General features: G+C 43.5%; 2 protein-coding genes and 2 long non-coding RNA genes across 5 annotated transcripts; 2 read left to right on the forward strand and 2 right to left on the reverse strand.

Annotated features, from left to right (window-relative positions):
- Positions 1 to 41,714: 41,714 nt before the first annotated feature.
- DLL1 (delta like canonical Notch ligand 1) lies at positions 41,715 to 56,743 on the reverse strand. The gene is made up of 11 exons (XM_083606196.1): positions 55,746 to 56,743; positions 54,715 to 55,047; positions 53,421 to 53,481; positions 52,848 to 53,105; positions 48,786 to 48,846; positions 47,798 to 47,928; positions 47,451 to 47,620; positions 47,098 to 47,314; positions 43,604 to 44,396; positions 43,365 to 43,479; positions 41,715 to 42,440 (listed from the first exon to the last, which is right to left on the reverse strand). Exons 1-11 carry the CDS (start codon positions 55,803 to 55,805, stop codon positions 42,435 to 42,437), a joined length of 2,205 nt encoding a protein of 734 aa, XP_083462322.1. The 5' UTR covers positions 55,806 to 56,743; the 3' UTR covers positions 41,715 to 42,434.
- A 12-nt stretch (positions 56,744 to 56,755) lies between these two features.
- LOC310759251 lies at positions 56,756 to 60,252 on the forward strand. Its single transcript, XR_014546285.1, has 2 exons — positions 56,756 to 56,889; positions 57,050 to 60,252. It is a non-coding gene; the product is annotated as an uncharacterized lncRNA (long non-coding RNA).
- A 6,866-nt stretch (positions 60,253 to 67,118) lies between these two features.
- LOC310759198 lies at positions 67,119 to 71,513 on the reverse strand. The gene is made up of 2 exons (XR_014546258.1): positions 71,390 to 71,513; positions 67,119 to 70,733 (listed from the first exon to the last, which is right to left on the reverse strand). It is a non-coding gene; the product is annotated as an uncharacterized lncRNA (long non-coding RNA).
- A 3,321-nt stretch (positions 71,514 to 74,834) lies between these two features.
- Positions 74,835 to 112,025, forward strand: FAM120B (family with sequence similarity 120 member B). Of its 2 annotated transcripts, none has more exons than XM_083606034.1 (12): positions 74,835 to 74,898; positions 78,148 to 79,204; positions 79,472 to 79,649; positions 81,429 to 81,524; positions 86,290 to 86,462; positions 88,346 to 88,438; positions 102,689 to 102,895; positions 104,079 to 104,187; positions 104,559 to 104,699; positions 107,406 to 107,548; positions 107,628 to 110,589; positions 110,764 to 112,025. In XM_083606034.1, the coding sequence occupies exons 2-10, from the start codon at positions 78,185 to 78,187 to the stop codon at positions 107,453 to 107,455; spliced, it is 2,067 nt and encodes a 688-aa protein (XP_083462160.1). In that variant the 5' UTR covers positions 74,835 to 74,898; positions 78,148 to 78,184; the 3' UTR covers positions 107,456 to 107,548; positions 107,628 to 110,589; positions 110,764 to 112,025. The 2 variants fall into 2 exon arrangements, with proteins under 2 accessions (XP_083462160.1, XP_083462159.1); XM_083606033.1 differs by having other exon boundaries at positions 74,851 to 75,218; positions 107,406 to 107,495; positions 108,632 to 110,589.
- Positions 112,026 to 144,179: the final 32,154 nt, after the last annotated feature.

Consider the following 144,179-nt stretch of genomic DNA (forward strand, 5'->3'; position numbering starts at 1 on the left):
GTGGATACTTCCCCTCAGTCAGTGCAGTACTTCATACTTGATATGAAGCTGCTTTATACTGAGTCACAGCATTGGTCCATTCCACCCCATAGGTCTAGGTCAGATACAGAATTGCACTCCATCAAATGTTCCAAGGTAGCGCTTAGTGGTATACTTCTTTTGCTAGTTAAATGTTTTGCGTCAGTGGACTGTTGTGCTAAAGAAGGTGTAAGCAGGTTGCTGGTAGGACAGTCTCACAACAGATTGTGCTATCTGTTGAGCAATGACTTTCCGCAACTGCTACGTTGGATTCCTCTGTTGCACAACATTAAAACTCAGTCACCTGCTAGTACAAGAGTCCTTCCAATAGCAGACCAAGAGTGTGGAATACCGCCCAATATGAGGGATAGTTGCTTCCCAGCATTTTAGTTTACTTATTTATTTGTTTTGTAGATTTTAAAAAAAAAAGCTCAATAAGCAAAATAATGTTTTAATGGATGAACCATAAGATAATGTTCACCCAAAAGGAGAGTCTGGTGTATGTAGTAACATGTGACTTCACCAAATTTTGGCAACTGGGAAACTAACTTACCTGCATTTAAAGGAGTGGGTTTTCTACTTTGTTGTGTAGTATTGAAGTTCATTCTCGAGAAAGAAAGGAAATATGACACAAAACGAAAATAAAGAAAATAATCTGTATACTTCAGTATAGTCATAGTCCTATTGCAGTCTGTTGGGCTGCTTTGAAGTAGGTGGGTGGCAATTTTATTCTTTGACCATGGTACTTAAAAATAATCAAATAAATGTATATAAAACCTGTACCCAGAAAATAACTATTACCATTTTGTGGAGAACGTAAACCAAACTATGAGGTTAAATTAATGGGTTCCCCTTATATTAGGATGGCAAATAGAATTCCCTTTTTAAAGCAAGCATGTTGCTTTCTGACCCTTTGAGGCTTTTATTTTATTTTATTTTTTAACCAAAGTCCATGTATTCTTACCCAAGGGCCAATTAGTCAGATTTTTAGACAGCGCCAGGATACTTTTTGTTCAAATGATAAATTTTTACTGCCTTGAAGTATAGTGGATTTTCAACAGAGATTCTCTCCTGCTGTGCATTGATCAGCTATTGATTGGTGAGAGTTTGAACTAAATTACTCCTGCTAAAGAAAAGGCCTTAAGGATGAAGGAACTGAGCTGTGCACAGGGCTATATGAAAAAAGGAAGCCAACCTTTTGTGGTGGGTTCGAAAAGCTCTGGTCACTCTTGAGGGGGAAAAATGTTAATTGAAAAATTCCTTAAATAGGTAACAGCTCTGGAAGTCTGCTTTACATAAAAGGTATGAAATCACAATCAGGCGATGAGGGAGAAAAAGATCCTGCAGTTCAAGTGGGAGTTTTTTCTCTAATGGTGCTGATTAATTTCTCATTCATGGGTGACAAGGAGTGATGGAAATGAGTCTTTTCAGAAGAAAGGACTAATGACAACTGGACCTGTGGGTGCTGAGGGTGGGGGGGGAGGTGAAGGGAGTTTTGAATTAATTGGCTCATTGACACAGAACATTAAAACAAAGGGGTTTCCTATTGGGTGGAAAGATTTATTCCAGATCAAGCAGAAAAGTAATATATGGATCACTTTTGTGCTACACGCTCAAATCAAAGAACAATCCGAATGAAACACAAAGTAGAGCTAAAATATGCTTATTACTCTACTTAAGGTTCTAAAAAATATGTTCTCAAACAAATCACAATCTTTCATTCAATATCAAGATTTAAAACAGTTTCTTTTGCGGATTTTGGATTTCTAATGTTAGGGTTAGGCAGATCCATATTCAAGGATTTAAACTGATTTGAAAAATTGCTGAATTCTTGGGTGAATAGCTGGCTTCCATGTCAGGCATAGGAATTCAATATGATATATCATATTCTAGGTGCTTAGCTTAAAAACTGAGGCTGCACATGTGCCCTGATTCAGAGATCCATGGGTGCCTGATATGTACACATGAATGCATAAGTGCACCTGCTCCTTCGGCTCAAATGAATGAGGAGGCAGTCACAGATAAGGAAACACTATGTGTGCATGAGGGCCCTGTGCCCCTAAGAATTTGCTGGGTCAGCGGGCTCACCTATAATCTGTTTATAGACAGTGATTTCAAAAGCTTCAAATCTCATCCTTGGTGGAAAATGCTGAAGTGATCCATGGAATACTTTTTTTCCTAATTGAAGTATAGATAGAACTCAGTAAGAATGATACTCCCCCAATTTTTAGCATAAGATGGTCAGAGATGGATCTGATTGTATCAGCTTATGCAAAGGCTTGTCTCCTAAAATAAGTGAACAAAAGGGAGTTCACAGAAGGAAAGTCTCCACCCTGCAGCTGCCCATACCCCACCAATAAAAGCTTCTCTGAGGTGTCAGGGGCCTTCTTGAACAATGTGAAATGGAAGAGGGGGGGGGGACGAAGAATCATTCAGAACCAGGATGAGATCTGCCCAATTTGGAGTGATTTCTCTCTGATTCAGTAGTGCCCTACATCAGCTCCCCACATCTAATTCTGCATTGTTCAGGAGTTCTCCCAGCCCTCTGGTGCAGCTTTCCAAGGGCACTGGTTGCAGCAGAAGTGGGAATTTTCTTTCCATGGAATTCCCTCCATTCATTTATTTCAGAATTAAGACCAAAATACCCAAAAAGTTATAATGGTAAAAATGTGAGAATGTTAAGGCAAGTAGGAGAGGATATATTGTTTTGATATTATCCCTCCTCACTCACACTAATGAGTGAACAGCAGAGCACTTTCCCTTTGCAACTTATTGGAAGTTGATGATTCGTTAGAATCCTTTAATTAAGCAACCCACTCTGGCTTGTCCAGTCTGGATTGTTCCTGGTAAGTTTCCCCTTTATTTCCCTGTTAAAATAATAATAACACAACACAGTCTTCTTTAAAAGTAAGAATACAGTGGTACCTCGGGTTACAGACGCTTCAGGTTACAGACTCTTCAGGTTACAGACTCCACTAACCCAGAAATAGTACCTCGGGTTAAGAACTTTGCTTCAGGATGAAAACAGAAATCACACAGCGGCAGCAGGAGGCCCCATTAGCTAAAGTGGTACCTCAGGTTAAGACCAGTTTCAGGTTAAGAACGGACCTCCGGAACGAATTGAGTACTTAACCCGAGGTACCACTGTGAAGCTTTACTCACATTCAGTTCATAGCAGTAATCTGTAGGCAGGCTTCATCTTGTAGTTACAGTGAAAAGAAGTCTGAGCTACATCTCAGACTTTCTGCTTGTGGGCTCCAGCCTACGTGAAGGTTGAGCCATGCGCTGGCTAAGAGCCAGGAGAGCAAGAGTTCAAGAGAGAGATGGTTGCATGGCCAGCCCTTTTATTTGGTCAGCTAGGGTCGCACCCATCTACCTCGTCACACAAAGGGGGAAGAAGCTCCAGAGCAGGTATGACAAGAAGTCCTCCCTGTCTGGAGCCACATTCCCCTGTGTGTCCATTCTAGGCAACAGGAAAAGGTTGTACTTGACTGCTCTAGTAATAATACATCCCACAAGAAATTCAATAGATCCTTGTCAAGGACCATCTCTGGCAAACTATCATAGTTCTTGCAAGTCATTCCTGTGGGTTTGTCTTCTCTTTCCAATGTTCATATAGAACAAGTGCATCCTTTTTCTGCACAAGTTGGGTTCATCTGCAATGAATGAGCTGTCCCCAGGGATCCATAGGGATGGAATGGTTGCTGTGATTCTCCAGCATCACTCAATGAACTTCATCCGAGCAAATGGGAGCACTATATGACTGTGTCCAAAACAGTAACTTGAAAATGAGAGTTTTCCAAAACAGCTGGATAAAGAATTTAATCCCATTAACCATGGGTCCCATTACTCTGGTTTCTCTTCAAATCGTATAAATCTTTCACCCTTTTACCCATCCCTTGATCAATATTATAATATCATCATGATTTATAAGCAACATATGGCATATCAAGTGCCTTGCAGTAATGGTAGCATACTTGTTCAAAACAATCCAGAAAAGGCCTGCAATTGCTGCTTTGACCATGTGGAAATGGTGGTTTGCTGCAATGACTTATGCAAGACAACATTTTGGTGGAAGTTAGTTTTGAAGTTTAATTTACTTTGGTTTATTTAATATCTACATCCTGTCTTTCTATTAAAATAACAACCATCAGGAGAACACAATGTGACAAAACAACAAAAGACACATTTATTAAAACAATAAACACAAGACTTAAAATGTGGGTTGTAATACACTGCCACTGTAATATCTTGCCATATGTTTGCTATATTCGTGGTGAATATTCCCTAAATAAAAGCAGCAGTGTAGGACCATTTTTCAGCTCAGTTCAGCAAAGTTCATGATAGATTCCAAACTTGCTTATACAGTATACTTTATGGAAACCTGTAGCTCTTACTTCAAAAAAAGTGTACTAAATTCTTGCTTCCTTGCGTGCATCACAATGACCTAAAACCAAAAGCTATAAGCTAAAGATTTATAATAACATCCATAGGGGAGTAAATGAGGCTATTGAAATTTCCTGCTTAGGATAGACTGGATCTACAATAGTATCTACAGGGAAACAACAAGCGGGGGTGGGGAAGAGTTCCAGGTAATAATATAAACAGAGGAAACATTTAACTAGCAAGTGTCAAAATAGTGAGCTAGATAACATGATCGTATTAGCACAAGGCCATTCAAGTTCCCTGTTTAGGATAGGCTGGATTAATAAGCACAAATTGAATTAACCAAAGTATTCAACATATGTTCTGTTAAATTCTCATGAATCTGATAGAAATTCACATGTAGGGTGATTTGGATTTTTTTTAAGGGGGGGGAGCTAAATAAAGCATAACATGAAGATGGTCATTTTAATGCTGTATTAGTGGCCTGAACTTTCAATTCCCAGAAGGAAAAGAATGATTAATGCCAGTATCACATGTATACCCATATCTGACCCTGATCTCATCAAATCCTCCTGCCACCATCTGCTGGTTTTAATTCCTTTGCAATATTTGTATTTGCAACCTCCCTCCTACAAAGAAGAGGGAGAGGAGGGGGGTGGAATGCTTGCCTGCTTATGAATAGTGTGATCTGGTTGTAGTAGCTGAACACTGGCCAGGAGGCATCTGTTGCTTATAGTCCTGACAGCATCTGCTACTATTTCTGACTTTTCCCAGCGCACCGTGAGATATGGTTTCTCCCAAAGGTGGCCTTTGTGTGTGCCATTGTCAATTCCATCATTGTCTGCCTCAGCCTGTTCCCACGATGCAGCAGTCGTTATTTGCCACACTGTGAAACCTTTCTAGCTTTGCAATCTATGATCTAAAATATTGTGCGATGGTAGTTACACAGTTAACCTTCTTCCTATTTGTCAATCGCCCGTTTTTTACTTTTATTTTAAAGAGTTTTCTGGATCACTTTGGCAGGGAAATCTGTCCAGCCTTCAGCTAGTGGTAAATGCTGACATTTTTATTTTAAATTTAACATGGACTGGCATTAGCAGAATGTGCATTTTTGCAACAACAGCAATAATTAAAAATTAGGCAGTTTAAAAACAACCAGATCACTTTAATGCCTCAAACCAAAATAACAATAAAGGAATCGTTGTTTTTAACTCCTGATTCCTGCTACGGCTATTAAGCATTGTAACCAAATGTGTGTGAATGCTATTATTTATGTGTCTGATCTTGAAATACCCTTGGCTAGTGGAATATAGACTGAAGCTTCTGATGGACACAGGCATCCCAGGCTGTCATCTGGCCTTGTCCTTCTGTCAAAGGGAAAGTGTCTCAAGCGCTTCTCCTGGGAACTTTTAGAGTAAGACACTGTAAGTGCCAAAAGGCCCCTTCTCCAGAGAGCTACTTTTAACTCCTGACAATATCCTTGGTGTCTGCTCAGAATAGCCCACTATGGGGCAGGGGGAGAGAAAGCACAACAGATGTTACTAGTAAAACCAAGTTTTACAATTCTGCAAAGTTATCACCCTTATGCACCTACTGCCTAAAACTGACTTATAAGACAACCAAGTCAATCCTTGGAAGCACATTTATTCCACCCCTCGCCTCCATTTTGTTTATGCTTAAAACATGATTAGAACATTGATGCTGATGGATATAATAGATTCTCCATATGGAAAGTGTATACTGTCAGAGCTTTATTGATTATTGACATACTGGCATAGTACGCATACAGAAATTTGGCATTAGTTGTTGTTTTTTAAGTGTAAACAGTGTTACATATTTAAGATTTGATGGGCTGAAATTATAAGAAATATTTAAAGCACATATAAAATAGCAATTTCAAATTGTCATTTGCGAATTTGTTGCATTTGCTTAGAAGCAGTGCTTTTTTCTTTTAAAAAAATGTTTAAGGGTACCCTCATTTTCTACTCATATTTAAATACTGCCCCTCAATGAGGCCAAACCTGGATTCACAAAATGTTTAGGGATATGCGTCCCCCCAAGAAAAAAAACACTGTTTAGAAGCAATATTTATTGGATATCTTATGGTAAAATGTTCAAGGTGACATAGAAACAAATTTTCAAAGCTCACTTTCCAAATAATGTAAAAAAAAGCATACATGTAAAAACAACAATAACTAACCTTAAAACTTCATTCCTACCCCGAGCCCAATTGTAGTCTAGGTTGTACGTTGCCTTCTGTAGGTTGGGCACTGCCCATATGGGGAATGTAGTGGTTGATCTTTATAGAAGAAAAAGATCAAAAATTGTGCAATATTGCAATTATAACAACAATTACCATTCTTATGCTTGCTATTATCTGATATGGCATGCAGAAAAACTGCTTGACAGCTTTGTGCTATTTGCCATTTTCTATACAGCAACTTGCAGTGCTTTCTTTCTAAAAAAAATGTTTAGGGGTACTCTCATTTTCCTACTCATATTGAAATACTGCCCCTCAATGAGGCCAAACTTGGATTGACAAACAATGGAAAATGACTTTCACTTTTATGGCGTTATTAACAGAAATATTCAATAAAAGCAAAAGGTTAGTATTCTGATGCATAACTAACAATTACTGCAGGGTTTTTCTCTATGATTTTTAAAGTATTAGTGGAATATGAAAGTCTTTAGATTGCACAGAATTGTTCATCAGGCATAACAGCAAGATACCACTGGTAAGAGAGACAAAACATAGGGTTTTATCATTCAATTGACACTTGAAAATCATCTACCTTTTCATTTTGCCTGAGGACACTTTATTTCTTTCTACCCACTTTTCTAATAAAAGTTGCTCGGGATGATGCACCAAAATTGTAAGATGTGATATTGAAGGAAGGATATTGAATATTAGTATATTGATGGAAGTGTGAGTATACAATGTAATAAAAAGAAGCTACCCCTCAGTTGTTAGAGGGTTACCCATCTTTAGCATCTTTTTCATTACCTATTTCAAAAACCCATGGAAACTAAAATGGTCACCTAAAAACAAATAGGTGTGCCTCACTGGTTAAAACTAGTTCCTACAAATTAATCAGCCAAAGCTGTAGTTGATAAATCTGCCACTTAAGGCAGTTAGGGCTGTAGTCTTATACCCATTTATCAAGGAATAAACCCCACTAAAGTCAATAGAGCTTACTTTCAGGTAAGCTTATATAGGATTGTGCTGTGATTACAGCCTTTGTGTATAAAATGACATACTCATTAATATTTACAACATGACCAACCCAAAGAGGGAGATGATAGGCCTACACTGTTTTGGTTTTTTTGAAGAAAGAGTTATCTTCTCTGACACTGTGTTTTTTTATTGCTGGCCTATGCTCGACTCCGGCTCCTGACATTCACTATATGGCAACATTTTAATGAGAAAGATTCAAGTGCTTATATGGTTGCCCTGTGAACATGGATATTTTGAATTTAGTAATAAGCTATCTAAAATGTTGACAAGATTGTTAAGTAAAGAATGGAAGGAAAACATAATATCGTTTCCGTCTAATAAAGATAATATAGCTTAGTGAGAATAAGATACCTCAAACCAGTTTTTAAAGTTTTATGAACTTGTATAGATCAGATAACCCTTCACAACAAACAACTAATTAATTTTGTCTAAATTAATTATCTTCAAATGAAGTACCGTACTTTTCCATGCATAAGACTAGGTTCTTATACACGGCTATAAGTTTCCCCCCCCCTTTCCTTAAATCAGAGTCCCCAAAAATAGGGGATGTCTTATACATGGAAAAATATGGTAATCTCAGTTTTGAAAAGTTTTTACTATTATTAAAGCTATGTGATTAGGTATGAAAAACTACCTAATTATTGGAATGAGGCAAAGATAATCCACATGCTTTATTGTTTTTAGATGCAGAGAAAGCTTTTGACAGGGCTGAGTGGTCATATTTGGAATGGGATTTTCCCTGACAAAATTTTAGAAAGCAGAATTACCATTTGTTAAAAGAGATTTTTAAAAATTGCTTTGTTATAAAGAGCATAACTGGGAATGCATTATGTCAAAAGTCCCCTCATCACTTGCACCAAGTGAAATATGGTACAGAATTAAACCAAAGGTGTGTCCAGAATTTTCACCATTAATCTCTCCATTCAATAATGAATTTCTGGTTTTTCCTTTAGGTATAATAGGGGCTTTCAAGAACTGACAGGATGGACATTATACATATTTTTGGAAGTGTCCTATTATACTTTTTTTTTATTCCAGTCCTTAATACTATTGTTATGCATTATGACACCATGATTGTTCTTTTAGGGTGTTATAAAGAAAATGATTTGGAGGTGGCAGTTACTTTATTGACAGCTGTCAAAATAACAATGGCAAAAAACTGGAAAAAGAGGGATATGCCAACTTTATTAGAATGGATACAGAAGATATGGGCGGAATATACACACATATAAAAAACTCTGTGAAAATTTCTTTTTAAAATATGTTTTGAAAAATACATTGAATTTGCCATAGCTCACCATCGCCATATATTGTCACATTTGTATATTGCACTTTACAACACATTTAAAACATTTTATTTGCAGCTGTATAGCTGAGTGTTTCTGAGTGTTGGGTCTATCGTACTAATGATAAAACTAACTCATTTTAAAAGAACGTGCGTAAACCAGCCAAATAGATCTATGGGAAAATGTGCAGTGTTTGTTATGCTCTGGAATTATAAATATCAAGACAATGTACAGTCATATGGTGCTTTCAATTTACTTTAATAAAATGTTAGAACAATGATTATTATAGTTATTATCAGTTGCACAGCACTTCAGAGTGTTCAGAGCATTTTACATACATTGGCTTGGTGTAACCCCTCCAACAATCATGTAAACTGGCCGGTATTGTTGCTGACGGGAGGCTGAGGCCAAGTACATGTGACTTGTCTAAGCCTATCTAGTGGCAGAGGCAAATTTTGAATCAATACCTTCCTAGTTTGCAGCTTAGGCTGTGTACATATTACCAAGCAATGGAAGGGAGGTTGTAGCAGAAACAGAAGCCATTGATGGAAAGGGGCTTGTAACATCCATACCATATTAGTTGGGGGGGTTAGTCTTGAAAGCCTGGTACACCTTCTAATTCCTGGAATAGCCAAGCTCGTTTCCTTGTGAGGTGATGGACCATTAAGGGGAACAAAGGAAGGGGCTCTATGCAAGACAGCAAATGGGTGAGCCCTCCCCCCCCCAACTTGCAGGTAGTTAGAAAGACAAAGGTGAAGTGGAGAGCAGAGAGTTGAAGTGATGTGAGCTAGAAGCAAAAGCAGCAAGCCGGGAACCAATAAAGTCAAATGAATGTTTGGTTTCTGTTTGAATCCAAGGCTGTGGCTATGGAGGAAGCAAGGCCCTCTTGTGGTGTTAATGCTGTGAACCCCTCCATCATAGGCTCAGGTTGTACATGTGTGGAAATAAGCCATATATCATAAAGACACCACAGTCTCCTTTGTGCCTCATTCTGAAGGAAACACGAATCCTGGGTGAGTGCCTGGAACCCATGGAATCTCGCACCACATGGAGATTGGGGTGGCATGCAACAATATGTGTAAAGGACTCATGGCTTTCTGCAAAAAAACAACAACCACACATACACAACCACATCCTGGGAACTGTAGCTTGTAAAGGGTGCTTAGTGTTGTTGGGATACAGTTTGTTAACAAATCACAATTCCCAGGATTCTTTGGGGGAAGCCATGAGTGGTAAAGTGGTATACAAGTGCTTTAAATGTATAGTGTGGGTGTGACTAAATATCAGTCTCAAATGGTAAACAATGAAGAAAGAATACAAAGTTTCTGCATTTGCAGTTGGAATATAGAAAGCCAATGTTTTGCTAACATAAGAAGGGATATGCCTTTGTTTCTGCTTAAAATTGAGCAAAGAGCTGCTGCTTTCTCTTCTCAACTGTGTTGCTTCCAGCAGCAGCCTCAGAAGTCCAGACAAATAAAAATCTCACTTAAAGCATACAACTAGTGTTGGGTTACAAGCCTGATGGAGGAAACTGCTCTGGATCAAGGGCTGAAGTGAAAACAAAAAGATACACAAAGCCCATTTAAGCGATGCTGACAAGGAGCCAAAGTTACAAAAGTGAAAATTAACATAAAATTAAACCGAGACATGAATGGCATTTATTTACCTCGGAGGGTCAGTTCTGCCTTGTATAGAAAGAGAGAGAAAGTTGGTCATTTGTGGGGGCTGAAGGGAAAGCACTACGTCTTTATCCCCAAGCCGGGAAGAGGGGAAGACAATTTGCATAGAGCACAATGACCCACCAAATAACACCCGTGATGTCATTTTTGTTTCTGCAGGACTGTTTAGAGCTGCAGTCCCAGGAGGACATCTGAACAAAGTTGTGTGCCATTACAATTCTTCCCAGCTAGAAAACCTCTGCTGAAGAAAGCTGGGTGTTAAGCAATCTTAGCAAATCAGGTACTGGGTTGTTTTTGTTGTTGTTGGCTGGAGGCAGGAGGGAACAGAGTGTAAAATTCAGACACGCTGGGGTTTAGTGCCTTCTTCTTATTACTTTTAAGGATGACTTTTGACAACTTTTAAAAATACTCTGAGAACTTCCCCTCCTTTCCTTCATCTTCGATTTCCTGCAAGGGATGCGACATGCAGTCCTCATTAGACCTGGCCACAGATCCTTGCCAAAGGAGTGACCTTCCCTTTGTCACGCCTTTGCATTTTTAATGGGGCTGATTCTCTATCCCTTTACACACACACACATCCTTTCAAAAGAAAAGGAGAAAGGACTTGGGAGGGCGGCGGCTTCGAGGTTGTTGTTTTCCTGAGGGCCTCCCCAGCAACAACTCAAACATGATCTTAGCCAATCAGAGAGGGTTCCAAAGGTCAGGTTGAATCCGGGAAGGAGGGATGGAGGCTGGCGCATTGTGCTTTCTGGCAGGTGACCACTATGCCAGAACAAAGAGTGGGTCAGGGCTGGAGCCAGATCTCCTTTCTCAGGCCCATGTTCTCCACTCCTCACAATCTGTCTAAATTTAACTTGCCATTGAGGGCCGTGGCTGTAGAAAACAGCTTTATGCCGACTAATCCAGGCAGAAGTAAGGGTAGACACAGGTTTGAAGGCGGAGGCGCTGCTATTCTGGTCCTTTACCCCCCACCCCCCCTTCTCCCCTCTCTGCCACTCCAGTGAAAAGTTTTCCGAACAACAAAAATGGTGACAAGATTAATCAACCCGTGGAGCTGAAACACATGCTTGACTTAAACAACCTCTTGTGCTGTTATTAACAATTCCTCTAGCTTGTCTCTTGTTATGCTAACGGAACAGATTAGGGTAAAAACTCTCCCTTTCTTGCTGAGCAGGCCAATTGATTTTGTGCCTGCTCTATTTCTCTCCCTCCCTCCCTCTGTATTTCACCCTGTCGCCTCTTTTAACTATTTTCCTCCTTCAGGCGCAATTATTTTTAGAATCAACAACAACAGTAAAGAAGAATAAAAGCCGCTAGTCTTCAACACAGACCAAAAACATTTGAAAATAAACATCAGTGTAAAATCACTCAGCCCAATTGTAAACACATCTGACTCGGAATAAGCCCCACTGAGTTCAATAGGACGTGCTTCCTTGCAAGTGTACAGGCCTAGTCTCAAGCTACATCTTTCAGGATGCTCTAAGGGTATGTTGTTGTTTTTTAAGCAGATATCCTGGTGGCATTAAGTGACAGATGCCTCCCAGCACACATGCTCCTGCGGGGACTCACTTTGGTAATTCCATCAAAGGAAAGCATCTAAGGTCACATTCACACAATGCATTTGAAGCAGTACAATACCCCTTTCAACTATCATGGCTTCCCCCATTGAATTCTGGGAGCTGTAGTTTGTTAAGGGTGCTGAGAGCTGTGAGGAGACCGCTATTCACCTCACAGACTTACACTTGCCAGAGTGGTTTAACAAACAATTCCTCTTCCCAGGACACTTTCTGCAACTGAACTATGTTTTGAGCAAGTGGGCAATAGATATCAAAACGTATGCACAGTGGCGTAGCGTGGGGGGTGCAGGGGGGGCCGGCCGCACCGGGCGCAACATCTGGAGTTAGGGCAAATCCATGGGTTAGGGGGCGCAAATCCACGGGTTAGGGGGCGCAAATCCACAGGTTAGGGGGGCGCAAATTACTTGCCTTGCCCCGGGTGCTGACAACCCACGCTACGCCACTGCGTATGCAGTGCTTAATTTGATCCAGCCCCTCCTCATGCTACTTTCAGTAACAGATTCGGCAAAAATGAGTTGGTACAGACATATCCTTAGAAATGTGGTCCTATGCAGACAACAGCAAGTGCATCTGGTGAACATTTTTTACATGGGGTTTAAAAATCCCCTGTCAAAATGAGGCAATTCTACCCAATGATGTGTGGTCTCAAGATCAGTGAGCTAGTTAATCTTGTGAGGCTTCTGTTCAGATTCTGAGGGAGGCCTGTTTCCCAGCTGGTGGCACCTATGCCCAAAGGCTTTTTCACACGTTATACAGGAGCAAACTTGGGGTTGCCACCCAGTGTATTCGACAAGAAGCTCAAGCTAGTCATTTACTACATTTTTACCCCACCATTCCTCCAAAGAATTCAAGAAGCATATGTGGTTCTGTCCCCTCACCCATTTTATTCACAATTCTGTGAGGAAGGTTTGTCTGCGAGATGATGACTGATTCAATGTACCCCATGGGTTCTATCCAGTGTTAGCCCTATTCAGGGTTAACCCACTGAAAATATTGGACACCACTAACTCAGTTCCCTTACTTTCAGTTGGTATACTCTAAGTATAACTAGGGGGGAAATCCAGTGAGCTCCACTCCACTGCACTCCTAAACCCAAAATTATTATCACTACACCAGTGACTCCCTGACAAATGTACCTCTTTGATATATGTCATTGTTGCATTAGCACTTCTGTGCTACATCAGGAAGATTTAGGGTATCACATGGCAGGACAGAGTTTCAAACAAAGATGCGCTCTCCCAAGCCCACATTCCCAGCAAGTTTGCACTCCTGTCTCAGAAATGTCTACGCTGGCTTGGTCACGTCCACAGAATGGACGTGGGGCAGGATCCCCAAGGATGTGTTCTGTGGGGAGCTGGCTTCAGGCACCAGGCCCATTGGCAGACCAACTCTGTGTTACAAAGATGTCTGCAAATGTGACGTGAAGGCTGGCAACATTAACCCCACCATGTGAGAATCCCTTGCAGGTGACCATAGTGCCTGGAGACAGACAGTCAGGCCAGCATCCATAGCAGTGACCAGAGGTGGAATGACAGCTGGGAGGAGTGCAGAGAGAAGAAACACCATGGTGTATCTGCAGCAGCACAACCAAATGCCTTCATCTGCCCCAGCTGCAACAAAGCCTGTCTCTCCTGTATCTCTCTACAGTCACAGTCTCCTGTATCTCCCTACAGTCACAGCAGGCTCTGCAACCTTCCGACCATTTGACTTCACCCCAAAGGTGCACTCTTTCACTGTCTCCCAAGACAGACAGACGCCAACAACAAGATTTGTGCTTTATGTATTCAGGTGAACACTTTTAGTGTTTTAGAAATTCAGATGAGTATGTAGAAATGTGATGTGTAAAGCAGCCCTGGACATGATGCCAGTATGAGAATTTTGAGAAGGGATTTCTCTAGTTGCTTCCGGATTACTGGTGCAAAGGGGAAACTGTGATCATGTAAGACACAAAAAGGCTTGCACAATTAACCAAGTGTCTGCACAAGGGTTCCCATGACCAGATAGTACACCATTGGCACAAACAGATTTAGAAAAGCCCTTTGCCTGCTTTCTTTGCAAGGTCATAAAAAGGCATAGAGAACACAATCAATATGTTATACAGAGATTAGTTTACAGATTTGGTTCCTCCTCTTCAGCCTGGGCTGTGTAGCTCTGGCAGACTTTAAAAAGAAGCAATCACCACAAAGAAATCACTTATTACTGTGAATTCATATGGTAATGAATGATAGACATGAGGATGCTGGTGCTGATGAGGCCAAGTAGATTACTGTTCTAACTGAAGCAATAATGATAATAATCAATTGTTTAAGGGAGGGGGTATAGATTTGACCATAATGAACAGTACAGTATATAGAATGAACTTCCAGAATTGTCCTGATGGAGCAGTTTGAGAGAGAAATATACGTATATTCTGAATGGCTGACAAATTACATTGTTTTATTGTATCTGCAATTATGGGGTACCCAAGAGCCCATATAGAGTCCTTTTGTAGGTTCTCTATCAGTAGGAGAAAATAGCAGAGACCAACCAGAGAATATTGAGAAGCAAAGCAGCTAGTAAGCCTGATCTTTATTAACTGTTGCAACAGGGTGCTCCCCTCACACGCAGGAGAGAGGAGGAGGACCCAGAACAAAGTTGTGCCTGCCCTTTTATAAACATTTTAAATTGCCCGCCCTGGAGTCCAAGACCACCCCCAGAAACATCATGCATACATCACAGAAGGGGTGTTGCCCAACACCACCCCCGAGATACATCATACCTACATCACAGAAAAGGCAGTCTACAACAGAAATCTGAGTGCATTGTTTATCTCCTGTCTGGCAAGTTACCTGTTTGCATTATCTGGGTTTTGGCCAATTAACTACTTAATTCCTGAATCTAGGTCACAGGTCACAGGCTCACACCCTGTTCATATCTTGAATGTGCCCTTAAGACAGGATTTGTGAGGAAAGAGACAATGGAGACGTTTCCCACTTGCAGAGAAATATTTGAGCTCAATTTGTTCAGGACCTAATCTGTGGGGTTTCAGACATGTGGTTTATATATACAGTTATGAACATTTAATTTCTTTATATGTGACCTTAAAATTCTTATAACATCGGCAAGAAGCAAAGAAGAATCTTATTTAGCTCTCCTTCAATATATTCTTAAAATAGAGGGAGAGGTAAAACCTAATACTCCTGAAAATTCCACTCCATAAGTCCTAGCATCGTCTGGTTATAAACAGTGTCCTCATTTCAGATATTTCCCTACCAAAATTATTGAAGGAAGAGAAACTGGAGCGTCCTCCAAGGGCACTTGACTCAGTCAAAGTTGACATCATTGCCTGTCACTTTTGCACGATTTGCACAATCTCAATCCACCCAGACCCTGGTGCTGAATATAGGGACTTGTTTACACCACAGCAAAAAATAAAAAGTAAAAAGTATGCCTGGGGCCTCACTGTTTTGGTGTGAGGATCAGGGTGACCACATTTAATTGCACACACTATATGGGAGCAGCTAATCTGAGTTGTGCCCTGCCCCACATATAGCTGAGTAAGCTAGGCGAGAGTTAGTGTAAGTCCTCTTCACTACTCCTTAGACTAATGAATTCTGCTCATGTTGCACTGTTGGAAAAGAAATGAGAAAATATGGTGCTCTGTAAGTGTCAGGCTGAGGAGGAATGGTGGGAGCCTCCCCTTCCCCCTCCCCCTCCCCCTAACCCTAACCCTAATCCTGAATCTTCCCAGGAGCAGGAAGACAGTATAGATTTGGTTTGCAGAGGGACATAGTTCTTCCCTTCCCAGGAGCAGGAAGACAGTATAGATTTGGTTTGCAGAGGGACATAGTTCAGAAGGCAGAAGCTGGGAAATACTGGATGGGGAACAGCTAGGAGAAGGAACACTGGGAGAGAGAGAGGGTTAACAGATTCACTGTCTCTGGAAAGCATACATCCGCTCTGCCCAGGGTCAAGCAGAGCGGAGAAAGTGGCAGAACAGAAAGGTCACAACGCACAGAGGGTACAAGCTCAGATTACAAAACGTAGAAGTGACGTGGATTAACAGGGACATAAGGGGGTGGAATTCTTAATTGGGAGCACTGCTATTTCTAGGAGATGGGTTCTTTGTTCTCTTACTGTGATTATTAAAGTTTCTAACTGGTAAGAAGACTCCTTTTCCTTTGTTCTGCTTATCTACTGCCACAGGGGGGAGGAAGCCGATTCCCTGAAGCCTGACAGTAAGACAACAAACATAACTTAATTTTGTAAGCACACAAGCTTTCCATGCAAAAGGTTCTAACTTCAGGCCCTGACAACTCAAGACAGGGCTCTCTGAGACCCTGGGGAACTGATGCCAATCAGTGTAGACAATGCTGAACTAGATGGAGCTGGCATTGACTCAGTGTAAGGCAGCTTTCAAATGTGTATGCTGCCAGGGTGATCCTGAATTATATGAACCATCCTCTCCCAAATCCTTACTTGGAGAAAAAGTTTCAGAGGAAATGCTGAGATCTGCACCCAGGAGGGGATGAAATCCTACTAACTTCCTACCACTCCTTTACTAGAGCCAGAGTAATCTAGGGGGTGCCATGTTAGGGTTAGGGTTATCCACACTTACTTTTTGCCCCACTCTTTCCAGACACATGTCCAAGCATTACTATTTTTTGCCTCAGAGTTTTGCCCGTGAAAACCCACTCTTTGGCGCTCAATCGGAGCAATCATCTATTCGGATTTTCCACAGATTGTTGTTTGCCCCGAGAGGGGCATCTTGTCATCTGGGCAGCCCAGGACCTCCATACACATTACCCAGGCTTGTGTCCCATGGAGGTCACTTCAGTGCTGCTAACACAGTGGTTTGACTTTACCTCCAGAGGCTTACTCCATTGTCTCTCAAGACAGATGGATGCCAAAAATGCCTGCTCCATTATGGAGGGAGGGTGGAGGAGTCTCTTTTCCAATTGTACTTGCAAAGTTAGGTAAAAATACAATTTTCAAGAAATAAAAATGCAATATTTCAGAGTGGAGGATGAAATACATTTTTTTTCTTGCCTTCTGAGCTTTTTCCATTGTACAGTGGAACCTTGGGTTGTGAATGTGATCCGTGCAGGAGGCACATTCACAACCCACACTGTTCGCAACTCGCAGCACCGCATCTGCACACATGCAGGTCGCGATTCGGCGCTTCTGTACATGCACAAAGTGCGATTTAGCACTTCTGCACATGCACAAGTGCCGAAACCCGGAGGTAACCCATTCCGGTACTTCCAGGTTCGACGTGGTGCGCAACCCAAATCGCGTAACCTGAAGTGTCTGTAACCCGAGGTACCACTGTACCAGTTTAGCACAGGAGCCATATTGTATTATGTCACCCTTTTAACATGGAAAAAAGAAAGAAAGTCCCTTTGTCAACATCGGCTACCTCCAGCGCTATTCCATACAGCAATCCATCATTTCGTGAAAATCAGATCTTGCCTTATTTTCTTGTATTTATTTATGTTCTAGACTGTGAGGTCTATCACAATTAAAATCTCCAATGAACAGCTGATCTTCTCCCAACAAGGCAACTCCCCCACCCGAACCCACTGTGGGGTGACAGGCTGTTGTGCCACTTGCACTGAACAGAGACTATCACTCATATAATGCTCACAAAATCCATTTCCCCACGTCTTCTGGAAGAGCTCTTTGATCATTCCGGCTCCTTCAGATGATGGCAGGCCGTTAGTATTGATTTTCTGACTAAGCCCTGTTTTGCTTCACAAAGTCCTCTCCAAAATCTATCAGGCTGCAGAAGTGCAGAAGTCAATATATCCCTCTTGAAGGATAAATCTATCATAACACAAAAGGAGAGAGTACTGAGGCCACAACAAAACCTCAACAGATCTCCATATGGTGCCTTGCAATTAAAAAAGAGGGCACAGGGTGGATTAATAATTTTTTGAGAGAGATGCGGGGAGGAGGAGAGGAGTGGGCTTTGGAAGAGATAATGAGTGAGGCGGAGACAGAAGTGGTGTTTGGCCATACACAAAGTAGGACCCTTTCCCTTTGAGCCTTTCATCTCTGGGTCACTGCTTTCAATCTAACCCGGGTCGATTGCGAACAAAAATCATTTTCCTCTGATGGCTGCTTGCTGACCTATGTGAAATGAAATGGTCAAGTCAGCCACCTTCTCAGTTGACAACTGTCCCCATAAGCAAGCCCACTGATCATTATAGAATCATAGCCATGGAGGAGAGCACCAGGGTCATTTAGCTCAATCCCCTAAACCGAGACAGGAGTCACTATACCAAGTCATATCTAACATGCTCTTACTTAATATTTTTTTCTCAAAAAAGAGAGAGAGAGAGAGAGAAGATGGAAGTCCTTAGGGAGACATTTGTATGCAGCTGTTGAAAGAGATAATTCATCACCAATGGTGTCGTCAATACTCAGGTCAATTTTTCTTATTTTATCAAATCCCAGAGCAGTGGTATAGATGCCTGGATGTTGATAAGGACTGGATGAGGATGAACAAACTCATGTTGAATCCCTCTGATGAAGTAAATTTCTACAGCTTGTGAATCAGGGAAGGTGAGTTTACCTGTTCTTAAGCAGGTCACACTTCTGAGAGGGAGCAGGTGTGCCCTCTTGGTGTGCTCCTGGAATCTGCATGGCTTCTGGATTCTCAGAAGATTATGTGGCCAGGAGTGTTTTTTATTAGACATGGAGACTAATATTGCCCCTCCAATGAGACTAGGCTCTGGGCTGGTATCATCCATGTGCCGGTAACCTTATATATTGGCTACTTTAATGCTGTAGCCAATGCAGAATGTGGCCATTTGTGTATGAACAAGGGTTGTTCACTATGGAAACCTAATGTTCATGTTGAAGAATATCACTGCAATACAATGTTCTTCTGAGCTCTTTCCCCATTAGCAGATGGAGCTCACTGCACGCAATGGAGATTGGTTCCTGCCTGCTCACCTGACCTACTTGATCATGACCTTGTGATGCTTTTTAGAGGTAGCCTACTGTAGTCTGTGTGTCCTCATGCTTCAGCAACCACTTGAAGAGCAGCTGGAGGGAATGGTGTTATGCAAAATAGAGTCATAGAGTTGGAAGGTCCCTTAAATGCCATCTAGCCTATTCACTGCTACTGCAGAATTCTTGATAGAGAACCATCCTGCCCCTGCTTAAAAACCTCTAATGAAGAAGCATCCATGGACTTATGAGGCAGTCTGGTTTACAGCTGAACAGCTCTTCCTAATGTTTAGTTAAAAACCTTGACCTATCTTGTAGTCTGAACCTGTTGTTTCATGTCCAGAGCAAACCAAAATAATCTAGGTGGCAGATCTTCTGATATTGGAAGATGGTGGATCGTAGTGGCTCTTAATCATCTCTTTTCTAGACTAAACTAATCCAGTTCCACTAACCTTTCCTCAACTTGATCACACTCAGTGATTGACACTCAGTATGAAGCTTCTGGGTTGGCTAGTCTGGGTTGACTAGCACCGATTTCTGCTTGCTGGGTTGGCTAGCACCGATTTCTGCTTGCTACCCTTGAGTTTCTGGACCTTACAGTTCAAGCCACTGGCTTCAGAGACACTACATCACAGGACCTCCAGCTGTGGCAGTGCAAGGGGGTGAAACAGTTGTGGCAGCACCCTCCCAGTTGTGACACTGTGAGATGAGATGGGACAAGATGGTGGCAAGGTTGAGGGAGCTCCATGTTGGCAGCAGCCGACTTGCAGGATCAAACTCTGAAACTGAACATTGGCATGAGCAAAAACCTATTCATAACCAGACAACTCAGGATCAAACTCTGAAACTTTGGAATGGGCAAAAATCTGCTCAAGAAAAAAAAATCTCCATTGCATTAAAAAAATTGATACCAGCACTTCTGTCAGACTGAGAAGGATCTGATTTGAAATTGATGTCCCCATACAAATTTAGTTTAAATGAAACTGTCTCATGGGCAGTAGAGGAAAGGAAAATGTACATTGCCTGATGCAAATGCAAAAGAAAACTCCCTATAGGTTCACACAAAAGAAGAGCTAATAAAATCAACACTCAGAGGAGGTTATAAAAGATGGATGCCCTGGAGAGTGCAGTTTTAATTATGAATTTTATCAGTGTTTCCAAGAGCAGCTGATACCTCCCCCATTAGGATCTCTAAATTATTCTTCAGAGACAGGCTTCTTGCCTTGCATCAATTGACACATAGGCTCATCAGTGTTTCTGTGCTAGATCAAGGCACTAAGCCACATAAAATAACATACTAGTTTTGACAGTGGCTACACAGGGTACATCTGGAAACAATAAGGTCTCAGGGCACCGCTAAAGACCCATGACCAGTCCAGAGATCTCTTGTGGGTAGGTGTGCACAATATGCACATCATATTCCAACATCATCTCCATCTACAAGTATGGAAAGGACAGGTGCAAAACGCTTTCCTTATTTGACCTACAAACTCAGCTTGTGAACTTTAAGAAGGCTTTCAATACCTGAGGGCTCTAACCAAAGCACAACTCTTTATAAATACTTCTGATACTTTGTGAATGATCTCTGCTGAATCTGAGCTGCTAGATGACCCAGATTTAAGATGTTGCTCACTTACTGTCCTACCTTAAGGTACAGTGGAATGAAGTATATTTGAATGAAGTATATCTGAACACATATAGGGTTGCTATATTTCAAAAAGGGAAATATGGTTGTTGAGCTTTTTTTCTTTCCTTTTTTGGCCAAAGCTTTTTTGGCCAAAGTTTTTACCTATTTTTCAGGAAAATTGTCAAAAAATCAACACTTCCAATACGCCCAGGTTTCTCTGAACATTTTAGCAGCTTTTTGAAAATTCTGCCCAGACACCATTTTCAGCAGACAGATCCCGGCTATGTCCGGGAAATTCTGGACGTATTTAAACAAATATATTCTTATCTATAGATGTAGTATGAAGACTTCCAAGGCTCTGGGGTTAGTTGTGTGGTCAGAAGTCAGCAGATATACTCTAATGTTTGGTACAAAATTACAATATCCTAGCAGTTGGTTCAGAGAGCTAGAAAATAAAGCATATATTTATGAAAGGCCTTATTCTCTAGCTATCTGAACCAACCAAGGAAGTCCTCTATGAGGAGCCAGCTTCAGGCACTAGGCCTGTTGGCAGACTAACTCTGCATAACAAAGATGACATGAAGGCTGGCAATCTCAACCCCGCTTTATACGAATCCCTAGCAGTGCCTAGAGAAAGACAGTCAGGTCATGCATGCACAGCAGTGACCAGTGGAGAAATGACCACTGGGAGGAGCGCAGAGAGAAGGAATGCCATAGTGCACTTGTAGCAGCAAACCGGACACCTTCATCTGCCCCTCTTTCAATAAAATGTCTCTACAGCCACAGCAGGTGCTGTAACTCTCCAATGGTTTGACTCTACCCCCAAAGGCACACTCTTCCATTGTCTCCCAAGACAGACAGGTGCCAACAACTTTGTGAACCTGCTGCTGGGATATTTTCTGTTTGGACGAAACATTGGAATAAATCTGCCAGTTTTTGACAACCCAACAAACTCCTGAGTCTACAACAGATCAAAGGATTTGAGGACAGAAAATAGAAGTACGAAGAATTCGGCCACAAATCCTTAGCAGAGAAATCAAATCCCACAGGCGATTCCTTTTATTCATTTAAGGTGGGGGTGCCTAACCCTGAGTTCCAGGATCTGGCTGCCCAAGCAATTTTTTTTCTGCCCCTTTTCTCAAGACCACTCTGATTTTAGTGGCATTATCAAAACATTCAGTTTATGGTTATCATCTGTTCCCTACCATTCACTGACCTATAAATGGGACCTACCCCTTTCCAGTTACATAGTATCTGTCCAGGTCACCATCTATGTATTTCAGCAAGTCTGAAAGATTAGTGAAGCACAAGACTGAAACCATCTACTTTGCTTCTAGAATTATACTGCTCTAGAACAATGGTTTCCAACCTTCCCTCCCCCAATAAATTCTGAGGGTCTTGGAAGACCACTTAAAAAAATTCTGCCTGTTGTAGCAACTGTAAGGTACTGTGCTATATGCTGCATGATTTTAATTGTATATGTATAGAAACACAGTGGACCACCTAAATGAAGCTCAAGGACCATTGATGGTCCAAAGACCACAGTTTGGGAAACCCTGCTCTAGAACCAATATACTCAGGAGGACAAAACATCACCGGAATTTTCCTGGATCCACTTTCCTTTTCATATTGCCTTCATTGTCAAAGGAACTCAAGTTAATCAGCCAGCCAGCCAGCCAGCCAGCCAGCTATCAACCACTTGTACTGCAAATCTGATTGCTTGATAAGTACTAAATCATTGAACAAGTCTACACTCATATAGACCAGTAAGAACAGCCCTCCCAATCTTCATGGCTGGAAGCCTAGGTTTGACTTTGGGAGAGATTTTACTACGGAGCAAAATCCAACTAATTTGGAACTGAAGTTCCATCATCCTAAAAAAAAAAGGTATGTGCAAAGTGTGTGAAAGACAACAAGAATGAAAACTGTATGCAACAGGTAATGACACAGAGACCATTTTTAAGGTATGAATTTCTGTTCACAGTCTGTCTCTTTGCTCAAAATCTACCTAATGAGTTATGTAGGGCAAACAACAATGAACGGAAACAGCTTTTACATATCCAATTAGGTCTGCCCTTTCAAAATGGCAATTCTGAAGTCACATAAATTTTAAAAAGAACTTTTTCCTCCTATTAAAAATTCCTTTCTGTTTGATTTGCGTCATTTTTGAACCCACAATGAAATATTTTGGATGCAGTGGTCATAGATCAGCTTGAGGAATTGCACGGACTAATTGCCAAGCTAAAAAGGTAAGTTTGACAACATTCCTGGAATTTGTTTTTGTTTGGTTTGGTTTTGAAGTTGTGCTTCTTTTAAAATATTAAAAATGACAACAACGTTTTCTCTGGGAAATGTTTTAATGGAAAACAAATAAATATACAGCCAACTTTGCTTTCTGCTTACAAAGAACAGGAAAAGCCAATCCATTTGACCCAAACCCTTTTCAGATGTGATACTTACTAGTGGTTTTTTGCAACCAAAGATACACACCAGTGTTAAAAGGTGTTTCCTCGCCTCTACCATTCCTGGGTATGTGGCCTTCTTCTCATAAGAACATTAGAGCTCTGCTGAATCAGGCCAGTGACCCAACTAATCCAGCACTTCCCAGGGGAAGCCTGCAAGCAAAACAGCAATGCTCTCCCCATCTGTGATTCACATCAACTGGTATTCAGAGACACACTGCCTTTGACAGTGGAGGTGGAACATAGCCATTCTCGGTTCCAATTTCTTGCCCTCGTTTTCCTTCTGCCTCTGAACCATGATTTCCTAGAGTCTTCCTTGCTCCCCTTGGCCTAATGTGCTGCATTCTCAGTCCCCCATCACCTGCTTTCATAGGCCCTTCTGTTCTGGCCTTCTCTCCTTGGACTCTAGACCATACTCTCCAACATGTCACCATAGAAAACCAGGACGCGGGGGTTCCAGGATGCACGTGACTCGTGAGAGAACGTGGCGACTCAATACATGCATTTTTGGGTGCCATAATCACACGAGATCATGCCCTGAATGTTTTTTGGGGGCTTCAGTGCCCAAAAATGCACCACAAAATGGGATGTCCCTATTTAATCTGGGCAGTGGGGGGTATGCTAGACTCTGAGACGTTTCTGTCAATTCTGCCCCCATGGCATCAAGGCAGAACTGCCTGTCATTTTGAGAAGCTTCTAAACACCACATTCTCACTTAGTCATCATCACCTACAGAGAAGAGTCAGACTTGCAAAAACATCCATGCACTGATGGCATTTAAGCATTAATGTTGGCAGTAGCTTGCTGTGTTTATGGAGTTCTTTGTGGCTAAATCCATTCTGTTGGAGTGAGCCACTGACTGCAGAGAAGTGACTATCACCAGCCACATAACACATGGCTTACTTTCAACCAGGTTATGTTTAACCTACAAACTGATGCATGAAAGCTTTATTAAGTACATTTTTATACCACTTTTACTGATGGATTGATCTAGACTAGGGGTAGCCAACATGGTGCCCTTAATATATTGTTGGACTACAACTCCTATAATCCCTGAACACAGGACATGCTAGCTGGGGCTGATGGGAGCTCAAGTCCAACAGCATGTGAAGGGCACCATGTTGGCTACTCCTGACAAGGTACTATTCTGTATCTAGTAGGGAGCAGAACCAATTGCAATAATTAGAAAATGCCATGTTTTGCATTTTCTAAATTTTGATTTTTACCATGTGAATTGGTTAGAAAATTCAAATGTGGAAAACCCAGGTTCCAACTTCTTGCTCCACTATGAAGTGTGCTGAGTTGCATTAAGCTTTTTCTGTCTCTCATCCGAGCTTACCTTCTTTTTGTGAACCCAAATGCTATCATGAGCTTTTTTGGAGGAAGGGAGGTATGTGGGTAGCAGTAGCAGTGCATGTGGCAGGGCAGAGCTGTGAACCCTCCCTGTGAACCAGTGGTAAGCCACTGGTGCTGCTGCTTAACTGGACAGTACTGTGATGGGGAGGAGGGTCACAGCAAGCTTGATGCTGAGCTGTTGCACTCTTGGGAGTTCTGCTGCCAATCCAGCACCCCTGGTGATTCAATTGCAAAGCCCTGACCTTGCCACCACGTGAGCAGTAACAATGCAATAAAACTGCTAGCACATTTGCAAAGCTAAGCAGGGTCCGGTATGGTTTCAGATTGGATGGGGAACCATGTGTTGAGATTCCTGCATTGCAGGGGGTTGGACTAGATAATGTTCAAGGTTCCTTCCAACTCTATGACTCCATGTCAATGGCAGAAAGATGGTTCTACTGCACCACAAGTGCCACTGCTGGTGGATACTGTTCAAGCACTAGGAGGCAGTGGGTATAGTTGTATAGTGTTCTGCTCTTGTTTGAGAGAAACAATAAAGCTTTCATTGATTTTCCCAACTGATGTGCCCTGAGAGCCTTCTATGACAGGAAAGAAACAAGAAGAAGAAGCATTAACCTACACAGAATTTGTCCGAGCCTCAGAAGACTCAGCCTAAACCTTCAAAGGTGAGCAGTGCCTGAATCGAGTGTTTCCATATTTTTAAACTTCAAAGGTTTTCACTTAAAAGCCTTTTTTCCACTCTGGAGCTCAGCATGAGCTTGACTGCAGGATGGTTTTGTGTGGCGGCCTGTCAGCTTACATCTCCACCACAGTGAAATTCAACTAATTGTAAGTGTGTATTGTTCCAGGCACAACATACACACTCTGCTGCCCAGGCGATGCACACTTGCAAACAGACTTCTCCACTAATGTATCAGCCTGCTCCAGTTTCCTCCCCTCTGCCCACAGGATAAACTTGTGGTACCTTTTCCATTAGAGCTCTAGTTTCCAGACAGCATGTTACCTGCTGGAATACAAGTCATTTTACCTGTTTTTAAAATGCAGGATGCAAACCTTCCATATTCTAAAGTCAAATACGGTATTTAGGAAGACAGTCTCAGGAACATAACAGGGTTTGTCAGTGACATCTTTCTTCTCTGTATACACAATTCCACTATAATAAGAGAAGCAGGGAAGATTATTTCCCCATGGTCTTCTTCTCTCAGATTAGCAAATTCTGTGTGTAAGTGTAAAAGGCAATCGTGCTCTTTACCACTTTATACCAGCTGCATCCTTGATGGTTTCACAAACGGGGCACAAAGCTTCGGTTAAAAAACAAAGTCTTTAAACTTTTAAACAGTGCTATTTAGCAAACCAAGCCTCAGGTAGACTTTTCCCACCTAGAATGGCTCTCCGTGTTCTACCCAGCAACACCCGCTCAGCACCTTCTAGGATTTAACTTTCTCTCAGGGTATCAAAACTAGGTTGCCCTGCCTGGCTTACCCCACTCAGATAATTCAATCCCCAACTGCCCACATTGGCAGTTAGCCCCTCTCCCACTGACAGTCAAATCTCTATCTCTGAGAGCCAATTCACTATCTGTCCCCACTGATGGATACTCTGTACCTGAGCCCACTCAGATAGTCAGAGACCTCATTTGCCCACCCAGGCAGAAAGTCCCTATCTGACCATTAAACTGTCAGCATCTGACTTAAATTTTCCCCTTCTCTCGCTCCTGATTGGCTGATGGCCTCACCAGCTCTCACTGGTTGCTGGGTCACCAGGAGGCAGACCCAAGGCCTGTCCTCCACAGAAGGTGTTCTAGATTTATAATATTACCACCATCCATTTTAGGGATGGGTGGATCTGTCTATTTTGAATTTTGAAGGAGGGTATTGTTTCATTTTGCGTATTATTTCAGAAAGTGTGGATTTTGTAGGCTTGTCTTTAAGAAGAAGAAGAAGAAGAGTTTGGATTTGATATCCCGCCTTTCACTCCCCTTCAGGAGTCTCAAAGCGGCTAACAATCTCCTTTCCCTTCCTCCCCCACAACAAACACTCTGTGAGGTAAGTGGGGCTGAGAGACTTCAAAGAAGTGTGACTGGCCCAAGGTCACCCAGCAGCTGCATGTGGAGGAGCAGAGACACGAACACGATTCCCCAGATTAGGTGACTACCGCTCTTAACCACTACAGAGAAAACTTACTGTACTTTTCTGCGTATAAGATGATGTTTTCCCCCAAGTTTTTAAGTGAAAAATTGGGGGTCGTCTTATACATGGATTTACCGTATTTTTCGCCCTATAGGACGCACTTTTTCCCCTCCAAAAATGAAGGGGAAATGTGTGTGCGTCCTATGGGGCGAATGCAGGCTTTCACTGAAGCCTGGAGAGTGAGAGGGGTCGGTGCGCACCGACCCCTCTCCTTCTCCAGGCTTTGCGGACCTCTCTGCAAGCAGCGGGAGCGCTCCCGCTGCTTGCGGAGAGTTGCCTGCATGCCGAAGCCTGCGCGCGCTGAGATCAGCGTGTCCAGGCTTCGCAGACCTCTCCGCAAGCAGCGGGAGCCAGCGCTGGGCTCCCACGGCTTGCAGAGAGCTGCCTGTTTGGGGGCTGGGGTCGGGGGAAGCTCGGGCCTCCCCAGCCCCGTGCCTGGGGGGGAAATAATTTTTTCCCCTTTATTTCCCCCCAAAAAACTAGGTGCGCCTTATGGGACGGTGCGTCCTATAGGGCAAAAAATACGGTATATGGTAAGGCTGGGGCTAGTTGCAGTTTGGCATGGAGGTAGCTGGAGATGCGAGGCAAGGAGGTGTGGTGGTGAGGACGCAGCTATTACACGGTGAACTACAGCTCCACTTCCCACTTCCGTCAACCAGGGTGGTGGATTGAGTGGGGAATCACAGGAGAAAAGCTCATCAACTTTTTGGTTGACCTTATTAGAAAAGCTCAACAATCTTTTGGGCAATTTCCCCAAAAAAGCTCACTTAAACTATTGATTTCTTATTTTGGCGCTCCCAAAAATAGGGGTTGTCTTATACATGGGGTCGTGTTATACACGGAAACATGTGGTAGTTGACTGTATCCCCCTTCCCTTTTGATTGTTACAACTTCGTTTACAATAAAATGCATTTGGGTGCCACACACCCAGATGGTGGTCAGTCAGAAGGTACAAGACCAGCTCAGACTGTGGTGGCAAAGGTGGGAGTCGACAGATGGCTACCACAGGTTTTCTATGATCAAATGACTAGGCCCTGTGACCTATGACACTTTTTGGAAGTGTAAAACCAGTGTGTGCAATATTGAAACAAAAATTAATTTAAATAGCTGAGCCCCACCCCATGCAAAGAAGTTCATTAATCAAATGGCTTCCTGAATAGACAGCAGGAAATTTACTCTCGCCTGATTAAGTATTGCTCCTGCCTGGTGTCCACACTGCATTGACAGTAGCTGTTCGTACTGTACTTTGTGTACAAAAATCCTTTAAGTGGAGCATGGCTTACATATTAGGTTTCTGCTCTCAATAGATCTGTGTAATGCCGATCCTTCTGCTGTAAAAATGAGAGGCGCGTAACTGAGGTAGTGGAGTTCGAGATGGGAGGGCATGATCACGGGAGCCATCATGGAATTAAAGTATCCATTCTGGGCCTGTTCCCAAGGCCATGGGATGGAAAGGCACGTCCACCATGACTCAGGTTGCCTTTAGATCAAGTTTTCTTTGTGCAGTTGTCTTTTTCTCCCTCCTTTTTCTGCTTCTTCTCCCATGCTTCCTGTGTGGTAGTTATGATGCATAGCAAACAAGACCCCAGCTGAGTCGCTGCTGCATGCTGGGATGCAAAATTAAAGGGTTCCTGATGTAGATCTCTACTCACTCCTTCTTCCCTGGCGGGAAGTGGGGCACCATTTTGTGGTTTGCCTCAGGTGCCAAAATGTCTTGGGCTGGCCCTGCCCAGAAGTCTTTGAGGGAAACCATGAACATTAAAGTATTATAAATGTGCTTAACATGTACGGTGTGCATGTGGACCAAAGGTTCAGGAATGCGCTTGAATCTGTGCTGCAAAATACTTACAGGCTGGACTTTTTGGCATTTGGTGACTATGGGCTTATTGGTTTTTCAATGGCAATAACTTCCTGACGTCTTGGGGAAAGGTTATTAAATGTTCTAGCAGTGCCATAAAGGGGTGAGAAGTATAGTTTCCTGGTTGATCCTTAGACACCCTATTGAGTCTTGAGGGGTCTAATAAATTTGTTATCAAACCGGCGGCCGTATATCTAACTGCTGTAACATCTCAGACCTGCTATGAGGGCTAGTTCCAAACTTATCACCTCTAATAATTAATAATTGGTTCCACTGAGGCTGTCGTTTCGCATTACTTTATATTTTTCACTGTGTTTCATGATCAGTCGATCATAATAAATGTTTGCTGGATTGGTGAGTATGGCCATGATTGCCAAAGGCCTCCAAGTCCACCTTGCAGAGCTCCAGCGCTTGGCAAGCTGTATCCGTATCACACAAATCCTAGGGCGGATTGATATATTTGCCCCTAACTGATCCCTCAACCCTTAGAGTATAGAAACCTCAGCCGGTAGAAACCTCAGCCAGTAGAAATACAGTTGAAGACTTATGGGGTGGATGTGGCTGTTGAGCTACTACAAAATTAGCAAGCAATTTTTTAAAAAAGAATAAAGAAAGAATTTTATTTTATTTTTAACTCCAGCCAAATGCCTCATTTTTAATTTGGTCTCACTATTTTAAGATAGCTCAGGGCAGTGCAAATCTAGCAAATCTGCTGTCAGTACACTCTTATTAATAAGCAATCATGACGGAGCTGCAGGTCCTTTCCTCTGAGGATTAAATGGTCTGAGATGCATCAGGAGGTCATTAGCCCCAAGTCAGTCATTAATCCCCAGGAAGTGTCCTTTGCTAGGTGGTACTGCTATTAGCCTGAAAAGCGTCATAACGCAGTTGTGGGAACAGTAGTGTTGTTGCTTTTTTGTATTTTTTATTTTTTTAATCCATAGACATAGGCAGTGAAAAGCGTAGCAATGCTTTAAATGGAGGATATCTCTTGTGTAAGGGCATTTTGTTGACAGATACAACATACCAGCAGAAGGCCCAATAATGTGTCCCTACTTCCCCGCCTGTGATCACAGCTCAGTGACTTTGTAGCTTCAATTGCACATTGATTTTTGTTTCTCTGAGCACTGTTTATTCAAGTAATTGTCAACTCTTTTCCTGTCCTTTGCTGACCCCAGGAAACAAGTTTTTCCCCCTTTTTTCAGAAAAGAAACTTGTTTCCATTTTGGGATTCCTATTATCTACTGACTCGAGCTGCATGGACTTCCGTGGAAGACCAAGAAGAGAGAGAGAGAAGGTGAATGCAATTTAATCTTGAGCAAAAGTCAACACAGAAAAAGGCAGAGATTAAAGCGAAGGATTTCCACCACCCGCTCTTAAAAGAGTGCTAGCACTCTAGAACAAGAAGAGCCAAACCAGGATGCAGCCATTAAGGGCCCTGGTGAAATTAAGGGGAAAGGATTGTACAATTTGAATGGGGGGGGGGGGGGAGGCGGAAAGTTCATGGTGTTCATTAGTGAAATTTACTCAGCATGATTTACCAAAAAGAGAGGGAGGCAGAAAGGAAACAAGGCAGGCAAAACGGGGTGAGAGGGGGGAGAATCTTTATGATTAGGTGCTGGGCAGCAAAGAAAAGAAACAAGAGCCTTGCAGGATGGAGGAACAAAAGACGGACTTTTCTGCCTGTCTTCTGATATTTTCGAACTCAGCAAAAAATCCATTGTGTAGCTTGAAAGAGGGGGGGAGAGTTAAACTTGAAAGTGATGTGGGGTGTGAAAGCAACTGTTCAACCATTGTTTAATATGAGCTAATGTAATGTCACCATTTCTCCATTATGTAAGTTCTTATTTTTATTACAGTCGCTTTGATGCCATGCTATCACTTTCGCTTCAATGTGGGGGGGGGGGCGGATCTAGGAGGTGGCATCGCTTCTTAACCTCCTTCAACCTAGCCCATACCCAAGCAGATACTTCTGTTTGGAAAGATCACCATTAACCAGATGTCATTGACCTTCCCCTCCCTCCCCCCCTTTTTTTTTGCATGTGTCCCCCTAACAGCTGGCAAGAATATCAGCTCAAATTATTCACCACAAGTACACTGTTTCTGTTTGTCTCCAGATAAAGGGATTGGAAATCTTGCTTGTCAGAAGGGGAATGTCAAAAATGATGGGATGGATTTCTTGCAGACAAAAGGAATACTTCTTTAAGATCATTAGCCGGTGACCAATAATTGCCATAGTGAACATCAGAGCATCCAGATGACCTCTCTGCCCTCTGGATTTGACATCTGTTATCCCTGGAAATCTTTTAGCCAATAACTTTTTATGCCAGCCTTTTGCGTGTAACAAATGTGTCCCCAAGATAGTTCAACATGAGGAATTCGTGTTTTCAATAAACAGTGTGGAACAAGATGGTAGACATTATGGCTAGGTTCCCTGTAGGCTCTGCAAAGCAAATGAAAGCAAAATTATTTACCCTACTGCCCAAGGTCTACTCTCCCCCATGTATACTGAATTAAAATATTGAGAATTAGCCTCATCAGAATTGTTACTCTAAAACATCCCAATCAAAAGCTATTTTGTCAACAAGCAAAGAGAAGGGATGGGGTTTGAAGTTCTGCTTTGTTCTGGTTATTAGTGGCAATGTCAGCTGTTGATAAAGCACTTGCTGTAACTTATTCTTTGGAAACATATCTGTAGCCAGGGCTTTTTTTTTCAGGGGAAACTTGCCGGAACTCAGTTCCAGCACCTCTCAGGTGGGTGCTATTGCCATTCTAAGAGAAAGAGGGAGGCATTCATGGTGAGTTCTGGCACCTCTTTTTCTGGAAAAATAGCACTGGCTGTAGCCACAGGTCAAAACAAATCTCTTCTAAAACAGGGGTAGGTATTTCTTAGTTTGTTATTGCTGTCTAAAGCAGGAATACATTAACCTTAATTCTAAATGTGCTACTGGTATCTATGTATGCTTTTCTATTCATTTTTTTGGTAAGGTGCTTTAGCATGTAGTGGCAACCCAACTCAAAGAACTTCTGGGTGAAACTATTTGCAGAGGGGTAGCCGTGTTAGTCTCTTGCTGTAGAAACTAGAAAGAGTCCTGCAGCACTGTGAAGACAGGGGCAATGTGTCCCAGTGGGTCCTGTTGGGCCTCTCATCAGCTCTTGATGCCATCGTTCTGCCCGGACACTGAGGTCCAGTGCCGAGGGCCTTCTGCCGGTTCCCTTGCTGCGAGAAGCCAAGTTACAGGCAGCCAGGCAGAGGGCCTTCTCGGTAGTGACACCCACCCTGTGAAAAGCCCTCCCACCAGATGTCAAAGAGAAAAACATCCACCAGACTTTTAGAAGACATCTGAAGGCAGCCCTGTTTAGGGAAGCTTTTAATGTTTGACAGACTATTGTATTTTAATATTTTGTTGGAAGCCACCCAGAGTGGCTGGAGAAGCCCAGCCATATGGGCGGGGTATAAATAATAAATTATTATTATTATTATTATTATTATTATTATTATTATTATTATTATTATTACAAATGCCCTGTCCTTACAGCATCGAACAGACTCTGTTTTAAAAACAAATGTTTATACTCTTATCAAATAAAGCTTTTACAGAGGTCTCTGAGTCCTGGGCATCCCTCCCCTCAAGCCAGAAGGAGAGGACATTTATTTTAATGTTGCAATGAAATTGTATTATTGTTTATTTAAATTATGCATGTTTATATTTCTTCATAATTGGTTTTGTATAGACTGTCCTGCCCCCACCCCTCACCAACCCCAAACAGGTCTCATTGTCAACTCCAGGCTCCAGGCGCTCAAAGTTGAAGTAATCCAAAGCTACATTTATGTAGAGGGATCCTAGAATACATATATACGAATCCTAGGCCACATAATTTTTAAAAAATAAACATGGCAAGTAAAAAAGAAAACTATGGAACAAATTTCAGGAACCTTGGAAATAGTATACTACCCTTAGTTTCTATGTCGTCTTATTCCTGTGTTTATCCCACCCTATACCACACCTCAAGAACTACCTGGAAAAAGTCCAAGAAAAGCCCAGGTGTAATGGCTGCAGGAAGTGACACTGGGAGTGCTTGGAAAAGCAGCACGCGCCTACTGAGTCAATGTTGGCATAGTTTTTCTGGCATAAAATGCCAATGTAATTGGTTGCTTCTGGCTATTAAAAATGGCATGACACGATTCACACTTCTGAGTCAGTATATTTTGCCCAGCTAATGCTCCCTGTAACTTTAATTACATTAATTGCTATTCTCAACTTCCCCGCCTTAAAAACTGTTGCGTAAAATTCCTGGCACTGAATTACACCTGGCTTCTTCGCAGCTGTGAGTTAGCAGTACTAGCACAGATGATGTACAAAGGGGCTTTTTGTGAGAAAGGCATCTTGGTGAGTTGGCCAAGTTAAAATGCAGTTAGAATCTTGACACTATAGAAATTAACTTTCCTAAGTTCAGTTCAAACTGGTCCAGATGTACAGTTTCTTAAATAAAGTACAGTGGAACTTCGACTTCTGAAACGTTTGACAGCCGAGGCACAATGGGCGGTCAGCAATTTCGATGGAGAAAATTGAGAAATGCGCCTCAGAAGCCGTTCAACGTCCAACGGATGCAATTAATTCTGGGTTTTCGGTATTTGAAACCCAAAACGTTCGGCTTCCGAGATGCTCGAAAACCAAGATTCCACTGTATTACAAATTGAACAATCACCTCATGTGGGTCCCATTTGATCTAGGACTGGCTCTGGGGCCAGTTTCAGAAGTTAGTGATGACCACTGACTTGGATGACTTTAGAGAAGGACTCAACAAATTCACAGAGGATAAGGCGATCAAAAGCTACTAGCCATGATGGCTATGTTCTTGCTCCACTGTCAGAGGAATTATTCCTCTGAATACAAGACGCTGGGATTTAAAAGTGGAGTGTGCTATTGTACTCAGGTCAACTATGTGAGCTTCCCACAGGAATCTGGCTGGCCACCATGAGAAAAGGATGCTTGACTAGATGGGCCTTTGGCCTGCTTCAGCAGGGCAATTCTTAGGTTATGCTTGCTTCAGACAGGTACAACACATTGTTCTACTCCTGCTTCAAAGAGAAGACTAATACCCAACAGCAGCTGGGCAAGGGTAAGAAGTGAGGCCTACTTACATTGACAGATCTCCGACTTCTGTGTCATCAGTCTTTTGGAGCCTTGTTGGCTTGAGTTAATAACTCCCTCTAACAGTAAAGTCAAGGCTAAGGTACGTGGAGGCAAAAGGGTGACATTGGAAGCAACAGGGAACTATCAGCATGCTTAGAGGGAACCCTGAATTTTGAAGAAGAAGAAGAAGAAGAAGAAGCTCCCAAAACACCCTGCTTAGTGAGAACAAAGCATGCTTTGGAGCCACAGAGTGTTGTCACTTGGAAAATAGGAATGCATAGGATGCCAGTGCTTTCTTTCTTTAGGGGAAAAAAGGGTTCCGGTACTCACCATGAAGTTGTTAAAGTAATTGCCACACTTTTGACATTGGCAGAGAGGTGCTGGTACTGCATATCTTTGAGTACCCCCAGAAGAAGAAGCACTGGAAAAAGCTAGGAATGGAGTGTCCTGTAGTAGGACATGACTAGCTGTTTGAAACTCTGAACAGGAGTACTCTTAGGGCATGTACACATTCACAGCTTAAATTTCAGTGAGGTCCTTTCCCCTGCTGCCTTTCAAGTTGCATTTCACATCTGATTATCTGGTTTGTTTTCCTGTGCCTTCAACCAACCCCCACCCTGCTATTCAACGAAGCTGCCATCTACACATGCATTGCCATTTGTGCATGCACAGCAGCTGTGTGAAATGAACACACCTCAGTTTGACTGCAGTTTGAGGGGAAACACACCCAACAGCAGAATTTTTCAAGAAACTACAGAACTCAGATGAATTGTGGGTAAAGTCGCATGTGATCTGCTTCAAACACCAGCGGTGGGAGCAAGCTAGAACCAGAATAAATGGCAAAGTGTACACAGCCTTCTCAAGAGGTGAGGATGTACTGCAACATTTTGTTGACGGCCCCGCTTGTCTCCCCATGATATAGTCTCAAGAATAAGCACTGAATAAAACAATACCTTGACGCAGTACTAAGAGGACAGGAAATTTATATTGATTTCCCTCTTTTGTCACAGCCGCCCTGATTCAGTGTGGGTGGGAGATGCCAAATTTCAGATAGTCACCAAGAAATGTGACTGGTTTATCTTTGAAAAGGGCAAGATTTGGCTCATGAGGGCACCCCAATGATTTCACCGCATGAAATGCAAGTCAGAAATAACGTTTGGCTTTAAAAGCAATATATATAAACATGGTCCATATGCAGTCAGCTAGAGTTATGAATTTTGCTGGAAAGTTAATGCTTTGAAGGCCAAATGTTAACCATGCCAAAGATTTGTGATTAGCATAACCAGCCCTCACCATGAAGTTGTTACAGTAAGTGTCATACTTTTTAACAACAACAACAAAAAAGAGGTGCTGGTACTGCATATCCTTGAGTACCCCTTGAAAAGAAAAAACACTGAGCATGACATTTATTTGGGGGGCTGAGTTTTAGAAACAAAGAGAGAAACATTCCTTGAATATGTGATGGTGGAAACCCTCTGGGGGGAGAAATCTTGATCCCTTAACAGAAAACCGATTGAAAAAGATGACTTGTGATGCACTAGCAGCTGCTCACAGCACCTGTTATTTATTCCCATCGTTACATTTCCTGCAGCATTTCTGGAAAGACCTAAAGGGGTCTCCCTCTTCTCCTCTCTCTTTTGCAAAGGCTTCTTTGGAATGGCATTTCATGGTAGTTGACTGGTATATTTCAGCGATGACAAAGATTCCGAACGTTTCTCAAAGTAAGCTTTTCCCACAACAAGATATGTGTGCTTTGCGTCTCAAGTGTAGGACATGAAAGATCGTTTCTCAGGCTACAGTTCCCACGCGGAGCCTGCCAGGAAATGGGGCTTTGTGCGACGTGCTGTTTCATGTAGACGGCTTCATTCTCCGGATCAGCCTCCACCGTCTGGTTTGCCCTCCAGATGTTGTTGGACTCCAAATCCCATCAGCCCCAGCCAGCGTGGCCAACGGTCAGGGAGGATGGGACTCATACCCAGCAACATCTGAAGGGCATCTGGTTGAGGGAAGGCTGCTCAAAAGTTGATACCAGTTGACAGCAATGCACAGACAACTCATACTGTGGATAGGATGCTACTCTGTGTGATTATCCAGAGTACACAAAATTATTCCCTGCAGGAAACAGCCCTCAAGCAGAGCCTCCAAGTGCGGCAGGAGTAACCAGTGTTGGTTAGAACATGGCGCTGATAATGCTAAGGTTGCAGGTTTGATCCCAATAACAGACAGCTACATATTCCTAGGTGATCGTCAGGGTCCCTTCCAACTCTGCGACTCTGCAATTCTATGATTCTGAACTACAGCTCTTTTAAGGTCTTTCAACAAGCCTTTTAAATGGAGATATTTAATTTGGCCTGCATCTGCAGTGCAACTGTTTTTAACTGTTTTTGAATATGGAATTGTTTTTAAACATTTGCATTGCTCTTATACATGGAAATGTTTTCGACTTTTTACTATATAGAATCATAGAATAGAATCATAGAATCATAGAATCATAGAGTTGGAAGAGACCACAAGGGCCATCGAGTCCAACTCCCTGCCAAGCAGGAAACACCATCAGAGCAAGTGCATCAGAGCAAGTGGAAGTGCATAGCAGAGAATTATGCTAGATGACCCATCTAACTCTTTGGTTCTGTGATTCTATGGTTCATGTCATGTACTGCTATTCATAAAAAAAATAAAATGGACAATTCACAACAACTGTACATAAAGCCATACAATGAAAACCTATTTTTTAAAAAGTTAAAATCAGAAATCAGTGAACGATTATGGGAAGATGCAGTGCCCTGGCTGCAAGACAGGCATAGCAGCCAGAATTAAGGCTTGGCTATCAGGAACGAAGTGCTGTAGTTCTGTTGTTGTGGGAGAAGAGTCTGTTGCCATTCACATTCATTCTATTAGCATGTAGGAGGTCAATCATTAGCATGATTTGCTGGGTTCTTGTGATCTCACGAAGAATCCTACCTCCGCTCCTGGGCGATTCGCACTTTTAAAAAATGTGCTATTTTCTAAATTACAACGCAGAATATTTCCGCATCTTAAAGGCTAATAGATATATTGTGGCATAAATGGACTCTCGTCCATGAAAGCTAAGGCAACAATAAATCTATTCAAATTCAAGGTGCTGCAAGACTTCGTTGTTTCTTTACGCAGACAAACTTTCACAGGTGCGTTTTTAATTAAAGTAATGGATGAAGCATCAGCAAGATTGGCAAGATTGGCAACTGATTGTGTATTTGATTCAGTAGTTTGCACAGACTGGTCATTATTCCACCTGTATTTTAAAGTCAGAAGGAAGCCAAGCTCACCCTACAGCTGAGGCTTGTTATTTTTTTTAGATCACACCTGTCTTCATGATATCCACTGAATTATATCTGTGCTCACCCAAGGAGTGCTTGTCTGGGCTAGGGAAGCCATGTGATGATGGGAGTGGAGACTTGTGGTACAGCCCCACTTTCCCTTAATCAGCTGGAACACTCCGTGCATGAATGGCACTAGATCTGCTTCCTGAGTGGCTCCTCCAAGAAACAGAGTGATGCTTCAGCCCATGTCAGGACTGGCCCGCACAGAGGGACTGCGTTGCAGAGCCACCCTCCTCACACCAGTGTCACTGGGAAGGTCAGCAGCAAGGTCACGGTTGCACTTGGACATTGATGGAGCCAATCTGTATTTCATATTGACTGCTAAGTGTGTAACTTCACACTTGGGTCCTAAGAGAAGTCAGATTGTTCAGGTGTTTGGACTAATGTCGAGAAATGAAGCAAAAGTCTACCGTTACCACATTGAACAGCAGCTCTTGATAGTTTAATGGTGGGTGGGAATGGGGATCACTTTTAAAGATGATATGCTGAAAAAGAGAACTGTCTTATCATTAAATCCCCAATAGTGTTATTTTAGTAGTTTGGCACTCTTGATGTTTTCCTTTCAATATTTGTTCAATTGTAACTATTAGTAAATGTAGCTATCAGTAAATGTAAAATAACTAATCATTAATTGGTCAACTCTACTGTGTTAGATATGGCTACAGTAAAAATATATTTTAGTAAAAAATAGAATCCATCAGTTGTTTCCCCCTGCCCCAAGCTTGTGGAAACAGTTCCATTCATCTTAACTCTATGAAAACATGTTGTTACAAAATTATGCGGCAAGACAAATGCAAGTGGACAACACTCCTTTGACAGCAACAGTTCAACAAAGCAGAGTATTGTATTTCTCAAGAGGAAATGTCAAAAGAACTTTATCATCAGGCAGATTGATAACCTAGATAAATATGCCCGGCTCTGGATGCTCAGAACTGCCATTCTAGAAGATAACACTTCCTGGAATCAATTCAAAAGCAACCCTGGGCAGTGTTACACAAATCCTAACTTGTTGATATCTAAGGTTACATTGCTTTTTTCTTTCATCCAAGCACAAAAGCAGAGGAAGCGCGATCTAAACCAACATCAACAGATTAAATAGTCACACTCACAACACAGAGTGAAGCATGTGTGAACCTATTTCAGTCATTGGACTCAATCAAGTGCACTTCACTCCATGCTCGACTGTGGTCACTTGCTTCTTATTGCTGTTGACATGCAAGATGTTCAGCACTGAGAACAATAGTAGAAATTTATCCTGAGCTACAGCTACTTTGTGTATTTTGGTTGCATATTAATTAATCTAATCTGGATATCTTTTGTGTTGGCAAGAATGCGTCAGTACCCTCGTTACTGAGGATCTGACATTTTTGTCATTGAAAACTAAGGTTATAAGACTGCACACTTCCGTGGAAGTAAATTCCATTGAACTCGGTTGTTCATATTTCTGAATGTACAGGATTGCACTGTCAACTGTTGCACAACAGCAGCACATAATTTCCTGTGTTCATGCACCATGGTATTGAGCTAAGTTAGGTGGTTATTTTATCATTATTATTCAGAGAAAGAGAGAGAAATTAGAGATAGTTATTGAGTGTCCTCAAACAGAATTAAACCTTTTCTCTTTTGGTGAAAGGATAGTTTGATGCTAACTTTATGCTCTTCCTATCGGTTGTTCTACTCACATATACAAGCCGGTTCCTGGGTTCCATCACTTTGTCACATTCTAATGGGGCAAAGAGAGAGCTTGCCCAGAGCTTATCACACTCATCAGTCATGTTTATTTCATGAAAACCAAAGGTCATCACAAAAATGCCACATGCCAAAGGTAGACAAGAACTGGGTAATAATTAAAAGTAGACTATGCTTGGGCTGAATTCACTTATCATATGCTTTTTCTGACACCCAAGACCTTTCAGGGGAAATACCCTCACACAATCAAACCTGTTAACATTTTTGTGCGAGGTTTGCCCATCTCCAGTGTGACTGGTCTAACTGTGACACGGGCAAGAGACCGTGCCTGTCTGAAGGTTACCTAGGGAGGGTGGGTGAAACATAAAACTGGGACCATAAAACCTTCCCAAATACAGCAGAAATACTTCAAAAATGTTTCTCCAAAGGAGATTAAATATTCAGAGGTTCAGGGGTTCAGTCCAATACTTTACATGCTTGCTCAGGGTTCCATTGTTTTCAATGCCTTAGAGTGCAGTTTGGCAGTTACACAGTTACTCTTTAAGACTAATGGGATTTAAAAGAAGTCTGATTGTATGGAAGCTTTTCACTGTAATCCAGCGTTTCTTGAACTTGGCTGCAAGGTATGCCGCTAAACAGAGGAAGTAGGCAGCCAGGTGCAATGCTAACAAAAAATCTGGACCACTTGAAATGGCTTTCATTGTTGCCTGGATGAAGGCCTTTATGTACAGCCCTCTGCCACAAAGTCAGCCAACTTCTTTCCAAGTGCACATGGACCTGTTTCCATGCATGCAACACAAGCAGCAAATTTGGATTGCTTAAAACGTGTCTTTCCCCTCGCAGAAAAAGGTCTATCAACAGAACCCAGATATGTGCAATTTCAGACCCAAGAAAGCCATGTGGATTCGGGAAGCTTTAGAAAAGGTGCACAGCTCAAAAAGAGGAGATCATTTAAGCTGGATGCCCAAGGACTCAGCCCCAGAATCAGTGCTGAACTTCAGGACGCTGTACTGAAATATAAACCATTGTTTTGCGAGAACGCTGAGCTTGTGCAAAATGTAGTTTTGCCCCTGTCATCACACATCAGGGACGAGGTGTCAGAGATACCAAACAAGCTTGCTTCAGCATCTGCTTCCCCCATTAGAAACCAAGTGATTGAGAGGGATAAACCTTTTTCAACAGGAGTCTGTCCACCCATGAACAGGTCCTGTTAATTACAATGGCCCTAGCATGAGACTGGCACTCAGTGAACTGCATCTTTATCATTGCCACCAGAGTTTAATAAGTTTTTTTCATCGCTACTGATGGAATGACAAAGCTCCATGTTCAAACAGTGAACTTTCACTTACCGCAGCTAACCGTGGGAGAGTCCCAGCTGAGCATGCAGTTTTGCTCCATGGCACCTCATGATCTACAAGATCTAATATAAATGCATGACATTGCTTTAAATTGACTTGGTCTGTATGTCCATGTAGCCCAGCTGGGTGGCAGTGGCTATCCAGAGTCTCAGCCAGGACTATTTTCGAGAGCTATTACCCTTGATCTTTAAAGACCTGTATTTGCCATAGCTGGGTTTCATGCATCTCCCTCCACCAATTTGCTTTCATGTCAATAAGAGTCATGCGTGGGGAATTCAACCTTTGTGAATTCTGATAACAAACTGCCCCGATCACTATCTCCCAGACTAAATGTGTGGATCAGAAAACATTGTTATTCTTTGGAGTGAGCACTTCTCCAAATTCTGTAATAAGGTCCTCAGCATATTTTATAATAAAATACATTTAAAAACATAGGAAGCTGCATTAGACCATTGGGTCGATCTTGATCAGCATTATCTAAACTGACTGGCAGTGGATCTCTAGGGCAGAGCTTTCCAAACTTTTCATGTTGATGACACACTTTTTAGACATGCATCATTTCGTGACACAGTAATTCAGTTTTGTGGGAATGTTGTGGATAGTAGGAGAGGCTATATTGACTAAATATTATCCTTCCTCACTCATGCTAGTGAGCTAGTAGCAGAGCACATTCCTTTGCACATTGCTGGAAGCAAGTTAACAGTTTGTTAGAACCCTTTAAATTAAGCAATCCAGTCTGGCTTGTCGAGTCTGGATTGTTCCTGGTAAAATTCCCCTTTATTTCCCTCTTAAAATAGTAACATGGCAGTCTTCTTTAAAAGTAAGCGTAAAGATGAGTTACATTCAGTTCACAGTAGTTTCCTGAAGGCAGGCTTTAGTTTATAGTTGCAGTTACATTTATAGAGATACAAAGTGTGGCTTCCTCCTCTGTAGGGATGAGCCGTGTGCTGCTGGCTGAGAGCCAGCAGAGAGCAAAAGGTAAAATGGAGAGAAGGGCATCAAGAAAGTATCAAGAGGAAGATGGCTGAGTGTCTGGCCCTTTTATAGGGTCTACGCCAGGGTCACGCCCCTCTACCAGGTCACACACAGGAGAAGGATGCTCCAGACCAGATGTGACAGGAGTCCACTCTGGGCAAACAGGAAATGTTGTATTTGACTGCTTCAGTGATGCTACATCCCACAAGTTTTACTAGCAAACCAGAGGTTAAACTAACCCTTTCCAGCCCCGGGAGGAGTGCTGCAAGCATTCGTACAACTACACACTGCAGCTGACACACCAATGTGTCCCAACAGAGTTTGGAAAGTTCTGCTCTAGGGTCTCTCCTAACCCTACCTGGAGATGCCAGGGATTTAACCTGGCACATTCTGCATGCAAGAAAGGTGCTCTGTCACTGAGCTAGGACCTGAGAGCTGCATACATTGAGTCCAAAGCCATGCAACTCTGATATGGAGCAAGAAATGGACTCATCTATCTGTCCGTCTACCTTCAGATGACGATGATGAATAATAGAATTTGGTCCAACAATGTTACGTTAAAAAAAACCAAACCCACAAATGTTACTTTGGATATCATTAATAATATTTATTTTGGAAAAATAGTTTAAAAATGAATTTCTTCATTAACCAAAAAAAAAAAAAACAGTAAAAAAAACCTCAAATAACATTTTGCACAATATTCCATAAATACATTATATACAAAAAATATAGTCACATAGACCCGAAGTGCCTTTGTACATATTTACCAAAAAAATTAAATTATAAAAAAGAAACGTCACAAAATACTCAAGCTTTACAAATATCCTGAAAATAATTTTTTTACAGTTTTAAAAAAAATAACACACTTTTCCCCCACCTAGTAAAAACACATTTTAGTATAAAAAGGACAATAAAGGCAGTGTTTGTATCTCTAATTCAAGAAACGACTGGCTCATAAGAATCCAAAATATACACTTCAGGCAGTGCATGCTTCTTATGTAGGAATTAAGTCCGTTCATTTAAATATATATAGAAAAAAAAGCAACTGACCATAGTGCAATGATAAATAGTCATAAAAGGCAGTGCAACAGGTATCTTTGAACACAGACCCTGGCCTAGTGTCCACCATGTATTATTTGCAGTCACTTTTGCTAACTTCAGTAGAGAACCAGCTCAGCCTGAATTTAGTTTCTCAGCAGCAGTCAGTGAAGGAATCTCTCTCCCTTTCTTGTTCAGCAGCATTCATTGGGGCATATCACCTTTGAAAATTGTTCCAAAACAACAATCTTGCCATATCGTCTTTCCTTTACACCTGCGTAAAGTTGGAGGGAGGGAGAGAAAGCAAGAGTGAATTGATGAAGGTACAAAAGATCAGACACAAGACCTCCCAGTACTATGCCAGATATAGAAAACAGGCGCTTGTCTGGTCACCTGCAGGAAGCAAGCATCTCTTCCAGACAATTAATTTTATGGAAGTTGGTTCTTCCCTTCATGCCTGCAATAAGTACAAGTGGTATTTGTGTAGACTACGCACTTAAGTGGAATTATTTGCAAGGCTATCAGGCAAGAAGGAAGACTGGGAACAACAATTTGCATACAATCTTATACATCCTCATAAGCAGATGCCTTGTAGGGCCTCCCCTTGAATCACAGCCCACTGGATGCCTTTCTCTTTAAGAACACATTTGTGATTTCGTACTACTAAAGTACCTCACCTAGTAACTGAGGCAATGCACTGGAATCGGTAGGAGGCTTTTTGATAGCAATGGATACATATACAACCTATGGGGCAGTTTCCTTAGAACACAGAAAGCTGCCGTTAGTCCACCCATGTCTACACAATAACAGGCTTACCAGCCCTACCTGGAGATTTTGGGGGCTGAACCTGGGATCTTCTACATGCAAACCATGTTGTGTACCACTGAGCATAGCTTTATAGGCATCTACTCTGGAATTGCCCTACTTACTTTCCACCGGACTACTCCAATGTACTAAACCAATTAATTCCTCTTCAAGTCCCCAGTTGCAAAGAACAGCTTGAAGAACTGGGTTGCATCAAGAAGAGCAATAGATTGCAGGATTCAATTAAGAACAACAACGCAGAGCCAGATCCAATTTCAGCTAGTCTAAGCTAGCACAGCATTGGTAAGCGGATGGAATTTGCTGGCTGACTCTAGTTAGCTGGGAAGTTGGATGGGAAAGTTTGCCTTTCGAGCGCATTAGAGAATGTACCAACCTCCGTTGCTATGATGCATTCATCTTTCTCTTCTGATATGACATACACCGACTGGTACTTTGTGTCTTTCGAAGTGGAGTATACCGATTCTGGCCGTTTCCTTTCAGACAGTTCACTACAAGCCAAAAAGAAAACAGGAGACAAGGATGAGACGGAAGCTTTGGTGACCAGCTCGAATATGCTGCCTGCACTTCACAAGGGGCATGCTGACCTACCCCCTGCCACCCTCCTTAACCTACCTCTTTAGTTGTACTGCGCCTTTCTCCTCTGCCTCGGAGTCGTATGTGTCACACTTAGCTTCACATTTGCTGTGTTCCTCTTTAACAGAGTCCTCGTTCTTGAGTTCATGCACCAAATTGTAATCCACTGACGGGTACCGGGCTTTGTAGCCGTTTTTGTCCGCGTTATCGCTGTGGAAGTCCACTTTCTTGTTGGTGTTCTTAATCTGGGTGGCGCCAATGACGCTGATGGAAATGTCCTTCTCTCGCTGGCAATTGGCCAGGTTGTTCATGGTCTCCGTCTCGCTTCTGCACGGGTCGGGCTGCTGTTGCCTCTTCTGCATTTTGAGCCGGAAGCAGACAACCACAGTGGCGCAGCCCAGCAGCAACATCAGGACCAGGATAATCCCGGCGCATACTGCAATCCAAGGGAACTGCGAACTCTGCCCCTCGGTGTACTTCTCGGTGATGTCAACCGTCACTGCCCCCGGAGGCTGTTCAGGGAGCAAAAACTGGCAGTTCAGACCCCCATAACCACGAGCGCACTCGCACACGTAGCGGTTGTTCCTCTCGTGGCAAGTAGCCCCGTTGTGGCAAGGGCTGTGTTCGCACTTGCTGACGGGAGTGCTGCAGTTCTTCCCGCTGTAGCCCGGAGGGCAGGTGCAAGAATAATCATTAACCCCATCTTGACAGGTCCCGCCATTCAAGCAAGGAAAGGAAGCACAATCGTCCACATTATCGTCGCAGTGTCTTCCGGTGAAGCCAGCCGGACATTGGCATATGTAGGAATTCCCCAGATCAGCACACTGGGCTCCTGCAAAACATCAGAGAAGACAAATGAGATCAGTATATAGCCCAGGAGAGACCATTTATTGCATCTGCAAAACTGCCTTTTCGCCAAAGAGCATGTGAGATTTTTCTATTTTATTCTAGCAACAATCCTACGAGGTAGATCTGGCTGAGAAACAGTGACCCAAGCTTCATGGCCAAGTGGGGTCCTGACTCCAGATCTCACAGGGCCAAAGACAAGCCTCTTATCCATTAGACAACGCATCTTTTCAGTTCCCAGTCAACAGCATCCTTTAAACAGCCCTGTCAGACCAACGGCTCATCCACACTTTTGCCAGATCTGCATTTGGATCGTATTGTGTACCGATTAATTTCCCTGGGCACAAGAGCCTTTCACATTGCTCCGAGGATGTCAAAATCCGATCTTCTCCACTGAAATGAAACTCAGTTTAAGCAAAATCTCTCTGGTTTTTCCATGCACACTGCAAGATCCAATTCGCTGGGTAAGATTGGATTTTCAAGAGGCACAGCCATGGCACAATGAGAAAAACTTCCAGTCCCATTGGAATTAAATGGTACACAATATGATCAAAATGCAAGAGAAAGTATGGATAATCCCTGAAGTTATGCAGTATTCACAGCCTCACAGCATACTGCTTCATTGTGCAGGAAAGCAAGGGAAACATAGCCCAAAGAGATGAGCCTTTGTAGCGGTAGAAAACGCAGGGGAAGCCCAGTACAATCAAATGTCTTATTACAGGGCTTACTTTCAGCTACAGGATTGCAGCCTCACTCTGACACACGTAGTTGGCAGGCTGCCTTCAAGGCATGATGAAACATATTGCCCACTGAGATCCATCAGAACTGAGGCTTTAAAAGGAACTTGTAAAAATAACTTGTAAAAAAAAGAAAGAAAAAAAGATCCACGGGCCTTTAAGGTGTACTCTGTTATCAGGCAGTTTTATGGTTCTTACTAGAAACAGTTTTGAATCATTAACAATGGGGTGGGGAAACCTCAGGCCTAGGGGTTATATGCAGCTCTCTGGGCCTCACTTTACAGCCCTGGGGACTCTACCCAGGCCATGTCCTCTAGGCTGCAGCCTCCCTGGTCCTGCTCCGCATCTTTCTCTTATGGTTTTACCTGGCTGGAATGTGTCCTGGAAGTGTGATAACACCTTTTGCTTGCCTGGGTGGAGGATGGAGAGTGGTATGTGTCTGGCCACACCCGCTTGAGCCACTTCCATTACTGGTAGGAGGGCCCTGGAAGTTGACCCCAAGGGAATGTGGTCCCAAGGCTGGAAAAGCTCCCACCAGACACCAGCCCACCATTTTATCATGACTACTTCTTGATGAGGTGTGTCTAGGATTCTAGTAGACATTTTGTATTTGATTGGTTATGTGATTTTATTGTTTAGGAGCTGCTCTGGGGGTCTACGGAAAGGCAAGATAAGGATTTGTAAAACAAATAAATGAAATGGTTTTGCGGTCGCCGTACTTCACTGCTCCAGCGTTTCAAAGGGGTATGTTCTATATAGAAAAACAAATGTCCAAATCTGGTGACCCAATTCTTAAACACACAGAGGAGGACATATAGTCAGGGAATCAAGCTGATCCAGGTCATTTCTTAAAAACTGAACCGCAACAAAATCTGAAGCATAAGTATAACCTTACTTACTAAACTCAAGCCAAAAGTGCAATTAAAAAGAACCATCAGAGAATAGGAAGCAGCCCGTCTGATGCCAGTTCCCTCAGCTGAAAAGCAGAAGATCAAACTGGTTCTGCTCTCTGCACTGATTGCTTAAGACCATATGACAGGAACAATTTGGGAAGAGCAACAGGCATGGACAGGGGGATTTCTTCTAAGTCTTTGGGTCCGTTTAGACATTTAGCAGAGAGAGCCAAGCGGCCATTTCCTAGACTGCACTACTTCAAGCTACTTTGGGGCAGACGCGGGGAGCAGAAGAGAAGAGTTCTCATGGGTATGAATACTTCCTCATATTTAAAAGTTAAAAGCCTGCCTGTACACCTCAGGGAGAAGGGGGGGGGCAGGAGATGGCTCTCTTTCCTGATAAGCTAGGTTTTCCTTGTTTAAGGAGCATTTCGGAGAACAAAACATGCAACCTTCCAGCCACAAGCTGAGGAGCGATTTATTCAACTGAAAAGGGAAAGCTGACACTGTTGAGAAACACAGCATTTATACTAGGCAAGACAGATGCACAGAACAATCCTTTGTGTGTCTACTCAGAAGTAAGAGTTACTGAGTTCAATAGGAATTACTCCCAAGTAAACATGCGTAAGACTGCAACTTTTTGAAGTTACACCAAAAGAGTCTTGCTGAGTCAGGCTGGTGGACAACCATACGCTGGGGGTGGGGGGCGGGAGCAAAGCACCATTTTGCTGCAGGTCCTATTTACAATCCAACCCAAGGCCATGGCACACTTCAGAGTAAGCCCCACTTGAACAGTTTGGGCCTTCCTTCTGAATAAGCATGCATAAGCTGCATATACCTCTCGTGACACTACTTGACTTGGATTAGATCTTACTCTTCCTCTGCTAAAACGGGAATTCACATTATGGGGCCTTAAGTGAACCTCAATGGGAAGTTCATTCACTTCCCCTGAGAGTTACACAAACTTAAATGGGAAGTTCATTCAACTTTTCATTGACGGTCATGGCAAAATGCTCATTAATCTTGAACGGATCGGGCAAAGACTGGTTTGGCTTACCATTAGCACAAGGACTGGAGCTGCAATAGTCAATTTTCTTTTCACAGTTAAATCCAGAGTAACCCACTGGGCAACGGCAGCTGTATCCACCTTCCGGGTTGTCTGTGCACCGCCCTCCATTGAAGCACGGACCATCAGCACAAGTCATTGCTCCCAACTCACAGTTTTTACCATAGAAGCCAGGTGGACAGGTACAAGAATAGCTGTTCTCAAGATCCTGTTGCAAAGAAGAGTGTGGTGTTTAGAAGCCTGTACTGCATACTGAGATTACCGTAAGCGTCTCTTAAAACTACTTTTTAAAATAAAATAATAATAATAATAATAATAATAATAACAACATTTTAGAAACTTACAGTACAGCTCCCTCCATTCTTGCAAGGATTGGCATCACATTCATTGATTTCAATCTCACAGTTGGCTCCAGTGTAGCCAGGACGGCAAGAACAGGTGTAGCTCCCTTGGCCAGTGTTAGTACAAGTGGCACCATTCTTGCAAGGCTTGTGGTGTGTACAGTAATTGAGATCTACAGAAGATTAAAACAAGAGGCATGGTCTGTAAGGACACACACGGTTTCGCAAGGACATTACGCAGCTTCCGGAAGCAACTCCACTGTAAGTTATTCCCAGGTAAGCATGCATAGGATTGCAGTCTTAGTTCAAGGAGGGTCAAGTCATGTTACTATGAAAGGTCAAGAACTTACCCTGGTTACAAAAGAGACCGCCCCAGCCTTCCTGACAGTTGCACTGCCACGGCTGTTGACAGGTACCATGAAGGCAACCTGGGTACCGGATGCACTCATCACAGTAGCGCCCTTGCCAACCAACTCGGCATCTATTTTAAAAAAATCAAAAACACCAGACTATCAGTACAGGAAATCCTACCACAAACTGCAAACCCATTGAAGCTAAAAACAGAAACAGAAAACCCCAAGGGAAAAAACTTCCTTAACAATCAAGGAAGACATATTCCTAAACTATTAATAGATGCTTCTTTCGCAGCCTGAATACAGAATTTTCCATTCCATTCAAGCTCTTTGATTTGAATGGAACTCATTTCGGAGCTTAAGCGCTTAAGATTTATTATAAGCCTTGGTTTATTATTGATCACACTTCCGCCCTTCCTCCAAGACGTTCTGCGCAGTATACATGGGATGATCCCATTTGATCCCACCAACCCTGTATCCTGAGAGATCTCCTAAGGCCAACTATTTTTATAATTTAGAAGAAATTTAGACCCAGGTCTTTTCCTAAATACGACACTCAATCTCCTATTCTACGCCAGCTCTCCACTAGATTTGGTTACTGGAATTGCAACACTCCACTGCCTCATTATTGCAGCTATCATTTAAGCGATTGTAATTTTTGCCAGGGCTTCATAAGGTCATCGAATTTGAACTCGTTATGGCTGAAATCCTATGCACTCCTGCTAGGAAGTGAGCCTCATCCGAACACTTCATTTCCTAGTGAAAGCTGAACAAGACAGAGATGTAAGCCGAGACTTTGGGGGGGGGGGGAATGTTTCAATTTCTGGATTAATACTTTGACTTCATATTATTGGGACGTCTCACCCAACCATCGGGCAAAACTTCTAAGGCATTTCATGTCATCTATTTGGGATTCTCAGATTGAATCTGCAGGCAGCAGGGCTGGGGTGGGAGGGGCAGAGGAAGAAGAGCTCCGAAAACTTACTTGCATTCCCCAGGCTTGTCGCAAAATCCATGCTGCTCATCACATCCAGGCAAGCAAATTGCTGAAAAACACAAAGGAGCAGAAATGTACAGATAAGCCTTGGGGGGGGGGGAGGAGTGAGTCAAACTCCTTTCACTAGGGCTGAGTTGGTAACAGCAGCTGAATTCAACTCTGGCGTATTGATCTTGCTTAATAACTGGGTCCTTTACTTATCACCAGGGATGAACATTCCCCTTAATACAGTTGCCCATGGACAAAAGAGACCTCACAATTGCTCCCATCCGCCTTTTCTTCCCGGCAAGGGTCAGAAGTCCTCTCCCTCCAACCCCCACCCCGCCAGTCTATGCACACAGCTCCTCCTCTTGCTGTCCTCAGAGTGTGTGTGTGTGTGTATGTGTGTGAGTGAGTGAGAGAGAGAGCAGATAAGGGTGGACAGCTGGTGTGCAGGGTGCCAGCCAGGACAGCTGCTCTATTGTCTATTCTCTCCCAGCAGCTGCCCCACTGCAACAATACCCCCAACCTCCTGCGGCCAATCAGGGCCAAGATATGCTTCCCAAACAGCCTATCCCTGCCCAGATCTAATCTATGGCACGCGCAGTGATTTTTCTTCTTATTCAAATAAATAAGTCCAAAGTTCTTTCACACACCCAGAAAGGAAGGCGGGAGTGAAGAGGCCTAGGGAGCACACACACACACACACACACACACACACACACACACGCAGCAATGGCAAAGAAGTAAGCAGGCCAGCAGGAGGGAAGACTTCTGCTCATTACTTTGCCTGGTTATGGAACTCATTAAGCAGGCACTGCAAGTTTTAATTCAACAAAGCAAGCCAGAGACAATGACGAGCCCCCAAGAAGGAGAAACAGAAGACGAGGAAAAGCTGGGCCGATAATCAGATTGTCTCAAAAAAAGTGAACTGAATGGGCAGCGGGAGTGGGGGTGGGGAGGGCAAGCAGGCCTATGAGGAAAGCCTGCAGTCTGTTTATTTATTTCCTCTGCTTCTAGGGTGACATCACCCCCATTGGTCAAAAAAAAAGGTGGCATGTATTCTAACTCGCTCCTCAAACTCAGCTTATTAAAAAGAAAAAGAAGGACGGAGACACAGTCAGTCTACACCAGTAATACAAAGGGGCTTCAGAAGGCAACGTCAACTAAGGAGTCAAAGGGAATATTTTCCTAAAGCCATTTTATTCTGCGCTCCTCCACGTCTAATGCGAAAGGAGGAGGCAAGAAGACTAAGTGCTATGATGGGAAACACAAGCCCTCTGTTTGCTGCATTGGCTCAGAATTCTGCCCACCCTCTCTGCACAGATACTGAGCCTGGGCAGTGTCAATCCATTCAACAGTGTTTTCTTTTTTTAAAAAAAAGCACACACATACAAACAGCGGCAATTACATTGGACACATCTTATCACAATGGCAAGGATCCAACATACTACTTTAGACACACCCAAGGGCTTGGGGCATGCCCAGTGGCCTTTGTAAGCTTTTGTTTTCTTTGGAATAGCACACAGCCATACCATATCACAATCTGCTTTTGGAAGTTCTCTCAGGTGGCATGGTGGAGTGCCAAACCCATTGGAACATGTGGAGCTTGTGGGGTTCAACTTTCAGATCCTGGTTTGTTGATGTTTTGGTACAGCTCCAGGCCATTTGTTGGTGTTATTGCCAACCCTGGCTCACTAGGTTTGGACAAGGACATTCAAATTTCTCTTGCCAGGCTATAAAATGTAGCCACATGCCTCCAAACTCCTGTAGGGGTCCATGGAAGGGCAAGGGGAGAACAGTCCTCCTACCACCAATGAACTATAATCCCCCAATTCCCACCTTTTTTAAATTTAAAAGAACGGTTATAACATTTGTAGATCTCAAGAAAGGAGACAATATGTGCAGACACTTCTCATTTTTGATGAGCACTTAGCCTGCCCACTGCCTTTTAGTGCTCCACCCCAGGAAAATACACCCCCCCCAAATAAAAGGTCCCATGGACACCCATGTTCCCTCCACTATCATTGCTGCTATCAATGACATTACCAGAACTGAAACTAAGAACTCAAAAACTAAATAAGACCTTTAAAAAACAACCATATGGGATGCAATTCAGATGTCACTGAAGTCAAGGAAAGAATGCTCACTGACTTTAGTGTGGGGGTTGCATTTTCTGGCACCTTCAAGTCAACCAACTTCAACACTTCCCTTGAATTTTTCTCTGTGTGTGTTTGTTCTTTACTCCTCCCACAATTATGCTGGCCTGATCTTTGGAAGAGGGGGATAGTCTTTAACAACTTTAAAGTGCCAAGCGCAGAAATTCAGCTGTCAATCAGCAGAATGACTTTTAGGAATGTTTCAATGTGTGTCCTTGATTTTCATCTTTGTTTTGTGTACATCTATCTATCTATCTATCTATCTATCTATCTATCTGCCCTTCCTCCCAGAGGAACTTGGGTGGCAGAGGGTGATATATCAGAGTGCAGGGTGGTGGGGGCTAACCTTGGACCCTCCAGGTGTTTGAGGACCTCTGGTTTGAAGCTGGGGGGGCAGCGGTTCCCCACCCCTTTTAGAGAATGTTGGCATTCTGAGTTGGAAATGTCAATGCACATTTAACATACTGACTCTAGCACTTAATGCAACCATGAGCCTTATCTCTTATGCAATAATAGGGAAAGTCCTCCCTCTGCTAATAAAACAAGAAGTTGTGGCTGAAAAAAGGGAAAAAACTGATTGAGCTGCTAAATAGTGATTAAACTATTTGACTACATTTGGTTCATAGGTTTGCTATGCAATGTGCATGCTAAATATCTAAGAGGAGATTAGCTATATTAGACTTGACACTATTGATTAACAATCATGTTATGTCACACAGGGCAAGAACTTGGTGAAGCTGTATGCATTTTAATGTGCATTACAAGCAATTCTATGCATATTTACTCAGAAGTAAGTGTCTCTGTGTTCAATGGTCCTTTACTCTCTGGCAAATGTGTTTGGGACTGCAGCCTAATCTACTGTATGTATAGAATGTGTTTACTGTTTACGTTAGTGGATGCTCTTTTTGGAAATTTGGAAAATGTTTAAAGAAAGAAAAAGAACTAAAAGTCGAGAATGTGTTGCAGGCACTGCCATAAATTCTGTAAATTAATAGTAAGTCTAATACCCTACAATAGGAAAAGGCAGCATGTCACATTTATTGGTGTATTTGTTCAGAAAAGCACTTGCTGCAAAATTGCCAATTCAGCTACATGCAGTTGTTTTGATGCTCACAGTCAATAGATAAGACAGGCTGCAGGAATTTTATAGAAATGTGTATGTTTTAATGTGTACTATAATGTTATTAGCCCAACTGGTAACATAATACTATGTTAGTCAGACCCATTGGTTGCCACTGTTCACCTACCGTTAAGGTGGAGTTAGGAATTCTGTATCTGCTAGCCGTGGGGTGGGAATAAAATGCTCTAAATATTTGTCCAAACCTTCTATATAGCTCCCATAATTATTTTGCTGATTTGCCCTGAAGGTGGTGTTTATTTTAGGTCAGGTTCCTGAATTCTGCACCTTTGGATTTTCGTGGCAATTTCTAAGGATCCAATCCAGCCAGTGTCAAGCACTTTCAAATTCCACTGATTTCAGTGGGACAGCCAAGCACCTGTTTTACTCTCCTAATAAAAGTCATGGAAAATCCAAAGTGTTGGCTGCATCATGTCCATAACTTTGCTGACAGGAAGTCTCCTAATGCTTTGCACCTTCTTCTTTCTCTAGGAGCTCATCCATCTATTGCCACCCAAAAGAACTGTGTCCAATATTATTTGCTGTTTGGTGTACAAAGCATTTTTTTTTTGTAATTCTAATATATTATATTATATCCTTATTCCTTAAGGACTACAGATTCAGGATTTCATTATATCATTGTTGGTATGTGGCTTTTTAAAATTCTCCCTAGCAAGCACACTCGTTTCTGAATGGGACATGTTTGCACCAATGCACGAGCGAGGAAGAGAGAGAGAATTGGTGGCACCAAAGCACTTTAGAAAGACAAATGAGGATTTCCTTGAGGACACTCACGGTCAGTGCAGTACTGCCCCTTCCAGCCAGGATTGCAGACCTTCTCCCCACGCTCTCCACAAGTGAAGTGGCCAAAGGCATCATCCCTGGGGCGGCAGAAGACAGAACAGCCCTCTCCGTAGTAGTGCTCATCACACACAAAACGGTAGGAATACTTGAGGTCAGTGCGGCCACTGCTGTGCAGGTCCTGGGACCATTCTTCGCCAACAGTCAAATGTCTCTGCGTAGCCAGGCGGCTAATGAGGCGTTCTGGATTCTCTGCAAAACAGAAGGCAGGGGGTGCGGGAGCAGAGAGAGAGAGAGAGAACAGGAATGCAGTTAAATAAATTGAAAGCTTAAGATTGCAATGGAAATTTAGAGTAGTTCAGGGAGGGGTGAGACTTTTTAAAGCAGGTATGGGAAAGCTATAGGTTGCCACTGATCCAGGTGGAATTGTCCCACTGACTCCAATGAGACTTCCTTAGAAGTAAGTGGCTGCTATTGGGACTGGAAAAGTTCACTAACTGGAAAAGCAGGCATATCATGGACCCATAAAGCAACAGTCCTGAGTGGAACTTGGAAAAAGCCATTTACCTGTGTTGAGATCATCAGGGGAGTCTGTGTGCAGCGCTTCAATGATGAGAGAGAAAGTGCCCTGGAAAATAAGATTTTTAAAGAACACAGAGAAAACAATGAGAGCAAACGTCTACAGTCAGCAGAAATAATATGGTCACAGGAGGGGCAGGAATATGTGTGCCCAGCCAGCGTGACTCTCTGATCCCCTGACTCCAGCCTGTTTTCACTTTCCTCAAGGAAATGGCAGAGCTTTTTGAAAAGTTGCTTCCTGGCCTGTTTTTTCAGCCTGCTCCGCACAGGATGTGGTGTTAAAAAGGAGCAGAGAGGGGAAAGTGGGGGAGGGAGCGGGAGAAGGGGCATCACTGTCAGCCTTCACACTTTTTCTCTGCACACTGCCTGAGAGGTAATGGGCTGGAGGAGAAGATAGCGGGGTAGATGAAGCCTTTGGGAATTCCGGGCAGAAATGACAATGACATAGCCATTTCCATAATGGAAAGGCAGGGGGAATGGAGTCGCAATAAAGTATGTGCAGCCACCCCTATTATCACCCTCCCTGCAGCTGACTGGCTGATGCCGCTAATGAGACACAAGCTGGCCCTGCCAACAGTATTGCGAGGTCAGAACTGCTGTCTCTGGAGCACTAATCTGGCTTCACTCCTCGGAAAGCAGGGAGTTGCAGATACATTATGACACTAATGTGCCGATTCTGGACCAAAAGGGTGCAGCCTTGAAGTCAGGAGGTCGCTTTGTATTAAAAAGCATCTAGCAACCTTGGCAGCGGCAATCAGCCATTAGCTTGGCAGCAGCATAAGCAAGGTCTCAAGGAGCAAGGGCATATCGTGGGGAGTTGGGGAGAAGCCTGGATTTGTGAAGCAGACACTCTTTTGAGCTGCGCTGTTGCATCAAAGGCTACAAATACAAACACACACACACAAAGCTCTCTTCCCGATTCCATCCCTGCTTCTGAATCCACAGTCCCACCCCAGTTCCCTAACCCCATCCTAGTCTTGACAAGCACTGGAAAGGTTAAAACGCCTAGTTAAAAAGCAAGTTCCCCCCAGTCTTCTGCAGCAGCCTTATCTGACCATGAGCATGCGCTCCCTAATCTGGAATCCTGAAAGTGCACTTACACACAGGGAACGTCAATTCTAATCTGTATTTGTTCAAACAACACTAGGGGGGCGTAGTTAAAAGTGTTTTGTAAACAGGGAGACCAAAGAGGGAAGGGATGGCTCCTTTCCTTAGCTTGCGCTGCCCCCCCCCCCGCAGCCTCCCTGTTCTTTACCCGTAACGGAGACCCGGGTGAACTTACCGGCCAGGTGAAGCCGAAGGGGAAGCGGATGGGGTTGCTGAAGGAGGGGTCGCTGCTGGCGGCGTTGTCGGGCACGCTGAAGGAGTTGGCCCCCAGCACCGGGGTGATGGAGCTGCCGTAGGTGCAAGGCGGCTCCGGGGACACGCTGGCTTGGTAGTGCTTGAGGCAGACGCGGAAGAAGGTCTTGCAGTCGCACTGCTGCAGCCCAGGCGCCGCGCCGCCCCTGGGCACGGCGCCGCCGAAACCCTCCCGGCAGCAGTTGCGGTTGCCCAGAAGCCCCTTCTTGTTGACGAACTCCTGCAGCTTCAACTCGAACACGCCGGAGCTCCAGACCTGCAGGAGGAAGCGGGAGCGGGAGCCACCATTAGCAACTTAGGGGGGGACGCGCGGGGGGGGGAGCTCTTGGTCCTCGGAAATGGAGCCGCAAATTGGCGATTGGGAGGCGAGCGCCCAGAGGGGGGCGGAGCAAATTTATCAATGGAAGTTCTGCGCTGATTCCCGGCAAGGCGACGCGGGGGGGGGGGGGGGACAGCGGCTGCGTTCGCGCAACGCGCCTCCCGCAGAGCACAATGGCCAGGCCCCCCGCCGCGTCGAACGCAGCCGCCGAATTGTCAATGGCGAAGCTCCCCATTGATGGTACCTCGCGACGTTCCGACAGGGGGCACCTGCGCAGCGGAGTTCGCGTGCCCCGAGTACCGGAGTTCTGCTAATACTGGGGCACCAGCAAAGCCACCAAGGTGAACTCTCGTTCTCTCTGTGCCGCGCGCGTGTATGTGTGAACGCGAGCGCGTGCGTGCAGACGGTTTTCCACTAAAGCGAGGGAGGGGGCGACAGGAACCCATGGGGTGGGGGAGAGAAGGGCAACGCTTGGTTACAGATCGCCACCACCCTCCGCCCTCGGCAGCCCTTCAAGTTTCCCGGAGAGGTGCAACGCGCCAACTTTTCCTATCTACGATGCCTTGCGGGTTTCAAGAGGTTTGTCAACACGACCGCACGCGCGCAGACATGCATTATATACAGCCGATGCTTACCTGGCAGGGAAACTGAAGCACGCAAAAGACCACTAGAGTCAGCGTGGACTGGCCTCCCATTCTGAGAGGGAGTGAGTTGCCCGAGGGGAGATATTGGGGCTTCTTTCCTTGCCGTCCCTTGGGGAAAAGGCAACCGCAAAACAACCGGGGCGTCTTGACAAGACGATGGGTCCCGACAAACCTCTCGCTCCCTAGCCCGGCCGGAGGAGAATTAGAAGGGAGATGTGCGAGTTTCAAGTCTCTAGCTCTTTCCCCGTCGATGCGGATTTCGATACGCCCTTTGGATGACTGACAGCTCTTTGGGAGGCGATTGTTTTTAAAGATGAATTAGGCTCGAGGCGCAACTTTTACCCTCCTCTCGGCTTTTCCTCTTCCCGGCGACAGTTCTGGGCGGCTTCGTTGCGCTTCGCTCCTCTTCTCCCACCAAAGGAAGAGAAGAGCCACTTAATTCCCAGAGGCGGAGAAAAGGCTCCCCAAAGCAGATTAAAATAATCAACGATCTGGAAATCCCTCCGGGGACGAGAAGGAGATAATTCCCGGTGGCTTCAGGCGAAGAGGGCAAGAGGGGTTTTGCTTTGGGCTGGTGGTCTGGGGGTTTTTTTCCTCTCTTTTTTTAAAGGGGCGGCGGCGGTGGTTTGGGCGGGCGTGTGTTTAAGCTTTGCAGTGGGTTGTCAAGCAGCCGCCTTCAAATCCCCCGGGTTGCTGGTCGCCACTTTCTGGCAGAGACCTGCGATCAGTCTGTTTCGTTTTCTTGAAGGAATCCAAGCCCCCGGAAAAAAGGAAGGCAAAAGAGGCTTGTCTCGTTTCAGCAGCTACTCGAGAGCAGCTGACTGGCGGCGCCCGCGTGAGAGTGTGCGCGCTTCCCGGGTCTCCCCTCTGTGGTTCTAGGTGTGGGTGATCTTTGCTTTCGTCTTGGATCTGGCAGGCTGTCGGCTTTCCCCCCCTCTCTTGTCCCCCCCTTTTTTTGCTCGCTCGCTTGCTCTGTAGCGCTACGGATCTGCCTGCGGTCGGGCGCCTGCCTGCCTTATATCTCGCCGGCCGCCTGCATAGCTAATGAGATGCAAATGAGCAGCCCCCCAATCTGGCGAGAGCGGCCACAAAGGAACCACTTTTCCAAGCCCTCCTCTCAATGGATCGCCAAATGGTCAGTGAGCTGTAAAATGGGCAACCCTCCGCCTCTTCCCCTCCCCTGTGGCTCTCACAAAAAAGTGAGGGGGGGTCATTTACATTCCTGCAAATTTGGAAGCTGCAAGAATCAACCTTCTCTCTCCCCCCCCCTCCACACTTTTCCCTTCTGCTTTCAGGGGACGGTCACACCCAGACACACACGACCGACCTCTTCCACTCACGTCTGAACGTTATAAGCGCAGGAGAAACTCAGGCTCCCGCAGGAAAACAAGCCGAGACCCAGAACGTCTTATAAGGTGTAAATGTAACACGCACGTTTTTGTTTTGTTTTTTAAAGTACATTCTTGGCAACGACATCTATCCGCCGCTAAGGATATCCTTCAACCGAGGGAAGGAACCAGATCAGCATTACGCCCGGCCGAAACCGAATACCTTGAACCTGGCACGTGGGGCCACTGTGATATTTTGGAGGGTTTATAAATGCCCCCATCTGGAGGAGGGAGGAGAGCAAGCGAGACAATCGCGGCGAGCAAAGTTGTGGGGTGTGTTCTTTTAAAGTTCCCTTCAACGTGGCTACCTGTGTGAGAGGTGTTCTTGGGGGAGCAAACCGGGGGGTGGGGGAGGCGGGAAATAAATTTCGAGGACGCGGCAGGACCTCCTGGATGGGTTTAAGTTCCCCAAAGTATCGACAGCACTTCGGAATCTGCGCGCTCCCTTTGCTGATCATTATGCGGCACACACCCCCGAGACTCTCATGCTCAAACAATCCGGGAAAGACCCATGTGTTAAGTTCCAGGCGGGGGAGATGCGGGGGGGGGGAGCTTGGCTGGGTAAACAGTCCTGCTTTTTAAAGACCCAAAAAGAAACACACACCCCTCCTCCCTTCCCCTGGATTCTTGGTGAACTGCATGGAACGGCTCCACTTCCCCTAGGATGATGATGATGATGAAGATGATCGCCATTCCTCTTTCACTCTGTCTCTCTGCCTTTTTCCTCCTTGAAGCTTAGTTTTTCATTTTTTTGAAGGAAAAAAAAGTGAGTTTGGTGTGTGTCGTTCGCGTGGCTGTCATTAAGGCAGTTTGTTATTATGTGAGGCCTGCATCAGTTGGCCCTTTGTGCTCTCAGCTGTATGGTAATGTAGGCAGCACCTGCTCCTTGCACAATACAAACGAGAGAAAGAGCTCCCCTCGGCGCACGCTACTGCCTCTACAACAATGTGCACACATTTTAAAAGAAATCCCTTCCAGCCTTCCTTCCCCTCCCTACCTAAAAAAAAAAAAACTTTATGCCAACCGTCACCTTATTATTATTTTTTACACATCCATCAGACACTGGAGCTTTTGTGTTGGTTAACACACACACGGGGGATGCTGCTGCTGCCGCTGATAGAGCAAGTCTTATTAGTCTCCCTTGCTTCCTGATGGTAGAAGCGTAGGATTTGAACACACAAAGTTTGAAGGTGACTAATTTCGACTTGATGAGGAAAGGGAGGGGGCCCGAGGAGACAGAGAAGGCGACTCCCCCCCCCACTCCACTCTCCTCGCCTTCCTTGGTTTGGGCCTTGTTACAAAACACCTCTGTAAACAAGCAAACAGCAAAGGCTAGCCTGGTGTGCTTCATTGGGATGCAAGGTGTAACTGTCTGTGTAAATGTCATTTGAATTGCAACAGAGCTATTCAGGGGGCTGCTTAAGCTGGTGGGCAAGGGAGAGTATTGGGCCACAATGAGTGCCCTGTAGGTATGGCTTGCTCATTCTTCTTTATGGCCACTTTGGAAGCGTGTTTTTGCAGGGGGAAATGTGACTTTCATTGAAGCAGATGTCTTGATTAGAAATTATTTTACCATGGAGGGAAGTGGGGGAGGGGGCACAAAAGGACACACACACACACAATCTAAACACTTCTTCAAGTTGCTGGTGAAGGTCAATTAAAAGAAAATCACTATTTGAATGTGCATGGAAGAAGATGAGTCTGTCATTCCAAGCCGTTGACGTTGCCATTAAACCTGGAGACTTCCAACTGAATATAGTAGGCCAGTATTGATTCTGCAACAGACATTGGCCCCTAAACACACAGTTCTTCCCTGCAAAGTAGCAACAGATTTGGTCCTTTCTTGCATTGATTCACGCATTAGAGAGGCAGCCTGGCTCAGTGGCAGAGCACATCCTTTGCAAGCAGAAGGTCCTGGCTTTGGTCTCAGGTGTCCAGGCTGGCATGGGCCTGCTTGAAGGTCATTGTCAGCCCTGCCAGAAGATGGTACCAGGCCAGACTTGGTATAAGGCAACTTTGCGGAGACCTCTTACTCTATGCTGACTTTGCCTTTATTTAAACCCTCAACATGCTTAGTCAGCCATGTCAGGAATTCCTGCTGGAGAACTTTTCTCCACCGACTAGCAGCAAGTTTCAGAAAGGGGACCTCCCAGATCCTACCTGGAGATACTAGTGAGTGAACCTGGGACCTTCTGTATGCAGAGCAGAAGCTGAGCTACAGCCAATGTTGTCTTGCTACAACAGCCGTCCAGTGCAGCATTCCAAGAGATACCTTCTGGAAATTCACAAGAAGTCATTGAGGGAGATAACTCAGAGACAGATTTCACCTTTCATACCCTTCCAAGCTTCCAAGAGATTCTTCCTTCCTTCTTCCTAGGCAGGTTTTTCCTAAGGTTCAATTCAGCTGATCTCCTTGGAATTTTAAGCCATTGATTATTGTTCTAGCTGTGAGTGGATAAGTGTCCCCCTTGCTAAGATACTTTAAGTGTATTTTCTCCATCTTTCTCTTGGGATTCTGGTTGCCTCATATGCTTCAGGAAAAGAAGAGCGATCCAAAGCTGACATTGGACACTGACACAAAGGCAGGCAAGAAGGGGATTGTGTGTTTTGTTGGAGATTTAAGTTGACGGAGAGGTTGGTGAGCAAATACATTTCTATCCCACTCTTTTCCCAAGGGACTTAAGGTTGACATAGGTGGGATTCCTTTCCCCTTCCCAACAACCTTAAGAGGTAGGTTAAAGATAAAGGGACCGCCAGACTCTGGGGTTGCGGCGCTCATCTCGCTTTGTTAGACTGAGCTCGTAACAGACTCAAGGCTATTCGGCCATCTTTATATTTCAGCAGGAATTTGAACCTGGTGGTGCTGAGGTATCCCGCAAGACAAGACAAGCTAACCAACGGAGAACTAACATGAAAGGGAATACTAGTGTGAAGCATAAGCACAGCTGCTGGAGCACGAAACCTGAATGCAGTAAATAATTGAACGAGTCACACAAGGCGTGTGTGAGTTTTCACAGACACAGGCAGCAAATTCTCAGCTACGGAGACACACAAGGCTTTTTATTTTATTTTTGCAGTGTATGTATTCTTAAGTACACTAGTGGAAACAATCTCACTGACTGCAGTGGATTTTGTTTCACCATGACCTGTTTAGAACTAGCACACCTGGGCAGTTTAAGGGGAGGAGGGAGATGATGACAACATATCATTTTGAAACAATTGGTTGAAAAACCTGCATGCTCCCATTTAAATCCAGAGTGACGTTTAGATGCATCTTTCTCCAGATGCATAGTCATCACACACATTATGGTTTTATACTGTTTATTCTGGATCTGGTTGGTTTGCGCATGCGAGAGCTCCTCTCTCCTTTGGCCCAGTCCCACAAACTGGAAGAAAATTGCAGTAATGATGCTGTAGCTTTTTGCTTCCAGGAAGCTTATAGATTTCCAGAAGTCATTGCAGCAGTTATCTCTTGGGACAGCAACCAAGAGGAATGGACAGGTGTGGACAATAGGACAGTAAGATGCTGTTCCATAATGCCCTGCCTTCCCCCATTCCTCTGTACTGCACTTTCTTTGGGAACCACAAATGAGATGAAGTGCAATGTGTATGTGTATATATCACCGCCAGCTTGAGCTGTGTAACCAATGCATTCTCTTGCCAACTATCAGTCAGGCTGGAGTGCAATCTATTTTTTTAAAGACTTCTCAAGCCTCATTCCCATTCACGTCTTGCGCAAGAGAAGCTCCCCATAGTTTTTTCTAAGGCATTTGCCAACATTGTGAGGGAGGGAGGAGGGAGAGAAGGAGCGGGTGATGGAATTCTCCCTTTGCTGGATTTGCAGATTTAGGATCCACTGTAGATTCAGCTTGGAAAGGCGAGTGGGGAGGGGGGTGGATTTCGCTCATTTACATTCCTGTTTTGGAAGGAGTGGGAATCAAAAGTTAAACACGCGCAGGGGCTGAAACCCTTCCCTTTCCCCTGGATTCCCCCACCCTTCCCCAAAGAACCCCCAAAGTCTCTCCGAATCTTTTTAACCACCCTCCCTTCGCTCTCAAGGATTTGTTAAACTGACGCGGCGCAGATTTCTCGATTAGGCCCGCAAAGCGGAACTGAAAGGCGTCGTAAAATCCGTCAGAATCCTGCCCAAAGCGCTTATTCTCTTCCAACTTAATTTATGCCACGCGATTCTGTATCGGGGAAATCAAGCAGAAAGTTCCTTTTCTTGACTCTTCCCTCCTCCTCCTCTCTCTCCCCCCCCATTCCTTGCTTGTGTGTCCTCCCCCCCCCCTTCTCTTTCAGATGCTGCTGTGCTAACGGGGAGACTGTTTAACTTAAGTGTTTCTATAGGAGGCTGTTGTAGTTTAACTCCTGCCCACCAGTAGCTGGGCCGAACAAAGGAGGGACTCGAGGTCTAACCATTCATCCTTTCTCTGCGCTTTAATTTTCATTGATTTTGAAGACAAGGGGAGCCCTCAGGGATTCGAGCTGAAGGGGGATGACACGCCTTTAGACGCGATCAACCCCCTAGCCAGCCATCTGCTCCGAACCAAATGGCGTTTTTTCACTCCCAGTTCCTGCGTGTCTCTATACTCCCCTCTCTCACACTTCCAGTCCCGGAGGAGGATTTCTCTCTCTCTCTCTCTCTCCCACCCCCCACCCAGCAAAGGCAGCTTAAGTTAGAAGTATGTTGAATGGACTTTATCCTTCATTCCCCCCCCACCCCGTCGTTTTTATTTGCGGCGCTTGGGAAGACGGCAGCAGAAAAGGCCATAAATCCTTACCTTCCTCATTAAGGCCGCGCCGCAACCCCTTTTTAAATACTTTTTGATTCCTCAGCAAATTTACTGTACAACGCCGAGCTCATTAGCCAGCGGAGGAGACATTAGCGGGAGACAAGGAGAATTTGTCCCTGCAAAAAAAAAAAAAAAAAAAAAGGGATTATAAAGTGTGTGGGAGGGGGGTGGGATGCGTGGGTGGGAAGCTGCGGCTCCCTGCACTCGAAGAAGCTTCTCTGCTTTTCCTTTTCTTAGGGAAACTTTCGTTTTGGCTCGGGAGGATCTCGAAAGAGATTGCGGTCCGAGGGCAGAACCCCGTGGGTCCTCGCAACTTCCGCCAGGGCAGGACCCTAAGCAGCTTGGGGGACTCCGGTGGGAAGAAAAGGCTTCCGATGGAAGCCCAGGCCTGCTGGCTGCTGGAGCAGACCAAGGGTCCCCGTCGCGCCCTTCCCTCCCCCACAAATGCCTCGCCCCGTTTCCAGGACGTCGGTGCTAGAGACCACCACCTTCGCATCTTGTGGCAGTGAATCCCTCGAGCTGGCTGGCTCCGGCCAGCGATCCGATAGTCAAGGGGCCAGTTCGTACATGTGCGCAATTTGGTTGCCGAATGCCTGCACTGTCTGGCTCCACTGGAACGCGCGTCAAGCGAGACGTTTGTCTGCGCGATGTGATGTCTGTCGTGGCTCAGTGTCACCTGCCAGTCTCCCCTCGGTGCCGCTTGAGTAAAAAAGGCACGAAACGAGCCGTTCTGGATCCCGCCCCCCCCTCCTGACGGGGGAGAAGGGATGCAGACCAAAAGGATACCTTGTGGAACCAGAACAGGTCCAGATCTCAGGGTTGCAAACTCAGGGTAAAGGCCGACGTCACCTGAGTGAGGGGGATCCTTGCCCGTTCCCCTCTCAGCATCGGGGTTCATTATAACGCTAGTCGATTCTCTGCAGCAGCAGCAGCGACAGTCAGGTGACCTAGTCAGGTGAGCACCAGGGAGATGCAGGTTCAAATCCCTATTGCTCCGTGAAACTAATTGGGCGACCCTGAGCTAGTTGTTCTCTCTCAGCCTGACATCCCCCACAAAGTTGCTGTAAGGATGAGACTGAGGTGCGGAAGATATGTGTTGAAGCTCACAGGAGGAATGGTAGGATTTAATGCAATAAATAAATAACCTCTCCCCTTGTTTGGCATCTTCAAATTGTGGTGCGGGGGACAAGAAAACCTCACTGAAATCAAAACAACTTACCAGAGAGAGAGAGCACGTATTGGGAAGTTTTTAATGTGTGACATTTTAATGTATTTTAAATCTTTGTTGGAGGCTGCCCAGAGTGGCTGGGGAGGCCCAGCCAGATGGGCGGGGTACAAATAAAAAATTATTATGATTACTATTATTGGGAAGCGTCTTAGCTCAGTAGCTGAGTATATGATTCCTGCATCGCAGGGGGTTGGACTAGATGATCCTCAGAGTCCCTTCCAGCTCTACGATTCTGTTATTTGCTTTGCATGCATTTGCTTTGCATGCCTGCATTTGCTTCCCTCCTACCAACCCATAGGCTATGCTAATAATATAAGTGGTGCGCAGACTGAATGATGGAAATGCCAGGCTGCTGCCACCAGATGCATCACAGTTGCGCCTTAGACGGGCAGGCGAGGTCTTGCCACGCCTTTGCACTTGGGTTCGGGTGTGGCTGGGAGGGGCGGGACGCGCCTGGTGGTGGGTACCCGATCTGGCGGTGGAGGAAGCTCTAGGTCAGCCCCCGGGACGTCGCCCCACCTCACCTGTCTCAAAGGTGGGGTGAGGAGACGCCTAGGATGCCAATTCAGAGGGGCAGCCTCGTGCTTCTGTGGTAAGAAAAAGCCACCGAGAGTCCCGAGGCCCCACACAATGCCCCATGTTAGCAGAGGTGGGCTCCCCCTCCACCTGGTTAAAAATCGGGCGCTTAATTTTGGCTTAGAAGTTCACAGAATAACCGTTAGCCGCCTGAAATGTCACACGAGCCTATTCCGACTCCACAAATGCGGAATAACCCCCTGCCCACTTCTCCGTGGTGAATGGTCACCTCAGTGATGCAGTCAAGGCAGATTTCTGGGAGCAGAAATCACTCGGCACAGCAGAATGGACAGGAAGTACCCCACCCCTCATCAGGGTTAATTTACCTATTCTGAAAAAAGCAAAGCAATAGACATTCTTTAAGATGAAAACCTATAGATCCAGAGCATATAATTACATAACTGCATCATAGGGTGGCAGTGCCTTCCCTAGAGGCCCTGTTAAGTCAGTCCCCTTGAATTCAGGGGTGTGTATAGGATTGTAGCCCAAATAATCCGGATTGAATGAAGGTTTGCAGGACAAAGGGGAACTCTTGATCAACCTAAAGTGACGTGTCACTAAAACGGATTCTGGACACCATCAGCTCTGGCGTCTTTTCACCTGCTTGATCCGGGAGCAAATGAACTTCAGGAATGCTGTGTAGGACCAGGGGTGTGATTTGGAAGAAGAGACTCGACCCCTCCGGAAGCTCGTACGGCTCTCGCTGTGGGTTGTTTTTGTGTGTGTGTCCCAGTTGGTAAAACGGAGGGCGCACCATTTGAATGCGAAGAAGACGCGCGGCGCGCGGCGCAGCCCGACCTTATTCCTACTGGGAAGCGAATCTCGCTCAGAGTTCAGGCTGCGATCCTACACGTATTTTGACGGGGAGGGGGCATTACATTCAGTGCGGGCCTTCCATTGGATCGAGCTGCGCAGCTACATCACTCTTATATAGTTATAATGTCATTTCTTGCGCCCAGACAAACTCTTTTCCTTTTCTAACGTGGAACAGTTTTTACTCATCGCTCCAGTGCCCCCTCCCTGCTCCCCCCACCTCTCCCCCTTCTGCTTAGCATGTGCAGGCCACGGAGAATTAATGTGGGAAAGGATTCCTCTCCTGCTCTCCTGAGACTTGTGCCATTGCAACCCCAGCCTTTCACACACCACAACACAAAAATGAAGTGGGTGGAAAGCAGAGACGGCTTGTTTGGGGCTTGGGGGTGTCCAAAGAGGAGTCTGGCAGTTCCAGCCGAACTATTGCTCAAACATACATGTTGGGAACATGCCTTTCCTCCTCCTTTTTTTAAAAAGAGAGGAGGCTTAATTCTTCAGAAGTTTCTCCCGCAGGTCTGTCGAAAGTTGCAAAGGCATGTGCTGATTAGAATAAGAAAGGGCCAGTCGCGTGGCTCAGCTGGCACACAGAGAAGCCAGATGATAGATAAGCAGCAGCTCGGGGGCTCCCCTCCCCCTCCGCTCTTCTCCCCCCCCCTCCTTTTTCAAATCGCAAATCATCTGCTCCGGCCCTCTCCTCGCCTCTCATTTTCATCACAAAGCGTGTGTGTTTACCTGGGATCCCAGAACCGACGGGGCATTCCTTTGTCTCTCCGATCAGATTGCTGCAGCCAGCTGCTCTTCCCAGCCCCTTCCCTGGGCAAATCTGATCGTGGCCCCAACATGTGGGGTTGGACTTGATTGAAAATGAGGTGTGGGGGGGGGGAGAGAAAGGCCTCCAAGACCGACCGGGACGCTCACTCGAGGGGAAGGGGGGCAGTTTCTACCGCTTGGTTATACCCGAGTTATTTCTTTCTTTGCCTCTCTCTCCCCCCCCCCCGCCAACCCCCCTCGCCCTTTGGTATCTTGGACGTTTTGGCTGCTAGAGATCTGCTGGGACAAGGGGACAGTGCTCTCCTCTTGCTGCCTCTCCCCTGCCTCCCTTCTCCCTAGCCTCCCTCCTCGAACTGGAAAGGATTATTGGTTGAATATTCTTGCGAGGGGCTGAGGTCAGTCGCGTGCCGATGTCTGCCCAGGGAACATCTGCCGGGGCCTTAGTGCAAATAAAGGCAGCCGCGATGGGCCGAGGAGATTAGAGAGAGGACGAGGGAGCCCATAGCTCCCCAACGTAAGATTTCCCCGCAGGGTCGCCAACAGAAATTGAGAGACACGTGTCTAGGACGACGTCCCTGAATTACAGCATCCACACGACCAAAGGTTTAGAGCGGATCCCCGCGGGATGCGCGCGCATCGCTTCTCCCCCCCCCCCCCCGCGTGGGCGGGGAAAGGAAACCTTCGCTCCGGGGAAGCGTGAACGGAGCCCATTGGGTCACGAAGAACTGCGCCGGGAGGGCAGGATGGGCGCCCTCCCACGCGTTAGGCAGCGGTAGGATTCTGAGCTGTACCATTTCAGATTGAAGGCGGGGCCGGGAGTGGCTTCTTTTATTATTATTTCGGGATTCGCCTGAGCTTAAAGTATCTCCTGAGTATCCTAAGCTATCGCATCAGAAAGGAGGGTTGAGTTTAGTTAGTGGAGGGGGTTTGTGGAGTCATTTTAAAAGAACAAAAAGCAGGCCATCAGCTCTGGGACAAGACATGGGACAAGACACAACATCTGTCCTCTCAGTCCACCACTTCGTGCAAAGCAGTGAGAAATAAGCATGTGTGAACACAGGCATGGATTCTAGCTAGTGGAACCCGTCCTTCAAGTTAGGCCTCAGTATTCTGATATGAGAGGAAGTACAGTGGTACCTCGGGTTACATACGCTTCAGGTTACATATGCTTCAGGTTACAGACTCCGCTAACCCAGAAATAGTGCTTCAGGTTAAGAACTTTGCTTCAGGATGAGAACAGAAATTGTGCTCCGGCGGCGCAGCAGCAGCAGGAGGCCCCATTAGCTAAAGTGGTGCTTCAGGTTAAGAACAGTTTCAGGTTAAGTACGGACCCCCGGAACGAATTAAGTACTTAACCTGAGGTACCACTGTAATCCTAGTGTGTGCAGAGTGCATTTTGTTCACCACCAAGTAGTCACAAATAATCCTTCCTCTGACCTGTCACAATGAAAAGGTGGGGCTTTGAGGCAGGTGTTGTATCGCCGTATCGTTTACTCTGGATTTCTTATCATGCAGTAACCAAGATGCATATTCAATGTCACAGAATGCGGACTGGTTACCTTCCAGTTCATCCTGTCTTAACCTCCTCTCCTACTCATGATCAGGAAGGTCAAATATTCAGCCTTGGCCCCTTTCACATACTTGTCATCTTATGGAAGGGAAAAACCACAAGAGGCTGTTATTAAAGGATAAGTAATCCACAGCCAATTGTCTTGATTACCACCCCTTTGAAATACACATAAACAAAGGACATAGGAAGAAATTTATAAGCCATTTTAAAAAAATGTTACTAAATTCAATCCTGCGTTTAATTCCTGGAAAGCAATAATGTACTTTCATGCAAGTCATACGAAAGGACAAAAGTTACCTTTTTTGCATTTCCCATCTTTGCAATGTGAATGTTAAACCAACAGTGGCTACATGATATACACACAAATAGGCACACACAAACACATATTATATAAATATATATAGATATATTTTTGATTGTTTTTTCAACAAGGCAACATATAATTTAAATGGTCCATCTTTTGCTTTCTGTCCTGCATTAACAATATGCGCACAAATAGTGAGAGGATCTCAAAAGCAATTTTTAGGGTGTCATGTGTGAAAATGCCTTTAGTCTGTTCAAGCAAAAATACCAAAGGAATTTTCACACTTGACACCAAAGCGCCTTTGAGCCCACCTGAAGCTACTCTCAGGCACATGTGAATATTGTTAAAGTGAGATAAAAGGCAGAAAAAAAGTTTGTCAACGAACAGACATTCTAGACCATGTTGGTTTTACATTTGTGTTACCTTTTTTTAAAAGGCAGACTATTCAAGACACCTTATTGAATATGAATTACAAATTATATTCTAAGTATGGGCATGTAAAAATGTACCCACAAGAAGGCCCTATCCCAAAAGTAAGTGGTTGAAACAAGGATCAATTCTCTTCCAAGATGCTTAGGATCAGTCTGAGTAAAAGTGAAAAACCATTTTGCAAAACTCCCTCCAACAGAAACAAATAATTTTAGTCTTGTTTACTCTGAAACGGATCTGCACAAGTTTCCAAACACTTAAATCCTTTTGCTGTCATGACGTATTTCTGTTTCCCACTAAACCGTTCCTCTTTGGTGCCACATTTAAACGGTGTGAAGCTGGCTATTGTGGCTGTGGAGCAAGGCAATATTGGAACTGCCCTTTTCCACCCTGGATGCAAAACAAAACTAACCAGTTTTGCATAAGGCAAAGAGAATAGGATTAGAACAACAAAAGGACCAGCCATTCATTGCCTAGAGAGAATGGAGTGATGTCATGGGCTGTGTTAAGTGGTGACGTGAGGTTGGGCCTGATCCTTACACCCATGCAGAAAAGCAGTACATGGTGGCTGGAATGAGAACACAGTGCCTGCTGCGTGCTTAGGACTCTTAATGGGTGGACAGAGATGGTTTCTTTGCAGCGGCCTTCATGGCGCAGAACAGTGGGGTGGGGGATGCAATTGATGCTCTGCAAGGAAGACTGTTATTTTAACCACTGGCTTAGAAGCAAGTCCCATTATAACCAGTGGAACAGAAGAACATCAAAAGAACCCTGCTGGAGCAGTTCAAGGATCCAGCACTCTGTTCTCATAGTGGCCAGCCCAATGCCTGGGAGGGAGGAGAGGGGAAAAAGGAGTGGAACAGTGCTTTCCCCGCAGGTCATTACTACAACTTGCAGTAGCCAATTCCATCATTTCAACTATGTGCTTCAGCCACATCCTCTATGCATGTTGACTCAGAAGTAGCCATTTGTCCAACAGGACTTTCAAGGAAAGAACCAGGCTATTAAGCAGCAATATTTTTGCCCAACATGTGCCTTTTCCCTGGAAGCAAACAAGGCACGAGCCAGTCCAGTGCCCAGGACTCTTAATATGCTGACTGCCTGTTTCAGTGTATCTTGAATGCATTGTAAACAGCCTTGAGAACTTCAGTCACTAGGTAGGTTTAAATATTTCAAATAAATAACTAAACAAACAATGCAGTTGGCTCCTATCCTTGATTACCTGGAAGTGAACCTCACTTGAATTCAGTGACGCTTACTTTAAAATAATGTGGGCACAAGTCCCTTAATTTGGCTCTGGGACCTGTTGTTGGTATGTAGAACACTGCAATATTCCTCCAAGCATGTGCAGAGTTCCTCTCTTTCAAAAGTAACTGCCACTATTACCCCTGTATCTGTGTAAGAGGTTGCAGGTTGGGGCTTGAATCCTGACACCATAAAGTAAAACACCCCAGACACCCTAATAAGGATGAATGAGACAGGGTTACATGCTCTGTTTGCCATATAATTCCATCTAAAGATTTAATATTAACATTTGTCGCTGACAAAAAACACTTCAGTGTAGTTTATGTACAGTACTTTGGTACATATGTCAAAAGCAGTACATAAATCTTTTAGTAAGTGAAATGTCTAGGAATATTTTATTAAGTAATAAAATGTCTCCGTCTCATTTCCAGCTAGACATCTGACTTGAAACACCAATTATCAATTGCATTCCAAAGTGCCGTATTTTTTAGTGTATAAGATGCCCCCATGTATAAGACACCCCCTATTTTGGGTGACTCCAAATTAAGAAAACAACCCTCAGCACTACCTGTGTATAAGATGAGCCCCAATTTTCAACCTAATTTTTTGGTAAAAAAATCCCTGGTCTTATACACGGAAAAATATGGTATGTTTACTGTATTACTATGGTTAACCACCATTCAAATTTTGTATCAGCTTTTAAGGCCTTGGATTTAATCGGCAGTTCAAAACACCTCAATCCTAAATAGATTTGCTTGAAAGCAGGTCCTGCAGAGCCCAGTGAAACTGTTTGCAAAATAAGCGAATGCAGCATTAGAAAAAGCCACGTATTTGCTGTTTGTTATCTGCCGTGTCTCTTTTGCTTCTGTCTCTTGTGCAGCTCTATTCTGTTTCAAATATATTATTTCCTATTAAGCGCTTCCTTCTTATCTCTCCCCACCCCCCACGCATTTTAGTTAAAGCAAGTATTTTCCAGAAAGTGGTTGTGAAAGAAGAGTTTGGGGTTGAGGCAGATCTCCTACTTTTGAACTGGGCTCCCCCCTTTCCCCCTGCGAGCATCTGCCTGGGGAATAACAGATGTGGGCACCTGCGGTGGCAGGCTGCATATGTTCCATCCTATTCACAGGCATTCAGACGTGGTTACAATGGTAAGCCTTTGTGTACGCAAAGTCACTAAATATATTAATCTGTGTTCCCCAGAGCACTGCTCTGTTTAATTTTTTCCACTGGCAATAACATCTGATCTAATCCTCCAATTGGCTCCCCATCGAGCCCCCTTCCCTCCCCCCCGGAAAAAAAATATGTGAAGTTATTCAAGCTTCCACCTGTTGCCTATCGGATTGAAGTAGGTCATGTGATCGCCAGAGAACTTCAGAGAGGAGCTCATCATCCAGACTTATGGTGCATATATATGTGTCCGTGAGAGAGAAAGAGGGCATATTTTAGGCCCCAAACCAGTTAATTTTTTTGGGTAACCTTAGCATATGTGACTCACTGCTAAAGAAAAGCCACCGGTGCCCTTCTTCCATGCAAAACTCCTGAAGGCCAGGAGGACAATGGTAAAGGAACAAAAAAAAAACCCACTACCCTGGCTGCATCTTTTCTGCCTTTTGCAAATGATCATGAAAGTTCCCATGTGAGGCTTTGTTTATTAAACTCTAGTGGTTATTCGAAACACTGGTCAATAGGCCAAGCAGCAAAAAGGTAACATAAATCTCAGATGTAAGACTTCGATTTTGGGGACAATTTTGTTGCATGACTCTTTTCTCTGATCATTGCTTCTTCTGTTTTGATTTGTTTTCGGCCACAATACGTCCTTTAGTTCTATTGTAGCCGGCACAATGCCCATGGATATCAGGCTGTGAATGAAGACAGAAGCAGTTTAAACAAACCAGCCTCTTTCTTTCCTCTCTGCCCATTGTAATATGAATGGGCCTTCTGCATTCTGCTGCTAGGAAACCATCTTTTTAAAGCCCAACTCCAAGAAAGAGACACACAGAAAAGATTCCCAATAAAAAAAGAAGCAGCAGAAGCAAAAATAGGGTAGTATTGTTGTTGTTGATGATGATGAAAAGGGGAGGGACATTTAAACAAATCTTTAAAAACAATTTCATTGAACATTTAAGGAGACACCTATAGTTTTAATAGTATTGCCCCACGTCCGCTGCCTTAGCAATTAGCAGACAGAAAGAAGACATAAAAAAGTTTGCCTTTTGACAGAAAAAGAAGCAAATTAGCATGAAGCTTGATTATTTGCGAACATTAACTATAGGGTACAATTGGTATTAAAGAATGACAACAGTAGACAATATTGCTTTTAATCAAGGATTAATCAAGGATGGAAGAAATATAAACATTTCTCTTTCATTTCAATTGGAGAGAAAACCCGCAGTGAGAAATTAAGAGGGGTATGAAACATATATAAGATGAAAAAGATTTATGGGGCGGTATAAGTTGTAGCAGAGACCCCTCAGTGTCAACTGCATGAAATAAACGAGAAACAAACAATACGCACGCGGAAAGCCTCACGTGAGATGGCCTTGTGCTGTTACTGCGGCAGCAAATGATAAATAAGCGGCACTGCAAAAGGAGGAGGCTTCAAAGTTGCGCAAGTTGTGTGTATTACCAGCCTGTCCTGCGCAAGTTATCTTTGCCATTCTCCTCCTCGTCTGCATCTACGATCCTATGATCTAGCTGAGATTCCTGCATTGCAGGGGGTTGGACTAGATGACCCCTAGGGACCCCTCCCTTCCAGCTCTGCCATTCATTCTACGCTTCGAGGCTTCCTCGGCTCCGCCTCTATTCCACGGCGAGGGCGGCGCCAACTTCGAGGAAGAGACTCCGGCCGCGGGAGGTCACGTGGTCGAGTCCCGCACTTTCTCCGTCCGGGAAGAACCATAGAGATAAGAAAAAAAGGACGCCGCAGAAATCCTAACGGGCTTGCGGACGGGATGGCGTACGCGGCGCTCTCTCTCTCCACGCTTTTCCCAAGCGGCGCCGGCGTTTTCGCAAAGAGATAGCTCATTAATGAAAGCGCTCCACGCAGCGCTCACTTCAGGCTGCCAGTAGACGCCGTCGCATTCCGAGCAAAGGAAGTAAACGGGGATTGTAGTAAAACTTTGGGGCAGAGAGAGAGAGAGGTGTTTTTCCGTTCCAGTGCTTTGGCAGAATTAACTCGGGAAGGAAGGGGGGGGAGAGATTCTGTATTTCCCTTGGTGAAATTGCTTCCCTCGCTGCCTGTCAGAACAGAACTCGAGGTGTTTTAAGTAGGAAAAAAGGCAGCCGGCCTAGTGGTGAGAGGAGGAAGCTGGGCAGGGAGGCAGCAGAGAAATTAAGAGTTGTTTTATCAACGAGACTTGAAGCATAAATCGTGATTTGGGCTCCTTCCTCTTCTCAGCTTCTGGAATGGTGCTGGATTCCTCCATTGCAAGGGGTTGGACTAGATGACCCACAGGGTCCCCTCCAACTATACACTTCTATGATTCTATGAATGCTGGTCAAATCAGTGGCCATGAGCCACGGCGGTTATTTTCCATGTCCACTGTCGGAGGAGGCTGTAGGCCTCTAAATGCTGGTTGATGAGACTCCCAAGTGGGGAGGGAAGGTCCTTGCTGCACTCAGGTCCTGTTTGGGGGCTTCCTGGGGGCATCTTGTTGAGCCCTGTGAGAACAGAGGAGCCTTTGGTCTAACCCCACAGAGATGGTCTTAAATAGGGGCAGAAGTGTCAGTTCCTGTTGCTGCAATTGCTTAGGGAGTAAGCCCCATCCAACGTAGTGGGCCTCACTTTGTCTGCTCACAGCAGTCTTCTGAGTATCCATCTATTTATATACAGTGATGCTTATATTCTCTATAATGAGTCATGCATGCTGCTTCTCTCTCCCCCCCCCCCATTTCACAGCATCCTTGCAAGGTAGTTTAGGTCGAGAGGCAGTGGCTGGTCCAAAGTCACTTGCTAAGCTTCATGACTAAGGTGGGATTTGAATCCTGCTCTCCCAGGTCCTATGCCTAGTTAACAGTCTAACCGCTACACCAAATCGGCTCACATGGACTGTTAAACATGCTTTTCCAGGGAACAAGCTCAACTGAACGTGGCAGATGTTCCTTGCATGTATATATATGCATAGGATCGGGCTGCGTAGTTGTAATCCTCCACATGCTTACCTGGGAGTAAGCCCAGCCCTGTCAAGCCCTGTGGTGCTTACTTTGGAATACACATGAGTGGGGTGTTTGTTGCTGTGCCCTGTCAGCGGGTTCAAGGGATCGCCAGAAATGTGTTGGCCTAATGTGTTGGCATTACAGATCCAGAGTTGGGCTTGAACCAGGGAAAGGTTTGTAGTAATAATAATAATAATAATAATAATAATAATAATAATAATATGCTGCCCATCTGACTAGGATGCCCCAGCCACTCTGGGCGGCTCCCAACAGAATATTAAAAACATGATCAAACATCAAACATTCCCTAAACAGGGCTGCCTTCAGATGTCTTCTAAAAGTCAGATAGTTGCTTATTTCCTTGACATCTGATCATAGCTGTCAACCTTCCCTTTTTTTGTGGGAAATTCCCTTATTCCAGCGCCGTTTCCCGCTGCTTCCCGCTGCTATCCCGGATTGTTAGATATTCCGTAGACTGTCCCTGGGACAGGTGAGGCTGCTGATCCCTTATTTTCAAATCTGAAAGTTGACAGCTATGCATCTGATGGGTGGGGGCCACTACCGAGATGGCCCTCTGCCTGGTTCCCTGTAACCTCACATCTCGCAGTGAGGGAACCGCCAGAAGGCCCTCAGCGCTGGACCTCAGTGTCTGCTTAGGCGTGCCACACATCAGGAAAATTCCTGACATGTCCTGGTTTTCGGGTGTAAAAAGGGCGTGGGAAAATGCCATTTAAAACCCAGGTGTATGGCAAAGCAGTGGAGGTTTCCCCCAAGAAGCTCATCAGTTTCGGTTTGTTTCCAAAAAAGCTCAATAGTTTTGGTGGGCCAAAGCTATTTAGGGCATTACAGGTCAGCATCCACACTTTGAATTGTGCTTGGAAACGTACTGGGAGCCAGTGAAGATCCTTTAGGACTGGTGTTATATGGTCCCGGCATCCGCTCCCAGTCTGCCACATTCTGGATTAGTTGTAGTTTCTGAGTCACCTTCAAATGTGGCCCCACGTAGAGGGCATTGCAATAGTCCAGGGGTCAGCAAACTTTTTCAGCAGGGGGACAGTCCGCTGTTCCACAGACCTTGTGGGGGGGCCAAACTATATTTTGAACAAAATATTAACGAATTCCTATGCCCTACAAATAACCCAGAGATACATTTTAAATAAAAGTACACATTCTACTCATGTAAAAACACGCTGATTCCCAGACTGCCCGCGGGCCGGAATGAGAAGGCGATTGGGCCTGATCCGACCCCTTAGTTTGTCTACCCATGCAATAGTCCAAAGTGTTCCTTCCCAAGGCTGCACAAGATGCAGAAATACTACCCCACCCCTAAATTTGCATGGCTGGGGGCAGAGGGAGCGTGTACCTGTTGAATGCCTGGCTGTTCCGCATTTCTGAATGCCAGCATGGGGTTCCTGTCCCACCCCATATAATTTTAACCCTGGATCGCTTGTTGTTGGTTTCTCTGTTTTGGGGGCGGGGTATGAGCTGCACTGGAACCAAAGGGGAGCGTATAGGTTACATTACTTTGAAATCCTGTAGGCTAAACCTTTCTCACAATTAACTTCTTTCTCCGGGATTTCTGTGAGGCGTAGAAGAGGGGAGCGCTCACGCCGAGGCTGAAATAAAACGCCAGCGCCCTTTTATTTCACAGCGCATATTATACCTCCATCTCGTAAAGGGTCTAGTTATTTTAAAGCACCGAGAGCCTCACCCCTTGTGAGGCTTTGCGTTAATTTCCGACGTCTTTCCTCCCCGCATATGGCTTCTGAGAAAGGCCACCGGGAGCCGGAAGTTTCACGAGAGACGCGTGCAGCCCGTAGCCCCTTGGCATCGGTGTACTAAAAGAAGCCGAGGAGGCCGTGGAGGCGGGTTAGTGGCGTTGTCTGCGCGAGGGCGAGGGCGGGTGGCTTCTCTCCTTAAGGCACAACGCAGGTCGTATGCGCCCAGAAAAGGGCACAGTCAGATGGCCTGGTGAGCCTCAGACAAGGAATTCTGTTCTGAGGTTGTGCCACCTCCATTTAGGGACTGGATATTCATAGTGGGGTCTTTGGCAGCGCCAGTCCTCCTTATCTGCCACTTTGTCATAATATAGGCTGCTTCCACAGGTAGCAGCATCAAGAGCTCATCCATAACTGCTTAATGTGGATCAGGGCCGGATTTAGGGTTGATGAGGCCCTAAGCTACTGAAGGTAACTGGGCCCTTTATATGTCCAGCTGTCCTTTGTCAAGAACAAATTGCCGCTGTTTTTTGTGTTGAGTATATGGTAATTTATGGACCTAAAAGGTATCTAAAGCCATTTGCACATGCAGAATGTAGGCACCCTATATATAGAAATGAGCAAACCAGTGATATTTTAGGGTAAGGGTACCAAATGTTTTTCAATGAATCCAGGGACCCTTTTCAACTTCCTACTAAATACAGTCATACCTCGTGTTGCGTTAGGTTCATGTTGCGTCTTTTCGGCTTGCGAATGCGGCAAACCCGGAAGTGTATACTTCTGGGTTTCGCCACGTGTGTGTGCAGAAGCGTTTGTGCGCTTCGCACATGTGCAGAAGCGCTCTATCGCGCTCCGCGCTTGCTCAGAAGCCCCGCTCTAGTTGCGGACTTTTCGGGGTGCGAACGGCACCCTGGAACGGATTGTGTCTGCAACTAGAGGTACCAGTGTAGATGGATTTTGTCAGGGGACTAATTTGTAAATCTGGGGACTGTCCCCAGGAAACAGGGATGTCTGGTAACCTTATTTTAGGGAGCAGGCTAGCAGGCGGGGCCTACTACATAGGAGCTTACACAACACAAAACACTGTTGCTGTATGTAGGTTTTATTTTATTTGTTTTTTATCTTATGTTTTGGAAATTTACATCCAGGTTTTTTTTTCATTAATTTTGTTGGGGGCCCCCAAGAGAGGGGGCCCTAAGCTAGAGCTTGTTTAGCTTATACGTAAATCCGGCACTGGTGTGGATAGTAAGCTTCCTGTTGCCTCCATTAATTCTCCATCGTCCATAGGACATTCTCATTGCCTTCTCCCTCAATCTGCATTTTTATTTCCTACCTGGGATCCTCCAAAAAGGGGAGGGTGTGAGAAAATTTGGGTTGAGGGAAGGGAGACAGGTGAGGAGGACACTCACACCCTCACTGTTTCAGGTCACTGGGAGTTATATGATAGTGGTTTCTGTAGGTATTTGAGACATTTTAGTGATGATGAGCTGAAACATTGGACACGGCTCTGTGAAGAGTTTAATTATGCCCGTTTTTAATTTCCAGTCTCTTTGATGCACAAGGTTTCAGGCCTCAGTTAAGCCTGTTATAGCAAATCTTAGAATTGTCAGGGAGTGTTCATTTATCTGGGAAAGAAGCTACAGCGTCTGTTAGATAAATCTGTGCACCCGAGGAAGGGCATTCAGTAGCATCTCTGAAAAAGTAATTTCATGTTAGTTTTAGATTGTGTTGGGCTGCAATCCTATACCTTCTTGCCTGGGAGAAAGTCCCATTGAACTCAGTGGGACTTAATTCTGAGTAGAGATTGCACTGGTTTAGTAATATATTCGGGTGTTACAATGAAAAATAACTTGTAAATTGCACACGAAGGGCTGGGATTTTTGAACCATGAAGTTAGAAAGTAAACCCACTGTCAGCTTTTAAAATGGAAAATTAGCAATCCGCAATCACCTTATTTTAGTAGCATGTACTGAATATAACACTTCGTAGGTGCTTTGTAATTGAAAATGTGAGAAATCAGTCGTGCGAAAGATAGACACCAGCCTAATTAAAACTTGCAGTGTATTTCTTCACTGTTTGTGTTAGAAAGAAGGGAAATTTCTTTTCAGTAATGTAAAAAAGGAAAAGAAAGTCTTGCATTATTAACTCTGTAATCCTGAGCATACTACTCAGAGGCAGTGTTTTTTTTCTGGGGGTACGCAGGGGTACGCATACCCCTAAATATTTGTGAATCTAAGTTTGGCCTCATTGAGGGGCAGTATTTCAATATGAGTAGGAATATGAGAGTACCCCTAAACATCTTTTTAGAAAAAAAGCACAGCTCAGAGGTAAGTCTCATTGAGCTCAGTTAGGCTTATTCCTTAGTAAGTATGGGTAGGATTGCAGATAAAAGTTCATTTTTAAAGGGAGGTTCTTTTTATATCATGGCTAGTTCAAATTTCACTTTTCTGATTTCCCATATGCATTTTGGAAACAGCTCTTTCCTTGCATTAACTGAATGATCGGAGACTGTACCTCTGGTATTTATACAATTACAGTACTTATATCATCTCATTGTGAGCCCATGAATTTAATCATGTAATTTAATTTATTTAAACATCTATCTGACTATTTAAAAGGCGCAGTGTGTAGGAAGTGTCAGTGAAAATCAGTTGTCCGGTTTTTTGTGAGTGGAAGCACTGCTTGCTTAATGCCATCATGGGGTACAACCCAAAAAGGCCATGGGCAGCTACCCCCCCCCCCACCAAATCAAGTAAATCAAAAGAATGTAACTAACTGAGGTTCTGTCACCCTATCATAAAGCCTGCCCCCCAACATAAATCCTGGCTGCACCCATGAAAAAGGCTGTGTGCGCACCAGATTTAGCTTACATGTCAAATGTTAAAAGGTGGGGTGGGAAGCTAGGTCTTATAGCTGAAGGATGGTTTTCTACCTTCAGCTGGTGGCAAGGGTACAATGGGGAGAAAGAAACCGAGACAGAGATACAATTAAAGACATGGGCCAAGATCCAGAGAGCTACTTTTGCCATGCGAATCCTCCATGCCAAATCACCAAATTGCTTTCAAAAGTCCGACCAGTTTCAAAAGCTTCCACTTTCAAAAGTTAAGGATGCCATTTGGGAAACACAAGTCTTAACCTTCTTTGGATATGTGGAAAAAGTTGGATGGTTCTTTGGACCCCAATTGTTATCGATGAAAGTTTGTTTCAGTCCCTTCTCTCAGGGATCCAGATGCGTTGCATCCACTGCGTGCCGTGGAAGAGCAACCCTTTTGCCGATGGATCTCTTTTACAGTTCTGTGGATTTGTGTGGCGTTTCTTGCACCCCTCTTACGGTAGCCTTCCTTATTGAAATTGTTCCCAGAATGATTTGTCTTACTGTTTATGTGTTTCGTTTCTTTAGGTTCTTGAAGAAACTGAACTTTACGTATTGCTGCAATATGGGCGTTAAAGGCTTGCATTCATTTGTAACTAATGACTGTCCAGGTGTATGTACAGCGGTAAACCTGAAAGTAGTGGCAGAAGAGCACCGCAGCAAGTATCCTGGGTCTACTCCTGTCCTTGTGGTAGATGCCATGTGTTGTCTTCGAAAGTGGTACACAGCAGAATCGTGGGTTTGTGGTGGCCAGTGGCGCGAATATCTTTCTGTACTGGATCGTTTCATAAACACCTTTACAGCAGCTGGTATCAAACTTGTGTTTTACTTTGATGGTTTGGTGGAGCCGAAAAAGCGAAGTGAATGGGTTAGGCGGAGATTGGATAATGGCAAAGAAATAGCCAAGATCTTTCGGTTCATCAAGACCTATAAGCAGCAGCCCGGGAGAGAAATGTTCTTTATTCCATCTGGGTTGGCTACTTTTACACGCTCCGCCTTGAGGACCCTTGGTCAAGAGACAATATGTTCACTGCGAGAGGCAGACTATGAAGTGGCGTCTTATGCACTGCATAACAACTGCATGGGGATTCTTGCAGAAGACACAGACTATCTGATTTTTGACACCGCTCCCTATTTTTCCATCAAAGAGCTCCACTTGCACAGGCTAGATACAGTGATGTTCTCAAGGCAGAATCTCTGCAGCAGGTTGGGCCTCCATCCAACAGATCTCCCCCTTCTTGCCTGCATCCTTGGCACATACATAGTACCAGAAAAGGTTATGGGACGTTTTCGGAATCAATGCCTCGCTTCATACTGTGCAAAAAGCCAGGGCTCTAATAAAAGGAGTAGCATGATTCTAGCCGTGGCAAACTATATTTCATCTATTTCGCGTTCATATGGTAGTTTGATAGCTTTAGCAGAAACGTTGCCTTTGGAATCAGACAAATCCCTACTTTGCAGTGGGATAGAGTCTTATCTCCTGCCTGGGCAGCAGTCTCCATGGCTTCCTTGTGACTTCTCACATTGCTCAGCGGCATCAGTCGAACAAGAAGTGCCCCTGTGTTTAGATCAGGAGATCCTGCAGGTAATTAAGCTCTTGAAGTTTCTTTTTGTATAGTTATGAATGCCCTGTTGTACCTTGGACTTATGCACACGTGTGTGATACATGCATATTGTATTATTATCGTTTGCTTTATTACCTCAAGACACTTGTTTTTTGGAGAGGAGCTCATTTGCCCTTCTCTTGTGCCAAATCTTCTTTGGCATCCTACTGCTGTAAAACAGAAAAGAATCACAAATACCAAGTGACAGCAGTGAAAGCAAATAATATATCTGGGTCTCTTGTGAACAGATAGCTAAAGAAAAATTTGTGAGAGCTGAAAGTCGTGTGTACGCTTTCATGTGCAGCGGAGAGGATGAATGCAGCAACACTTTGGAAGATGAAGATGATACAGAGCTTCCTGGACAGGCACTTATCTTTCTCCCTGCCCGTCAGCATATCTATTCTCTTCTGCTGGAGTCTGCAAAAGGTAAACGCTGTGCTGGAATTTCAATGCAATGTAACTGGTCCTACTGGGTAGGGCTGAAAGGAGTTCTAGTCCAAAACCTATGAAGGGCACCAGATTGTGAGCTGGGTCACATTTTTATTCACAGGCTTCTCAAAATATTTTGTTGAAATGTGAAATCTCCACATCCATTTTTGAGAGGCTCACATCTGCATGAAATTTAGGCCTTGATGCTGTAGGCATTCTACATGCAATTAGTAAGGAGAAGGCCATTAGAAATAATAAGAATAAGAACAGGGTGTACTTACATGTTGGTGCATTTCTGAACCTTTTAAGGTGATTAGTTCCCCCCACTAGTGCGGTAATAAAACAGTCATGAAAGCTGTTAATGATCAGAAAGCAGAGCAAAACGGTTATGTTTAAACTAGCTTTCTAGGTTTTTTTAAAAAACACCACAGAAAGATTGTGTTGTTTGGAAAAATGTGCAATGTTTTCTTCAGGGGTTGAAATAACTATTGTCAGTTAGGTTGGAGGCTTGATCCCAAACTGTTAGCTCCTTTAAATAAAAATAAAAATCAGTTATTCAGGCTTGAACTATAAGGTCATTAGCCAGTCAACACAGAAACAGAATTTAGAATAGTCAAACCATTTATTTTTACATAAAGCTTGCAATTTATATATAGCAACTTAAACAATTCCATATGTAAAACAATATAAACATATGAAAATAATTCCAAATATAAAAACAGGGAAGGATAGTTCGAGTACAGATACAGACTCTACAGTATATTGTTGCATCTGCCTGACCACTGTGGTTGGCATGATCCTGCTAGGCTAGACAGTTGTTCTGTATCTCAGGGTGATGAACCTTTCCTTGCCAGGGAGCCAGATCTTTATCTCCTCCACCCTTGCCAAGCCAAAGTTGGCAGGTGAGCAGGGCCACCCACCTGTCAATCACTTGACATAACGATGCCGGGTTTGGGGCAGGTGGTTGTGGCTTCCTGAAAACGGCCTTGCGGGCCAAATAGAGAGCCCTGGAGGGCCACGTTTGGTCTGTGGGCCAGAGGTTCTCCACCCTTGCTGTATTAGAAGGACTTCCTTCAAAGAATTGTCTGCTGCAGAAATATGAGAGTCTTGAAGACTTCATTTGTTTGCAGACAAATTGACAAAATATGCAAAATATGGGAGCAAGCAGGGAAAGCAGAACTGGGGCAATTTAATGATATGCTAACCTAAAGGCTTCAAAGCTACTATGAAACTTGGTTCAAACATCCACATCCAAAACATGGTTGTAAACTAGCATGGGATTGCAACTTCTATTTAACACTGTCACGATAGCTTACATGGCTTGCCGAGGTAGGTAAGTCAGTGCCTACTGCTGTCTGTCTTGTCGTATCACATCTATGCGACGTATAGAATTAGGGTATTAAATACAGTGGTTCCTTGGATATGGGATTGCAGCCTTTAGCTATACAGTGGTACCTCGTGTTACATACGCTTCATGTTACATATGCTTCAGGTTACAGGCTCCGCTAACCCAGAAATAGTACCTCGGGTTAAGAACTTTGCTTCAGGATGAGAACAGAAATCGCACGGCAGTGGCGCGGCGACAGCGGGAGGCCCCATTAGCTAAAGTGGTACCTCAGGTTAAGAACAGTTTCAGGTTAAGAACGGACCTCCGGAACGAATTAAGTTCTTAACCCAAGGTACCACTGTATTTTTGTGTCTTTAAAGAGTAAATGCTTCCAATTGGAAAATGTCAGTTCTCTTATTGGTTCATTGATCCAATTCTCTTTTCCTTAGATGTCAATGGAACCTACCCTGTAGTAAAGGAGTGGTTTGTGTACGCTGGGAATTCTCTGAAACGACCGGACTTAGTACAACCCAAGGAACTCCCAGGTAAAATGAAATTTCATTTTGTATTGAAAATTGATAACTAAATACACAATACCGTATTTTTCGCCCCATAGGGCGCACCTAGTTTTTTGGGGGGGAAAGCAAGGGGAAAAAAATTATCCCCCCCCCGCAGCCATCCCCAAGCTAGAAGAGGGAGATGGAGCACTCCGTCTCCCTCTTCTGCCTTCAGGGACAGCCTCTCTAGCCTCCATGGGGCAGCGGCTTGCCCCGTTGTCCCCCAAGCTTGTGGGGCTGGCGGTGGGGAGAAGCTTGCTTCTCCCCACCGCCAGCCTCCAAACCAGGTCGGGGAATAGCGGGATGGCGGCGCTCCGCCTTCCCGCTGTCCCCTGAGCTTGTGGGGCTGCCCGATATCTGCCCGAAGCCCAGGGCGCACTCCGGGGCGTGCCCCGTGCTTCGGGCTGCAGGCTGCCGCCCGCAAGCCTTGCGAGCCCGGCGGGAACTCCTGCCGGGCTCGCAAGGCTTACGGATAGCTTCCTGAAGCCTGGAGAGCGAGAAGGGTCAGTGCGCACCGGCCCCTCTCGCTCTCCAGGCTTCAGCGAATGCCTGCATTCGCCCCATAGGATGCACACACATTTCCCCTTCATTTTTGGAGGGGGAAAAGTGCGTCCTATAGGGCGAAAAATACAGTACTTTGCTCTCAAATAAAGTGGTACCCCGGGTTACATACGCTTCAGGTTACAGATGCTTCAGGTTACAGACTCCGCTAACCCAGAAATAGTACCTTGGGTTAAGAACTTTGCTTCAGGATGAGAACAGAAATCGTGCAGCGGCAGCAGGAGGCCCCATTAGCTAAAGTGGTGCTTCAGGTTAAGAACACTTTCAGGTTAAGAACGGACCTCCGGAACGAATTAAGTACTTAACCGAAGGTACCACCGTATATGCAGTGTGGATTTAAATGATATTTAAGATGATTTTGTTTCAGAGAGCCAGACGGCTTTGATAAAGCCACCCTACGTAAATGCATTTATTTCAGAAACATGTAGCTTGCCAGAATGGTTTGATAGGTCCTCAGGGAGGCTTTCGACATCTAAAAACAACAAACATCAACCATGAAAATTCAGCGGGTTAAAATACAGAAATACAGCACTGCAATAAAATTAAAAAATGGCAGCCAACACAATTTCCAGAGAAAATGTGAAAAAAGACCCAGACAGAATCCACTGTGAGTAACACTTTGTTTAATACCACCCCAAGTTATTGGGAAAGGACTGTAATGTAGAGCAGATGCTTTGTCTGCAGAAAGTTCAATCCCTGACATCTCCAGGCTGGGAAAGGCCCTGGAAAACTAGTACCGGCCAGCATTGATAATACTGAGCTAGATGGATCAATGGTTAGTTTTGCTGTTGGATGCTGCAGGTTGTTAAGTTGCCTTCTTAAATTATTAAATTTATAGTATTAGAATGTGGTTTTGGAGTATGTTATTATATATGCTATTCCTTATGTGGTGTATGGTTGAAATGCATCATTAGGAAAATAATATACTCAGGATGTGAATGCACCCCAGTGCCAAATTCTGCTCTAGCTGAATAATGTGGCTGAGACAGAAGAACTGTGCCTGTTTCTGCACTGCACTAGTATGTTGTTGGGTTAGTTACATGTTAGATAGGTACAAATGCTGAAGAACCTGTGTGTCATCTGATCCTCAGGTGTGTACTGTTAGCTGTGCAGTCATCAAGTATCTCTACTGAATTTTGAGTGGGGTCAGGCATGGTGAAAGTGTAGAGTGGTTCCATCTCATTTTTCTCGCTTGCCAGCAGTACAGACATAGAGTTGGGAGACAGAATTTTGCATCTCATAAGATGGAGGAGTTTCCTTCTTGGGCAGAGGCAGTGACATCAATCCATCACTCTCTAAACTCGCTTGTAAAAAGAATTATTTGGGCTGAGCTTCAGATTGAGAAGTATGAGAAATTTCAGCCAAAAATGTCCTGGAAGCAAGGCTTTGTAATAGCACCATATTTGCTAGCAATTCAGTAATGAAAAGCTGTTTTATTTCAGTGCAGACTAGTAAGGAAGGAGAACTTACAAAGTTTATTTTCAGTGGTCTGTTCCAAAACAAATGTTTTTCTAAAAAAAATCAGCTGTCCATATTTGTATGCCTTAAATTCTCTCATGTCAGTTTTATCTGCAGCATCAATCTGAAGCTCACCAAATAAGGAGGTTGGCAGTGTGTCACTTTCAAATCTAAAAATGCTTTGGTAGGAGGTTATTGACTGAAATGCAAAGTCAGGCTCGTAAAAACAAATGTCACATTCTGTTTACTTGTTTAAAGAGTATTTTTGGAACATATATAAATGTGCACCTATGTATTTCATCTACATTTCTTTTTTAAGGAAAATAAAGATAGGTATGAAATCTTGCATGATTGAAATGAGTAATTTTACAGTTTTTATTCTGTTTACCTTTTCACATCTTTTATAAATGTGTGAATTTTCTCCAAAAAGATTCAAGTATGTTTTCATTTGGATCTGTGTAGATGTTGGTAACTTATACTTGAAGGTTAAAACCTAGTCAAGGACGATTGAAGAATAGTATTTCTGAGAGATGCAGGAGTGCTTAGACTACCTTCAAACGGATTAGTTGTGTTGACAGGGTGGTGGTCTATAGGCTGTCCCCCACCTCCCCTCTTTCTCATTGCCTGCGCATGAGAATAAAACACATGTTTTGGAGCACCGTCTCCCTTCACGCTGTTGCCATGTTGGGAAAGCCACTACATTATGTGTGTGCTCGGAGATATCTTGCAATTCATTCTCCTTGGTAAAGAACCCTTTGTAGATCTTCACAATAGAGGACTGGAAGTCCACTCATCTAGAAGTCCAACCCATGGTAGTCACGCTTCAGGCACAGTGGGCTGAAGGGGAAGAGCTGTGTTTGACTCCCATAAGAATTCTGCTCTCTGCACACATATAAAGAGAAATGGGTTGCAAGTTTAGAGAACATCACTGTTGCAGAACTGTAAACGATGTATTAGGGCTTTACTGGGAACAGGCATATTTACATCAACTTTTATTTATATTTAGGGAAATCCTTTGTATGTTTTATTGGAAGTAAGTTCTTACCATATTCACTAGGAAGTAAGCTCCACCGAGCTTATTAAGAAATGGAAGTTTATCACACTGGAAGTTTATCACACTGAGTCTTTATGGTGCTCTTTTCAGTTTTTCCCTGGTCTGAGTAATATCCAGATAAGCTATGCAGAATACACCCATTGAACTCATTGAACTTTCATTATTTTTCTCATACAAGTCTAAGGGGGGGTTGTCTAAAATAATGTCAACAGCTTACAGGATTTCCTAAATAAAGCTCAACAATCTTGGGGGTTTTATTAAAAAAGCTCATCAATTTTTGGGGTATCCTGGAAATATGGCAGTGTATATATATATATATATATATATATATATATATATATATGGGATATTGAACTAGCAGACTACTCAATTTGTGGACAATTGAAACGCTTCTAGAAAATTGCATTCAGTGCTATTGTTCAAGCACCAATTTTCTTCAAATTTGAGAAGCCATTCTTCAGAATTTCACACTGAGAATATATGAAAGAAAACCAACATGAGGGTGATGGACAAAATATTTATTTTCTGTTTTGTCTCCCTGGGCAAAAGCACCATTTGGTTAGTGAGTTTTGTTGGCCAAATAAACAAACATTTATTTCACACCCTGTTTGACACCTCAACACTATAGTCATTTATAGTGGCCAAGTGGTTCACCCAAAGGAATGCAGCTCCTGTTTGTAAATAAAAAGGAAAGGCAGATGTGTTACCATCTTAACTCATCTTAAAACTGGCATCTTTGTCTATCTGAAAGGCTGGGCAAATAGTTTTATGGCAGGAATTTATCTAAATACAGCTTTCTAAACATTGTATTTATATTTCAAACTTTATATAACTCACTTTGATAGTTGAGGAACAGTAATGCAATAGCAATCAAGTTTTTGGTCACTGGCAATAAGATATAAGACAAGTGGCGTAAAAAGGAGTCTAGAAGTAATGCACGCATCTTTATATGTTCATGGATGCATTATGACTTCACATGCTTTCATTCTTGCCAGGGAATAAAATAATAAACCCTGTTGTCCTTCACTGTTAACATGATGCACAAATGAGTTTTCATTTCAAGAGACAGGCCTTCCAGGTTGCAGCATGGTTTGAATAACAGCAGCACACCAAACACAGAGGTGACATGCTGGGAGGGGAGACATTTAAATGGGTCCTTTTGGGAGTGCTTGTGTACTGTTTGGTGCTTGGGTTGTAGGAGCCTAACATTTTCAAGAAAAGGGAAGTGAAAGGATCATATCATCGTTGCTAAACATGCATCTTTGTTAAACTTGCAGCTGAGTGAAGTTTTTCACGTGTGCAAACAAATCCATTGTATAAATAGCACAGATTTTTCAGCCCTGTAATCCTGTACAACTAAGATGCAATTTCCCCCTCTATGAAATCTTACAGAGATCCAGGGCAGCTGTCGGGGTCAGAGTGGCAATATCTTTTATGTGTCGTAAATCTTGATTCTAGGTATAAGTCATTAATTTTTACATTATAGCTGAGGGGAGCGTTGTTTTTGTTTGTTATTTATGGTGCGTATTTTTGTGTTTTTATATTGTAAACCACGCTATGATCTTTGGATAAAGGAATTTAACTAATTATAATAATAATCTCAAAAAGGTGAGTAATTCCTGTTAAAACTTAGTTACAGCTTTCTTCTACAGTGTTTGAAATAGTGGCTTCCTTTTCTAGGTGGCACTCCTAGTTTGAGATCCCTGTGGCTCAGCAGTGGACCAGAGACTGAAAAGCTACGCCATTGGACATTTCTGGCATGCTTTCAACTGCAAGAAATAGCAGAGGAGATCCAGGCTCTGGAAGCTTCTGTTGCTGTTGTCTGCTGCTTGTTACTGTACCTCTTCCTACAAGTAAAGAAAATCCTATTTTTGTGACTTTCCTTACGTCTGCCTGCAGCAGATCTATATGGGTTAGTAAAGGGGTAGCCAACACGGTATCCTCGTGATGTGTGGACCACAATACGCAACATTGCTAACCACTGGCCATTCATGTAGGGGCTGATGCAAATTGTAGTCCACAACACTGCAAGGCTTTGGCTATCCATGGATTAGGACAAGTATGTTGCGAGATTGATTTGTGGGGGGAGGAGAGAGAGAGACTGTTCCCAGGCCTTTGCGGGATTGATTTAACTGATGACGATGAAGTTCTTCTCTAGGAAGTCATTCTAATGGTCAAACTGCCATGGAAATAGATTGAGCTTTCATAACAAAAAAAGAGCAATTCTGTGTCTTTCTGGAAGATAGTGATGACAATCCAGAAAGCTACTTAAGGTTAAACTTCCCTGGGTTTCAAAAGCAGCTTGACATGCAGTGTGAACAGAGGCTGCTATTTGAAAATTACTGAAGTACAGTAAACCCACATCTTACACACATTTAACCTACGCAATTTCAACCATATGTGGTTGAATGCAGGCTGGGGAGGGGAAAGCTCAGAGGTGGGATGAAGCTTGAAACCCCAAGTGGACGTGGCGCGAAAAGAGCTTTTAAGCTCTCTGCCATTCTTCCTGGGAAAGTCCAGCACAGCACTACTTAATTACTAGGAAAAGAGATGCAAGGAGCTCTCCGAATGGAGGCACACTTTGTTATTTGGAAATCCTTTTCCTTAATCACTGATTGCTCTGTGTGTGTAATAACTCAATGGGGAAAGAATGTACCCTTTACATGCTCAGAGGCACTTGATTCTTCCCATCTTTCAGGGTGGGTCCTTACGTACAAGGCCTGACTCGCCTTTAGAAGTCGTTTTTCTAGTAATAATTCAAAACTAACTTTAAAATAGACACAGATATCCATCAAAGCAGTTTCCCAACGGTATAAATCCCCGTAGCCTGCAGCAAAGAGGCAACTAAAGGAAATTGCTGTCACATGAGCTTTTGTTCCTTCCTTTGTCCCTCTCACTCAGATCCGATTGCTTAAATTTCATCGGCTTTCTATCCATGTTTCTATTAATTTAATCAAAACATTAAGGAAGTTATTAAGAAAAAGGTAAACCCCTTTCCCCTCAAGCTTCAGTGCGGCATTGCATGAAATAACTGTACTGATTAACAGAGCAAAGAAGCAGTCCTTTGTATAGTAGTTGTACAGTTGTTCCAAAGTAATATTTGATGGATTGCACCTAAAATGCTTGAAGCAAATTATTATACCATAAGCATGCCATCTGTCTGCGAATTCCCAGAAACCACAAAAAAAAAAGCTTCAAGTCAAACTCAGAAACCCCCTTAAAGCCTGTAAGAGGTGATTTAGCTGTGATTCCTGCTTTGCAGGGGGTTGGACTAGATGACCCTATGGACCCTTTCCAACTCTACAGTTCAATGCTTCTATGATTCCATGCTTTATAATTGGTAAAGACACAGCAAGTGGTTTGTTAATTGCACCCAAGGAAGTTTTCCCAACGTAAGTGCAAATCCTGTCTTTTCTCAAATGTAGGAATAGGAGAAAAGGCTCAGCATTACGGAAGGCCAATGGGAAGTGTGAATGTCTCTGTGGTTCATTATAAAACCATCAAAGAAGATGGGAGAGAGGGAACCTTTAAACTGATCCTTGAGCGCAGGGTGGTGAAGTTGGTGGAAGTAGGGCAGAGGAGCTGAAGTTGCGAAAGCAAATTGCAAATGGTGTTTCAAAGAACTACAGCTGAATAAGGCCATGGTGCAAGACTGGCATTCCTGTAGCAAGGAATTTAGGTAATGGGGGAAGGTATGTACTTTTTACATAGCTCTGAGCTAAGCTTTTCCCCCTAGGTTGACAGCCTCTCCTTGGAAGACTTGAACGCATTTCTAGCTCAAACTCTGTGCCTCGAGGGGAAGTCAGCTGCTCAGCTTGCACACTTGCAGGTACAGACATGACTCATTTACTAATGCAATACCAGTGGTAACCCCTAGATGAGCAGCACATTGCTTTCTCTTTGACCTTTACTCTCACTCAGTGGTATTGAGGAGATTAGATTTAAGGGGCAGGGTGCCATTCAGTTATCTTAGTCTATTTGCACTCTTTCGTTACATAGACAAGGATTCAAGCCCAAGCCCCTATTCCAAAGATTCGATGTGACCTGCCACATTTAAACCTTCAGCTTTTCTCTTTACTGCCACCCCAAAATAATTGCCTCTCGTCTGTTCAGCCAGGATCTCATTCAAGCACTCCCCCCCCCATCAACTTGACGCCTCCTCCTTCTGCTTGCAGTCAAACGAGAGATGCCATGGAATATTCAGATCCCTTCATTTTCCTGGCTTGCTTAGCTCCTCATAAGCTTCTTAACGATGGTATAGTGATCTAAATGATGCTGATTATCTAGACCATATCACTGGGACACGGGATTGAGACTGCTTTGGTCACCTTGGCTGATAACCTAAAATAGGAATTGGAGGGGGGGGTGCATCCTTCTTAGTTAGTTCTCCTGGACCTCTTGGTGGCTTTTGATGCCATCCACCATGGTAAATTTCTGGATCTCCTAGCTGGATTGGGCCTTGGGGCCTGTATTAAAATGGTTCTGTTATGGGACTACAGTCCTCGGCATGCAGTTTCTCTCAGGGTTCTGCCTTGCTTCCGGTGTTATTTAATACCTATACAAAACCACTTGGGAGTTTTGGATTAACTTGTCATCAATACACTGATGATATTCCACTTTATAGCTCCTTGCCATCTATGGCCAAAGAAGTAGCTGGTATCCTTGAGCCCTGCCTAGATCTCTTACTGAGCTGGAAGAGAATGAATAAACTGAGATTTAATCCAGACAAGCTGGGCATACTGTTGGTCAGTAGAAAGTCTGACTTTGGAATTGGGATTCAATTTGTTCTGGGAACGATTGCACTTGCCCTGAGAGATCAGCTTCCTAGCTCAGGGGTGCTTCTTTATCCTGTGCTATCCCTGGATTCCTGGGTTGTATTTGCACAGTTACATTCATCCCTTAGACATATCACGTTTAGACTACTTTAGTGTGTTCTATACAGGGCTGCCCTTGGAGATCTTCCAGAAGCTTCAGGTGGTTAGGCTGCACAGTATCAGGAACATAGTAATCTGATACTGAAAGTTCAGCACTGGTTAGTGGTTACTGATTATTTTTCAGGCTCCATTCGCCTCGGAGCAAGAATCTTTCCCTACTCTGCAATTTGAAATGACCCAACTTTTTAATTTAATTTCATTTAATTTTTAATAGTGTAACTACTTGTAATGTTTTAAAGGCAGCTTTATTGTTGGTTCCATGTTCTCAGGCTATTTTTATTGTTTTTGACCTGTTGCACACTGCCCTAGTGGTTTACAGAAAGCGGGAATAAAAATATTAAGAATAAATAATGAAATTACGTTGAAGCCTTTGCCTTTAGTGTTCAAAGGAGGAAAAGAAGGACAATCCTGTAGAGAGAGTACAGGCTTGGATCTGAGCACTCAGTTCTTAATTTAGCCATGAAGCCTGTATCTCCATAAAAAGAAAAGTTACCCATGTTGACCCATAAGAAAGATTCCAGGAGCTTGCATGCTATTTTGTGATGTTTTGATTAGCCCAATAAAAGTTATAGATAATATGGATTTTGGAATGTATCTCTATAGTTCTCAGTGAGTTGACATAGTTTTAAGGAGAGTCACAAGCTCTTCCCTCGCCCTCCTTAGTTTAGGAATAGAAATTCTGCTTAGCAACTACAGAGTGTTACACATTGCTCTCTGTTCCACTAGTCGAGTGGAAAGCCCCATGGCACTGCCCTCTCTGTAAATAATGACAGGACCTTCCTTTTTTCAATAAGCAGCCTGGTGTATAAAGGAAGCAGCAAGAGACTTCTAGTCAAGTGACCATAGACTACTCCTGAATCAGCATTGCGATACTTAATATATTGGTTGTATAAACTTAAATGAAAAATCAGCTTCCTGTTAAAAAAACAAAACAACTTAATTGCAAGGAATGTGCATAGAATATGATGTTGCTTGAAATTCAAGCAGTCTGTGCCATAGTTATTTAAAATTTTACCCAGGGCACGTGGCTTTGTTTTATGGTAAACAAGCTGTGGTTTTTATCCCTGCCTCTTTAGCAGCTGCAGGCATATGCTGCATACAGGGGAAGGAAGTTTTAAACATGGGTGGGGTTCTTTACCGAACAGCCTCAACTTGTGGAATTTAAGGTTGCTTTGAAGAGACACACAGGGCTATTTTAAATACTCCCTCTCTTGATAAAAAGGTAAATGAGCCACATGCAGGTCGTGTGTCTGTGCCATTTCCCATTGTTGGCTGGCGCATTTACACTGGAATTCCATGCATGCTCCGCCTGCCTTCTGTGTCTTGTTGGTACATGCCTTGTTCCCCCCAGCTAAAGAAACAGAATTTGGGTTTTTTGGCATTTACGTCTTCTGCATTCATCAAAGTGTTTTTATGCCCTGCAGAATTTGCATTACATCTGCATAATGTAGGAGAGAAAGCGAACACTATAATTAAACCAGCGTAGCTGCTAGCTAAGGGAAAATATTTCTCTTTGTGGAAAAATATCACACATGAGCACAGGATTTTGTGTTTCAGAATCTTGAAGGGCCTGGCTTCATAGCCTTATGCCATAAAAGACATAAAGCAAATGGACCATGAACATGAAATGCTGACATATTTTATAGATGCGTTTATGGGTACTTTTAAATAGATTTGTGGATGGATCTGAAGCAACGTTTATCTGAATGACTTTCCCTAGCTGTATGAGTGTTTGATGTCTTGTCTCACTTAGAGCAGAATATTATGTGAACAATCTCACTTTGGTGCTTACTATTTTGTTTGTGTGTGTGTGTGTGCACGCGCATGTTTCTGTGGGCACTTCTAGGCCAAAAAAATACCAATTTTAGGATATTCTTATATGTTTGTCTCAATGTTCTGATGGCCCCCAAAGATGTCCATGTGCAAGACTTATCATATCCCTGCTGGAAACATGATTTTAAAATTTTGTTTTCAGTGCAGGGAACTACACAAGATATTGTCTATTTTTATTGCATAATGTATTTTATGGATAAGTATTCAAATTTAATAAATAATAATAGAAGAGAAATGAATATTTATGTAGCAAGTAGCTCAATAAATTCCATATAAAATTACTAACTTGTATTAAAATAAGAGATAAAATTATTCACAATCTTTTCTTATTTATGATAAATTTAATTGTTCTCCCCTTCTCTCTTTTCAAGTTTTTATTGCAATTAAAAAGAAAAGTCAGAATGTTTTGCAGACCATAGGATTTATCTTAGCTCTACTCTGCTTTTGCCTTGCTAGTAAGCTAGAAGGAGAAAGAAAGAGAATAGCCAGGTCTATATGTACCAGAACTCAGTAAGTCTTTCGTTCTGTCTTAGGTTGTAATCAATAGGACTTACTTCTGATAGTAAGGGAGCATTTTTTGGTGAGAAATTTGTGGTACAGTGTTGGGGTATGGTTATTCTTGAAGATGTTTCTCCTGTGGTTCAGAATCAACATGTCATCACACCCACGAAAGCTGTGGGTTGGTGATGGTGGGCTATTTCAAAATGGTCACCATCTCACTCGGAAAATTGGCAATATCTTCCTCATGTGCTACTGGATGGTACAGAATCATTCATGACTCAGCCTTAATGCCGTGCTTTGTAACTTTACAATGGGTTTTGATGGATATAATCTATTGTCAGTGCTTCCCTCCCTAGAAAAAGAGGTGCCAGTACTCACCATGAAGTTGTTATAGTAAGTGCCTCACTTTTTAACAACAACAAAAAGAGGTGCCAGTACTGCGTGCCCTTGAGTACCCCCTGGGGAAAAAAGCACTGTCTGTTGTTATGATGGTAAGTGCAAACATTAAAAAGGGGGCATAAATATCCCCAAGAAGAAATGTGTCCCTATGTCATGCCACAAACTTGCCACAGAACACATAAATCTAATCAATTGTTCCTTGACTGAACAGGCATGTACAGAATTGTTGCTGCAGATGAGTCAAATGACACCCATCAACTTTGGTCAATGTAATGCTTTCGATTTGAACAATTCCAAGCTGTGGAATCTGCTGCATTATTGATAGTAAATGTCAAAATGGTTGTTCTCCCCATGAAAATATACACAAGCTTTATCCTGTTTGTTAAAAAAAAAAAAAAGGAAGTCGAAATGGGTTCAGGAAAAGCAAAGCAGTAAACTCATAAATGTATCTCATAAAATGATCACTAGCTTCAAATGGAATTCTTCAAAGTTTTGAATACATTTTGCAGTGTGAACCTAAACTATAAAAAATGGTTGACACTCTTAAATCCCATAGAAATTTATGAGTCTGAAGCAGTTCTCTGTGCACAATTCCTCCTTGATTTTACTAAGGTTTAGGCGTGCTTTAATAAGGCGCTATTCAGAATGGTCATAGTTGTCAAAAATAACCCTGTGAATACAGAATCAAATGCAGTAGCAGTATTTTTAAATATTATGCTCTTGATCTAAAGAGTGGTGTAACAAGTGCATGGAGATAATATTTTCTTCCTCACAATTCTGAAACCAGAGATCGTCCAATGAAACTGAACGGTGGGAGATTCGGGATAGACAAAAAGAAGCAGTTCTTCACACAGTGATTAGCTAACTGACATTTGCTTCCATAAAATAATCATCACCAACTTAGGTGGCTTCAAAAGGAAATTAGACAAATTCATAGAGGATAAGGTTATCAGTGGCTAGAAGTCATGAATGTAGCTTGAATGCTACATCCAGAATCAGTGACAACCTCACCTGTCACTGGGAACAGCTGTGAAAGATGGCAATTGCCTTCTTGTCTGTTTATGGGCTTCCCATAGCATCTGGTTAGCCACCGTAGGAAAGAGCACACTAGCAGTTTTTTTCCAAACAGCACCCTTCCTTCCTATTCCTTGCTTGCTGCATAACAAAACACTTTCAAAATCCAGAGAAGCTTCAGAAGCAGGTATGATGCAAGAATTACTGTTTTAAATAAACCAGACTATATGTATTAAACCTGAGCACACTGAAAGAATCCCTTTCAGGTCCTAGCCCATGTTTTCTTTATTTTGCCTTAAAAAGAGAGAAGGGAGGATCATTCTGAACAAATTGTTATCAAATTACAACTGTAGACATTATGATTAGGAAGGTAAGTTGGGTGTGTAACTGTAGGCAATTTACTGTGCATTCCTCTGCACTTCCATTGATAAACAAGTCCCATTGAGTTCAGCATAGCTCACTTCCAGATGAGTGAGTGTAAACTCCAAGAATGAGTCCCATTTGGCTCAGTGGGACTTGGAACAATTACCTGTTGGATTGCACAGTGATTCAAATGAGTGGAGCCCATTTCAGGTTTACTCCTTGCCAAATCCAGTGGCGAAAATAGGGGGAATGAGAGCTTCAGAAGGCTGCCCTACAAAGCCCCGATGAAGGAAACAAGCAACTGCAGGAGAGTTAACATTCCCTGTTAAATATTATCCTGACTTCTGGTGTGATTGGTATGTAATGGCTAGGTTGAAGAAATTCTGAAAAGCATTCTTTCTTCAGGCTAATCTTAAAAAGATAATATGAAGAAGGAAGATGTGTTTACCTGGTTAACTTATAGCTAAGCCATGTCCTGTTTAAGAGGTGACCTGCATCCTTAAGTGGCAGGTGCTGCCTAGACTTGGATGTAGGATGGCAGCGGCGGGGGGGGGGGTGGGGGGAGAAGGAGCCTGCAGTAGGGATGCCATGGCACCAGCACCTGCTTCTCAACTGCTCTTGTTGCTCCTCCACTCCCGTCTGCACCTGCTTGTCCATACTTTGTTACTGATGGAATGCATGTTCATCTGCCTAGGGGTTCAGGTGGAAGGCCAGTAGTAAACTTGAAAAAGAATGAACAATATATGGGGCACGATCCATTTAATTTTTTTTTTCTCCTCCAGCACTGAGTGTACATATTCTCTGGGTGGCTTTCACAATAGAACCCAACAAACAAGGAAATTGAAAAACACAATAGAATCATTTTCCCAGACAAAGTCTGGGAAAATAAAAAGGGTTTCGCTGGCACTGTAAAGGCAGTAAAGTGGACGGCATAGGACCCTTCCTGGGGAGAGGATGTCATAAACAGGGTGCCATCAGTGGGAAGGCCCACTCCTCAGTTGTCACCCACCTTGCTTCTGATGATACCTGGAAGAGGGCCTTGGATGATGATCTCATGGGACAGGCAGGCATCTGAGGGTGAGGGTGAGGCAAAGGCACTGAAGGCTTGAAGCCAGAGGCTGCTATGTTTTGTGGAAAGAGCTGAATTTAAAGCTCATGGCTGATCTTTAGAAAGTTCACTTTGCTAGTACTAAGGGCCACACTATGAACACAGAGTATGCTCACTCAGATATTATTTACAAGAAAGCAGTGCAGAAACTATTTGTGCACCGCATCCATACTAGCAAGTCAGCATTTGTGCTATGTGTGCTACAGTTTCCGTACTGAAGTATATAGTGAGATAATCCCTGATGGCACTGAAAGCTGTAAAGCTATCCCATAGCCCTTTGGTGATTGTGTCTTCAAAGCATTCTGCCTAACTTTAACAAAAGGGGCACTGTAGACTCTATTTCTGTGTTTGGGGATGAAAATGGAATTGATCCCTGCATCTATGAAGTTCCATGCTTAGTTTTTGTTGTGTGCAAGTAGTTAAAGGATGCAAACTGGATATTCAGCACTATTTTAGGATGACACATATATTTGTGGGGACAATAAGCCTTTCCATTATGAATAAAGGTAAAGGCACCCCTGACCGTTAGGTCTAGTCATGGATGACTCTGGGGTTGCAGCGCTCATCTCACTTTACTGGCTGAGGAAGCTGGCGTACAGCTTCCAGGTCAGCATGACTAAGCCGCTTCTGGTGAACCAGAGCAGTGCACGGAAACGCCGTTTACCTTCCCGCCGGAGCAGTACCTATTTATCTACTTGCACTTTGGTTTGCTTTCGAACTGCTAGGTTGGCAGGAGCAGGGACTGAGCAATGGGATCTCACCCCGTCGCGGGGATTCGAACCACCGACCTTCTGATTGGCAAGCCCTAGGCTCTGTGGTTTAGACCACAGTGCCACCCGCGTCCCAATTCCATTAGAGGACTACAAAAACCAGTGTGGTGTAGTGGTTAAGAGCGGTAGTCTCGTAATCTGGGGAACCGGGTTCGCGTCTCCGCTCCTCCACATGCAGCTGCTGGGTGACCTTGGGCTAGTCACACTTCTTTGAAGTCTCTCAGCCTCACTCACCTCACAGAGTGTTTGTTGTGGGGGAGGAAGGGAAAGGAGAATGTTAGCCGTTTTGAGACTCCATAGGATAGTGATAAAGCGGGATATCAAATCCAAACTCTTCTTCTCCATATGAAAGCTAAGTTTCATGCTCCCAGTGACTTGCTGAGATATTGACTAACATGAAGAACCCACCAAGTTGTGGTGATCTGAGATTCACTGCAGAGGTGCGTCATCCTTTTTCCAGGACATGCTTAGCTTGAGCTAGACACTTGTCTGTGATGTGTCAGAGAATTCAGATAGCTAGTCCCTATGCCAAGAAGAAAAAGCAGTGTTGAGAACTGATTCAAGAATTTTGAATTCTTTCTGCTTTTAAAATAGCATGTTACAAAAAATAGCATATTATATTACAGTTTCATAAACAAAAGCTAGTCCCCTTTTAAAAAGAAATTCCATCTTTAAAATATTAACCTTTATTCCCTGTTGCTGTGATATCCCAGAACTAAACTGTTTCACAAAAATGAACTAGTGTGCACTTAACTCCCACCACACGTGATTAAAATTTCCCATCACTGATTAATTTTGTTCAGTTCCAGATTTAGTTCATTGATCTGTTGGTTAAACCAATTAAAGCTTGCAGCCCTACAAAAATGTCACACAGGCCTGCTTTGCATGACACGTTAAGCCGAATCTTTGCTTAGGAAGACTGCGCAAGCTCATGATTAGGGACAAGGGAGCATAGCCACAAGTCCCCAGTTTGGACAGTCACCTTGGCCTGGCTCAGCCTGGCAGCAAAAAGGACCAGAGAGGAGTAAAGCAGCCAAAAGCTCTTCCCTGGAAGCCCACACAGTCATGTGGTCCCAGTAAGTCAAGGTTTGGCTTTAGGAATCTCTGTGGTGACTTTACCCTGTCATTCTCCACTCATCTGCCTTGACTGTATATTACCAGCAGAAGCTCTTATTTTTAGTGCTGAAGAGAAGAGCAGGGGAGCCCACATATTTTGTGGCTTGTTTCTGTCTCTCTATCTGCTACAATTAATTTGAGAAAATTATTTAACTGTGGCTTCTCAACCCCCAGCAAATGGCAATACATTTTAGTGTCCCCCAGTACAGCATGATTCACTTACTAGCGTGCGGTGACTTAAAGGGTCACCAATGCAGAGTATATTGCAGTGAAGATAAGATATTGCTCACAAACTCCCCCTTCTCACATACTTGCAGATTGTATCTTTTTAGTTCTAATTTTAGCTTTGTGAAATTAACAAAAGTGAAGGAGCGACCTGTGTGGACGCTTTGAAAGTTATGGTTCAGGTTGCTATCGCGCCGCACAAACTTGCCAACAACATAAAGCAGGCCCAAACAGACATTCAATTAAGGTGCTACGGACAAGACTGGTCTCAAAACAAATGGTGCCCCAGGCAAGGAGCACACCCAGATTTCCCCCTCCATTTAAATACCTTATTTCTTATTGTGTTTCTAGCCCATTTCACAACTCCGATCCACTATCTACATCGTATAAGTCAATGAAAATGCAAGCTAGGACCTGTAAAACTGTATTTGTTCATGCCATATAAATTTTCTGTATTAGTTGTTTCAGCTGCTGAATAACTTGTTGAGTAGATAGACTGTGCCTGGCCTTCCTGTCACCCAATATCCCAGGTGGTCGCCTGGCCCTAAATCTATCCATAAGCATATTGCAATCATGCCATGAATGGCTGCATGTGAATGGTTTAATGGCGAGACCACTGTATAAGGATTTCCTGCATAGCCCATACATTCTAGCCTGGTTTGAAAACTTTTACACAGAAAGCATCTGTAGCACATTCATAGACTCTATACAAAGTAAAAGAAAACTGTGACACTGAAGAACTTTATTGTGATAGCTATTAGGAACTAATCACATGTATGAAATAAAGGGCCTTGCAGAGGTACTGCCACTAAAATAAAGCTAAAGTTCAAGGTGTATTTGGAACAAGATCTGCAACACTGCAATTATTTGCTTTCTTGTTAGCCTTAGTTCTTATCTTGTTTAATTTGATTTATGCTGCATTATATATGCCTGTTCTTTTTAATGCTTTGTTTGTCAGGAAACACAGTACCACATCCATCAAGAGCAAGGTATTGTTAAGTGTAAAATATTATTTCCTTTATTGGGTAACCCTTCTCGGTGTGTTGCACCTGAGCAGATGGCCAACTTGCTCAAGGTATTTTTGAGAGTTTGCATTAGTGTTTTATAGATATCTAAAGTGATGTGGACAGGTATTCTCTTTCATTTTAGACCCAGAGAAGTTTTACATGGAAAAGATTTTGCTTGTACTTTTCCTTGCAGGGCTGATCATTTTGTAACTAATACGTTAACTTTAACCACTCATACTCTGTACCAGCAAACACCTGCCTGCCTCCTTCAGTTTATAATAAAACCACTTTACAATGTATATTCTTTGTGACATTATGAAAACTGTAATGTTAGATATAGGTATAGACATAGATATATGTATGTAGGCCACATAGTCTGAAAGCCATTTTTCATGCTACCTGTTTGTACTTGAGTGTGCATACACAAATACAAATTATGTACATATCCAATCAGTGTAAACAGCAAGCATGTTTAGTAGGAGAGGTGTGTCTTCTCAGAAGTGGAATTTGGTAATAGATGGCTGCTTTTGAGTTTCAGAAACAGACTTTGCAGGATTTCACCCTTTGCAACAGCAATAATAGCAGTTGTCTAGCACTCTAGACATTTTCAGAGCATTTCGTTTCAGTATGCACTGCAAAAAGCCAGGTCAGCATTTTCAGTCCCGTATTTCAGATAGGGGTGTGCGGCTTTCTTGAGGCCACTTAGTAAAAGCTCATAGCAGAGGTGAGATTTCAACCGGGGATTTCTTGTCCACACAGCCCAGTCTCTTAGCCTCAACCTCTCTTAGCTTGTGGGGTATGTGTATATAAGGGAATGGCCCATAACAGCATGAAAAGAGCCTGCTAGATCAGGCCAGTCGCCCATCTACTCCAGCCTCCTGCTTTCACAATGGCCAACCAGATGTTTGTGGGAAACCAGGGAGCAGATAATGAGCAGAAGAGCACTCTCCCCTCCCATAGTTTCCAGAAACTGGTATTTGGAAGCATTGGTCCCTCCATCTGTGGCAGCTAAGCATAGCCATTGTGGTTTTGCATATCTAATTCTCACAGTGTATGTGAGAAGGATGTTTTCCGCTTGTGCTGGTCATCAGCTGGTCCACACGGCAGGTGGCACAATCCATCCATCCTTTTTCCTTGCACAGTTCTCTGCAGTGCACTTACTACTCCAGTGTCAAAACAGGAGCGCAGGAAACCGTTCTGTGGGGGGAGGGTGCCCCAAAATGAATCCCTTTGAGCTTTAGAAGTGAATTTAACTGATTTGGGTTTCGATTAATAAACAAGGCTCTGTTTGTTGTGAGTCTCTTGGTGTGTTTTTGATTTTCAGGGTCTTTTTGTGGGACACAAAAATGTAAAGCGATATTGAAATCTTTGTTTAGGTTCACTCCAGAGCCTTGGCTTACAGTAAATATCAGTTTTGTTCAACCAAAGTATCACTTTACACAAATCTCCCAATGAAGCACAGTAAATAAACTTTTCCGAGCATATATAAACCCCAAACTGCTATTCTGTTTACTGTTAAATATTTACTGTGTGAAGCATTAGGGACATTTAAGAACTGGTTATTCTTGTTTTGTCCTTTCAACAGATATCTTAGCTGGTAAGACCTTCCTTTTCAACTGCATTGTGTTTGCTGCTGCCTTGACTAAGCAGGAAGGACTTAACTTAAGCTCTAGTCTTTTGGGTATATCCTACCCTTGTTCCAAGGTGCACAAGATGGCATGTGCCCCCCACCCCGGAGAATTGTACAAAATGGGTTAAGCTGAGAGACAGTGAACTAGCCGAAGTCACTCTGTCAACCATACCAGCCTAACATTAGTAATGCTCACAGTTCTGAAATCTTAGATATTCAAGCTGGAGGGTCACTTCTATAATGTTCATTCTACCATCATGTGATCTGCTCATTTGCATGGATTGATTTATCTGACAGATATCTTATATTTACTGACACTTATATTTATCCTTGTCAACATTCATTCAGCCTTTATTGGCATAATCCTTGTCAACATTTCCCTCATTGCAGGCAGAGGTAGGTGGATATGTGCCACTGTTCACACCAATGAGGTTCATCCTTGATTTGGGAATAAGCCAACAGATTTTTACTTAACAAACACTAACATCCATACAACCATCTGGCTGTAGCTGTCAGTCATTTAATTAAAGCATCTACTGCACTTTCTTTTAAAGACATCTTTAACAGGTTTAAGATTACCATTTAAAGTCATTGAAAATAACCTAATCTACACATAGCTCATGCATAACAGTCTTAAACACCTTCTACGTTTTCCACCAAACTGCTCTGTAGACACGCAACTATGTTTGAAAAGATGAGTGCTCCTCCTCTTCCTCCTCCTCCTCCTCCTCCTCCTCCTCCTCCATTATTGTTTTCCTTTTCCTAGGACCATGGAATCAATGGATCTTTTTTACTCTTCCAAGGAAAGCATCCTTCAGCCACTTCTGCATGGGAGCTGTGAAGCCATTCCATGCACTTGGGGCTGCAAGACAATGATGGGGCCCATAACATGTTTCTCCCTGGGTGGGAAAATCCCATGTGGCTGTGAAGGGCACCACAAGTATAGTAGAAACAGAAGCTGGTGTCTTTGCCCGGAGGTTGATTGTTTGCATTTAAAGCTAGGGTTCTGTTACCACGTTGGTCTATGCAAGTATATGTGTATGAAGAAAAAAAGGTGCTATTACATTTTTTAAAAACCGATGATGGAAAGCTTGCCTAGGCATGGATAGTACCATATGGTAAGCTCAAATAGGCTATGAGTATGAGGCGGGAGCAAGTTCCCCAGTTGGGTTCTCTCGATTATTAAAGAAAAGGGGGGACCAGAAACGTCCCTTCAGTAGGATCTACACTGCTGGAGTGGCACCTAAAATGAATGGGACTGCCTATCACCAGTAATTAAGTCATCCATCAAAGACAAAATGCACACACCTCACAGCAAGAGCTGCCAGGTGGGGCTGTGTCCTGGCTCTCCTCGTGCCATGGGCAAAGGACTTTGACTCAGCTAGGCATTGCTGGAAAGCATTCAGGCAAAAGCAGCTTGTATATAGGTAGCAGTAGGATCCCTCCTGCTCCACCGTCCCCACCATCCTTCCCCCGGTCCTTTGATTTCTCATTATGTGTTCCTGGGAGGCTGCTGCAGCTGGCACAGCCTCCTTGCCATTCAGGCAGCCCCACACTGAGCGCATTCTCAGGGTTGCACATGTTTGGTACTGCTGGGATGGTAAACTAACAGCAGGCCCGTAACCATGGGGGTGGAGGCAGCTGTGAGTCCCCCATGATATTCTATGCTTCCCACCCCCCCTAGCCTTTGCTTGTGGAGAGATAAAGAAAATATCCAGGCGTTATTCCACCCAGTTGCTCAGTAAGAAGTAAATGGGCTCCTTCTCTTCCTGGGTTCTTGGTGCAAAAGCAGTTGGACGTTAAAATTAATAACTACTAAGTTGATTTAACCAGTTGCCTGTCTTTAAAACATCAAAAGGCTTATATATCTGGCATTTTATTATTTGAATGTTTTGCTTATCCTCTCTGTGCCCTCCAATACATCCAGCACAAAATGTCTAGCTACAATATATCCAGCTACAAGCAGGTCTGACTACTTGTCGCATCTCCAAATCCAGTCACTTGGGGGGGGGCGGCGTCCAGTGGCCTTCTAATTTTGTGTGATGCACTCCAACAATACTTTCCCTCACTTTTCTAAGAATTAGATAGGTTTGTCTCTTATTTTTCCCTGTATTGGGGGGGTGGTTGTAGCCACAGCATCTTCTGTATGGCGGAGGAAGGCAACAAGACACATGACTACAATTCGGAGCCATTCTTCCTTCCAGCTCCTGTTTTGAGGCATATGCAGTCAGTGCTTCATTTATCCCCATCTCATCCACTAAACATTGCTGTCAAAATTAGAGATACCGGCCTTGTTTGCATGTCACAATAAGCCAAGGCTGGTGGCTTTTCATCTTTCATTGGGAATGAGCGGCATGCTTCATTCCTCCCCTGGCAGAAACCAGGAAAGCTTGGTTTCTCATGGCATCTGAACCTGGGATCATGGTTTGTTTCCCCCTAACAAATCAGAATTGCAAAACATTCCTAAGCTATGGTTTGTTGTTGGCTTCTGAATTCTACATTGTTGGGGAGAAGCAAACAACAATCCTGGGTTCAGATGCCGTGGGTAGTAATTGCAGCTTCCTGGTTTATTTGTCCCCCTTGCATCATAAATATGGCCCTGGTACAAGCGAAGAGTGGGATGGAAAATTATGGAATGTACTTCTGCTGTACCTATGTATGTATGTATGTATGTGTGTATTTACTGCCCTTCCTCCTAAAGGAGACAAGGGTAGCAAATAGGAAGCAAAAAAGCAAAAATATTTATTTAAAACATTTTAAAAACAATTCTAATAAAGATGGAGACGAGGCTTAAAAGGCTGTTTGGAAGAGGGAGGCCTTCAGTAGACATAGAAAAGACTGTAGGGATGGCACCTGTCTAAAGGGAAGATATTCTAAAGGGTATGCGCCACAACACTAAAGGCCCAATTCCTACATTGCATGGAACAGACCTCCTGATAAGATGGTATAAGTCAGACATAGGCAAACTCGGCCTTCCAGCTGTTTTGGGACTACAATTCCCATCATCCCGGACCACTGGTCCTGTTAGCTAGGGATGATGGGAGTTGTAGTCCCAAGACATCTACACCGAAACAAGCACCTTGAGCTTAGCCCAATAGCTAATTGATATATTATTGTGACGGAATCATGGTAAGCACAGGCAACAACTCCTTTCTCTTCCCTTTTAAATGCTTTAACAGCTTGCTCAGGTTGATTCAAGAGGTGTCCAGCTTGGCTCTCTCTTCATACGAGGCCTAGCTTTGATGATTAGAGCCAATAATACCTGTGGCCTCCCCTTTAAAGCGGATGACATAATGGCGTGGAGTGTATTTGATGGAAAACTCTTTCACACGAAATACCTGCAAGCCCACAGAGGATGCTCTTTACATGATCTTTTGGAAGGCAATGTAAGTACATAAGCCTGGGGTGGGGGTTGTTTTATTTAAAAGAAAAGCAAGCTTCGTTTGGGTTTAATTTTTATTTTAGGAAAGCTAACCCTGTCTTCTTTTGAAAATAAAAGAAGGTTTTCAGTGGTAGTACTTCCCCTTTGCAAACTTTTGTGCTTTTCCAGCAGTGGAAATCCACCTTGTCAAATTGAAAAGAGATCCCACTTGCTAATTGTTTCTGTTGCTGATGTAATGAATAAAAATATAAATGCAACCATCTTCTTCATTTTTTATTTTGGTCTTGAGATGAAAATCTAAAACTGACTTGTTTCTAGTTCCTTTGCCTTTTTCCATTCTGAGAGCCACATTCCCAGGCAGGGTGGGTAATGTTAATTATTATTAATTCATTAAATTTGTATACTGCTCTTCATCTGAAGAGTAGAGCAAAGTCCCTTACAGCCAGTGTCAGGATTTAAATCCAGATCAGGGCCCTGTGCCAGCAGTTCACGGCATTTCTGTGCTGTTTGGGGAGAAAGATAAACCTATCCTTCTGCAGGCAGATGACAATTATCCAGAGACTGGAGGAGATTCCCCATCCATTAGGGCCTTAAGTCATACATAGACAACTTGGTGAACCTGCTGGTGCTCATTGAAACCACACTGCACAAGTCTCTCTAGCAGCTCTGCAACATAACTGACCTGACTGGAAGCACACAGTGCTGAGCTAGAAGTGAAAGGATGTATTGGCACTGAGTCCCTAAAGTATAAAGTAAAGGTAAAGGGACCCATTAGGTCCAGTTGTGGCCAACTCTGGGATTGTGGCGCTCATCTCGCTTTATTGGCCAAGAGAGCCAGTGTACAGCTTCCGGGTCATGTGGTCAGCATGACTAAGCCGCTTCTGGCGAACCAGAGCAGCACACGGAAATGCCGTTTACTTTCCCGCCATTTATCTACTTGCACTTTGAGGTGCTTTCGAACTGCTAGGTTGGCAGGAGCAGGGACCGAGCAACGGGCGCTCACCCCGTTGCGGGGATTCGAACCGCCGACCTTCTGATCAGCAAGTCCTAGGCCCTGTGGTTTAACCCACAGCGCCACCCGCGGCCCTAAAGTATAGCCAAGATAAATGTTCTGGGGATTTCAGTGTGACTTCTCTGAAAACGAGAGGGAGAGTTTCCCATTGCTTTCATTATTTCCTTGTCTGCAGGAATCTTGGCTTGCCAAGTTTCAGGATCTGATGTCCCTTATTTGCAAAACTTGCTCAGCAAGAGGCAGGATAATTCAGAGCAGACAGCGACTGGACAGCTTCGTGACAGGTAGGTGCCATGTGAGTTCTTTTTGCAAACCACTTTGAGGTGTGTGTGTTTGCATTAATGGACAGTTCGTGCGGCAAAAGAAACATATATGGCAATATACCTGCAAGGTGTGCATGGTTTCCTATACGTATCTGTACAGAAAACCAAATATGAAGCTGTCCTACGCATGCCCACAATAAGGACTATGTTCATTGCTTCTGTGCTTTTAAATTGCAGTAGTTAGTAATTTTCAAGTTTTGCTTAAAGCAGAATATCAATAATTATGTCAACTGAAACTTTAAATTAATTTATATGCTATAACTTTCAGTTAGTTAGCTTTCAACCTGAGAACTCTGGATTTTATTTTGTTAGTGTTATAAATTCCTTTCCAGAGAGACGAGGAAGGGGAAGAGGTACTCACTTTCGGAATCCAAACAGAATTCCATCTCGTCCTTATCATGATCAGGGCAGTGACTCCCTGTGGTGGAGAGACCGTCAGCCACCTGGCCATTCATCTGAATCCCAGCCTCCAGGTAAAAAGAACGCAGCTTATAGATTAGCATTCAACTACATACCTGCAAAATCTTTCATTGCATCAATATTTTGATATCTAAAAGCATGTATTAAAAGGCTTTAACTTAACCACTGACAAGCTGTTAGCTGACTGCATACAGTGAAATGTAGGAATAGATGAGAAACCAGCTCATCTTAATTATGCATCAGTGACATTTTATAATAAGGTCACAAATAGATTATTGCATCAATAATCACAACAAAATTAAGCATCTCCCTCCAATATTCTAAATCTGCCCCACATATGCACGCAAATTTTTCCTGTTCCAACAGAAGCTTTATGTCGTTTGTTTTATTCCAGTTTCTTAAGGAATTTCAGTGGCGTGTTGTGTCAATCGCTTGCAGTTTCAGATTCTAATTTGTTACCCAATTCAGTATGATTGAGCTTTTGTGCAGAATCTCTATTTAATGGGTCTTGGACATACTTGAAAGTGAGCTTACAATTGCAATAAAGGGTTTTCCTCTTTCAAGCCTGAGATGTATTCAGTGTGATTAAAATATCACACTTAATTGTCTGTAATTTTCCTCCATCTCACCACCACAATTTGGCAGCCCTATATTAGTCCCCTTGTAAACATCAAGCTTAGAGCACCTGTTAATTTATCAGCTGAAACAATGCAAGTTTAATTTGCCACTTTAAACAACTGCCTCTCTAACAAAGTCTTATATCTCTGTATGTGACTGATTTTGGGGTAATTTGGAAGGATTATGACAGCACAGAGTATGGAACCAGGCCAAGCCTTCTCAAAGCTTGGGGTGAAAAAGGCCTGCATAGCCAACCCTCTTGCATCATCTGAGGTTGCCTGAGCAGAGAGGAGGCTGAGCACTTTCTCTGGAGTTCTGTACATTGGAGGTTGGTTTATTGGGGCAAATGGCTGCTGTTCCACCAACATCGCCCAGCCTACAACCAATCCATGGCCCATCAGCTTCGTCCTCCCTAGTGTCAATGTTGCTCTTGCAGAACTCAGCAGGGAGGAGGATGGGAACAAAACTAGAATTAGTTGGCTCTGCCTCCTCCTACTGGTAATCTCCCTGCAGTCTCAATGGGCACCAGCCATGACCTGGTTCTGTGTTGGGTATTTCATTCTTCTCCCACCCCCAGAAGAAATTACAGAGAAAAACAACTAGTTGAGAATTCAGAGGTTGTGCCCCTTCTCACAGCATCCACTGGCCAGAGAGGAAGGAAGCAGCGTGATTTGGATTTCCTAATAGGACAGTGAATTGTCCCTCTTGTCTTGAATCCTTCATGGCATTCAATTAAAAGAGATAGGACTTCATCCTCTGAGAAAGTAGAAGCCGTACCTCTTCCTTCATAGAAGGCAGGCACCAGGAGAGGGGAGTGTGAGTTCCTCCATTCAAACCAAACACCTTCAAGGGCTGCCTTAGCAGGGCCTATTTTCTAATGTTTAATCTCACACTCAGTAAGAGAACACATCCAGTTTCCATAGGGCTTACTGCTTTCCATGAATACACTGGTAGTTTTGAAGCAATGCACATTTGAGTTCAAATTTATGTTAGTATACCGTGGCAGGCAGTAACTGCTTCATGCAATAAGCTAAGTATGGACTGTGAATTGAAGCATCCTTCCATTCAAGTTTGTCTCAGATGTTTATAAGGTTACCTGAAACAGCCATTGTTGATAGATAATTCATAACTCCATTAGGGTGTAAATAAAGAGCCATGTTCTTCCAGCTTTTTATCCTACCTCTTCTCCCCATCAATTAGAATTCTGTATCCTATGTAGTCCCACAGTGTTCAGTCATGTCCCCTGTGACTTTACAAATCTACATGAAACCACTGAGTGGAATACAGGGTCAAGGTGCTTGTGGTTCACAAGCTGCATGAAAGTAGGAGCAAAAAGGGGAATGCTCAAGATGTGTGCACAAACCACTCATCTTGGTTTAGAATTATGTGTGAACATGAGAAATATAGGGTCAAAAACATTGTGTCACCCTGGGTGGGATATAAATTAAGCCTGTCTGGTCTCTTAAATCTGAGGACGAATCCCTTTTCATAGTCCTCCCATTAGAAGAGGTATATTGGGTGGTAATACAGTGAAACCTCAGTTTTCGAGCATCTTGGGAGTCAAATGTTTAAGCTTTCGAATGCCGAAAACCCGGAAGTAACTGCTTTGGTTTTCAAACGCTTTTCGGAAGCCAAATGTGCTACACTGCTTCCGTATTGAGTAAATTCTTCCGGAAATGCATGCTTTGGTTTTCAAATGTTTCGTAAGTTGAACGGTCTTCTGGAATGGATTATGTTCAAAAACTGAGGTTCCACTGTACTACAGAAAAGGTGTTCTCTGCAGCGGTGCCCACATCATGAAATGCCCTCTCCAGGAAGTATGACTGGTGCCAGCTATGTTGATATTTTCCCGTTTGCCTGGGCCTTCTCAGGGTTTTCTTATTGGTTTATATTGCTAGGTTGTTATGAGTTGTGCTAGTTTAAAAGGATATTTTATGCTTGGCATTAAGGTTGAATCTAGGGATTTTTTTATCTGCTTTGTTTGTCTGATGGTTTAGCTTTCATCTGAACTGTAGATTGCAAGTTGAATGGTGGGATAAAAGTGTACTGAACAAATAAATCCTAAAATGAATAAAATAATTTCTGAAGTGTTACCAGGGATGCTGTTTGAGCATTAAAAATAATCTTTTTCCCTCCATCAGGTCGAGGATATGGACCAAGACACCAACCTCCCAGGGGACAAAGATTCTAAGTAAATAGCTGCAATAGTAATTAATGGAAAGAGATAGAAAGTGAGTTAATGAAAAGTTTTCAAAGCTATTTTAAAAGATTTTTAGATGCATTTGTAAAATAAAATAAAATTCTTTTTGGCCCCCATTTACTTTTTTTTTAAACATTTGAATTTGTGCCTAGTATAAAACAAGTATGAGAGTTTTGCCTCAATAAAGCTGTCAGACAAAGCCAGACAAAGCCAGGACTAAGTAATATTGAGCCCCAGAGCTGTACCTACTCCCCAAGGGTTCCACCACCTGGCTTTCTGCCCCCTGTGGCAACAAAGATAGGCCAGGCATTCCAAGGGAAAAGATAGTGGGGGAGCCTTTGTACTTCGGTTTATGAGGCCTATATAGCCTACATTTGAAAGTACTGGCCATACTATCTTTAAGGCTACTTCCTCTTGAATATTTGACATCTGCTGTCAAAACATGAGGACCAAATTTTCTAGTGTGGATGTTGACATTTGAGGCAATGGGTGAGGTCTTGATACAGTTGCTGTAGTTTTCTTTATCAATGTTTCTCTTGATCCTCCCCCAAATAAATAGTTAAATAATTAAAGTTAAAATAATGTAAAACTGTGGTATCACAACATACATACATACATACATACACAGCACATTATCCCAATGTCTTCCTATTCTCTTAATAAATGGCTTCAGAATTGCAGCCCAGAGGCAGTTCAACTTTACATCTAGATGGTCTGTAAACCAAGCTATCAATACGAGCATCATAGTTTTATAACATTTGTCCATAACCAACAGGGAATGCCACTCAGGTTTTCCGGGTTGTTGTTGTTGTTGTTTTTGCTGCGTAAGATGGTGTAGTCTATTTTAAAGAGCTGAGAGCACCGAAGCACATACATATTTGTTGTTCATCTTGTAGTGCATGGTCCGAGATCCTTGTCTGAGGTATAAAATCGACTGTTGCATAGACAGAATTAAAAATAATTATCACAGCAAATCAACATTCACCTACACTTGTCTGTTATCAGCTAGAGAGTTATAAAGATCAGGAGGGGCTTACCTATGTAGTTCCAAACAAAAGTTTCATTTCATTTTGTATTGCCACACAAACATGGCAAATGTTCTTTTTTCTGTGAATATATAGAGCAATTGCTTACTTTAGCTCCATGACTGTTTCTTTGTGTTTTTAGATGGCCCCAGATGATTCTCGTCCTGGGTGGAACTGGAGGGAGGAAGAGTGAGAGAGGAAAAGGAGGTCTGATAATGTATGGAAAATTAATCATTATTAATCATTAAAACCAACTGACTGATTTATATTGCTGGAAGAGCAATTAAGCACATTCTAGCTTTTAAAAAATGAGCTTTGTAATGTAGCTTGCCTTGACCTGAAGAGCTATGCTTAAAACACAGCAAAACCTATTATAGTGAAAGGGAAAATCTTCAAAATGGGGTGTGGGCAATCTTTGATGTTTCCAGCTCTTACTGATATGGGTGCCTTTGTGCCAATAAAAAATAATGATCTTATTAGCAGTCAGTTTTTGGTACCCACAATGTATATTGGTATATCTCTTTGATAGAACTGCATCCTATTTTTCAAGCAGAGTTCCCAAAGCAGTTCACAGCATACGTAAGACATAACTGAAGCATCAGAGTGAATTGAATTTTAATATTCTAACATAAACACACTTGAAATCTGATTATGGGAGAAATTTAATTCTGGACAAACTAGGAGAGATAAAGGGGCGCGGGTGGCGCTGTGGGTTAAACCACAGAGCCTAGGACTTGCTGATCAGAAGGTCAGTGGTTTGAATCCCCATGACGGGGTGAGCTCCCGTTGCTCGGTCCCTGCTCCTGCCCACCTAGCAGTTCGAAAGCACGTCAAAGTGCAAGTAGATAAATAGGTACTGCTCCGGTGGGAAGGTGAACGGTGTTTCTGTGTGCTGCTCTGGTTCGTCAGAAACGGCTTAGTCATGCTGGCCACATGACCCGGAAGCTGTATGCCGGCTCCCTCGGCCAGTAAAGCGAGATGAGCGCCGCAACCCCAGAGTCGGCCACGACTGGACCTAATGGTCAGGGGTCCCTTTACCTTTTTTAGGAGAGATAAAGATTATATATTTGCTATATTTTGGTGAGTGTACTATGTTTGCATTTAATAAAGAAAAGGGCAGTGATGAGTGTGTAATGCAGCTTTCCCAAATAAAATTAACCCAATGCTATATCATCATAGTATTGTGCTTATAAATATGTAGGTGTGAAAAGCAGAGAAAATAATACAGAATACTATTTAGTTAGCAGGCTAACAAGGTGAGAGAGTGGCTGGCCCCTTAACTCCAACCAGTTTTGGATGATGCTCATTGCTTGGATCCATTCTCTTTGGCCAGCTCCCCTGCTACAGCAGACAGAGAGATTGCCACCTCATTTTTAAACCTCTGAGATCAGCAGTGAGTATCCAGGAAGTTCTTTCAGCACAGAGAGCCTAATTCAATCCCTTGTGGGACAAAGGTGATAGCTAACATTACAGCAGCACATCTTGCCAGCAGAAAATGTATGAATGAACCAGAGTTTATCACATCACTAGGGATCTCTTTTTTAAAATATATATTCAAAATGTGGCGTTTCAAATAGCTCTCATAGAAGGTTCATACAAAGCGAGATAATTTTTTAGCTCTGGTTCATTTTCCCAATTGTAGAAGACACACCAAAATTTGCATGGCACCTGGTGACTCATATAAAGGTTTAAGATAAGTCCTTTCATACCCTGGGGGAACTGAAATAGGTATTTTCTTCTGCTTCTATTTCCTAATCAGTGCTTCCTTCCAACAAACACTCATACACAATTGATCTTTTAGTAGTAATATCTCCATTTCTTTTCACTAGGAGTTTCAGGAATAGCTCAGCCATTTGTAAATAGGCACACAATATACAGTGGTATCTCAGGTTAAGTACTTAATTCGTTCCAAAGGTCCGTACTTAACCTGAAACTGTTCTTAACCTGAAGCACCACTTTAGCTAATGGGGCCTCCCGCTGCTGCCGCGCTGCCAGAGCAAGATTTCTGTTCTCATCCTGAAGCAAAGTTCTTAACCTGAAGCAATATTTCTAGGTTAGCGAAGTCTGTAACCTGAAGCGTATGTAACCTGAAGCACCACTGTATACATACTTTCACGTACACAGAAAGCATCTAGAATGCATGTCCAGTGGTCAAAATGATGCAGTGTTTGACTATTGTTAGTTTTCTTCTGGCATAATCATGGCTATACTTTTGCAAACTTCCAATTCAGATAGCACTTCATTGTGGATTGTACCCTGTCTCCTGAATTTAAGCTTGATATATGGTCCCTGTCACACAATCTTCACGCAAAAGCAGGCTCTTAAAAAAAAGTGCACATAAAAACCAAACTTCTGTTGAACCAAATTGTAGACTGAAAACAAGGTAATTATGGAGCGCACTGGCTTATCTGATAAAAAATCATTTTGCTCAAGAAGTTTATGATTAGAGTTACTGCTGGCTGTATTTATATGCTAAGTAGATTTCATGTTCATTTATATCTTAAAATTTTGCTCATCTAGGATGGACTTAAATGAGGATTTGAATATCATTTGGTATTCACCTTACCCTACGGCTTTATTGTTCATCAATTCCCTTTCTTATCATCTCTCTGTCTCACCTATAGTTTTATTATTTGTGACGTTCTTGCATTAATCCTGCATTTCCATGGTATATGCCTTCCAAGTACATGATGTTTAATTTGTGTTATTTGCTGTGTGTATCAATGACATCTTATTATTCTTAGACTCCCTGGTTCTTCTTATTTTTAAGTAACCTTCACAATTTTTAGGATCGATATACTATTTCTTTGTTGATCATTGAAGCTTTTGTTTCTCTCCCTCTTAATTTTCTTTCAATTTTGGGTTCAGGGTTTCTTTTAACAAAATGTACCATGGCTTGGACCCTAATTTCTGTTCTGTAAATAGAACTCCCCACCTCCCATCCTTTCATCCTCTATAGCTTCCTGCTGAGAGTTAGGAACCTCAGAAAAGCATATGATGTAGGGGATGGGCTGCAGTGGGACAAGGGAATCCCCCCTCTCCCCCCAAAAAGAATCCATACATCTTCATATATGTATGGGCCATCTTTGCTGTGAGACCCACAATATCCACTCCCTGCTTTGCTGGCCTATTTCCACCTGGCCTGGGAGGGTGGAGCCCAGACTGACTCTTGCTTCAAAAGCTGCTGCTACTGCAGAAGGAGCCAGAGGCCATCTTACAAGACCCGCTGCTCAGGAGGGACCAGGGACCAGGAGGTGGGGAGCTTTTGTTGGGATCACAAGTTTAATTTTAGAGAGGCTTAATTTTTGCTGTTACTGGTATTATGTTTTTGTATCTTTATTCTTACACCATATTATGAATTATGTGGGGATTTTTCAGTTTTATTGTATCCTTATTGAGATATTTTCATGTATTGTTTATGACTTAAATTTAGTTTTAGTTTTTTTGTAATTTTGTAATTCATTTCATGTTGTAAGCTGCTTTGAGCCTGTTATAACTATGGAAAGGTGGCATGCAAATAAATGATAACTGTTGAAGGCTTGTTGTTCTTTCCATAATTGTAATTTATGTTATCCTCCAAAATCACTTTATTATTATTATTATTATAGGGTAATATACTTCATAGTGGTTCCCAATATACCATAGAACTTTGTTCAATACAGACAGTCTTGTAAAAGGTAAAAATAACAGTTACTCAGAATACGTCCTGAAGAGTAACAGACGCAGCTGCTTCATTCAGGCAGGCTTTACATGGTAATTGAGTTACTAAGACGTACTTAAGTCTAGGTTAAAAATGGAGCCTGAGCTGGAGCTCACACTTTCAATGATCTCACATTGTAGGCATGGTGGAGATGAGCAGAAAGAGAGGATGTCCTGGCAGGGAGGAGCATAAATGGCTACGCCTTCTTGCCATCTGGGCACAGAGAGGAGGGATCTTACAGAGTTCTCTCTAACGAGTTTACAGGAAAGCTGTTTGAGCCCCGGTCCCTTCATGTGCCTATCTGGCAAAACGGAAATTGTTGGTTTGACTGCAATTAAATATCCCACACAGCTTGCACAAGCATTTCAGCTTGCAGATAGAACAATCCTCTGTTGTTCTTCCGACCCTACAGATCCAGTTTTCAGGGGAAGGAGAGGGAAAGCTCCCTTGCACAAGCAGAAGTCCTTCTTTCCACTAATCAGGTGTATTAAGTGAATTCAAACTTAGGTTTTTACATATTGACATTGTGGCTCTTTGCCATTGTTTTATTTTTGAAGAAAAATGTTCTGTTTATTGCTTTGGACATAATCTTGCAGGAAAACAGCATACAAATGCACTGATTTCCCCAATTATATGTGAGCATACCCCAAGACTTGGGGAAATCCTTTCAGATCTGTATGTTCCACTCCCTGGTTCACAAAAAACAACAGTGTGTTCCTGGTTCACCTGCACTTGAGAGGATGCGGGTGGCACTGTGGTCCAAACAACTGAGCCTCTTGGACTTGCCAGTCAGCAGTTTGGTGGTTCGAATCCATGCGACAGGGTGAGCTCCCATTGCTCTGTTCCAGCTCCTGCCAACCTAGCAGTTCAAAAGCAAGTCAAAGTGCAAGTAGATAAATACCGTAGGTACTGCTCCGGTGGGAAAGTAAACAGTGTTTCTGTGCACTCTAGTTTCCGCCACGGTGTTCTGTTGCACCAGAAGCGGTTTAGTCATGCTGGCCACATGACCCAGAAAGCTGTTTATGGACAAACGCCGGCTCCCTCGGCCTGAAAGCGAGATGAGCACCGCAACCCCATAGTCGCCTTTGACTGGATTTAACCATCCAGGGGTCCTTTACCTACTTTTACTTGAGAGGCCATTACTGTGGGCCTGAATATGTTAACTGATATTATGGTTCCGCCACCATTTGCAAGTGGAATTTATTTATTTTTACCTCACCCTTCCTCCCTTAGCAGCACAGGACAACTTAAAGCATAACTGCTATGTGCCCGCTTTCAAACAAAGCCAAACAGCTGTGATAGCACAGCTTACTCAACCTTGGGGATTTATTAAGAACAAGCTTGGACGTCAAATAAGGTGTGCTAGTTCCATTGTTGATACGAAGGAACACTGAAAAGTGAAAACGCCAGTCATGAACTTAAGTCAGTGCCTTGGGGCCGCGTGTGATTTTTTTTTTTTTTTTGTCGTCGTTCAAAACACAGGCCCAGTTACCTAGGAGCTGAGAGAAGCAATGCATTTGGAGACAACTTGCTTTGTGAAAAATCAACACATACAATAACACGATCAGACCATGATTAGAAATCGTACAGAGGGACTGTGATTGCTTAAAAGCCAGTCTTGGGAAACACTGTGCTTAGACATTTTGAAACCCCTTCTGTGGCCCTAGAAAGCGCAGCTGGCCCATGGTCTTTATCTTGAAAAGCAAAGGATCATTCCCATTTTGCAGTAAGGCTTCCACTTATCGGGGCCTACCAGTAGCAATTTGCAACAATAGAGGAACAAAGATGCCATTTGACCTAGAATACAATTTTCAACTAATTAATAAAGTGACCATTAGTTCCTGAGGGGATAATAACAGGAGTAAGAGCAAATTACTGTGCTAACTAATGCTTGCTAAGGGGGTGCAAAGGAGACACGGTCATTGTATTGCAAATGTATTGAGGCTCTATTCTCCCCACCCCCCACCCCACTAATACTCTTAAAGTGCTCCCACTCAACACTTGCTCCTTCTAGGACCCTTGCAAAACATGTAAGAATTAGCCCTTCAAAGATCAATCAGGATCTAATTGTTGCTAACAAAGTGCCACCTGGTGAGAAATGTTACAATATACCTTCATTACAAAGCATTCAGTCTCTCAGCCCTACAACTACAGTAAAGGGGGAGTGAGGGTGGAGAGACTCTGTTTCCCCCTGTTATTTCCAGGCACCTGCAATGCTTATAAAAGGCTTCAAGGCAAAGGAAAATGTGCACTTTGCACTGCAAGGCCAGAGTTGGTTCTGTTATGTTTGCAGTATCTAAGAACGGCTATTTACAATGCCCAGACGTAAAGTACTCTGTTTTACACTAGCAGTTCTCCAGTGGTATCTCAAAAAAAATAAATGCCTGGACCTCGCCTAGTAGAAGTCTGGCATTCAGTGTTATTCTTTCCTTTGGGGAAAACTGTTCAAAAGAAGTCCATCAAAATAGACAGGGTATCACAGCAATGTCAGCTGATATGGCAGGTACATAAAAGGGATGGGGAGCTGTAGCACAAAGGAGAAAATATATTCGGAAATGCACAGTCGGATAACAAAATAATTAAAATATATTTGCATTGAGATCAAATCACAAATATACACACACACACACACACACATACATGTACATAGACGAAACAAAAAATAAATCAGAACCACATCAAAGTGGTTATAGCACCTAAATAAATATATACCTAAGAATACTATGCCCAGGGCAGGTTGTATTTTAATATACTCTTTGTACAATGTGCATTGTGTTATTTGTACTTTAAATCTGATTGTTAAGTGCTTTTAATCAGAAAAGCAGGATAATTGTATATATTCATTGGGGACGATAAATAGGGCAATATAATTTGCCTGCTATGGCAATAGCTAGCTTGCAGTGGCTTAATGTCAGCATGGCTTACTTAGTTGGGAGCCTGTGGTCTCCTAGCCACCAAGGTGAGAACCAAACAACAGTACAATAGCCCACACAGGATGTAGCTTTGCCACCAGCCACCTCTCCATTGACCATGGCAACCATGTGGACTCCCACCAATGAGGGAATGGCATCCCAAATGGCACTTCCACATCAGCCTGACGCGCCAGAGTAATTAATGATTCCCCTTGCTCTGGCAAGTGAATGAGGTAAAAATAAGCCTTTCAAGTTTGTGACAGATTAGAGAAGAAAATGACAAAAATAAGCAGAGGCTGGATACTTCTTTCCCATTCTTTGATAGGGTTTAAATAGTAACAACTCATTGCCCGTTCATTTGCATTTTGGATTAAAATTCAATGTTGAATTTGAGCTGCCTGAAGATCCCATGTTAAAGCTCAGTGTGCTTTACCTACGCAGTTAAACCTATACAGTCAGAAAATAACACCACATAGTTCAGTGAAGCTGACACTCAGGAAATTATGGACAGGATTGCAGTTAGGCTGATCCTAATAAGATGGGTTTTAATGGCTGGCCCTATCATTGGGCTGGGTAAGTAGGCTTCCTCAGGCAGCAGATGGGGTCAGTGGTGCTCCCAGCCATTCCCCTCTCTTGGAGGACTGAGATGTGTGTACTATTTGGCCTGCCCTGTGCCCCGCTGAGGTGCAGTGGAGGGTTGCTGTGTTGTTGCCAGTGAAGAATCAGCTACGTACTAGTCGGGTTGACTTCTGTGTTCAAAATGAGGGCATCAACTTTGCCCCAGGCATCAATAAAGCAATAAAGACCTGGAAAGCTGTCTGTGGACAAACGCCAGCTTTCTCGGCCTGAAAGCTAGATGAGCGCCACACCCCATAGTCACTGTCCAGGGGTCCTTTACCTTTACCTTATTGTTCAGAATATAAACTTACCCAGCGGGTAATGCTCACTTGTATCACAAATGAAGCAACATTCCGCCAAGAGGTTGTTCTCCAGCTTGGGATGTTCACAGTTCTTCTGACCATGAGCCAGCCAGCTGGGATGTGTCATTTTTTATAGCATTTGAATGCTCCATAGAATTTTTAGGAAATCCCTGGAAATGATTGCTGTGTACATGCTCCCATCCAGTCTGTATCCAGTACGTACATAACGTTGGCAAGAAGCGTCCCCCCAACATTAGCCACAAGCCATATTCATCCTGTCGTTTCTTATGAAATACAGCACACTCGCCTCTTATCCACATCCCTAGCCTTACAGAGAACAGTCCTCTGCTTGAAGGGCTGTCCGAGGATTGAACTGCAGTTGAAGGAGTCCTCTGTTTGCCCAGTTCAAACCTGATTTACAGGTTTAAAAACAACAAACAAACCACCAATGAGTGCAGGGACCTTGAAGTTGACCATCCACAGTTGGCAGACTGAGAAAACATCCAGACCCCCTAGTCACAGTCTTCCCCCCACTGTGTTGAGAAGATGCATTGTATTTCAGTTCAAATGATAGGCATTATTTCTAAATTTGCCTGGAGGATACATGGGGAGAGGAAGGGGAAAGTCCTGTTGCGCAAGCTGAAGTCTGCATGCAACCCTGTGTCTCTTATCCCTTTTTGGACAATGCATATCCTCTTTTCTGGCAATGCTTAAGTGCCCATCTTTCCTGCCCATGTTGACTTGCTTCTCCAATGCCACATAACCCTTTCTGACAATGGGGAGCTTCTGCTACCCTTCCCCTCCTGAGTGTATTGTCTTTAAATGGGTTGGTGATTCTGGCGGAGCATTTTACCTGTTTTACCTAGTCCCTCTCTGTGCCTTTGGAATATATTTTTTCATTTTAGGAAGACTTATTTCCACTTAAAACAGCCACCACTTCACAATCCCCCTTTCAGGTTGTCAATATCAGCCCAATGCTGTCGATTCTGTTTGATGTTCATTTGGCAACTGCAGAGTAAGATAGGAACGGTGTGGTGGACACAGGTATGGGCAGTCACTCCTGGCTTGCAGAGTGTCTGCCCATATCTGTCGACTGTCTTACTATGTTAGTCCTCAAGGGATTAATGAATTCACCCCAAGGCGGCCCCACATTGGCCCATTACTAGACTGTGTGAAAGTGCCTTAGGTCTGTTCTCCAACTGACATGCAGAAGATGGATGGAGATCCAAGTCTCATTAGCATGAGAGAGAAGCGCCTGTGAAAATCTCTCATGCATCATTGGGAGAAAGGAACCACATACTTTTATAGCATATCAGGGGCAAGCTATGTGTGAATATTTCAGTTATCCTTTTTTACAAACATTTATTAGCATACTCCAGTTTTTTTTAGGAAGCGGGGAAGTGCTGGTCTAGATGGCAACCTCCTTTGACATTCAATGATGTTTTGGTATTAGAAAAGTGTTGAACATATAAGTTATATCATTTCTAAAATGTCTGTGCTACTTGAATTGTGATTCCCCTGACCTTCAGTATCAAGGAATATGTGGTCTGGGGTGGGTGGGTGGTTGTGTTTTTCCCTGTAGTTTCCCTGTAGTTGTGAGTTTGGGGTTTTATAATTTTATTTACAATTTATTGTTCACCTCTTCTCCCATACATAAGTCTTTTTTTAAAAAAAAACAACCCACCACACAGAATCATAATGTAAAATTTATAGGTATATTTATGTGCGGGAGGTGGGTGTTCTGGTGGTGAAATCCTGAAGTTATTTCTGGTTGCACTCACTTTAAAATGATGATTTTGATAGTTTTATATTAAGAATTTTTAATATATGCCACGATGAAACTGGAAGTCACAGCAAACAATCAGCACAAAACAAATCTTCCCATCTCTTAGTTTTCAGAAGTGTGGCTGGTTTTTAATATTTATCTAGGAAACCGAAATATTTATACAAATAATGTTGCTGTGGTTGTGTTTATTTTTATTTTTTTAAGAATGATCAATAAAACTGGAAAGATCAGGACACCTAGGACTTGGCAATCCCTGTTAATTAGTGTTCTTGGGAAAACCTGCCTGTGATGAAAATAAAGCCCCTGTCGTTAAAACCCACTGCATTTCCTTTTGTGCAGCTGAATGTTGTTAACAATGTTGCATTCTGGTTAAGTAAAAATCTAAAACTGCACTGAAGTGTTAATAATTGGTTCTTGAGCAGATTCCCTAATGCTATTCACTTTTCCCTGCTAATCTTCCTGTGTGAGCTATAACAATGCAGCACCAAGTGAGAAGGAAATGTCAGGTTATGTTACAGGGCCAGCCTCCTGCCCACCCTCCATCTGTGCTGATGTCAGTGCTTATTGGAACATATGCTGCCTGTTGCTCACTGGCCATCTGTTAGCTGAGCTGATGAAGTGTTCCAGTTACTGTGGCAACGGAACCCTTGATTGCTAGTGGCACCACAAACATTTTCTGCTCGGGTTTCACTTTTATCCCTGCTCAGGAATGGCAGGAAAGGGAAGGGTGTGCGTTACAACTGCCCGGCCTGTCCACCGCCACCTCTTCCAGATCCCAGGTTAAAATAGTTATTAGGGCAGGAATTTAAGGCACATGTTTGTAAGGTACACTGCAAACCTTGGAGCCATTAAGCTGGTTTTTAAAAGCAAGGTGTTTATATTTCTTGCTTTCCTAGTTGCAGTTATCACCTAAGAAGCACCAAAGTCATTGTAATGGAAAGATACCCGCTGGCCTCCAGTTCATCAAAGGCCTTCCGCCCATGGAAAGTGGTTTCTAAGCACAGAGTGATGCTCCTTTCGGATTCAAGACTACTCATATAAAAGGGTGCTGTGCAATATATATATCCTTGGGGAAGGCACATGATCCTTCCAACACCCCACATATATCACAAAACAGATGGCACCTGTTTCCTTCTCCCTGAACAGGTGATCATTGCTGACAATGCCAATCACTTGTTCATTGGGGAGAACCCTGAATGTACAGTTGTTGTCTTTTTGGTTCCTGACCAATATTTTTCATGTTTAACGTATGGAGTAAACAGTTACAAAAGACGTGATTCTTTGTGGGATCTGTTTTGTTCACCAGACTTTTGAGAAAGTAACTAGGTCCCATGTTTTGGCTTCACTACTCCGACACTTCCTAATGTACAAAGGCCTTCTCTCATTTTTCTCATAGTAACCCTAGGTAAACCAAGACCTACAGTAGCTATCACAGCTTGCTTATGGTTACCCAAGGCCATGTTCCAGTATGACAAAGAGGCAAAAATTCTAAATACTCTAAAGGACTGTGACCTAGAATGGAACTGGCTGGATGGGTACACACCCTGGACCTGGAACAAGATGTAAGTGTTGTTGAACTGACTGGGAACAATGACCACAGTGCTGTCAGATTTGGCATATCTTTAAGTAAGCAATTGCCAAGGAAATCCAACACAAGTACCATATATTTGACTTCCAAAGAGGAAACTTCTCCAAAATAAGGAGATTGATAAAAAGGGAAGTTGAAAGGCAAAGTCAAGAGGGGCAAATCTCTCAAAAATGCTCAGCTAGAATGCATGCCAGAGATCAAGAAAGGTACCACTAGGGCCAAGAGGTTACTTAATATTAAAATCAAGGGTAACAGCTGTATCCAACACTGCGGCCCTCTTGCCAGCCTCCCCCACCCAAGCACCCTCAAAATCAGTTCTGGAGGTTTAGGGGAATACCGGAACAGATTTTAGAGCTATGCTCTAAGCCAGGCATGGCCAAACTTGGCCCTCCAACTGTTTTGGGACTACAATTCCCATCATCCCTGACCACTGGTCCTGTTAGCTAGGGATGATGGGAGTTGTAGTCCCAAAGCAGCTGGAGGGCCAAGTTTGGCTATGCCTGCTCTAAGCTGTTTTAGAGCTATTTTTGTGTGTGTTGGAAGCCGCCCAGAGTGGCTGCGGAATAATAATAATAATAATAATAATAATAATAATAATGCTCAGGGAGGAGAGGGAAAAGAAATCCTGTTGCATAAACATTGGATGCACCCCCCAAATCTCCCCATCTCTGTGTTCGGAGGGATTACCTCTTAATTAAATATGTTTAGAAGTGAAGCCTAAATTCTGTTATTGCTGTTGTTATTTTGCAAGCGTACCATACCAACCCCCCATTATGTACATTGTACTTGAATGGTCTAAAGAACAGACAGTACCCCTTTCTTTATCTTTAGAGCTCTCATTGGCACCAAAATTGGGTGCTTCAAGCAAATATTAGATAGAATGCAAGGCCTCCGTTGTTTCAATACGACAACACGAAAAAGAAGAGAGGGGTACGTCCTGATTAATGAACCTTGCTTATTGACCCAGGTGATTGTGCTAGACGATAACTTTCCATTTACTCTCTGCTGGTGCTCCTCACTGCTCGGTTCACAGTTCTTCCCCTTTCCCTTCTGCACTCCTGCCCTTTGCATGACCTCATCTGCTCCGATGATCTTTCGTGCCACCACCACTTGATACTCCTCGCTCTCCTCCTTGCTCCCCCCTCCCGGCAATCACTTCTTGAATGGCTTGCTCCTTTTTCCTGCTGCTTTCACACACAAGGTGCTCAGTTTTATTCCTAGTCCTCCTCCCTACCCCATCCCATTCAGGAGAAACCATTTGCTACTAGGCTAAACGTTCCCAATACTCATCTTGTATGGAACCAAGCAAGATTGGGCACCTGTGGCGGGTCAGCTAAAGCAGTATGTAAGTTGGCAATTGCATGGGCATTTCTACAGGATCAGAAGTCACAACGGAGGTTCAAACACATGATCATTTACATTAGGTTATAGCAGTCCTGCCACTGGAGTGAAGGTAATGAATTGGGCACTGTGTTATATCTGGCCACTGTGAAGTAAGTGGTTCATTTCCTAACCCAGGGTTTCCCAAACTTGGGTCTCCAGCTGTTTTTGGACTACAACTCCCATCAACCCTAGCTTTCAGGACCACTGGTCAGGGATGATGGGAATTGTAGTCTCAAAACATCTGGAGGGCCGAGTTTGCCTATGCCTGTCCTAAAAGAGCTGGAGTCCAAGTTTGGGAAACCCTGTTCCAACCAATGGTTTGCCTTCAACAGAACCCCCTAGACAAGGCGTAAGGAGCAAATGTGCCCCCCCCCCGGCCTTCTCCTTTTAGCTCTGACAACGGGCATTCATTGTGATCTGCTTGCAGGATGTTAATATGTCTTCCTGTTAATCATTCATTCATCCCATACTTTCATTTCCCCCATCACTTTCCTAACTGCAAAGAAGTCTGTGTTTGCTTTGTTTTAAGTGGATCTATCATACTAGGGCAACAGAACACTTTAATCCACTTTAATTGCACAAACCTACATTTCCAGGGTGAGGTTGAATTCCTTTTGTAAAATAGTGACAGTCTGGAGGCACCTCAAGTAAGCCTGAAAGCCATGCCTGTATTTAGAAAACGGTTACTACAGCTGCAGGTCATATTTAGAAGGCAGCACATATCATCTGGAAATCAACCCTGCCTGCTATCTCCTTTTTATTTCTAATTTAGTAGCAGCTATGCTTTCTCACTGGCTTAGATATAACGGCAAAGGTCCCAGTTCACTGATCAGATAAGAGATCACCGTATTTGACTATAAACCAAGTGTACACTGGGAGAGCTGTCATGAAGTTGATTATAAATATAACAGAAGTCTTTTTATTCACATTTTTGTTCATTGTTTCTGAGCAATGTGTTTAAATGCAATAAATAGACTACTTGAAAGGCCTTTCTAAAGATCAATGGGTGTTCATTAGTGTTTATAATAAGTTTGTTTTTATGTGGATATTAGTTTTTATTGTTGTTGTTACAGAACATGACCCATAGGGTGTTGTTAATGGATGGTTAATGAATGTCAAAATGAATACATTAAAAAGGATTCATTTGGGAGCAAATCTTGGATTTGTTGACATCATTGAGTCCATTAGCATTCATTACAAGTACAAAAATTTTCTCAGTATTGCCTGATGTAGGAGTGGCAGACAAATTGCTCAAACTCCAATGACTGCATCATAAACACATTGCGAACTAGTAAGTTACAACTAAATTGTTTAGTCTGGTCCTGTAATTAACAAGGTTTGCATAACATTTTCATGTTCTTGTTATGGCAGCCTGATGTTGATGAACATACTCCTAGGCTGCAGTCTCAGGTAATCCTAAACCTACCTGGGCATAAACCCAGTTAAATTCAGTGGGACTTAGGGTCAGAATTATTATTATTATTATTATTATTATTATTATTATTATTATTATTATTTTATTTTTACCCCGCCCTTCCCGGGCTCAGGGCGGCGAACAACAAATTTAAAACACTTAATTGTAATACAACATAAAAGTAGCATAAAATACAGTATAAAAGCATGAATAACAAAATTCAAAGTTCAAAAATCAATTTGAGGGAAATCCATCCAATAAACATTAGATAGTCACCAGCAATTCTGAACATCCTTACCAGGAAGCAAGTCCCATTAAACCCAATGGATCTTACTTCTGAGCAATAATAATAATGAATTATTATTATTATTATTATTATTATTATTATTATTAATTTTATTTTTATGTCACCCATCTGACTGGGTTTCCCCAGTGAGACCAAAATGACTCCCAGGCTATGTACCTGCTCCTTCAGGGGCACAGTTACCCCATTCAAGATCAGGGAGGCCCCCACCCCCACCCCCACCCACCCCCTGACCCCAAGAACAATACTTCTGTCTTGTCAGGATTCAGCCTCAATGTGTTAGCCACCACCCATCCTCCAACTGCTTCCAGACAGACAGGACCTTCACTGCCTTCACTGGTTCTGATTTAAAGGAGAGGTAGAGCTGGGTATCATCCGCATACTGGTGAACACCCAGTAAACTGCTTTGAGATTTTTTCTTAAAAATATAATGCAGTATAGAACTGATAATAATAATAATAATAATAATAATAATAATAATAATAATACATAGGACTGTGCAGTTAGGCTGGATGACAGCTTCTTTGCTACATCTAATTACCTTCTTAGATGTAGACCTATAGCTAGGCATACACAAGTTACTTTTTAGTATAGTACCCAAAGTTAAACAAGATGGGGCCTCTCAAATTTCAGCAGGGAGAGAATTCTATAGACCTAGTACCATGGTACCTCAGGTTAAGTACTTAATTCGTTCCGGAGGTCCATACTTAACCTGAAACTGTTCTTAACCTGAGGTACCACTTTAGCTAATGGGGCCTCCCACTGCCACCGCACCACCACCGCACGTGGTTTCTGTTCTCATCCTGAAGCAAAGTTCTTAACCCGAGGTACTATTTCTGGGATAGCGGAGTATGTAACCTGAAGCGTCTGTAACCTGAAGCGTTGTAACCCAAGGTACCACTGTACTGTCATTGAGAAAGCCCACCTTTGCATTACCAGAAGCTGATAAGCATTGGACCACAGCAAGGCTCATCGGGTTCCACTGGCTGATCTTAGTACCTTTACACCCTGTAATGGAGGGGAAGGCTGCAATCAAAGCCCTCTCTGTGCCAGGCCAGGCCAGGGGTTGGATGAGGCAGATGTAACCCTCTGCCGAGCCTTAACAATCTCTGCCTGCTGAATGGGTGAGTGGTCAAAAGGCATTTTAAGGGTGGAGAAGGGCTTAGTTGGCCCTATCCTCTTGGTGACCATGGCACATGGACTTTTGGTTTTATTGGAGAACCCTGTTTCAGGTTACCTGAAAGACTCAGTATCATGGGCCAGGAGTCAACTTTGCCTGGTGAACAGCCTGAAGGGTGAGAAGGCAGAATTACTCCACCTGCAGCTGCTCAGCCTTCAAGGACACAAAGAAGAAGGCGCTGATGAGAACCAGCTGGCTTCAGTCTTCTTAAACAAAGCTCTCAGCAGCAGTCAGATGCTGGAAACGACACCTGTGGTTCTTGACCCTACCTTGCGGCTTCCCGCTCTCCATCTTTCGGCTCTGTGATCATCTAGATTCGCTAACAGCTGGACTGTCTGACTTTGTATGTGGATTCTGCTATCAGGCAAGTGTTCCTTGGAGATTCCTAACTCCTGCTTGCCCAACGGGACTTGGATGGGGCTATGACACCCACAATGGCTGGGGCGGATGGTGAGGAGGGCAAGCAAATTGCTGGCAGTGATTGAGCTTGGGTTGGACCTGATTCTATCACAACAGCAATAGGGCCAGGTCAAGATCTAGCAGATCCTGGTCTGACTCAGCCCCTCCCCAATTGCAGGATGCCAAGTGCCATATTTACGTATAAGCTAAACAAGCTATAGCTTAGGGCCCCACTCTCTTGGGGGGCCCCCAAAATTTAAAAGCATTTCACTATTAATATACTTCTTCTTAATTGTATTTCAGTTCAACAATTACTTTGATAAAATACATATTTTGTTATGTGCAAATGGCTTTAGATACTTATTAGGCCCATAAATTACCATATAGCATATATTCAACACAAAAAACAGTGACAATTTGTTGTTGACAAAGGACAACTGGACATGATAAAGGGCTCCATTAATTTCAGTAGCTTAGGGCCTCATCAAACCTAAATCCAGCCCTGAGGATGCCTCATTTTAGGGCTTTTAAAAATACTTCCGTATTCAGCAGATGGAGGTGGGCTGGGCAGAGGGAGACCTCTCCCTACTCCAGCTTTATGCAATGCCCTCCCTGTTGAAATTCAGCAGACCTCATCTGCATTGACATTCCTGCGGATCTTGAAGACTCACCTGTTTACACAGTAGTTTTCCTGACCCCTTGACCCAGAGCTCCTGTTTTTACTGTTGTGTTACTTTTGTGACACTGTTTTATTGCGTCTTTTAATAATGGATTTTAATTGGCTTTGTGTATTTGACTTTTATATTTTGTAACATAGAAGCTGGTTCAGGCATTAAGCAGGATATAAATTATTATTATTTTTAATATTATTAGAAGCAGGACCTCAATTGAATGTTCATCACTGTCTTCCATAGCCACCAATGGAAAGCCTAAGTCACAAGCATCTTTTCCCCCTTCTGGTTGCTATACCAACTCACTCATATGTAGCCAATGCCCCAAGATCACATATTCATCACTAGAAGTGATTGCTCCAGATTTACTGATGTAAATCTGTACTGACTTAAAAAAAAGCTGAGAACTTGGCTCCTAAGGTTTGAAGACTCACTCTGCCTCCCAGATTGGGCATGAACATGAAATAATAAGGTGCATATTAAAATATTAATTCTGATATAATGACATATTGATAATAGACATAGCTGACAACTTTGATCCTGCCGTTCCTTTTTCATGAGCATGCCACAGACGTTAGTGGAAGTATTTGCAAGTCAGGTTATCAGCTTTTTAATTGCATATATCTGCACAACAACTAACAAATGAGGCAAAATAGCTTCTGATAAAACATCCGGAGGGTTGGGTGATCCTTAGCTTTTAGATTTTAAACTTGATCAGGGTGAGAATAAGAGTAGATGGAGCCTCTGTGAGAGACTTAAAAAAAAAAATCCCTATCTGCATTCAGTGCCATCTGGTCAATTCCAAAGAGAAGCAGGGGGAAGGGGGGGGACCTCTATTCATAACTCATCTCCTGCACAGATGCTTTGCCATTATCCTGATGTGAACTCCATCAGCAGTAAATTATTCCAGACTTACCTGGAACAATGCAAACAAAGTGTTTAGCTGCATGACTGAGAGCCCTCGGCTGCAAATTTATATGGCTGTGTGCTTGATATTACACATACATACATCGGTGCACACAATGTACAGTCATTTTCTACACCGGAAAAAAAAAGACTTCTGGCAGAAATCTAATTAATTTCTCCCTTAGTGGTCCTGACTTGATTTAAGCTGCAGGATCTTTGTTATTCTAGTGTGGGCTATACCTCTAACGCAGCCTTGGAAAGAGAAGTGTGAAGCAAAGTTCTTGGCCATTTGTTATTAAAGACCTTTATGGTACTTTTCACAGCAGTGGAAGTGTTAGGTGAGCTCTAACTGTTTGGCCTAACTCCCAATTTGGGCTCTTAGCTATTTACATTCCCATGCATTTTACATTCCTTTACTTCTTTCATCACATCCAGCACATGTTCAACTTCTGCACTTTCGTTTTTGATGTTTTAGCTGCAGAACGTAACAGAAGGGCAGGAAAGCTTCCTCTGATAACTCTCTCCTAAAAAGCAAAGGTAGTGTGTTGACCCATGAGGGAAAAAAAACTCCTTCAAATTCCTTTATTGTTGGAACCAGCCCTGCCAAAATGGCACAACAGTGTGACAAGCTTCTGAGTTCTCCAGAACATTCTCCAGAATGTTTTCATGTAGCTTGAGGGGCCAGTGTTGAAGAAGTTCTTCCTTCCCCTTGCATCTTCCAGAATAGCAGGGGAGGTTTCTGTCAATCTCTCCATCTACCTGTCTCCAATCCTAAAACAAGCAAGGGACAACAAGCTAAGTGTGCAATGATTGGTTTATTTATGATGCTACTGGATGAAGCGCTGATAGCATCTTCTTAAGTGTATATGGCATTGCCTTGCCAGCCTGTGTCTAGAGGGATCTTGAGAGCTTCCTCGCCATTTCCCTAATGGATAGCAGTTATGCCCAACGGCTGCCGAGTCCTGTAGATTTAGATGTAGCTCCTTACCCTATTTGCCAGAAATGCCTTTGATTACATGGGAGCAGCAATGCACAGAGTTGCCCCATGGTGCTCTGTCTTTGTGGTTAAGGAATTGTTGCTGAGGTTCAGCTTCAGGCCTTCTCCAAAGAAAGGCAAGCCTGTCACTTGGCATTGCTGTTTGCTGTAGAAGGATCATGATTGCACAGTGGTTTTAAAACTGTTCTGGTGTGGTTCATTGGAAGACTTTCAGGGGCTGCCTCAACCAAAAGGTCAGTAATGGTGGGCAAGCAAGAGTGTGTCCTTCTCAGCTGATCTTCCCTCACACTACACAGCCATGGGATGGTGTTGTGTTCTGGAGCTTGTCTCATGGCTCATGAATGCAGCATGCCACAGAGCTTTCTCACAGACAAATGAACCCCACAGCGGACAACTTCTGGTGAAGATGGTTTGCTGAAGACAGAAAAGTTTGAAAACCTTAGGCCCAGTGCTTTCACCTGAAGTTCAGAGTAAGAGAGGATGTTGGTCTCATGCACCTTCACCACGACCCATAGCCCTGTACCTTGGTTTTCGAACAGCCTAGTTCTCAAATGTTTTGGCTTCCAAACGATCAAAACCTAGAAGTGACTGTTTTTGAACGTTCTTTTCGAAGCCGAACGTCCAACGGGGCTTCCACGGCTTCTGATCAGAAGCTGCGCTTTGGTTTTCAAACACTTTGGAAGTTGAATAGACTTCCAGAATTGATTCCGTTCGACTTCCAAGGTACAAGTGCATTTACTTCTGTATCTCTTACAACCCATAGGACTGGGCTACCAGAAACATTTTTTCCCCATCTCTACATTTCTTTAATCACTACTTATGATACTATTATCTACTATGCTTCTGACCCACTTTTCCTTTAGGGAAACTCAGAATGTATTATTCAGGGGCTCACTGCCATATCCTCACGGATCAAATGGACATAGATACGTTGATTTATACTGAGACAGATTATTGGGCTAGCCGGTTCCCTAGCCCAGTATTGTCTGTGCTGATTGACAGATGCTCACCAAGGTCTCCAGCAAAGCCTGTCCTAGCTTTGCATTTAACTTGAGGTGCTGGGGATTGGACCCTTCTGTGTGGAAAGCATGTGCTCTGCTACAAACCTCTGCATCCTCTTACCTTCAAAAATGTCGTGGCATTGGGTGTTCCCCAGATAAACTTTATTTCTCCACCACCACCTCTCCCCGCTGCCCCTACCATAGTCTATCCTCCATGTTCTCAAGGTGACTGCAAATTTCCAGAAATGTGTTGGCACCACCAGGTAGATTGCTTTTTTTTTTAAGTGTGCAGGTGAGAGCTGTTGACCCCCTACCAGTCTCTCAGAATATCCTAAGAAACAGTTGGAAATCCGAGAACAATTTTCTCAACTCCCTTACCACGCCGAAGGATTTGGGTTTCAAATTCCCTCACAAAACGCACAGAATGTTATAGCACAAAGCTGTTGCAGACTCTTCTGTAGCGGAAGCCTTTTTAAAGAGCGCAAGATACCTTTCCTTGGGGGAGTGCTAGCTCATATTGCAATGAGCCAACCCCTTGATAAAAGGCCCCAAACGCCCGAGAACATGGGCTGTGCTGTCACCGAGATGCTTTTCAAAGAGGCATCTGTGCTTAGCATATGGCAACTATTTATTATAGCTGTTGCATTGAGAAACAACAATTCCCATGACAATTGTTTCTCGTATATCAAGATGCTTCCATCTCTGTTTCCCACAACATTCTGCTTGTCTGGGATGCGTGTGCCAACGTTGCTACGGCCGTAGCAGACAGTTGTCTACGTTTTGTCATTACTGAGAGTAAACAGACATGACTTGAGTAGGGAGGTGACCTGCTAATTTAGTCTGGCTTTAATAAGGAACTGTGAATGAGGTATTTGAATAATTGGTCTGCAATATTTACCAACCTCCCTTTTGCTGCCACCACCCTTTCCTCCAAAGCATGCATTGTTTCTGAATCTTCATGCTTATTATTTTGCCAGAATGTGGTATAGAGGCACAATACCGGGGGAAACGTCTCGTGCGTTAGAGGTTTCTTGGCAATTAATCTTTGTAGTGATTTCGCCACCAAAGATTGACTATGTTCCATTGTGGTCGGAGTGCACTGACAATACTCCAAGTATAAAGACCTTGGTTCTGTGGTTGAGATCCACATGCGCAGCTGATGCAAATACGCTCTGCAGTGCTCTGTCGCTTCCCACTAACCTTGGTGGACAGGTCTGATATAGAGGGAGGAAGATGCGCATGTTCAAGGTCATAAGCTGCATACAAGAAATCTCATCTGGAGCCATCCATGTTTAATCTCTAAACAGTGGGGCCATGGCTCCAATATTGTCCAGTTTATGAAGCTACTTTTTTTTTCGTCTGGTGTGTTATTAGGGAACAACATAAACAGGGAATAATACAGTGAGCCTGTTTTGCTAACGGTGATCGGCAGGTTTTGTTTCTTGAACGCATTTGCCCAGTATCACAAAAAAGCACCTATATTTTAACAGGGACACTTTTCAAAATTAAATTGATTGCTTAGGAACATAGGAAGCTGCCTTACACAAAGGCTGTGTACACACAAGCGGTTTAAATAGGATTTGATGTGCCCCATGTGCATGTTGGTTACATCGTCCGCTCGATGTAGTCTTCACCCAAGTGGCAGCTCACACTCTTGCTCCCTTAATTTAGATTTTCTCAATCGACAGATAATGCAGCAATGTGGAGGGGGCAGGGAAATCCAACATCCAATCACATTACTTGCAGATAGGCATTTGTTTTAAAAAGGTGTGTTGCGATGTTTGGCTGGGTGCCTTCTATCATCGCCACACACTCTGTATCCATTGCAAAGGAACTCCTTGAAGGGCTGCTGGTGGGTGTGTCACACACATTTTTTAAATAAAAAGTTACCTATGCTGGTAATATCTTGTATTTTTATTTTTTTAATGGTTGCATGCACAGATAAAGAAATTCCTGCCCACAGTGGACCTCAGCCAACTGAAGAGAGGAATCGACAACAAATTTTGCAGATACATTCCATGAAGCACCACCCACCAATGTAGATGGGGAACACTGAGACCGAGTTCAGCTGAAAGTGCCGTGTGTGGACAAATGTGGGCAGAAGGGCACACGGAAAAATTGGATCTGGGCCCATATGCGTACTAATGCTCTGGAGTGTGCACAGGCCAAGCCAGGCCATTTGTCCATGTAGCTCAGTATTGTCTTCTCTACACTGACTGTCAGCAACTCTCAGAACTTCAAGGTCTACTTTAGATGATAGCATCTTTCTGTGGTTTGTAGCAGAATTGTCTTTGCTGCCATGATGTCCGCAATTGGTGTGGGGAAGACTGAGGAAATGAACACAGGAGACTCTTGTTGGGTTGAACTAGGCCAGGAAAGAGTAGGTTTGGCTAAGGCATTGAGCATGTATCTGGCATCAAGCAGCCCGCATGCTGGCTGAGAGGAACCCAGCGGGTCGACCCTGTGCTGGGGAGTCACCCCTGGCATGGATCAGGTGCCATGACCCCTTGGGTATTTTGGTCTATCGGACTCCCAGACAGTCACCCCCTCCTGGACCCCTTTAATGGGGTATCCGAATGACTAAGGATCCAGCCCAATGCCTTATCCGCCAAAGTTGTGACTTGATCTTTTTAACTGGAGTAGTCAGGGATCCATCTTGGGATCTTCTGCATACAAAGTGTATATGCTAAGAACGTAGAAACCTTCCTGGATCAGACCAAAGGTCTGTCTAGCCCAACATCATGTTGACCAACAAGTAAGACATGAGGGCAAGAGACAGCTGTTCTGCTTCAGCAACAGGAATCCAGAGGTGTGTTGCTTCTGATCCTTGAGGTACCATATAGGCAACATTACTTATAACCATAGATAGAGCACGTTAATATCCTTTGATAGCCAGTGAGCACATTGCTCTATCACTGATTCCTCTGATTCATAAAATGACATGACGTTTGCAGGGAAGGAGAGTGTGTCATTGAGAAAGGGCGTAATGCAAACAGCAAAAGGACTTAATAGCAAGTGGCCCACTGTCATTTTTGGTTCCATATTTGATATTCAGTGTTAAAGGTAGCAGGTCTAGATCTGCCTGTCTCCTATTGAGTTAATCTCATAACATGACATACGTTAAGCCCGTTCAGCTCCGATACACTTTGGGGCAGGAGGGGGAGCGACTGCCCATTTTTATTCTGTGTCTCAGTATGGTCCTACATTCATGCTTAAGTCTGGGATCTGAAGGCAGCAGAAGAGCCGTTCTACTTGGCACAGTGCAAATAGTTTTCACTGGAATCGGCGGCAAAGCTGCTCCGCGAGGCGGGATGAATATGTAATCAGTAGAAATAATGAAAGCAATAGCCAGTCAGCTGCAAACTGCTGCCTGGTCCCAATATGCACATGGCACTTTGTTTTGCTGGCACATTGCTGAAGTCTATTAAGTCAAATTATGAGAAGTGTTTTGAGACCTTTCAAACAAAATGGTGAAGCTTTTGATTCCTTATTTACATGTGACAATGTATATGCATGGAAGATTTTCAACCCACGAATTAGCTCCAGAGAAAAACAAGCCGCAAAATAGACCCCCAAAAAGAGGCTGGGTTGTGGTTGTTTTGCTTTGTTTTGGGTTTTTTCCCCCCTAATCCCAAAGCAAAGAAACATCCTCATAGAATTTTCCTGATTAATTTATTCAAAGAGCTTAATTGATGTATCGCAACACGACGGCCTAATTTACATGGCATTAGAAAATGTAATTGCAGAGTTCTTCACACTGACAAGCAGCCAGCTGAGTGAACCGTCTACCATGTTGGCTTTGGAGGGTCATTTTTGTGAAATCATCAAATGCGCCATTCTTTCAACTTCGCCCCATACTGCTATTTTTAATAGCATATGCAATGGGGAAGCCGTGTTTTAAATGGAAATCTCAGGCCTCTTCATGAATAGGTAATGTCCTTTCTGACGACAACTGTGGAGACTCCTAGAAAAAGGTATATGGAAGGGTCATTTATGTTATTATATTTATTGGCAACCTTTCTGAATCATCTTTCAACAAGAGTTATCAATGCTGTTTGTAGAATAAAACAACGAAAAACATAACTGAAAACCTAAAAGCAGCTTAAAACACAAATACGTGTGCACACAACTGAAACAAACCACAACCAGCTCTCAAAGCTTGACAATTATGATGTTTAAAGTTGTTTCCAAAATGATATAAGAGAAAGAAAGGAAAGGAAAAGCCCCAAGGAGAGCATTTTGAGAGCCACCTCAGTGAAGACCATGCTCCTGAGAAATTACAGTTGGACATCCATGCAGAATTATGCTTGGTGCAGGCTGGACTGATTTTTATTGGGGATGGGGGGGTTAACATGGGGGGAAATCAGCCTCTTATATAATTATTGACCTATTAAGTTATTTGAAAACTGGAAAAAGGTGGTGGTGGTGGCTTCCTCCTGCCAATAATCAGGCAGCTGTATTCTGTACTTTTGAAGTTTATATCATCTGAACTAAGCAAAGAGTACATAACCCAGGAGTTTCAACACACCCCAGTTCAAGCACTTCAGTATTGCCCACCAAGGCTGGGCAAGGCCTATCTTACTATTATCCTGTCTTCTGAGATACTTTGGCTACGTGTGTGTGTGTGTGTGTGTGTTTAGATTCATTTTTGGTTTTGTGTGCAAGAGATTCTGCTTTAAACACCACCCTCTGGTTCTCCCTGCCCAGCTGTGCTGTTTGAGTTGTTCTACCTAGTTTAGGATTTAAATTACGGCTTTCAGTTTTTGTTCCCATAAGTATGGGCTAGTCTCTATGTTTAGAAAAAGCATGGGACTGTAGCACTTCAGAATGCAACTAGAAGATAATTTGAGTGCACTTCCATCATGAGTTGAAGCATAGCCAGAGCGCAGAAACCCAGGATGGTACGATAGCTAGATGTGGGAAGCTCATGTACAAGTCAACATGGTTCTAAGCTATAAAGTTCTAACTGTAGGATTAGGTAAAGGTAAAGGTACCCCTGCCCGTACGGGCCAGTCTTGCCAGACTCTAGGGTTGTGCGCTCATCTCACTCTATAGGCCGGGAGCCAGCGCTGTCCGCAGACACTTCCGGGTCACGTGGCCAGCGTGACAAGCTGCATCTGGTGAGCCAGCACAGCACACGGAATGCCGTTTACCTTCCCGCTAGTAAGCGGTCCCTATTTATCTACTTGCACCCGGGGGTGCTTTCGAACTGCTAGGTTGGCAGGCGCTGGGACCGAGCAGCGGGAGCGCACCCTGCCACGGGGATTCAAACCGCCGACCTTTCGATCAGCAAGTCCTAGGCGCTGAGGCTTTTACCCACAACGCCACCCGCGTCCCTAACGGTAGGATTAGACAAGTCTAAAATGCCGTTTTGAGCTCCTTTAAGGAATCATAGGGTGCAAATGTAATCAACACAAGGATTTGAAATATATGACCCCAGCACTGTTAAAATATGTTCCTGCCACTTGCTCACAGCCAACATAAATAGCTTCATTGCCTTCTTCCGCTACTTTGGGTACATCTTTCTGGGTTCAAATCAGGAGATGAAACTTAGGTTGTAAATGTTGTCTGCTGCCCTCCTTTCACACTTGGAGGAGTTAAAATAAAAAGCACAAAAAGGCAGGCAAGTCCTCAGCCCCCAACTAAAATCTGTGGTGCTGACCACCATTGTTGAAGGTGTTAGGGTAACATTCTTGTGCTGATGGCTTTTCTCTCTCCTCGAGATCCCTTCAATGGAGTGGGGAACTTCCAGGGCTTTGAAATGCTTCTCCTCTCTCCTGTCACACACATGGCAAGTAGATTATTAGAAGTGGAAAGAGCAAATGCAAAATTGGGGGCGGAGTTCTGGATGTCACACTTCCAAATAATCTAATAGTAGCATGGCCGCCTAGCCAAGACTTGTCACAGCCTAGGCCTAAAAAATGGCAAGTGGAACAGAAAAAATGAGTGGGAAGCAGAGGATAAAGTGAGAAATACTCTTACCATGAGGAATTAGAACTGCTCTTGGAAACACCAGCAGTTATAAAATGCTGGTTACAGGTTGCTGCTTTGCACGGGATGAGTAGAGCATGTCATTTGTATTTTGCATGATTTGCACTGGCTACCCACATGCTATCCATCTCTGGTCTCAGTTCAAAGTTCTGGGTTTTGTTTTAAAGCCCTAAATCAAGTTTGAATACCTTAAAGGCCACCTTCCCTCAGATCTACTCTACTGAGATCTCTGTTGAACGTCTGAGGCCTTGCCTTCTCGGCAGGTAATGAAGGTTGCAATCCTGCCAACACCTACCTGCAAGTAAGCCCCAGCGAACATAGTGGGACTTACTTCTGAGTAGACAAACTACAAGAATTATAAGCACTATAAGGGGGGGGGATGGGATTGTGAAAATTATAGATACATTTGGATTGGTAGCTCTCCACATGAAAATGGTTCGCCAATCTCCTTACAATCCAGAAGTAGAATTTGGAATTATGATATTAGGAGATTGATATTGGAGAGTTGGAGGGGTCCCTGAGGGTCACCCAGTCCAAGCCCTGAAGTGGAGGAGTCTCAGCTAAAGCATCCATGACAGATGGCCATCCAGCCTCTACTTAAATACCTCAAATGAAGGAGAGTCCACCACATTTGAGGGAGTCTGTTCCACCATCAAACAGCTCTTACTGTCAGAAAATTCTTCCTGATGTTTAGTCAGAAATTCCTTTCTGATAACTTGAATCCATTGTTAAGAGTCCTATCCTCTGGTGCAGGAGAAAACAATCTTGCTTCATCTTTCATGTGACAGCCCTTTAGATATTTGAAGATGGCTAACACATCTCCTCTCAGTCTCCTCATTATCAGGTACAGTGGTACCTCTGGTTACGAACTTAATTTGTTCCGGAGGTCCGTTCTTAACCTGAAACCGTTCTTAACCTGAGGTACCACTTTAGCTAATGGGGCCTCCTGCTGCCGTGGCGCCGCTGGCGCACAATTTCTGTTCTCATCCTGAGGTAAAGTTCTTAACCCAAGTTACTACTTCTGGGTTAGTGGAGTCTGTAACCCAAAGTGTTTGTAACCCGAGATGTTTGTAACCTGAGGTAGTACTGTATATGAATGGAATTGAGGTGCTTTTAACTTGTCTACTGTGCTGTTTGCATCAGATAGTGGTGAGGGGTAGGAGCTCCAACCTTACCACCACCTGGCCTGGCCCTTCCCCCTCTACCTGCATCAATGGTGCACCTGACTTGAAGTTAGGTGATCATCCTACCATCCACTCCTGACACTCTTCCTCAAGGGTGTTTCCGTGAGCTGGGAAATGGCTCTTTTCGTCTGGGCCTTGTGGCCCAGAGCAAGTGCCCTACAGCCTTCCACGGTAAGGTCTTCACAGATGATGATGATGTCATCGTCGTCATCATCATTAGAATTATGTACTGCCCTATACTCACAGAATAAAATCAGAATATAAAACCACAAAGTACACAATGTCCATAATGTCTTCTACACTGGAGTATGAAAGAGCTTATCTTGGAGGATAATGACAGACAACTGGCCGTAAAACACTGCATAATGCAGTGCTGCTGAAAATGAAAGTGTGAAACAGAGTAAAGCTAAATTTAGTAAAAACCCTCCTCTTGGTGGCGATACAAGGGCGGCTTCATCTCTCCCAGCCTGCAGTAAAGCTAACACAGGCTCATTTGTGCTTCCTTGAGTAAAATTAGAGGGAGGGTGGCAAGCAGAGAAGAGGTGTCCGGCCCATTATAACTTTATCATGACTTTCTAAAGAGGTTATGCTCCCTGCTGTGGGGCTGTTGTCGCATCAGTGTGAACAAGCAGCAACCTGTCACCTGCAAAGCCTTTAGGTGAGACTCTGGTGACACTTCACTATTCACAACGCTCTGGAAAAACCAAAGGGGATTGGGGGGGGCATGCACACAGAGAAAAGAATACTGCAAAAGATGCCAGTTAAAAGCTTCCATTGTCGTCCCTTTATTAATGAAGGGAAGGTGAGAGAAATGTTTGAAGGGACCCCCAAGCAACTTCACATGGCAGATCCCTCAGATCTCTCTCCCTGCTTGCTCTTCTCTGATAATAACGGCTGGCCAGAGCTGGTGTGTGCAAGATGGCCATTCATGGGAGGCTGAATTCATGAGCCATTAACTCTCAGAGAAGCTCTGAACTATGAGGATAACAACAATGCATCTTACACTATTGTTGTAAGGCAGGGGAGAGCAACCTGTGTCCCTGGAGTCAAACAGCCCTCATGAGGGCAACCTTTAGTCTACTTTTATCTGGGTGGCAAGGAAGGTTGAAATGAGGAAAACAGGGGTGCCCCCCACCTATGTTTGACTCTGGCCCTGCCCACCACCAGAATGCCGCCCAGACAGATTACACCCTGCGAGAATGCAGCCCTGGACAAAAATCCATTCACCCCTGTTGTAAGGATTTGTTTAAGAAATGTTAATATTGCTTTTCAATCAGTGTTCCCAAAGTGGAGCACATTTTTTTAAAAGGTGCATTCCAGCTCTCCAGGGCTACAACTGAACATAGCTGTCAAATTTTCCCTTTTCTTGCGAGGAATCCTATTCGGAATAAGGGAATTTATCTTTAAAAAAGGGAAACATTGACAGCTATGCAACTCAATAAATATACGTTATAAAGTAAAATGGCATATTAGAATACATGTTAGCTTTAGGCAAGATTACGCACAGCCTGTCTAAACAAAAATGGTTTTAGCAGGCACCAAAAACAGTTTGGAGTGTTGATGGGTACGGAATTTCAGAGTGCAGGCGCTGCCACTCTGAAAGGGCTTATTCTGCAGATCGAAGACACGTATGAACCAAAGCAGTCCCTCAGGTAAACAGGTCCCAAGCTGCTAAGGACTTTATATTGTAGTAGTAACACCTTTAATAATGGCTCAGTAAAAAAATCAGCAGCCAGTGCAGATGTCTGAGCAGAGGTGTAATCCATTGTCAGTGCCGGATTTACGTATAATCTAAACAAGCTATACCTTAGGGCCCCACTCTCTTGGGGGCCCCCAAAAAATTAAACGGGAGAAAAACCTGGATGTACGTTTCCAAAATATAAGATAAAAAACAAATAAAATAAAACCTACATACAGCAACTGTGTTTTGTGATGTGTAGGCTCCTATTTGGTATGTGCAAATGGCTTTAGATACTTATTAGGTCCATAAATTACCATATAGCATATATTCAACACAAAAAACAGTGACAATTTGTTGTTGACAAAGGACAGCTGGACATATAAAGGGCCCCATTACCTTCAGTAGCTTAGGGCCTCATCAAACCTAAATCTGGCCCTGTCCGTTGTGCCCGCTGGGACTGGAAGTGCAGAAGACGGAAGCTAAAGTGGGCAGGGCAAGATGCACCTTAACACACAGGAAGGCCAATGTAATATGTCTCATGGAGGGCAAAGAGTGACCACTAAAGCTACAGATTGCTCACACAAGGAAGTCTGTAAATAGCCAATAGGAGGCCTATATGCCACAAGCAGAAAAGGTGGCACACTTAAAAAGGAAGAGTACTTGATCCTGGCTATGGCAGGAAGTCAGATCTACACCACTGCTTGCCCTTTCCAATGCTGTGTGGCGTCTAGAGTAAAATCACTCTGAACCAGGTATCTGCGTGTTCACTGTTGCACACATTAGGATGGTACTTTTTCACACTTTGTAGTTGATTTGTGGCATACTTGCCAGACAGATTGGCCACTGCTTTTCTGTTTTCTTAACCCTGAGGCTTAGGTTTAGGATGATGCTGTTCATCTCCCCAAACCCAGTTCTATTTCTTTGGATTTCACTGAGATTATGGTATAGCCCCCAAGTACGCCTAGGCACCTCTTAACCATTTTAGTGCTTCTGATTCTGGTCAATGCATGCAGCTGACAGCATGATGTGTACAGCCTAGTAATCTGTACAGTTGTTTGTATACTTTGTGCTCAGGGCTGTAGCTGTTCTTGGTTGCCCCCAACTGGATGTGCAGGAACCTGCGCCCTGCATACTGTATGGAGCACTGTTTTGCTAATTCATCAATCTAACAATCTTGGTGAGATCAGAGCAGGTTAGATACGTTCTTCATAAGCAACAGCAGCAGCAACAAATAATGATTTTAATCCATGCCTATAAACCAGTCCTTTGCTTCTCTTAGGGATCTGCTCTATTGTCATAGTTGGCCTCTCCTGGAGGTACTCTGAGAACTTTTCACATCCTTGTTAAATGCTTTTGGCCACAAAGCCTGCTATGAGCTCCCTTGATCATGTCATTGCTATGGTGTAAAATTGAATTACTTTTACAATGCAAGTTGTACCCAGGCAAAGAGGATTTTTTCCCACACTTGACAGAGAAGGAGCCAGCAAAATGGGTGCCTAAGGTTGAAAAGCTGAAGTAGAAAATTGCATTAAAAAAAAACAGAAGGAAAATAGTACTTAAAGGTTCAGCTTGAAAGATAACTTGAAACAGAGAAGTAAGCAATATTATGGGAAGCAAGACTAGTGCCATCTCACTTGTCTTCTAGAGCAGCTTCTTTTCTTGAAGGGTTTTAGGAGAGGAGGTGCAGTTTGGGTAGCTTCTTGTTGTGGAAGGAAGGAAATATCACTGTAAATATTAAGATTGTTCTTGGAAAGTGGTGGAAAGAGAAGATTGTAAGGCGACCATTCTCCATTACACCCCCCCAACCCATTCCTTCAATGTGACCCGAGATTAGATGGCCCTTATGGTCTCTCCCAAATCTACAGTTCTATGATTCTAAGTCTTTAGACTCTTCTGAACACAACTGGGGGGCAAACATACCATGGGAGAGCCAGAGCCTAATAGTAGTAATACGACGGGGTGAGCTCCTGTTGCTCTGCCCCAGCTCCTGCCAACCTAGCAGTTCAAAAGCACACCAGTGCAAGTAGATAAATAGGTACCACTCTGGTGGGAAGCTAAAAGGCATTTCTGTGCGCTCTGGTTTCCGTCACAGTGTTCCGTTGCACCAAAAGTGGTTTAGTCATGCTGACCACATGACCCAGAAAGCTGTCTGTGGACAATGCCGGCTTCCTCGGCCTGAAAGAGAGATGAGCACCACACACCATAATCGCCTTTGACTGGATTTAACCGTCCAGGGGTCCATTACCTTTACCTTACCTAGTAGTAGTAGTAATATCTGCAGCCAAAATGTTGGCTTTGTAATAAGTCCCTGAAAATAATGATGCCATCATCACTCTCTCCCTCATTCCTTAGCCTAAGGGGCAGCACTGATTGGAGGCATTTAGCTTTTTAGGGGGCAATAACAGTGACCACATGCTGCTGCTTTCTTTCTGTTGACTTGAATGACAGGACTACATTAGTCAGTGAATTTTCCCATAAGCCTCTTAAAGAACAGTTAACCATAAAACTGTTAAATATATACAAATCCCACGTACCAAATGGCAGACTGTAATGAAAAGCCGGAGAACTGCTGTTCAGCAGCTTAATCTGTGTAATTTTGATAATTTCATCGGATATCAGGGAATTGCTGTATGTGTGGCTGAAGGGCGGGGAACATTCTACCGGCTGAGGGCAAGAAAGCAATACCAAGCAGGCAATCGGAAGATTAGGAGATTTTAAAATTCTGGCCAACGCTTACATGCACACACATACAGCCACAGAGAGAGACTAAAAGAGGATATTCTTGTAATCTATATTTATAGAAAATGAATGTTAAATATTGAAGGCGTGATTCAGTCATAGTTTAAACACTTCAAAATCACATCTGTTTTGATCGGCAAGCTCAGTATGTGTTTTGCTAGGTCCCATTTAAATTAAAAGGGAGACAATAAAACAGTTAGGGTGCTATCCTAAATTAATCCAAAGTAGACTCCCTGAAACCAATGGGCCTTAAGTAACCTATTCTATTGATTTCAGTAAGCCTACTCTCAGCATGATGTAGTCAGATATCACCCTAATACAATAACAAAATGCAAATAAAAACAAAGCTTTAAAAATTGAAGTAGCAAAGGAAAGTTAAAAAAAAAGGTAAAGGACCCCTGATAGTTAAGTCCAGTCGCGAACGACTCTGGGGTTGCAGCGCTCATCTCATTTTACTAGCCGAGGGAGCCGACGTTTGACCGCAGACAGTTTTTCCGGGTCATGTGGCCAGCATGTCGCGGCCAGCAAGCCGCTTCTGGCGAAACCAGAGCAGTGCACGGAAACACCGTTTACCTTCCCACCGGAGCGGTACCTATTTATCTACTTGCACTTTGACGTTCTTTCGAACTGCTAGGTTGGCAGGAGCAGGGACCGAGCAACAGGAGCTCACTCCGTCACAGGGATTCGAACCACCAACCTTCCGATTGGCAAGCCCTAGGCTCAGTGGTTTAGACCACAGTGCCACCCACTTCCCCGTAGCAAAAGAAAGTACCCCCCACAAAAAACCCACCCCTCCCTACTTAAAGGGCACTGGAAAAGAAGAACATTTATTGGCACCCAAACCTCACCAGAGGCACCAGGTGAGCCTCTGGAAGGGGGAAAAAAATCCATCATCAGGGTGCCACAACATAAAAGGTCCCGCTTTGGTTTGCTGCCCACCATCTCTGCAGAGGTGGGGTCACTTGGATAAGTGCCTCTCATTAAACAGGCAGGTTCATGCAGAGTTATGTGGTCCCTCAGGTGCCTCAATCCCACGCTTGGAAAGGAGCAGGCAATTTAGATCAGAGACATGGCATGGGAAGGAAGGGTTAAGAAAAAAAATCTTCCTCAGCATGGTGGCTTTGAAGTTAAAATAAAACCCATGGGAGATCCTGATTATTGATCTCCTGCATCATGTTCAGTCGGGTGATGGTAAAAGCATGAGCTGGTTCCAAAGCACAAGTCCTGCATTTAAAAAGAAAACAAACAAATGCTACCTCTTGGGAACCTATATAATGATTTTTGGTGATGTTTTTTGCTTTGTGCTCCTAAGTCTGATATGCGTGGCCCATTTTTACTATGATAATAGATACCTCTCTCTGGGTGAGCCCTTTGAAGTGAATGAGAGGCGTACAAGACAACTTCCCAGAGGACTGGACCTTTAGCAAAATAGAAGATGCATTTCTAAGCAGGGTGTTTTGCTCAACACTTTCCAGAATCTGTTTCAATAATACTGTTATAAAGAAGCAGATATTGCCATCCTTCTGCCTCTTTAAGGAGCACAGAGGGTATTCCCCCTCCAAACAGATAGTGTTTCTATACTGTTTAAACATCCACCTTTTCCAAAGCCCATTAGCAATGGTAATGCTGTGCTGGCTTTTGTTTCGTAAATATTTTCCCTCTATTATGTTCCCAGACTATCTGAAGGCCATCAACGCATTGCTGATGATGAACTAGGAATCTTCACCTACAATCATCACCTTTCAAATGACCCATGAAAGAGTCTTTGGAGATCAAAAGATCTGCCTCTACCCCCCTCCACCTCTCATACCTCTTTGACTCAGATACTGATGGGATTTAGCACCCATGTGGGACATGGATATGGCCCAGGAGCTGAATTACCTGAAGGGGGGTGGGGTGGCAGAGGAGATGCTGTTGGATTTCTTTCCACTTTGGCTCCATAGTATCACTCGCAAAATGGTTAGAAACCAAAAGAAGAAGGTATTTGCATCATATAAATCTCTTAGGACGTTAGTTCACTCTCAGTTGGTGATATTGGCTAGTCAATGGAACCTCATGCAAATTTATCTGTAGCAATATTACGTTGCATGTTTAAGGGCTCGTCCACACTCCTGCTTGGCCCATACCTAGAAAGCACAGGTCTCAGAGGTTTTCCACTTTTCGCATGCTTCCTACACATGGGTCTGAAAGGTTTCTCATTTGCCCCACATCTTTCCTCCAGAAAACCTGCTTTTTACTGCTGAATTGGAACAAAAGGCAACCCACAGAAAACCCGGTTGCTGTTTGTTCTGATGCAGCAGTAAAGGGTAGGTTTTCCTTGGGGAAAATGGAAGTGTGGAGGAGCCCTAAGATTCCAAGGTGTGACAGAAGTATTTCGGGTGAATTTTAGTTCGCCTTCTCCATTCATTACATGGTACATAATGGTCTAGGGTGCTTTTTGCAGTCCTATACCCTGGGATGTTTGGAGGTATCATGTAAGGGGGAGGGATGGCTTTGTTACACTCTGCTACAGCCGTAGGTCCAATTGCTGTAGGTTAAACTTCTCACAGATGCTTTATAGACTTTTACAGACATGCTCTTAGGATAGCAGCCTTAATGTTTATTTAAAGGATAGACATATAATCAATTCATGTGACCTAATGCTGGCCCTCATCAAACAGCTTAGTTCACATTACAGCTGCCTGTGCAGCAAAGTTGTTATCTGATTGTTCTATCACACAGATCAGTTTTCACTGCACTGTGAAGTGAGTGGGGAAAATTACTCCAGAGCATGTCCGCAGGACCACTTAAGGCAAGCATTTGGGGGGCTCCTGCTTGTTTGGCTGATCTCTCTCTTTCCAAAAGCACAGGCTATATCCACACACCTTATGCTATCCCCGTGTTTCCAGGGGGCTTGAGTCCTCGCGTTAAGGAATGAGCATGCAACTGTTGTTCTGGTTTAATTAATCCTGCATAAAAAGAATATGACTGTGGAGTGTGTCTATGTGAGAGACGGAGTCAGAAACACAGAGTGAGAGAGAGATGTCTTGGGCTGTGGAGCCAACTTTACAACATTTAAGGAACCGGGAAATCTGAAATAAGGTGCCTTGGCTACATCGTGTTTGATGAAGCTGCCATGTTTGGATAACAGGAACCATTCAGTCAAAATATGAAAGGGTGATTGAAGGGAACTGAAAGATGTTAAGTCTCAGTCAAAGACATCACTCCACTGAAGGAATTGCGTCAATGTTGGAGGCTTCTTCTATCTCTCTCTTCTTTGGCGATCACTCGTAGCCGAGTAAGATTATCTTCCATGAACACAGTCTTAACAGTGAGTCCATAAGTGACTGTCGAGGTCAATTCTGGATCCACAAATCCTTCCACAGCGGGGACATATATTTCTTGGCGGAAGTTGATCAAGGTTTGCCAAACGTGCCTTCCTCTTAGCACGTTTCTCCCTTTCGTCCTGAGCTTGAGCATCTTCAAAGTCCATGACATCTTTGGCAAACGCTGTTCTCCAGTTGGAGCACTCGCAGGCCAGTGTTTCCCAGTTGTCGGTGTTTATACTACATTTTTTAGATTTGCCTTGAGAGAGTCTTTAAACCTCTTTTGTGGACCTCCAGCATTACGCTTTCCATTCTTAAGTTCGGAATAGAGTAGTTGCTTTGGAAGGCGATAATTGCTTCAATGTTGGAGGCAGTATGTATCTGAATACCAGTCACTGGAAACCACAGGAGGAGGGAATGTTATTGTCCTTGAATCCTGCTCACGGGTTTCCCACAGGCATCTGGTTGGCCGCTGTGAGAACAGGATGTTGGACTAGGTGGGCCTCTGGCCTGATCCAGCAGGCTATTCTAATGCTTTTCTGAAAAGGTTAAGGGCTACATTTTGTAGGAAGCGTCTCCAGGAAGCAAATATATATGGAAGCAAATATATATATACCAATAAGCAAATGTATAGAGGAGCCCATAGTCGGCCACTTGAAGTCTGGGCCGCGTTCTGTACAAGACATTGTGCATCGGCAATGACGACATTCCATTGGCTTTTAATAGAGAAAGAGCTGGGGGGGAGGAGGAAAGAACTGCAGTTATTCCCAGCCCAGCATGCCATCTTTGTATGTGGCCCCCACCCCCCAACAGAGGACAATGGTTCCCCTTGCTGTGAGAATCCCTGGGAAGCTGGAGTCTGACAATACTGCCCCATAGCTGCCGAGGGAGAGAGAGAGAGAGATTAAGTTAGGAGTCATCAGTTTTTACCACTTTCCTTTTATACCAGCCTCCTCCTCACTCGCCGCCCCCCACATTTCCCCCCTTTGTTGGCACAGGGTTGCCATCTACCAGCTGTTCCCAATTCCTTCACCCTTTTTTGCCTTTCAGCACCACACTACCATGAAATACACTTAAGAGAAATTGCTTCCACTTCAGCAGGCCCCGCTGCTTCCCCTGCCCTATTGAGCTGATTTAATAATAATAATGATAAAAGAAGACGAAAACCCTTTCTCGTTTCCAGAGCTGGCTTCCCCTAAAGCCACTTCCTAACTTGCAGGGGGAAGTTATTATATTTGCTATCGCAGCACAATTCAGATTTGCCCGTCTGTCGTCTTCTAATTGATTTAGATTGATCTCTTGAGTGTTTCTCACAGTCTGGGACTGTTTGTTCTCTCCTCCGCCTCTTGCTGGTGAGCTGACCTCGCCCACAGAGTGAGCATTGGCGTTTTCTGAAAAAGGTTTCTCCCACCGATTCATGAAACAGAGGTTTTCTCGCGCGCCAACAAACTTACCCTTTTCTTCTCTCTCCCCTCCTGCTCTGGTGGCTTTTGCGGCATAATCGGATTATAATTCAGACATGAACTGTACTCAGGTCTCCATCAGTCACACCTAAAGAAAAGCAGCTTGGGAGAAAATGGATAACCAAGAACCAATTGCCAGCTCTCATAGACTCATAGACAAGGTGAC

Source organism: Podarcis filfolensis, assembly GCF_964270895.1.
Source record: "Podarcis filfolensis genome assembly, chromosome: 3".
NCBI lineage: Eukaryota > Metazoa > Chordata > Lepidosauria > Squamata > Lacertidae > Podarcis > Podarcis filfolensis.

Excerpts from the sequence above, each read along its gene's own strand:
- DLL1 (XM_083606196.1), bottom strand. The coding sequence starts at position 55,805 with ATGGGAGGCCAGTCCACGCTGACTCTAGTGGTCTTTTGCGTGCTTCAG. Across the intron at positions 47,929-48,785 it reads GACAAGCCTGGGGAATGCAA|ATGCCGAGTTGGTTGGCAAG; the intron begins GTAAGTTTTCGG and ends TTTTTAAAATAG. Across the intron at positions 44,397-47,097 it reads CTCCAGTCCTTGTGCTAATG|GAGCCCAGTGTGCTGATCTG; the intron begins GTAAGCCAAACC and ends GATGTTTTGCAG.
- FAM120B (XM_083606034.1), top strand. The coding sequence starts at position 78,185 with ATGGGCGTTAAAGGCTTGCATTCATTTGTAACTAATGACTGTCCAGGT. Across the intron at positions 81,525-86,289 it reads ACAACCCAAGGAACTCCCAG|GTGGCACTCCTAGTTTGAGA; the intron begins GTAAAATGAAAT and ends TTCCTTTTCTAG. Across the intron at positions 88,439-102,688 it reads CTCAGCTTGCACACTTGCAG|CTTGCTCAGGTTGATTCAAG; the intron begins GTACAGACATGA and ends ATGCTTTAACAG.